The 139,095-nt window shown below is 53.3% G+C and overlaps 6 protein-coding genes and 1 non-coding gene across 7 annotated transcripts in view; 5 read left to right on the top strand and 2 right to left on the bottom strand.

Annotated features, from left to right (window-relative positions):
* Nucleotides 1–12,061, top strand: part of LOC136405165 (zinc finger protein 343-like) — a 20,130-nt gene extending 8,069 nt beyond the window's left edge. Inside the window, exon 5 of the mRNA XM_066384256.1 lies at nucleotides 6,228–12,061. Coding sequence (XP_066240353.1) covers nucleotides 6,228–7,537 — 1,310 coding nt within the window. The 3' untranslated portion in view covers nucleotides 7,538–12,061. The remainder of the gene's footprint in view (nucleotides 1–6,227) is intronic.
* A 13,608-nt stretch (nucleotides 12,062–25,669) lies between these two features.
* LOC136406656 (zinc finger protein 343-like) lies at nucleotides 25,670–33,508 on the top strand. The gene is made up of 5 exons (XM_066386618.1): nucleotides 25,670–25,781; nucleotides 25,923–26,003; nucleotides 26,184–26,242; nucleotides 29,035–29,161; nucleotides 31,586–33,508. The coding sequence occupies exons 1-5, from the start codon at nucleotides 25,670–25,672 to the stop codon at nucleotides 33,217–33,219; spliced, it is 2,013 nt and encodes a 670-aa protein (XP_066242715.1). The 3' UTR covers nucleotides 33,220–33,508.
* Nucleotides 33,509–33,603: 95 nt separating this feature from the next.
* LOC136406655 (zinc finger protein 343-like) lies at nucleotides 33,604–49,757 on the top strand. The gene is made up of 6 exons (XM_066386616.1): nucleotides 33,604–33,616; nucleotides 35,444–35,566; nucleotides 41,839–41,919; nucleotides 42,100–42,158; nucleotides 44,934–45,060; nucleotides 47,132–49,757. Exons 1-6 carry the CDS (start codon nucleotides 33,604–33,606, stop codon nucleotides 48,856–48,858), a joined length of 2,130 nt encoding a protein of 709 aa, XP_066242713.1. The 3' UTR covers nucleotides 48,859–49,757.
* A 1,970-nt stretch (nucleotides 49,758–51,727) lies between these two features.
* SNRPB (small nuclear ribonucleoprotein polypeptides B and B1) lies at nucleotides 51,728–61,629 on the top strand. Its single transcript, XM_066384270.1, has 7 exons — nucleotides 51,728–51,848; nucleotides 55,541–55,692; nucleotides 57,806–57,917; nucleotides 58,979–59,131; nucleotides 59,625–59,763; nucleotides 60,067–60,192; nucleotides 61,476–61,629. Exons 1-7 carry the CDS (start codon nucleotides 51,846–51,848, stop codon nucleotides 61,511–61,513), a joined length of 723 nt encoding a protein of 240 aa, XP_066240367.1. The 5' UTR covers nucleotides 51,728–51,845; the 3' UTR covers nucleotides 61,514–61,629.
* Nucleotides 61,630–73,032: 11,403 nt separating this feature from the next.
* TGM6 (transglutaminase 6) lies at nucleotides 73,033–101,280 on the bottom strand. The gene is made up of 13 exons (XM_066386301.1): nucleotides 101,205–101,280; nucleotides 93,292–93,465; nucleotides 92,055–92,297; nucleotides 91,489–91,607; nucleotides 90,489–90,617; nucleotides 88,496–88,673; nucleotides 87,759–87,897; nucleotides 86,210–86,313; nucleotides 85,867–86,109; nucleotides 82,191–82,532; nucleotides 75,902–76,056; nucleotides 75,474–75,607; nucleotides 73,033–73,398 (listed from the first exon to the last, which is right to left on the bottom strand). Exons 1-13 carry the CDS (start codon nucleotides 101,209–101,211, stop codon nucleotides 73,245–73,247), a joined length of 2,121 nt encoding a protein of 706 aa, XP_066242398.1. The 5' UTR covers nucleotides 101,212–101,280; the 3' UTR covers nucleotides 73,033–73,244.
* A 13,115-nt stretch (nucleotides 101,281–114,395) lies between these two features.
* TRNAA-GGC (transfer RNA alanine (anticodon GGC)) lies at nucleotides 114,396–114,471 on the top strand. Its single transcript has one exon. It is a non-coding gene; the product is annotated as a tRNA-Ala (tRNA).
* Nucleotides 114,472–125,714: 11,243 nt separating this feature from the next.
* The window catches only part of TGM3 (transglutaminase 3), an 83,170-nt gene continuing 69,789 nt past the window's right edge, over nucleotides 125,715–139,095 (bottom strand). The window contains exons 10-14 of the mRNA XM_066384228.1: nucleotides 137,685–137,930; nucleotides 133,259–133,564; nucleotides 130,435–130,592; nucleotides 126,583–126,716; nucleotides 125,715–126,096 (exon numbers count right to left, since the gene is read on the bottom strand). Of these exons, the coding sequence (XP_066240325.1) occupies nucleotides 125,949–126,096; nucleotides 126,583–126,716; nucleotides 130,435–130,592; nucleotides 133,259–133,564; nucleotides 137,685–137,930 (992 nt within the window). The 3' untranslated portion in view covers nucleotides 125,715–125,948. The remainder of the gene's footprint in view (nucleotides 126,097–126,582; nucleotides 126,717–130,434; nucleotides 130,593–133,258; nucleotides 133,565–137,684; nucleotides 137,931–139,095) is intronic.

Raw genomic sequence — 139,095 nt, 5'->3', positions numbered from 1 at the left:
GAGAAACAGGATCCGTTGAAGGGACAGGAGGACCCCAGTAGGACGGAGGGCATCATGCAGGAGGGTTAGGGAGTTCCTCAGGGAGGTCGGCAAAGGAGGACAGATGAGAAGTGGAGGGTTCAGCTGAGGTTTCTCTGGCCACAAGGACCTGCGCTGTGGAGCAGGCGGCACAGAGATTAGGACGGGAGTGCAAATACCCAAATATCAGAAGCCCTGAATGTAAGCGATCTCCGACCATTTCCCAGTTCTCTGGCAGTAGTTCTGTAAATTGGTGAGGATGGCAAAATAGAAAGTCCCTTCAGGAGGCCATCTGGTATGATTATCCAGTGGGTTCTGTGGCCTGGGCACAGTGGAGAAGAACCGTTTCTTCTTCTGTAGGGAGGGAGAGATTCCAGGTAAGGCACCCAGGGGTGTCCCCGAGCCAGGTTTACATCCCTGTGCCCCCCATGGCCACCCTCAGTCTCTGAGTGACCAGAGAAGAGAATTGGTGTCCTGTAACTCAACCCCTGTCCTCCAGATGGTTAGGTAGAGTGGGTGTGTCTGGGACGTCTCCACGGGCACAAACGCACTCGGAACAGAAAAGAGGTCCCTGACGCAGCTGTGATTACGGACAGAGAGCCTCCTCAGAAAGAACTGAGGGGAGGCTGGAGGCAGGGGACTCACCACGCCGTGTGCTGAAGTGGGTGGGAGGTCGGAGGTCCTGGTTCTTCCTCGGAAGGGAAGGGGAGAGGAGAGGTCCCAGCAGATTTCAAGCTCCTCCCAGGTTTAGGCACGAAATGTAAGGTATTTTCCCCACCGAGGGAAAAAAAAAAAAGACTTCTCCACAAAGTTTGGAATAGCAAAAGCTTTACTTAGAGCGCGTCCCGGATGAGATTCTCTGGTCCGCGAGACAGGGGGCCAGAGAAGTCACGCAGATTCTCCTGTGCGGGGGGACAGGGGTGGTAACTTACAGCGTCGGAAGGGAGATGGTGAGTTAATATGACGTGGCGAAATTTCATTGTCTGACACACAGTCTTTCTTTTTCGAAGTGCTTCTGGGAAGTTTCTTTTGGCGGGCATGGGTGTGGGCGGTTTTAGCCAAAGTCCTGGACCTGGTTCCTCACGTGACCTTTCCTTATTGCCAACTGATCTCACAAACAGTATTTTAAAAATATGTGGATTTGAACTCAATTGAACATGGGACATAAGAGTCACACACACAAAAAAAATGGTTGAAGGAATGACTGAGTTATTGACTCTGGGTGAGAGATCCTGCTCTATTTTCCCCTAAACTGGAAAGGATGTTCTTAATCACTTGATTGCCAATCTAGTTAATTATTCTGAATGCGGTGACCTTTCTTTGTTTCTAGAGACTGTGCAGGAAGGGCCCTTAGTGTATTGTTTTAACTAGCTATTACTTTAAGATGCAGGGTGATGTTCTATTCATCTGGTGAAGTTGTGTAGCTCATCGTTGTGTTGATTCTTTTTGTTTATTGTACTGAAGGTTACATAAGTAGATCAGGGAGAATGACCACGGGAGTCCAGTCGAAAGGACTGTCATTCTGGAGGGGGAGGGTCAGCGGGATTGTGCCTGTCCAAGGCCTCTCCTGCTGATTAGACACATCATCGGGGGCAATAGACTTTACTGAATGTCCGAAAACATGAAGAGTCAGAAAACATGAAGAAGTGAGAGGAGCCACAGCCTGAGGAGGGAGCTGGGTTGGTCTCCAGAGTTGCTACAAGGTTTTACCTAAAATATCCAGTATTTAACAAAGAAAGTGAATTGAAGTGGAGAGACGCAGGGTGAGAAAAAAAAGAAAGAACATACAAATATGAGAATGAGAGGAATTCTAAATAAATTTCCCTGTTATGTAAAATAAAAGCAACTTTCCAGTTCTGTGCTGAGTTACAATCTGCCTGGACTGTCCATTCATCCTTCCCTTACTGGTTATGAGATGTGTGTTGGACGATACGCTGTGGACACCAAGTCCCTTTCAAACTGGAACCTTTCTGCTCTTTCGTCTCAGTATTCCTCCACAGTGCGTTCTCACGGTCATCTTCCTGAGCACCGCTTCCGGTTTTAATGTTTCTTTGGAACAGATGGAGAGAGTCTGAGAGAGGGACCGACAGGGACAGACAGAAAGGTAGAGAGATGAGAAGCATCAGTTCTTCATTGCAGCACCTTGGTGTTCGGTCATTGCTTCCTCACTTGTGCTTTGAGGTGGAAGGTGCAGCAGAGCGAGTGACCCCTTCCTCAAGCCTGAGACCTTGGGCTCAAGCCAGCGACCGTGGGGTCAAATCTATGATCCCACGCTCAAGCCAGAGGCTGTGCACTCATGCTGTTGAGCCCACGAGTTAGCCGGATGAGCCTGCGCTCATGACGGCGACATCGGGTTTCCGTACCTGGGTCTTCCGCATCCTGGTTCAATGCTGTAATCACAGTGCCACTGCCTGGTCAGGCTGGGTTTCAAAGTTATTGACAAATTACTTCTGCATGGAAATCACAAATATTCTGGGCCCAAGAATTGGCTGTATGCATCTGCTCCATGTCCTTTAGATTTTAATACAAAGCCATGGTCGTGGCCAAAACAATTTGGTACATAGAACTGTGTACTTGGGAAAGAACTGGAACAAAGTTTTGTAGCTCCAGACCCTCAAGGGTCATGAGATTTACTGATTGCGCTTGGAAAATTCATGGTGACTTGCTGTTCATTAAGGAATTGCTTGTTAATAGGTACCGATCACGTTCAGGGATGTGGCCGTGGTCTTCACAAAGGCGGAATGGAGGAGGCTGAGCCCTGAGCAGACGAGCCTGTACAAGGAAGTGATGCTGGAGAACATCAGGAACCTGCTCTCGCTGGGTGAGGCTGTGTTCTGTCCTTCCTTACTGCGGTAGCGGGATGGACCACCTACCGTGGGCCAGAAGATGTTCTAGACACTTAGAGCCACACAGATGTGAAGGAATAGCTACCCCTGTCCATGAGGGCTTACTTTTTTACGATGTATTGAGACAAATAAGAAAGAAGAAAGCCCTGGCCGGTTGGCTCAGCGGTAGAGCGTCAGCCTAGCGTGCGGAGGACCCGGGTTCGATTCCTGGCCAGGGCACACAGGAGAAGCGCCCATTTGCTTCTCCACCCCTCCGCCGCACTTTCCTCTCTGTCTCTCTCTTCCCCTCACGCAGTCGAGGCTCCATTGGAGCAAAGATGGCCCGAGCGCTGGGGATGGCTCTGTGGCCTCTGCCTCAGGCGCTAGAGTGGCTCTGGTCGCAACATGGCGACGCCCAGGATGGGCAGAGCATCACCCCCTGGTGGGCAGAGCTTTGCCCCTGGTGGGCGTGCCGGGTGGATCCCGGTTGGGCGCATGCGGGAGTCTGTCAGACTGTCTCTCCCTGTTTCCAGCTTCAGAAAAATGAAAAAATAATAATAATAAAATAAAATAAAAAAAAAAGAAAAAGAAAAAAGAAAGAAGAAGCTTCTCGTGTAGGGATAGGATGATATGTTAGACAGTGATAAGCAATTCTAGTAAAAAATAATGACCCAATGAAGCAGGATAAAGGAGTATCGATTACTACATGGCGGCGGGCTAAATATGAAATCAATGAAAAGGTAACATGTGACCAAAGACGTAATGTGGTGATGGAGTTAGACTCTGTGTGTGAAAGGAAATAGCATTTCAGGTGGAGACGTGTTGGCACTAAGACATTAAGGAAGGGATGGTCCCTCCCAGGGGTAGGGAATTGTAAGGAGGCCGGTGGGACTCCAAGTGCAGTTTGCACGTGGGAGAGTAGAGAGAAAGCCTTCAGCAACCATCAGAGGTTTGTATTCTATACGCTACGTTTTTCTCTTATTTAGAAACTTACATTGATTCTTTAGTCCTAGGGTGATAAATACTTTCGATTGCAACATTACCCTGAGTCAGCCGTTGTCCACTTTTTCAGTAAAGGGCCAGAGAATAGCTATTTTAGGTGTTTTGTGTGCGATGTGATCTCTAACTGCTCTGCACTCTCTCCCTGTCATCCTCAGTAGCCAGGACAGTACATGGATGAAAGAGTCCGATTGTGTCCCAGGAAGGACTTCTTCTTTGGACACCAAAGTTTGAATTTTATATCAGTTTATGCTATTATTTTTTTTTTACTTGTTTCTATCTTGTAAACAATTTAAAAACCATCCTGAGCCTGTGAACTATACAAAGAGAGGGGAGGATGAAATAGGTCTGAAGCTCCATTTCTCCCACCCCTTGTTCTAGGTCAGTGCTGTGCAAATACAGGGTGAGCCACGGGGATGATTTAAAATTTTCTAGTAACTACATATTAAAAAAGGTAGACATGAATGGGTGAAATTCACAATCTTATGTCATCCAATCTTTCAAAATATTTGACACGTAATGAAAATATTTAAAAAGTTCTTAAATCTTTTCTTAAGTGAGAAGCAGTGAGTCAGTGAGAAAGACTCCCGCTTGGGCCCCGACTGGGATGAACCCACAAGGCCTGAACCAGGTGATGCTCTGTCCCCCTGGGGCCATGGCCTTGTTGCTTGGCAACAGAGCTATTTTAGCACTTGAGGCGAGGCCATGGAGTCATCCTCAGTGTCTGGGTCCCACTTCCTTCACCTGAGTCATGGCTGGAGGAGGAGAAGAGAGAGATTGAGGGAGAGAAGGGAGATGAGAAGGGGTAGAAATGCAGATGGTCACTTCTCTTGTTCTGGCCAGGAATCAAACCCAGGACACCTACATGCTCGGCCGACGCTCCAGCACTGAGAGCACAGGCCAGGGCCAACGCTCATGCCTTGTATTTCCTCTTGTTCAGCTCTTTCGGTTCTGGAATCCTGGGCAAAAGAACCAGCCTCTGTTTGAGTCTGGTATTTCTTGTGTGTGACAGAGACAGAGAAAGGGACATATAGGGACAAACAGGCAGGAACAGAAAGAGATGAGAAGCATCAATTTTTCGTTGCCGCACCTTAGTTGTTCATTGATTTCTTTGTCATATATGCTTTTACTGCGGGGAGTGGGGGTGACAGCAGAGCAAGTGACTTCTTGCTCAAGCCAGCGAGCGACCTTCGGTTCAAGCCAGTGAGCCTTGTTTAAAGCAGAGGAGCCCGTGCTCAAGCTGGCGACCTCGGGGTTGTGAACCTGAGTCTTCCGCATCCCGGTCTGACTACCCTGCGCCAGCGCCGGGTCAGGCTGGGTCTGGTGTTCATACAGAAGAAGGGAGAAAGCAGCAATGAGGAAACCACTGTGGCTTTGAAAATGTGTTGCCAAGTGGTAGTAACTTTTCACCAATCTCTGTTGGCAAGTGTGATGTCAGTGTGATGAGATTGGTCCGGGGGCAGGGTTCCAAAATCCTGAAACGATGAACCCAGCTTTCTTGTCCGTGGCAGAATTTGCAGTATAATTTCCGCCACGGACAAGAGTGGATGGAGCGTCGGACCGGGATGCGGGAGGACCCAGGGTCGCTGGCTCAGGGTGGGGGGTGGGGGGGTCACTCGGTTGGCAGTAGCCACCCCCCACCCCCAGTTAGGGCACATGTGGGAATGCGATCGGCGAGCAACTGGGGCGCCGCGGCGCAGAGCTGATGCTTCTCATCTCTCTCTCTTCCTGTCTGTCCCTCTCTCTGAGTCTCTGTCGCGGTGACAAATTAAATAAATAAATAAAATTAGAAACCAGTAAGTTTAAAAGAAAAGAAATTATTTCTTCTAAGTATTTGTTTGCAGATGGGCAAGCTGACACTCAGATTCAGTTCTTATACACTCTGTTCAACCGCTGTGTAATGTAGCGTTTCTTATGTTTGGAAGCCCTCCTGATCAAGTAACTTTTTATGTGTTCAGGTTTTTTTTGTTTTTTTTTTTTTTTTAATAAGTAAAGTCATAGTGATTTCCACATAGGTCCTAGAAACTGTCACCCCCAAGTACAACAGAAGTATAAACAGGGCATCAGTGGGAGGGTCATGGCTTGGCTGACTTACTAGAAAGAAACAGCTGGTGGTATTGAAGGTATTTACAGGGCAGATTGCTGACCTGGAAGGCGCCCAGTCTGAGTGACATGTAGAAGATGTTTCCGGGATGGTTCCACTGGATTGCCATAGAAAAGGGACTGTGTAGAAATAGAACCTAAAGAAATCATTAGTGGAAACAAAGGATGTTGTACAGCTATGATTAATAACAGGTGTGGCAGGAGGGCCCTAGTTTACCTGAGAGAAGGGGGGACTCCCTGCAGGTATGTTGGGACTTCTCTGACCAAACTTTCTTTCTCCAGCAGAATCAAAGCCAGAAACGGACCCCTGCTCCTGCCAACTTTTGGATTTCTCCCGGGAGTCACTACCCAGCCAGCAGGTGATTCCCGTGCGCTCGGACATGTGTGACTTCTATCCGGGGGATTCAGGTCAGAGGCATCAGGAGCGGACGTCTTTTTCTCAGAGTTGCTGGAGTGAAATCACAGAACGTGAAAGCAGAGAAGATGGCTTGAGACTTTCGTTTGTGAGGACGGAGGAGGGGGAAACCTCAGGCGCATTCCACAGCCCACCCCGAGGACCTTCCAGAGAAGGTCATGAGGTGCTGGAAATAGAGCCCAGCTCAGTCCAAGGGGTAAGCCCTGTGCAGACAGACAAGGGGAGGAAGGAATTAGAAACCCCGAGATCTGGAGCTGTGAGCTGTACTGAGCTCAAACCAGACAGCAGCCTGGAATCTAACGTTATGGCAGACAGGGTGACCCTCTCGGGGGAGAAGCCCTATGTTTGCAGGCAGTGTGGGCGAGGCTTCACACTTAAGTCACACCTCCTCACACACCCTGAAGTGCACTCTTCAATGAAGAATCCTTTCCTGTGTGATGAGTGTGGCCAGAGATTTGGTGATAAATCAAATATCATGATACAACAGTGGACGCACTTGGGGGGAAAGCCCTTCTTGTGCCCAGAGTGTGGACAAGGATTTACTTTTAAGTCACACCTCAAGATACACCAGAGGACTCACTCAGGGGAGAAGCCCATTGTGTGCCCGGATTGTGGACGAGGATTTGGTGATAAATCAGCTCTCAGGAAACACCAGAGGATTCACTCGGGGGAGAAGCCCTTTGTGTGCTCGGAGTGTGGAGGAAGATTTACTTTTAAGTCACACCTCAGGACACACCAGAGGACTCACTCTGGGGAGAAGCCCATTGTGTGCCCAGATTGTGGACGAGGATTTGGTGATAAATCAGCTCTCAGGAAACACCAGAGGATTCACTCGGGGGAGAAGCCCTTTGTGTGCCTAGAGTGTGGACGAGAATTTAGTCAAAAGACACACCTCAGGACACACCAGAGGACTCACTCTGGGGAGAAGCCCTTTGTGTGCCCAGAGTGTGGACGAGGATTTAGTCAAAAGATACACCTCAGGACACACCAGAGGACTCACTCTGGGGAGAAGCCCTTTGTGTGCCCAGAGTGTGGACGAGGATTTGGTCATGAGTCATCCTTCAGAAGACATCAGAAGACTCACTCGGAGGAGAAGCCCTTTGTGTGCCCTGAGTGCGGACGAGGATTTGGTGATAAGTCACACTTCTGGAGACACCAGAGGACTCACTCAGGTTGAATCCTTTTATGTGTGGTGAGTGTAGATGAGGCTTTAGCTAGAAAGCAGCCTGCTTAATCAGTGGAGGACATATCGAAGGACAAGTGTGATATTTGCAGGAAATGTGGGTGAAGCTTTATTTACACATCAGATGTCATCAGACGCCTGAGGACACAAGGAGTGTGTAAGGTTTGTGTATGCAGGAACCTCGGTCAAGACTTCAGTAATCAGTGAGACCTCATCTTACACCAGACAAACACCACACCGACTGTGTCTGTGTGTGTAGTAGTGAACCTGCAGAGATGTGTCATCAGGCACCAAGGACACATTTACCAGAGGAGTCGCATGCATGCAGCATGCAGGTAGCTCTAGCCGTACGTCTGCCCCCATTGCACAAGGAGGATGCACTTAGAAAGGAAATGTGTGTGCAGGGACTGTGGGTGAGGTGTGAGCAATAAGTCAACATTGACCGAACAGCCAGTGTCCAGCAGTCATACCATGAGGGCGTACTCAGGGAGGGGCCGTGTGTTTGCAGGGATTGTGGACAGGGATCCTGTGATCATGCATCCTTGTTCTCATGCCATAAAGAGATCCTTCAGTGGGGATCCTTCAGTGGTTATCCTGCCCAGATCACCTTATCAGGACCCACACCCCTGCAGCTGCTGATAACTGCTGCTGATGGGCACAGTGATGAATTCTTCTCTGGGACCTTCTCTCAGCCACAGGGAATGGCCCCTTTACACAGGGTGGCTTCTGGCCCATGACTGATTGAGATGGAGAAACAAAACCTCACCCCTTGACTCTGTTCAGTTCAGATGGTCATCCTGGGTCAGGAGTGCCCATGAGATCTCAGCTGTGAACACACTACAGGTCAGCTTCTTCCTCTGCCCATTCCAGCCCTCATTCACCAATAAACCACTCAATTCTCCATCCATTGTCTCTCCAGGGACTCCACTGTGAGACACCTTAAGTGTATAAGGAGTAAAGTCACAGCTGTGACCATATGCCACCCCTCACAAATGTCAGCGTACACACTCTATGTGTGTGAGATGAATGGGCACAGACTAGGGAAAATCTCACCTCAGGATACATCATAGAACAGCTGCATTGTAGGCAACCGGCCATCTAACTTTGAATTCTCTATGACGTGATTGGGAAACTGTAGTTAACAGCCCTGAGTGTTTTGGATGCAACACCAGGACACTCTGTGAGTGAGTGATCTTTGTGCAGACAGAGAGATGCTCCTGAAGAGGCTTTAGAGGGGGTGGCAGGAAGGGAGGGGCACAAAGAAAAACAGATAGAAGGTGACAGAAGACAATTTGACTTTGGGTGATGGGTATGCAACATAATCAAATGTTAAAATAACCTGGAGATGTTTTCTCTGAACATATGTACTCTGATTTATCAATGCCACCCAATTAAAATTAATTAAAAAGAAAGAAAAGTAGATTCTAGATTTCCCCTTCCCTTTTACTTGTTAATCAGGAAAACAAAAAGTATGTTGTGACAAATACTAGCCCTATCTTCACTCAGCCCAAAGTCCCTTATTCATTCATTCTTTTCCCTTATTACCTGACCTTCCTCCCCTGTAATCCTGTTGCCTTTGTTCTTGTAAAGAAGTTTTGTCCTCTGCTCAGTAAAAGCTGTGAGAAGCAGGGTTCCGGAGGTCGTCATTGCCTGTCCCCACAGGCCTCTCCCTCTTCCCCTTGCAATCAGTTTGTGTCTTGAGTAGGTTTTTTTCTCGGAGACTCTGGATGTTGGTAGTTCCGGTTGGGCTGCGCTACTACACTACATTTGGAGAAACTTTAGGTGGCCTGGGAGGGACTCTGTGCGAAGCTTTAGCAATCAGTCACACCTCATAGGGCACCAGGGGACACTCAGGGAGAAGAGAGAAGTGGGCAGGGTTTGTGGGTGGAGCTTTATCCTGTTGTTTCTCCTCTACCTTCCAAGAGGACATTCTTGATCCCAGGAATCACTACCTCAGTTATGAGTCACCTTTGAGGGGCTTTCAGAAGCCTTGAACCCTCCCTCCTGCTCTGTGTGAGACAGGATGGCACTAGCTACTCAATAGACATGTCTTTATTTTTTTCAGTTTTTGTAAATGGAATAAAGAAATAAAAGATTTCATTGAAGTAAACTAAGAATGACCACTTTTATATTTGTGTCGGGTAAACAGATGTTTCCAGGTTTGCTCCTTTGTGTTGGGGCAGCGCCCTGTGTGTATAGTGTATGGAAGGATGCAGGTGCTGCCCTCAGGGAAGGAGATTGCAAACTGGATTGCCTTCCTGCTTGGGAGGGGCAATTGTTTCCTATTGTTTGCTGGAGAATGTTTTTTCCCCCCAGAGTGTTTTTGCTGGAGAGTGCATAGGGAGAGAGAAAGTTGAAGTGCTGGGAGCCCTACTGAGTTTTGTGGGGAGCCCAGGACTCCTGTAGAGCCTGAGAATGAGTCTGGGTTTTGGAGCCTTGAGTGAGACGGAAGTGGTCTCCACTGCCTGTTTGCTCCTCTGTGTTACAAGACTAATAAACAGAATGGCCCCCCACTTCCTGTCTCCACTGTTCCTTTACCTTCTGCCAGAATCCAATGTGAACCTGCATCTGCATGGCCATGGCCGGGGCCACCAGCTTTACAATTTTCATACTCAGTTCATCCTCATGTTTTCTTGTCCTTCTGTTCCAGGAAAGTCTTTCATGAGCTCAGTCTGTGCCCCTTAGTCACACATGCATCTGGGAAAGAGTTCACATTCACAGCCCAGGTTTCCTGCATGAATCCAACCCCTGAGAAATGAGTAAGTCCCAAATAAATCTAGTAGATTTGTTGGGGAATCTGAGCCTTTGCATGGAAAGGATGATCAAGGTTCCAGAGGGGAGCGACTTCCCAGGTCGCCAAGGCCTGGATTGCTGCTTCTCCTAAAGGGTTACTCCCACTGGCTGCAGTGAAGGCTCCATCTCCTGGGTTTTCTTCCTCCCAATCTACTCAGGTGTCTGCTGAATACCTCTCATCCCCATCAAGACATCACTGTTTGTTAACGGTATTTTCAAGTCCAGCATTTTCACGGACAATTTATATTCCATATTATAAGTGCAGGTCCTTTAGGTAAGACCTGTCCTCCCATCATGAATCATTGCTTTGGGCCTATTAGCTACTCAAGAGTTTAAACACCCATAGAGCTGCAATGCAAAGTCACCTCAGGTCTCCAATCCACAGGTCCTGTTTAGACACATTGTTGGGCAGATAAAATATATTATGCTCACTTTGTTAAAGATGGCGCTGCCCACATGGAAGCCCATTGCCCAGGTGATATTAATGTGTGTAGGGGACAGGCTGTGGGCAAGCAGGATTCTTGTAGCCTGTGGCTTGGTTATACGACTAAGCCTTTCCCACCCTTTTTGATGTGGGGTGGTATAATCCCATCATGCCTCAGATAAGTGACTTTGTATTAGAGACTTCCCTATTTTGTATATTGGATTAAAAGGTTTTGATTTCTACACTATAAAATGGGGGCAGAACGGGAGCTTGCTCTCTTGGTTCCTGGGATTAGGATAGAGCAGAGAGAGGCCACGTGGAGGAGGCCAGGAGAAGCAGCCAAGATGGCGGAGTGTTGAGTGAGAAGCCAGTTTGTGCAGAGTTTGTGCAGGGAGAAGGAAGGAGATGGGGAACAGAGGTGAATAAGTCTGGTGAGCTAGAAACCTTAGATTCTAGGAAACTCGGATAAGTCAGTAGCTTTATGAGCACTGAATGAGTGGGGTTTGGAGCCCAGTGTGTGTTTTTACTTGCCTGCCGGGTGCAAGCTAGGATTAAAGATGATGGCCCATTAGTTTTTGGCTCCATTGTTTCTTTACCGACTGTCCGAATCCAATGCGAACCTGCATGGGTCAGGCGGCTGTGATGGTGTCCGTGGATACTGGCCTTATAGACATCATCCTACTATTTTCTCCAAGACAGCTTCGTCATACCCCAGCTGTTATTTCTTAGTCCAAAGACCCGGTGCTTTGGCCAAGCCCTTTCTTACACCTGTTCCCCCTGAGCCCATGGAGCCCAATTGGACAGTTCAAAATATGAGAAAAAAAGCCTGACCAGGCGGTGGTGCAGTGGATAGAGCGCCGTCTGGGATGCAGAAAACCCAGGTTTGAGACCCGGAGGTCGCCAGCTTGAGTGCGGGCTCATCTGGTTTGAGCAAAGCTCACCAGCTTAAACCCAAGGTCGCTGGCTCGAGCAAAGTGTTACTTGGTCTGCTGAAGGGCCCGCAGTGAAGGCATATGAGAAAGCAATCATTGAACATGTAAGGTGTCGCAACGAGAAACTTGTTAGATTCAGGGAGTACTGACATGCTGGGGCTGCCAAGAGTGTACAAGGTCCCTGTGACGCTGAGAACAAAGAGTTCAGCAACATCCTGCATTGAGTCAGAGACCCTTATCAGAAGTTTATGTTTGAAATTCTCCACTGAGTAATACCCCCCCTGTAACTGCGCACGACCTCCCTAGCCAATAGCTAACAGCCACATCAGCTTCTGTATGATGCTTGCTCATCCTAGATAGCCACCCTATAAAAAGGAGCCATTGTAGAAGCTCGGGGCTGCAGTCCCTGCACAGTTTGTTGGCTGCGCAGGTTTGGGGGGCTGCAGTGCTCTAGTCTCTTCGGAGGCGTGGGTTGCCTGCAGTCCCTGCTCAGGTTTGGGGGGCTGCAGTGCTCCAGTCTCTTCGGAGGCGTGGGTTGCCTGCAGTCCCTGTGCAGGTTTGGGGGGGGGGGGGCTGCAGTGCTCCCTTGCATGGGTTGCCTGCAGTCCCTGTGCAGGTCTGCAATAAAACTTATAAAATTCACTTTGTGTCTGCTGTGGTCTTTCTCGCTGGGATGTAACAGATGGAGGCCCCACCGAGATTGGCCGTGTAAGACCCCTCCTCACAGAGTGGGCTGCAGCAGACATTGGTAGCTGGCCAGCCTCCGGCAGTTGCCATTTGGAAACTGAATTTGGCTGATTTGAAACCTTTGGAGTCTCGAGACTGTTTGGTAAGGAAGCTTCCTCTTTGAATATTTGGAAACAGAGCTCTGGTTAGAAAAGGGTGTAGTGGAGCAGGCGGGACGCCACCTGATTTCTCCCCACCCGGTTGGTCAGTCGGGGAACGCAGGACACTGCCTTCTCCCTTTGGTTTTGGTTTAGAAGTTTTGTTTGTTTTGTGTGCATATTTGGTTTGTTTGTCTGCTACTGGAATGGCCAAGTTAAGAGCAGACTGGCCAAACCAAGGATTGCTAGACCCATAGAAAACATAGAGAGTCTAGCGTACTATCACCAGCACCCACCTGCAGGCAGGTGGCACGGTCAGTATGCAGCCAGTATAGCAGCAGAGGTAGAGAAAGAAAAGGCAGCCAGGCTGCAGCTGGCTGCAGGAGAAGTGGCAGGCTCCCCTCACAGTTTCAGGCACTTGCCCCTCCCCCTTGGGCACCGGCTCAAGGGCTGAGCCACTGCTTAGTCAGGCAAAAGATAACAGCGCTCTAAGTTAGAGGTTACCATCACCTTGCTACAGCCCCTGCCCTCCTCTGCTTTGGCTCCGGGGAATCCCTGCCTCCTATCTGGAGCCAGACCCGAGGAGAAGATTTAGGGAATACGGCCCCTTCTAAACCCACTGCTTTAGCCATAATAGAATTGTATAGTCTGTCAAGTACAAAGACTTCCTTTTTGTACCAAGGATCTGTTGTTGTATTCCCAATTTTGCTCTCTTAGTCAAGCCCCTCAGTGAGATCTTCTGAGCATGGCTTTTAAGGTCTATAATGACCAAGGAAGTAAAAGAAAAGGCAAATAAGGCCCAAAAGAAGTCAGGAAATACCAACTTTTGGCTCCAGCACTCTAAGGGGCTTCATAGCATGTCATCAAGGCCCTGCTCCAGAGTGGAAAGAAAGGTCATTGGACTGAAGCCTGCCAGGCTTCCGGGCCCCACCAGTTGACACACCTGTGCTGTGGAAAGAGGGATATAAGAAGGTAAGCTGCCCCCTTGCTCCATGGAGGGAGGGTTCAGTCTCTTCTAGCCCTGCTCCAGCTACCTGTGACCTGACCTTGCCCAGCATGCTGGAAATTGCCACTGAAGGCCCAAGGACATCGTTCACGAGCCTAAGGTATTTCTTCCAAGTAGCAGATAAGCTAATAACACAAGGGCCATCTACTATGCCTTGCTTGAATATTTAAGTTTTATTTATCCCTCAAAGATCTCTACTGTGGGTATTGACAGTCTGGTTTTATTGCTTTATTTAATGTTTAGTATCTCTTTTATTTCTCTTATCTCAATGCCCCATGCCTATTATAGGCTAGGACCTGCTGCTAATTCCAGCTAGAAGTAGTGGTCACTAGGACTTAAACTCTAACTGCAAAGTGTAGAAATGTAACACCCTTTCCCTAAGTACTTACAGGTTTTATAGGTTACTCAGCAAACTGTTCAAAGACTGTCCAAGAGGCACTTCTAGCAGTACACCACCCAAGGACTGACTCCCACCTAGACGGATCCAGACACCATGAACCTGACCACTCCCACTACTGCCAAGGTAGAAGGCATACCTGCCTGGGTCCACTGCAGCCGGCTGAAGCTTGCAGTCCCAGCAGAGACACCTTTGTGGACAGCGAAGACTGACCCTGCCAACCCTTGTAAGCTGACCCTGAGAAGGACCGCATGCCCTGCTTCAGCCACAAACCAGAAGTTAACTGGTCCACGCATGGAGACTTTGGGGAGGGAGGGAAACTAAGGTAAAGGAAAGCCAAATAAGTCATCTTAAGGTTTGATGCATGTACTACTATGAGTCATACAGAAAGGGGGTGTAAGTCCCTTGGCTGAGAGAGAAGCTATAACGTAAATGAAAATTATGTATGTGCTCATAGCTACCACTATAGAATAATCTGTGAATATTGCTCATGTGTGCAATAGGCTACTTATGAAAAGGACACCTCCAAAAAGCAATCTGTAAAAGAAGATTACTTAGTACTAACTTAGTCTTTGCTGAAGGTTAAGGTTTTTAGGAATTAAGAATTCTGATAAATTAGAAAGGAATTGTATGGTTTTGATAATAGAAGGTATAAGGTGTAGAGGTACTTTTGAAAAGAAAAGGAAAAGCAAGTTGTTATGAAGGCTAGTTATTTCTGGATAAGAAAGTGCATAAATGTTGAAGGTTTGTGTAAGTTGCAGAAGGTTTGTGTAAGTTGTAAGAAGTTAGTACATAGAAGAAAAATGCAAGGCAGAAAGAAATTAGTCCGTAAAGCTTGTAGTACTAAGGGCACACTATCAGCGTGCCAGCACATACTAGGGAGGACCTCTGACCCAATTAGCTTATAGCTACAGCTAAAGTAGAAAATTCTCATGAGCCCCAGCCTTATACCATTCTCCCCACTGATGAAGAATCAAGGATTTGATTTATGCCCAAAAGAGATGGGGGAATGTTAGATTCAGGGAGTACTGACATGCTGGGGCTGCCAAGAGTGTACAAGGTCCCTGTGACGCTGAGAACAAAGAGTTCAGCAACATCCTGCATTGAGTCAGAGACCCTTATCAGAAGTTTATGTTTGAAATTCTCCACTGAGTAATACCCCCCCTGTAACTGCGCACGACCTCCCTAGCCAATGACTAACAGCCACATCAGCTTCTGTATGATGCTTGCTCATCCTAGATAGCCACCCTATAAAAAGGAGCCATTGTAGAAGCTCGGAGCTGCAGTCCCTGTGCAGGTTTGGGGGGCTGCAGTCCCTGCGCAGTTTGTTGGCTGCGCAGGTTTGGTTGGCTGCAGTGCTCCAGTCTCTTCGGAAGTGTGGGTTGCCTGCAGTCCCTGCGCAGGTTTGGGGGGCTGCAGTGCTCCAGTCTCTTCGGAGGCGTGGGTTGCCTGCAGTCCCTGCGCAGGTTTGGGGGGGCTGCAGTGTTCCCCTGTGTGGGTTACCTGCATCCCTGTGCAGGTTTGGGGGGGGCTGCAGTGCTCCCTTGCATGGGTTGCCTGCAGTCCCTGTGCAGGTCTGCAATAAAACTTATAAAATTCACTTTGTGTCTGCTGTGGTCTTTCTCGCTGGGATGTAACAAAACTGATGATAGATGCTTTTCATTTCTCTTTGTTCCTCTCTGTCTGTCCCTATCTATCCCTCTCTCTGACTCTCTGTCTCTGTAAAAAAAAAAAAAAGATTGTTAAATATGAGAAAAAAGTCAGTAAACAACTGAGGTGCTGGAATGAAGAACTGATGCTTCTCATCTCTCCCTGTCTGTCTGTCCCTTCCTGACCCTCTCTCTGTCTCCCTCACGGTAATAAAACTTTTTAGAGACTAAGAAAAACTGTCGTTTGTTCTTACAGAATAATGCACACATGCACGTACAAGCGAGGTCCTGTACTCAACTTACAGGAGTATTTATTTATTTATTTATTTTTAAATTTTATTTATTCATTTAGTTTTTACAGAGACAGAGAGTGAGTCAGAGAGAGGGATAGACAGGGACAGACAGACAGGAACGGAGAGAGACGAGAAGCATCAACCATTAGTTCTTCATTGCGCGTTGCAACACCTCAGTTGTTCATTGACTGCCCACCCATATGTGCCTTGACCGCGGGCCTTCAGCAGACCGAGTAACCCCCTGCTGGAGCCAGCGACCTTGGGTTCAAGCTGGTGGGCTTTTTGCTCAAACCAGATGAGCCCGCGCTCAAGCTGGTGACCTCAGGGTCCTGAACCTGGGTCCTCCGCATCTCAGTCCGACGCTCTATCCACTGTGCCACCGCCCGGTCAGGCCAGGAGTATTTATTTATTCATGGTTTCCAGGGGGGAGATCCTTAGTTAGGATCTCACTGAAATCTATAGGTAAACTTGAAATAAATTCAAGTGAATGCAGATTGGGGAATGAAGCAGAAAGAAGTGTAGGTGGACCCAGGAAACATGGAAGCATGTGAAGGTAAAACCTTTATGAGAAAGGTTGGACAATTTGGTGACTTCAACATAGAAACACCCAGAAAGGGTTAACAGGAAGGGAGCGCAGGAATAAACACTTCAGGAGAGCACAGCTACTCAGAACGCACACAGCTGTCTCCCAGCAAGAACCTTGGGCATGTCAGCAGGGGGCAGGGCTGCCCGGGAGCCAGTGTCGTCTCAAGGTGAAGAGTTGTAATAATTGAACAGAGTCCGGTGAGTGAAGTTCTTGATCGTCTCCATTGAAAAGCAGAAACAGAAGTTGGAGATGTGGGGTTTGGAGGAAATGGGATGGTCTGTTTCTGTAGGAACAACAATTGAAGCCACCATGTGATACAACCCTGCCACCTTATCTGTGCCCAGCTCTTAAACAAAGACCCATCCCCCAACAGAAGGTGGCAATAGGCTGAATCCTTGAGTCTTTTTCATGAAATGATCTTCCATCCCTCCATCCATCCATCCATCCATCATCCACCCATTAATCCAATCATTTTCTCTTCTGAGAATAATGTTTTCACAGTTTATTCAGGACATATAAGGCAGCAGTGACACAGTAAATGGTGCCATCCTCAGAAAGATCACAGTTGCCTAAATGAGAGATCTGATCAGGCTAGGATTGAATAGAATGTTAATTCTTTGGGCAATTTTCTCTGGTGATCAGAAAAAATCCTGTCAGACCATGGGCCCAGAGGAGACTTCCTGGAGGCAAAGAAATCTGAGCCTACGCCCCGGGGAAGATGAGTCCACTAATCTATCATGGAAGGAGGGTGGAGAGAGAGGAATAGAGCAATTTACCTCCAGGGGAAATGCGAGGTCTACCAGGGTGGAACTGTCTACTGGAGTAGGGGGGAGACAGGGATGGGGATGGAATTCTGGGCAAGGGCCCAATCCAGTCACCTCTGTGCAAAGACCCTCCTTAGAGCTTCCTTGTCCATCTCAGGAAACACCTTGTTGGGCAGATAAAATATATTATGCTCACTTTGTTAAAGATGGCGCTGCCCACGTGGAGGCCGTTACCCAGGTGATATTAATGTGTGTTGGGGGTGGGCTAAAGGCAGGCAGAATCCTTGTAGCCTGGGGCTTGGTTTTGGGATTAAGCCTTTCCCACCCTTTTTGATGTGGGGTGGTACAATCCAATCATGCCTCAGAGAAGTGACTTTGTATTAGAGACTTCCCTGTTTTGTATATTGGATTAAGGGTTTTGAGTCTACACTATAAAATGGGTGCAGAACAGGAGCTTGCGCTCTTGGTTCCTGAGATTATCATTAGAGGAGAGAGCAGAGAGACGAGAGCAGAAAGAGGCCATGTGGCCAGGAGAAGCAGCCAAGATGGCGGAGTGCTGAGTGAAAGGCCAGTTTGTGCAGTTTGACGCTGGAGAAGGAAGGAGATGGGGAACAGAGGTGAATAAGTCTGGTGAGCTAGAAACCTTTGATTCTAGGAAACTCGGATAAGTCAGTAGCTTTGTGAGCACTGAATGTGAGTGGGTTTTGGAGTCCAGTGTGTATTTTTACTTGCCCGCCGGGTGCAAGCTAGGATTAAAGCTAATGGCCCACCAGTTTTTGGCTCCGTTGTTTCTTTACCGACTGTCCGAATCCAATGCGAACCTGCATGGGCCAGGCAGCTGTGATAGTGGCCCTGGCTGCTGGCTTTACACACCTCATACAGCTCTATCACGTGGGAGGAGGAGTAGGACAGAGGACAGTTATTATAATTTGGGGGAACCAGGCTTCTCCACGTCCCATTTCAATTTTCAAATCGTGTCCTGTACTCTGTTGTTAAGCCGTCCTGCATTTTTCTGCCACCAGCTGACTTGAAGAGAGGAAATCGAGTGCACAGCATCCACAGTGGGGTGACCGCTTTGCATTCCCTGGTTTTCCTGCTAGTGACATGGGGCTGCCCGCAGGGGCGGGCCAGTAGCACGGGGCCACTCATAGATGGCGCTCACGGAAGGAGGCGTGTGTGTTATTCAGCTTAAACGCAGTGAGTCTCGCTGTATCACGTGAAGGGAAAAACATGCAAAATACCAGAAGAGCCTCGCAGCCTGTGGGCTAGACAAACGGGACTCGGAAACCTGAAATGCCTTCTCGGAATAGAACCCTGGAGAGGACCGTCTGGGCCGGAATAACCTCAGGAGAGACTGCCGCAGAGACTTCTGGATTGTAGTCTTATTGTTTGAAACCCTGGTAACAGACTTCTTTCCGGAAATATTGTATGTTTTATACTTCAGTTTCTTAAGAAAAGAGAATGGAAGAGGTGGCCTGTTTGGTCAGATGGTTAGAGCATCGTGGAATATGCAAAAAGATTGTTGTTTTCATCCCCAGTCAGGTTACATACAAGAATCATCCAATGAATACAAACATAAGTGGGACAAGTTATCCATGTTTCTCTCTCTTTCTTTCTGAGTTCCATTCTCACTCTCTAAAATCAGTAAATGAAAAGTTTGAAAAACGGGTCGGCTGTCACTAGAGTATACAATGTTCAGGTAAATTAAACTCCTGATTTAAGTTCTCTCTGTTGCGTACAGTGAGAGGCGGAGCCTCCAGGGATTCTGGGAATTGTAGTTCATTCACAAATGATCAGGGAGACCACGTGGGCCTCTGACTAGTTCTGGTGGCGCGGTTTGCGGATGTGACTATTGTGCTGGAAGGAGGGACGGGAGAGGCAGTGCGTAAGGTTAGGAGCGGTGCTGGGGAGCTGGTGGATTGGACCCGCGTGGATTGAAGGCTGGTGTGCAGTAGATGGCACGGGAAGTGCGGGAGGTTTCAATCTGGAAGCCAGGACGCCGCCCGGGACGTGTATTTAGGGACGGGGAAGTAGGTAGAGACTCATCTTCATTGGAGTTCTGAGTCGCGGGGCTCTTCCAGGGCTGGTGAGCAGGAACTCACATATCATTTTTCTTTTCTTTTCTTTTCTTTTTTTTCTTTGTATACTGACAGAGAATCAGCGGGAGGGCTAGACAGGGACAGACAAACAGTAAGAGAGATGAGAAGCATCAATTTTTGGTTACGGCACTTAGTTCATTGACTGCTTTCTCATATGTGCCTTTAACGGGAGTGGGGGGTGGGGGATGTAGGAGGTTACTACAGCCGACTAAGTGACCCCTCCTTCCAGCCAGCGACCTTGCTTCCAAACTGGTGACCTTTGCTCAAACGAAATGAGCCCGCGCTGAAGCTGGTCACCTCGGTGATTTGTATCAGGGTCCTCCGCGTCTCAGTCCTTCGCTGTATGCACTGCGCCACCGCCTGGTCAGGTTCATATCATTTTTTGGAGGAGTTGAGATGATTCTGGGACATACAATTCGCATAGAGCAGTGGTCCTGAACCCCCGGCAGCGGACTGGTACCGATCCGTGGGCCATTTGGTACCGGTCCGCAGAGAAAGAATAAATAAACTGAAGCTTTGTCAAATTAACAAATTTAAATACAGTCTGAATAATGAGGATATGCTCGTTCCTCCTTTAACTTAGCCCAATAAATATCGTAATGTCCTTTCCCCCTGCTGTCAGGAGGCCTCTCTCCTTATATATGATTCCGTGAACATGGGCGGTGGCGAATGCATACCGGCTGTCAGTATAGATGTTGGCAACTTTTCCCTCCGCTATCTGTAAGGTCCTGGTTAGTCCTATTAGCTCTGCCCTCTGTGCAGATGTCCCTGTGGGCAAGGCTTTCTGCCACAGGACCTTATCTCCCGTGGTCACTGCTGCTCCTGCATACCCTTGTCCATCCTTGATAAAACTGCTCCCGTCAGTAAAGAGAGTCAGGTGTGCTTTCCCGTAGGCCTGATCCCTTAAGTCCGGGCGGGAGCCAGTCACCGTGTCAAGGATTTGCTTGCAACTGTGGGCCAAAGTGGAGTCCGGTATTGGCAACAGGGTGGCTGGGTTCAGGGTCGCAGTTTTTTGTTTTGTTTTTTAACTTTTTTTTTTCAATTATTTATTTATTTATTCATTTTAGAGAGGAGAGAGAGAGGGAAATAGAGAGAGACAGAGAGAGAGAAAGAGAGAGAGGAGAGACAGAGAGAGAGGAGGGGGAGGAGATGGAAGCATCAACTCCCATATGTGCCGTGACCAGGCAAGCCCAGGGTCTCCAACCGACGACCTCAGCATTTCCAGGTCGACGCTTTTTTTTTTTTTGTATTTTTCTGAAGCTGGAAATGGGGAGAGACAGTCAGACTCCCGCATGTGCCCGACCGGGATCCACCCGGCACGCCCACCAGGGGCGATGCTCTGCCCACCAGGGGGGCGATGCTCTGCCCCTCCGGGGAGTCGCTCTGTTGCGACCAGAGCCACTCTAGCGCCTGAGGCAGAGGCCAAGGAGCCATCCCCAGTGCCCGGGCCATCTTCGCTCCAATGGAGCCTCGCTGCGGGAAGGGAAGAGAGAGACAGAGAGGAAGGAGAGGGGGAGGGGTGGAGAAGCAAATGGGCGCTTCTCCTGTGTGCCCTGGCCAGGAATCAAACCCGGGACTTCTGCACGCCAGGCCGACGCTCTACCACTGAGCCAACCGGCCAGGGCCCCAGGTCGATGCTTTATCCACTGTGCCACCACAGGTCAGGCAGGGTCACAGTTTTGAGGAACTGAACAGAGGGAGGGTTCAGTAGCTGAGCCTGATACTGCGTTAGCCGCGCATTGGATAGCCACCTGTCAGGAGGTGCTCGCAGCACTTGCTCTAAGTAGTGTTCCCCAATGACTTGGATGTCCTGCCCTAAAGTCAATTTACTAGCCTCCTTGACTGGTATGGAGGTGGCATCAAGTGCCCTCAGACATGTTGGCCATCCCGAGGCTACAGGATCAAGTTTCTTGGACAGACAGGCGATGGGCCTCTTCCACGACCCAAGTTCCTGGCTCAGTAACCCCAGAGCTACCCCCCCCCCTTTTCTGCTATAAATAGCTGAAAGGGTTTGGCCAGATCTGGCAGGGCCAAAGCTGGGGCAGCCGCCAGGGCCTCTTTAAACGCTTGGAACGCTTGCTTCTCCTTATCTGTCCATGTGAGCTGCTCTTCCTTACCCCTGGTCAGTTCGTGCAGGGTTTCAGCTAGTTCTGCAAAGCCTAATATCCACAGTCGGCAGTATCCTACTGCACCCAGGAATTCTCGTACCTGCCTCTTGCTAGTAGGCTCGGGGATCTGCAAGATCGTCTGGATTCGCTGGCTGGACAATGTCCTTTGCCCTTCCTGTAAGTTATACCCCAAATAACTTAGTTTGCGTCACAATCTGGGCCTTCTTGGTGGAGACTCGATAACCCTATTCGCCCGAGATCTTGTAGCAGGTCCGAGGTGGCTTCCTCACACTCTCCTTCGTCCTTGGCAGCTATGAGGATGTCATCCACATACTGGAGCAGTACGATCAATGGATGGGAGGAGCGGAAAGCCTGCAGATCTTTGCTGAGGGCCTCATTAAAAATGGTGGGGGAGTTTTTAAACCCTTGTGGTAGTCTGGTCCAAGTGAACTGCACCACCAGTCCATTATCTGGGTCATTCCATTCAAAGGCAAAGATCTCTTGGCTCTGAGGTGCCAGGGGAATACAAAAGAAGGCATCCTTCAAACCCAGGACAGAATAATAGGTATGGGTTGGGGGCAATGAGCTCAGTAAGGTATACGGATTGGGCACCGTGGGATGAATAGTCTCTACCTGTGCATTCACCTCCCGCAAGTCCTGGACCGGACGATAGTCTTGGCTCCCCGGTTTCTGGACGGGAAGCAGCGGGGTGTTCCAGGCTGATTGGCACCTTCGGAGGATGCCTACCTCCAGCAGGCGTTGCCAGTGCCGGGCGATGCCCTGTCTAGCTCGGGCCGGGACCAGGTACTGCCTGATCCTAACCGGGCTAGCAGTGCTTAGCAGTTGCACCTGGACAGGCAGTTGGTGGGCTGCCAAACCTGGGGGGTTGGTTTCCGCCCAAACCTCAGGTACCCAGTTACGCAGAGCATGTGGGACCCCTTCTTTGGCCTCCTTACCTTCTAGGACAGTGGCAAGTAAGTTCTTCAGACAGTGGGACAGTTACTTCCATGCTGACCTCTGCCTCTTTGTTCCCCATAGCGCTTTCCTCCCGTCGGAAGGTTATGGTGGCCTGAAGTTTCTGCAATAAGTCCCTTCCAAGCAGTGGGTAAGGGCAGTCCGGAATGACTAGGAAAGAGTGGGTGATGGTGCCTCGACCTAAGTCAGTAATTCCTGCGGTGGCCCATGGGTAGGCTTCTGCTTTGCCCGTTGCCCCTATGATCTTAGTAGTTGTCTTCCGCATCTGGCCCTGTGGTTTCTTTAGGACTGAGTAGGTGGCTCCCGTGGCGACTAGGAAGTCTATTAGTTTTCCTTCGACTGTTAAGGTGACCATGGGCTCCTGGGAGCTGGCGGGAATGGAGCCCTGGCCCCGTCAGTCTAAGGTTTGGAGCAAGACCTCTGGGGCTTGTTTTGGCCTCTGGCTGTCGGCCCTCAACTTTGGGCACTCTCTCTTCTAGTGTCCTTTCTCCTTGCAATAGACGCATTGATCCTTGTCTATTCGCCGTCCTTGGTCCTTTCTCTGTCTCCCTTTTCCTTTGGGGGGAGGTTTCTGAGCAGCAATCAGGATCTTGGCTACCTCCTTTGCTCTGCCAACCTCCGGATCATCCCTGTTGAAATATACTTTCTGGGCTATTTCTAATAGCTTACTCCTATTCTCTCCCTCGAACCCCTCAATCTTCTGAAGCTTTTTTATTTATTTATTTTTAAATTTTTATTTATTTATTCATTTTAGAGAGGAGAGAGAGAGGGAGAGAGAGACAGAGAGAGAGAGAGAGTGACAGGGGGGAGGAGCTGGAAGCATCATCTCCCATATGTGCCTTGACTAGGCAAGCCCAGGGTTTTGAACCGGCGACCTCAGCATTTCCAGGTCGACGCTTTATCCACTGCGCCACCACAGGTCAGGCTGAAAATTTTTCCTTATATCAGAAGCAGCTTGAGTCACAAAGGCTATGTTTATTAGCCTCTTGTTGTCTTCTGCTTCTGGGTCTAAGGGGGTGTACACTCTATACGCCTCCATGAGTCTAAGAAAGCTGCCGGGGATTCTTCCCTTCCCTGGATGACCTCACTTACCTTGCTAAAAGTTGGTTGGCTTCCTAGCTGCTGCCTTGAGCCCCCTCAACAGAGCCTGGCGATACTGGAGGAGCGCGTCTCTTCCCCCAGCGGTATTAGGGTCCCAGGTAGGAGGTTGAGACAGGAGAACATCTTCTATTTCCCTTCTTCCCTCCCGAGTTTCCCTTTCTTCTCCTAATACCGCCTTAGCAGCTTCTCTCATTATTCTGTCCCTTTCTTCAGAAGTGAAGAGGGTTTGTAAAATCTGCTGACAATAGTCCCATGTGGGCTGATGGATCCTAAAAATGGTCTCAAGGAGAGATATTAATCCCTGAGGTTTCTCGGAAAATGGGGGATTCTGATGTTTCCAATGGTATAAATCACTAGTGGAAAAAGGCACATAGATGAGGTGAGGAGGTGCCCGTGGGCCAGCATCTGGTGCCGGCAGCGCCTCCCGGAGAAGGAGGCATAATGGCTGCGCCTCCTGCACCATAGACCACCCCTCCTCGGATGTGGGGCGGGCTCGAGAGCCCGCTTACATCCTGCCACGAGGAATCTGGTCCCTCCTGCCGCCGATAGGGTAGAGGGGAATTCACCAGGTCTAGGTGGTCCTCCGGCGATCCAGGCAAAACAGGGTAAAGTCTGGATGGTTCACCAGGCCGTGTCGGGGGATGGGCTTCTCCCTTTTCCTTTTCTTTGACCCTCCCAACTTTCACATTTCCCGTAGCGAGACAAACTGCTCATTTGCCTCGCTGGCTGTCCTTCAGACACTTTCTGATGTACCCAGGTTGCTCGGTGGCTATATCTACCCACACATCTATATACAGGTACTGGTCTGGGTGGGGTGCCCTATAGAACGTGGGTCTGACAGTAAATAAAGTTGGAAGGTCAAAAGTGCTCTCTGTGGGCCATACCACATTAAACGTAGGCCATTCCAGCTGGCTCAAGGTTCGGAGGAAACCTGGACTCGGCGGCAGACCTCCATACCCCTGAGCCCTCTTCTGGAAATCAGAAAAATTCTTCAACAGGCACTCAAGCGGGGATCCCGGCACAGACTCCTGTTGTCCCATCCTAGATGATTCAGGAATAATGAGAAAGGGGTAGGATACAGGCAACACACACTATTAACACAAGGAACACACTTGCTTCTCTCACACTCAACTCAGTCATTTGAGCTCAGACAAAACGCAGCGCAACGCGGCGCAAAAAGGATTCCTAATGTGACTGGTCACTCCTAAAGTTAACAAATACAAATATCCAAATTTCAGAGAGCGGCGTCCCGCTTCTGAAAGCCCTGGGTAGGTAACCGGCAGCGTCACACCTACCACCTCAGGATTGTGCGCTCCGGAGCCCAAAAGCCAAACCAAATGAGGATCCTCAGTGAATACTTACTCAGCTCGAGCTGTCCCTCTGGTCTCCGACCCAAAACTCCACCGAGGTAGAATCCCAGACGAGCCCCAAAAAATGTTGCATCCACCGGGTGCGAGAACAAACGTCGGAGACTTTCAGGAGTGTAGATCGTACTTTATTGGCCAGTTTAACCTGCGCAGGGGCGAACTCTCAAGGCGTCCGGAGACACCGTACCCACAAGGAGCTGCAAACGAGAGTCGCGCCTGGCGCTTACAGCCAGGTCCTTATATATCCTAAGTGAGCAAGCATTCTACAGAAGCAGATGTGGCAGTTAGCTATTCGCTAGGGAGGTCGCACACAGCATAGCAACAGGGGCAGGGTTTAGCTGAGTGGTGAATTTCAAACATACACTTCTGATAAGGGTCTCTGACCAATAGAATGCAGGATGTCTGATCTCTTTGTTCTCAGCCTCACAGGGGCCCTATCAGCACTCCCTGTTCCTTCAATAGTTACACTCTGGCAGCCACAGCACACCTCCCCGAATCTAACAGTCCGTGGCCCAAAAAAGGTTGGGGACCACTGCCATAGGGAGGTGGCTGCAGATGTGTATCTCTGATTAATTTGGGCTCCGGTCACACAAGGTCAGTCAGAGCTAAATAGACAGGCATTCCTTGTGGTGGGTGGGGTGCAGAGCCGACCAGATAGCCCCCCTGCTTTTGGCAAGGGGACACCTACTAAGGACAGGTGTGTGTGAATGGTTTTGGGAACCCTGGACTGAGTGTGAATATATAGAATTCTGGTTCTTGTGCTTCTTTTTTTGGTCTGACTCTGGCCCAAGGCGGTGGGTGAGTGGGGATGCGGTTGGGGTGGGAGCTCTCAGGACCTGCAGTGCCTGATTTGTACAGTAAGGAGTGTGGACACATCACATTGCTGCTCCACCCACAGGTGCTGGCTTCGTGGAAACTCGGTGGGCTTTCACAAGGACTATAAGGAGAGGTGACCTGGGGCAGAAGCAGAAATCGATCTTAACGTCTACCTAGCCTGGAGGTAGAATTTCAGGGCAAACACTGATCTGACCCTGAGGCTGTGACGTTGCCTGATCCTTCAGCCCTGGGAGAGCAGGACCGGGAGGAGAACAGGGAAGACATGGAGACCATGGAGAATCTGACCCTAAATCATGAGACTAAAGGTGAGAGTTGTTGACAGTCTGGAGAGGTGAGGAGGAGGAGTAAGGCTCTGGGCTTAGCTGAGAGCACTGTAGTGACCCCGGCTGAGTAAAGGGACTGCTCCCTCTGTCCTGGGCTCCGAGGAGCTGCTCCCCGGGGCATTCTGGGAGGCCTGCACCCTCAGAGCTTTGTTCTTCCTCTAGGTCTGCCTTCCAACTGCACTGACTCGCTCCGAGAAAAGGAGGGAAAGCCCAAAACACTGGTGAGTTGGCATTAAATTTTTCCCCTTTTTTTCTGAAATGCTGCCACATTTTCCACAGAATAGGCCAACAGGATATTTTCTTTTCTGGGGAAGAAAAAGAGCGAACAGTATTAGACAGTCCATGCCTGTGTCAGGCACCATGTTGTCCAATTTAGAATGACTCCTGCATTTGTGTGTTTTATTTTCCTTGTCGTAAAATCTACCCAAGATTAGTAGATTCTAAGAAAGTGCAAAGTATAAGGGATATTTTTAAAAATTGAGATTATTAATCATTTTAAATGTGTATTTAATTCACTTCACATCACACTAGCTAAAGATACTGTCTTTTGCAGTGAACATCTTTTTACCTTTTTACTAATGAAATTTTTGAACAAGTAGAGAAGTAGAGGATAGAGTGGAGCAATAGTATTTAAAAATAGTGAATTTGAACTCAATTGAACATGAACAGTAAATGTCACCAAAAAAATAATTTTTGTAGGAAGGCCTGAGGTATTGATTCTGGGTTCAGAGATCCTGCTCTAGTTTCCCCTGAACTGGGAAGGATGTTCTTAATCACTTAATTGCCTGCCTAGTTAATTATTCTGAATGCGGTGACCTTTCTTTGTTTGTAGAGGCTATAGCCTCCTGCCAAACTCTTCCCATAAAAACGTGGTAGGGGCTCAGACACCCCTGAATGGGCAGGACTCTGAGGAATATACTTATAAATGCACACGGTGGGAGGCCCATTTTGTAGCCCTAGCTGAAACTTCCTGGTCTGGTTATGTGTTCTTTCCTGGTTGGATGAGATTTGTATATATTTATAATTCTTAATTTTTCCTTTTTTTTTTTTTTTTTTTGTATTTTTCTGAAGCTGGAAACGAGGAGAGGCAGTCAGACAGACTCCCGCATGCGCCCGACTGGGATCCACCGGCACGCCCACCGGGGGGGACGCTCTGCCCACCAGGGGGCGATGCTCTGCCCATCCGGGGCTCACTCTGTTGCGACCAGAGCCACTCTAGCGCCTGGGGCAGAGGCCAAGGAGCCATCACCAGCGCCAGGGCCATCTTTGCTCCAATGGAGCCTTGGCTGCGGGAGGGGAAGAGAGAGACAGAGAGGAAGGAGAGGGGGAGGGGTGGAGAAGCAGATGGGCGCTTCTCCTGTGTGCCCTGGCCGGGAATCGAACCTGGGACTTCTGCACGCCAGGCCGACGCTTTACCACTGAGCCAACCGGCCAGGGCCTATTTTTTCTTTTTTTTTTTTTTAAGATTTTTATTTATTCATTCTAGAGTGAGGAGAAAGAGAGAGAGATAGAGAGAGAGAGAAGGAGAGGAGGAGCAGGAAGCATCAGCTCCTGTATGTACCTTGACTAGGGAAGCACAGGGTTTTGAACCAGTAACCTCAGCATTTCAGGTCAACACTTTATCCACCGCGCCACCACAGGTCAGGCTTTCCTTTCTTTTTTACTCTGTTGTTTTCAGTAGGTATTACTCTAAGACTCAGGCTGACTTTTTTTGTCTGGTGATGTTGTGTAGAGCTACAGCCCAGGCAGATATTTTTTGGTGTGGTAATCATTGCGTTGAAGTATTTAATTTTATGTAAGGTTACATAAGTAGTTCCGGGAGAAAGGCCAGGGGAGCCCTGCTAAGAGGACTGTCGTTTCTGGAGGGGGAGGGTCAGCCTGATTGTGAATGACCAGGCCTCCCCTGCTCATTAGACACATATCCAGGGGCAGTAGCCTTTACTGAACTCACCAAGACAAGTCAGGAAACACGAACAAGTGAGGAGAGCCACATCCTGAGCAGGGAGCTGGGTTGGTCTCCAGAGTTGCTACAATGTTTTACCTACAATGCTCAGTATTTAACAAAGAAAGTGTATTGAAGTGGAGAGACACAGGGTGAATATGAATATGAGAATGAGAACATATGAATATGAGAATGAGAAGAAGTCTAAATAATAAATTTCCCTGTGATGTTGAATGAAAACAGCTTTTCAGTTCTGTGCTGAGTTTCAATGTCCCTGGACATTGTGCGTGTGTTGGACGATACACTGTGAACAGCTGACTAGCTGAAATTGGAATATCTCTGCCCATCTAGAACTCTTCCATCTCAAAATCTTTCGTAATGTGTCCTCACCGTCACCTTCCGGAGCCCTGCTAAAGGTTTCAATTTTTATTTATTTTTTGACACAGATGGAGAGTCAGAGAGGGACCAATAGGGACAGACAGGAAGGGAGAGAGACGAGAAGCATCAATTCTTCATTGCAGCACCTTAGTGATCAGTCACTGCTTCCTCACTTGTGTTTTGACGTGGGAGGTACAGCAGAGCCAGTGACCCCTTGCTCAAGCCAATGACTGTGCTCAAGCCAGTGACCATGGTGCCATATCTATGATTCTAAGTTCAAGCCTGCGATCCTGCACTTATGCTATTGAGCCGACGCTCCAGTCGGATGAGCCGGCCCTCAAGATGGTGACATCGGGGTTTTCGAAACTGGGTCCTCTGCATCATCGTGTGATGATCTATCCACTTTTCCACTGCTTGGTAGCCAGCTTTCAAGTTGAGTCACAAATCAGTTCTCCAAGGAAATCATAAATGTCCAAGGCCCAGGAATGGTGTATGCATAGACTCTGCATCCCTTGAATTTTAATACAAAGCCAAGGCCGTGGCCATTAGAGTTGGGTACATAGAACTGTGTACTAGGAAAAGAACTGGAACCAGGTTTTGTAGATCCAAACACTCGAGGGTCAGGAGATTTTCTCATCGTGCATGGAAAATTGATGGTGACTTGCTGGTCATTAATGAATTGCTTGTTAATAGGTACCGATCACGTTCAGGGATGTGGCCGTGGTCTTCACAAAGGCGGAATGGAGGAGGCTGAGCCCTGCGCAGAGGAGCCTGTACAAGGAAGTGATGCTGGAGAACTACAGGAACCTGCTCTCGCTGGGTGAGGCTGTGTTCTGTCCTTCCTTACTGCGGTAGCGGGATGGACCACCTACCGTGGGCCAGAAGATGTTCTAGACACTTAGAGCCTCACAGAAGTGAGGGAATAGCAGCCCCTAGCCATGAGGGCTTTTCAGGATGTATTGAGACAAATAAGAAAGAAGAAGCTTCCCGTGCAGGGATAGGATGGTACATTAGACAGTTATAAGCTTTGCTAGTCAAAAACAGTGATCCAATGAAGCAGGATAAAGGATTGTCGATTGTGACATGGTGGCGGGCTGCATATGAAATCAATGAGGAGGTAACTTGTGACCAAAGACATAATGTAGTGACGGAGTTAGACTCTATGTGTGAAAGGAAATAGCATTTCAGATAGAGAAGTGCTGGTTCTAAGACATTAAGGAAGGGATGTCCCTCCCAGGGGTAGGGAATTGTAAGGAGGCCGGTGGGACTGCAAGTGCAGTTTGCACGTGGGAGAGGAGAGAGTAACGTCTTCAGCAACCATCAGAGGTTTGTGTTCTATACGCTACATTTTTTCTCTTATTAAGAAACATACATTGATTCTTTAATCCTAGGTTGATAAATACTTTTGATTGCAACATTACCCTGAGTCACCCCTTGTCCTCGTTTTTGGTAAAGGGCCAGAGAATAGCTATTTTAGGTGTTTTGTGGGTGATGTGATCTCTAACTGCTCTGAACTCTCCCTGTCATCCTAAGTAGCCAGGACAGTATGTGGATGAATGAGTATGATTGTGTCCTGGGAAGACTTTTTCTTTGGACACCAAAGTTTGAATTTTATATCAGTTTTATGTGTCATGAACTATCATTCTTTTGACTTGTTTCCATCTTGTGAACAATTTAAACACCGTCCTGAGCCTGTCAACTGTACAGAGAGAGAGGGGAGGATGAAATAGGTCTCGAGCTCTATATTTCCCACCCCTCGTTCTAGGTCAGTGCTGTGCTGTGCAAATACACTGTGAGCCACAGGGATGATTTAAACTTTTTTAATAACTACATTTTCAAAAAAGTAGAGATGAATGGGTAAAATTCACAATCTTAAGTCTTTATTTATTTATTTATTTATTTATTACAGAGACAGAGTGAGTCAGAGAGGGATAGACAGAGACAGGAACGGAGAGATGAGAAGCATCAATTATTAGTTTTTCATTGCGCTTGCAACACCTTAGTTGTTCATTGATTGCTTTCTCATATGTGCCTTGACCGCGGGCCTTCAGCAGACCGAGTAACACCTTGTTGGACCCAGCGACCTTGGGTTCAAGCTGGTAGACTTTTGCTCAAACCAGATGAGCCCACGCTCAAGCTGGCGACCTCGGGGTCTCGAACCTGGGTCCTCTGCATCCCAGTCCAACGCTCTATCCACTGCGCCACCGCCTGGTCAGGCTAAAATTCACAATCTTATGTCATCAAAATATTTCACACGTAATAAAAATATAAAAATTTTTTTTAATGTTTTTCTTACGTGAGAAGCAGTGAGTCAGTGAGGAAGACTCCAGTTTGGGCCCCGACTGGGATCAACCCGCAAGGCCTGTACCAGTGATGCTCTGGCCCCCTGGGGCCATGGCTTTGTTGCTTGGCAACAGCTATTTTAGCGCTTGAGGCGGGGCCATGGGGGCCATGGGGCCCATCCTCAGCATCTGGGTCCCACATTGTGGCTTTTAAAAATGTGTTCCAAAGTGGCAGTAACTTTTCACCAATCTTCGGTGGCCCAAGGAAATCCTGCTGCCAAGTGTGATGTCAGTGTGATGAGATTGGTCTGGGTGCAGGGTTCCAAATTCATGACAGGATGAACCGCATCTTTCCTGTCCATGGCGGGAGTCACAGTACCTAGTAGAAAACTCAGTACTTAGAAATTATTTCTTCTAAGTATTTGTCTGGAGATGGGGAAGCTGAAATTCAGATTCAGTTGTTATACACTCTGTTCAACCACTGTGTAATGTAGCGTTTCTTGTGTTTGGAAGTCCTCCTGATCAAGTTACTTGTGTTCAGTCTTTGTTTTGTTTTTTTAATAAGTAAAGTCGTTAAAGTGATTTCCACATAGGTCATAGAAACTGTCACCCCAAGTACAACAGAAGTGTAAACAGGGCATCAGTGGCAGTGTCATGGCTTGGCTGACTTACTAGAAAGAAACAGCTGGTGGTATTGAAGCTATTTACAGGGCAGATTGCTTACCTGGAAGGCGCCCAGTCTGAGTGACATGTAGAAGATGTTTCTGGGATGGTTCCACTGGATTGCCATAGAAAAGGGACTGTGTAGAAATAGAACCTAAAGAAATCATTAGTGGAAACAAAGGATGTTGTACAGCTATGATTAATACCAGGTGTGGCAGGAGGGCCCTAGTTTACCTGAGAGAAGGGGGGACTCCCTGCAGAAATGTTGCGGCTTCTCTGACCGAACTTTCTTTCTCCAGCAGAATCAAAGCCAGAAATGGACCTCGGCTTTTTCTGCCATTCGACCTTCTCCCGGGAGTCACTGCCCAGCCAGGAGGTGCTTCCCATGTCCTCGTTCATGTGTGACTTCTATCCGGGGGATTCGGGCCTGAGGTATCAGGAGCGGATGGCTTTTTCTCAGAGTTGCTGGAGTGAAATCACAGAAGGTGAAAGCAGAGAAGATGGCTTGAGACTTTGGTTTGTGCAGACGGAGGAGAGGGTAACCTCAGGCACATTCCACAGCCCACCCCGAGGACCTTCCAGAGAAGGTCATGCGGTGCTAGAAACAGAGCCCAGCTCAGTCCAAAGGGTAAGCCCTGTGCAGACAGACAAGGGGAGGAAGGAATTAGAAACTCTGAGATCCAGAGGTGTGAGCTGCAGTGACCACGAACCAGACTGCAGCCTGGAGTCAAACGTTATGGCAGACAGGGTGACCCTCTCGGGGGAGAAGCCCCACGTTTGCAGGCAGTGTGGGCGGGGCTTCACACTGAAGTCACACCTCCTCACACACCCTGAAGTGCACTCATCGGTGGAGAATCCTTTCCTGTGTGATGAGTGTGGCCAAAGATTTGGCGATAAATCAAAAGTCATGGTACATCAGCAGAGTGACTCGGGGGAGAAGCCCTTCTTGTGTCTAGAGTGTGGACAAGGATTTGGGTATAAGTCAAACCTCAGGATACACCAGAGGTCTCACTCAGGGGAGAAGCCCTTCATGTGCCCGGAGTGTGGACGAGGATTTACTGTTAAGTCAAAACTCAGGAGACACCAAAAGACTCACTCTGGCACCAAGCCCTTCTTGTTCCCGGAGTGTAAACAAAGATTTGCTTTTAAGTCAAAACTCAAGATACATCAGAGGATTCACTCTGTGGAGAAGCCCTTTGTGTGTCCTGAGTGTGGACGAGGATTTGTTTCTAAGTCAAAACTCAAGGTACACCAGAGGAGTCACTCTGGGGAGAAGCCCTTTGTGTGTCCTGAGTGTGGCCAAGGATTTGCTTCTAAGTCAAAGCTCAACAGACACCAGAAGATTCACTCAGAGGAGAAGCCCTACGTGTGCCCTGAATGCAGACGAGGATTTCGTGAATACTCAAGCCTTAGAATCCACTTGAGAACTCACTCGGGGGAGAAGCCCTTTGTGTGCCCCGAGTGTTTTTTACAATTTCGTCATAAGCCACTCCTCAGGAGACACCAGATGACTCACTCAGAGCTGAAGCCTTACATGTGCCCAGAATGTGGAAAAGGATTTTGTTTTAAATCAGAGCTCAGGAGACACCAGGTGAGTCACTCAGGGGAGAAGCCCTACGTGTGCCCAGAGTGTGGACAAGGATTTCGTGATAACTCACGATGCAGGAATCACCAGAAGGCTCACTCAGGGGAGAAGCCCTTCATGTGCCCGGAGTGTGGGCGAGGATTTATTGATAAGTCAACCCTCAGGAAACACCAGAGGACTCACTCAGGGGAGAAGCCCTTCGCGTGTCTGGACTGTGGGCGAGGATTTAGTCAAAAGACACACCAGAGGATTCACTCTGGGGAGAAGCCCTACGTGTGCCCAGAGTGTGGCCGAGGATTTGGTGATAAGTCAGCTTTCAGGAGGCACCTGAGGACTCACTTGGGTTGAATCCTTTTATGTGTGTTGAGTGTGGATGAGGCTTTAGCTAGAAAGCTTCACTCCTTAATTAGCAGAGGACATATCAAAGGACGAGTGTGATATTTGCAGGGAATGTGGGTGAAGCTTTAGGTACATACACGTCAGATGTCATCAGACACCTGAGGACACATGAAGGGGGGAAGGTTTGTGTATGCAGGGACCTCGGTCAGGACTTCAGCAATCAGTGAGACTATCTTACACCAGAAATACCACACCGTGTGTGTGTGTGTGTGTGTGTGTGTGTGTGTGTGTGTGTGTGTGTTTGTGTGTGTGTGTCTGTGCAGTTGTTTCCCTGCAGAAATGTGTCACCTGTCATCAGGCACCAAGAACACATTCACCAGAGGAGTCGCGTGCATGCAGCATGCAGGTAGCTTTAGATGTAAGTCAGCCCCCATTGCACAAGGAGGAGGCACTCAGGCAGGAAGCGTGTGTGCAGGGACTGTGGGTGAGTTGTGAGCAATACATCAACATTGACCAAATAGCCAGTGTCCAGCAGTCATACCATGAGGGCATACTCAGGGAGGGGTCGTGTGTTTGCAGGGAGTGTGGACAGGGATCCTGTGATCATGTGTCCTTGTTCTCATGCCGTGGGGAGATCCTTCAGTGAGGAAGTTCCCCAGCTTTGCCCAGATAACTGTATCAGGACCCACACCCTGCAGCTGCTGATAACTGCGGCTGATGGCCATGGTGATGAAATCATCTCTAGGACCTGCTCTGAGCCACAGAGAACTGCCTCTACACACAGGGTGTTTCCTGTTCAATGACTGGTTGAGATGGGGAGACAAAACCTCACCCCTTGACTCTGTTGGGTTCAGAGGGTCATCCTGGTTCCAGAGTTGCCCGTGAGATCTCAGTTGCGAACACACTGCAGGTCAGCTTCTTTCTCTGCCCATTCCAGTGTTAGATTCGGGGAGGTGTGCTGTGGCTGCCAGAGTGTAACTATTGAAGGAGCAGGAGCAGGAAGTGCTGATATGGCTCCTGTGAGGCTGGGAACAGAGAAGGTCAGAGACCCTTATCAGAAGTTTATGTTTGAAATTCGCCACTAAGCTGAACCCGGCCCCTGTTGCTATGTCGGCCCCTGTTGCTATGCTGCGTGCGACCTCCCTAGCGAATAGCTAACTGCCACATCTGCTTCTGTGTAATACTTGCTCACTTAGGATATATAAGGGCCTGGCTGTAAGCGCCAGGTGCGACTTTCATTTGCAGCTCTTTGTGAGTACGGTGTCTCCGTACATCTTGGGAGTTCACCACTGTGCAGGTTAAACTTGGCCAATAAAGTACGATCTAATCTCCTGAAAGTCTCCGACGTTTGTTCTCGTACCCGGTGGATGCAACATTTTTGGGGGCTCGTCTGGGATTCTACCTCGGTGGAGTTTTGAGTCGGAGACAGGAAGGACAGCTCGAGCTGAGTAAGTATTCACGGAGGATCCTCATTTGGTTTGGCTTTTGGGCTCTGGAGCACACAATCCTGAGGTGGTAGGTGGGACGCTGCCAGTAACCTACCCAGGGCTTTCAGAAGCGGGACGCCGCTCTCTGAAATTTGGATATTTGGATTTGTTAACTTTAGGAGTGACCGGTCACATTAGGAATCCTTTTTTTTTTGCACCGCGCTGTGCTGCGTTTTGTCTGAGCTCGAATGACTGAGTTGAGTGTGAGAGAGACAAGTGTGTTCCTTGTGTTAATAGTGTGTGTTGCCTTTATCCTACCCCTTACTCATTATTCTTGAGTTGTCTAGGATGGGACAACAGGAGTCTGTGCCGGGATCCCCGCTCTAGTGCCTGTTGAAGAATTTTTCTGATTTCTAGAAGAGGGCTCAGGGGTATGGAGGTCTGTCACCGAGTCCAGGTTTCCTCAAGACCTTGAGCCAGCTGGAATGGCCTACATTTAATGTGGGATGGCCCACAGAGGGCACTTTTGACCTTCCAACTTTATTTGCTGTCAGACCCACGGTCTATAGGGCACCCCACCCAGACCAGTACCTGTATATAGATGTGTGGGTAGATATAGCCACCGAGCGGCCTGGGTACATCAGAAAGTGTCTGAAGGACAGCCAGCGAGGCAGGCGAGCGGTTTGTCTCGCTACGGGGAATGGGAAAGTTGGGAGGGTCAAAGAAAAGGAAAAGGGAAAAGCCCATCCCCCCGACACGGCCTGGTGAACCGTCCAGACTTTACCCTGTTTTGCCTGGACCGCCAGAGGACCACCTAGACCCAGTGAATTCCCCTCTACCCTATCGGCGGCAGGAGGAACCAGATTCCTCTCAGCAGGACGTGAGTGGGCTCTTGAGCCCGCCCCACACCCGAGGAGGGGTGGTCTATGGTGCGGGAGGTGCAGCCATTTTGTCTTCTTCTCCAGGAGGCGCCGTCATTTTGCCTCTCCAGGAGGCGCCGCCGGCACCAGATGCTGGCCCATGGGCACCTCCTCACCTCATCTATGTGCCTTTCCACTAGTGATTTATACAATTGGATACATCAGAATCCCCCATTTTCCAAGAAACCTCAGGGACTAATATCTCTCCTTGAGACCATTTTTAGGACCCATCAGCCCACATGGGATGATTGTCAGCAGATTTTACAAACCCTCTTCACTTCTGAAGAAAGGGACAGAATAATGAGAGAAGCTGCTAAGGTGGTGTTGGAAGAAGAAAGGAAAACTCAGGAGGGAATAAGGGAAATAGAAGACGTTCTCCTGTCTCAACCTCCTACCTGGGACCTTAATACCACTGGGGGAAGGGACGCGCTCCTCCAGTATCGCCGGGCTCTGTTGAGGGGGCTCAAGCATCAGCTAGGAAGCTAACCAACTTTAGCAAGGTAAGTGAAGTCATCCAGGGAAGAGAGGAATCCCCAGCAGCCTTTCTAGAAAGACTTATGGAGGGTTGTAGAGTATATACCCCTCTAGATCCAGAGGCAGAAGAGAACCGGAGACTAGGAAATATAGCCTTTGTGACTCAGGCCGCTTTAGACATTAGGAAAAAGCTTCCGAAGATTGAGGGGTTCGAGGGAGAGAATAGAAGCAAGCTATTAGAGATAGCCCAGAAGGTGTATGTCAATAGGGATGATCCGGAGGTTGGCAGGGCGAAGGAAGTTGCCAAAATTCTGATTGCTGCCCAGAAACCTCCTCCCAAAGGGAAAGGGGGACAGCAAAAGGGCCAGGGACGGCGAATAGCCAAAGATGAATGTGCCTATTGTAAGGAGAAAGGGCACTGGAAGAGAGAGTGCCCAAATTGAGGGCCGACAGACAGAGGTCAAAACAAGCCCCAGAGATCTTGCTCCAAACCTTAGACTGACGGGGCCAGGGCTCCATTCCCATCGGCTCCCAGGAGCCCATGGTCACCTGAACAGTCAAAGGAATGCCAATAGACTTCCTAGTCGCCACGGGAGCCACCTACTCAGTCCTAAAGAAAGTATAGGGCCAGATAAAGAAGGCAACTACTAAGATAATGGACTGTTGGGGCAGTTCACTTGGACCAGACTATCACAAAGGTTTAAGAATTCCCCCACCTTTTTTTTTTTTTTTACTTTTTCTGAAGCTGGAAACGGGGAGAGACAGTCAGACAGACTCCCGCATGCGCCCATCCGGGATCCACCCGGAACGCCTACCAGGGGCGACGCTCTGCCCACCAGGGGGCGATGCTCTGCACCTCCGGGACGTCGCTCTGCCGTGACCAGAGCCACTCTAGCGCCTGGGGCAGAGGCCAAGGAGCCATCCCCAGTGCCCAGGCCATCTTTGCTCCAATGGAGCCTTGGCTGCGGGAGGGGAAGAGAGAGACAGAGAGGAAGGAGAGGGGGAGGGGTGGAGAAGCAAATGGGCGCTTCTCCTGTGTGCCCTGGCCGGGAATTGAACCCTGGTCCCCCGCACGCCAGGCCGACGCTCTACCGCTGAGCCAACCGGCCAGGGCCTCCCCCACCATTTCTAATGAGGCCCTCAGCAAAGACCTGCAGGCTTTCTGCTCCTCCCATTTGTCAATCGTACTGCTCCAGTATGTGGATGACATCCTCATAGCTGCCAAGGACGAAGGAGAGTGTGAGGAAGCTACCTCGGACCTGCTACAAGATCTCGGGCAAATGGGGTATCGAGTCTCCGCCAAGAAGGCCCAGATTGTGATGCAAACTGTAAGTTATTTGGGGTATAACTTACAGGGAGGGCAAAGGATATTGTCCAGCCAGCGAATCCAGATGGTCTTGCAGATCCCCGAGCCTACTAGCAAGAGGCAGGTACGAGAATTCCTGGGTGCAGTAGCATACTGCCGACTGTGGATATTAGGCTTTGCAGAACTAGCTGAACCCCTGCACGAACTGACCAGGGGTAAGGAAGAGCAGTTCACATGGACAGATAAGGAGAAGCAAGCGTTCCAAGCACTTAAAGAGGCCCTGGTGGCTGCCCCAGCTTTGGCCCTGCCAGATCTGGCCAAACCCTTTCAGCTATTTATAGCAGAAAACGGAGGGGTAGCTTTAGGAGTACTGAGCCAGGAGCTCGGGCCGTGGAAGAGGCCTGTGGCCTATCTGTCCAAGAAACTTGATCCTGTAGCCTCGGGATGGCCAACATGTCTGAGGGCACTTGATGCCACCTCCATACTAGTCAAGGAGGCTAGTAAATTGACTTTAGGGCAGGACATCAAAGTCATTAGGGAACACTATGTAGAGCAAGTGCTGCGAGCACCTCCTGACAGGTGACTATCTAATGCGCGGCTAACGCAGTATCAGGCTCAGCTGCTGAACCCTCCATCTGTTCAGTTCCTCAAAACAGTGGCCCTGAACCCAGCAGTGACCCTGTTGCCAATACCAGACTCCACTTTGGTCCACAGTTGCAAACAAATCCTTGACACAGTGACTGGCTTCCGCCCGGACTTAAGGGATCAAGCATATGGGAAGGCAGACCTGACCCTCTTTACAGACGGGAGCAGTTTTATTAAGGATGGACAGCGACATGCAGGGGCAGCAGTGGCCACGGAAAATAAGGTCCTGTGGCAGAAAGCACTGCCCGCAGGAACATCTGCACAAAGGGCAGAGCTAATAGGACTAACCTGAGCCTTACAGATAGCAGAGGGAAAAGTTGCCAACATCTATACTGACAGCTGGTATGCATTCGCCACTGCCCATGTCCACGGTGCCATATACAAGGAGAGATGCTTACTGACAGCAGGGGCGAAAGCCATTAAAAATCGCAATGAAATTCTTGCCCTCATAAATGCCATTTGGCTACCTACCAAAGTTGCCATCATCCACTGCAAAGGATACCAGAGAGGGGACTCTCCTATTGTAAAGGGTAACAACCTAGCAGACTCAGCTTCAAGAGAGGCAGCCACTGGGCCACAAGAAAGCCTTCTGCCATTGCTGCCTAAGCCAACACTACCTCCGGATCCTAGATATTCCCCAGAAGAAGAGCAGGAAGGAATATAATTGAAGGGAAAGAGAAACCAGCAGGGATGGATAGAGCTTCCTGACTCCCAGCTCTATTTACCCCAGGGAATAGTAAAAGAAATAGTAGGAGGTATTCATACTAGTACCCATCTAGGACAAAACAAGCTAGAACAACTTATCAGGAAGTATTATGTAGGGCCCAACATCAGGGATATTGTCCACTCCATTGTCTCGAGGTGCAGCATCTGTGCCAGAGTAAATGTGCAGAATAAGAAGCCACCCCCCTTTGTGAGGTATCAGGGGAAAGCTCCGGGAGAACTGTGGGAAATAGATTTCACAGAGATGACCCCTGGGAAGTCAGGTTATAAGTATCTATTAGTATTAGTAGACACCTTCTCAGGATGGGTGGAAGCATTCCCCACGCGAGGAGAGGCTGCTTCCACAGTCTGCAAAGTCTTATTAAGGGAAATCATACCTAGATATGGCATTCCCCTAGTCCTAGGATCAGACAATGGACCTGCATTTATATCTAGGATATCTCAAGAATTAGCCACTAAGTTAGGTATTAATTGGAAATTGCATTGCATTTATAGGCCCCGAAGTTCAGGACAGGTAGAAAGAATGAACAGGACTCTGAAGGACCCAATCCAGTCACCTCCGTGCAAAGACCCTCCTTAGAGCTTCCCTGTCCATCTCAGGAAAGACTTCATGCAGCTCTATCTATCACGTGGAAGGAGGAGTAGGACAGAGGAGAGTTATTATAATTTGGGGGAACCAGGCTTCTCCACGTCCGATTTCAGTTTTCACATCATGTGCTGTACTCTGTTGTTAAGCCGTCCTGCATTTCTCTGCCACCAGCTGACTTAAAGAGAGGAAATAGAGTGCACAGCATCCACAGTGGGGTGACCGCTTTGCATTCCCTGATTTTTTTTTTTTTTTTTTTTGCATTCCCTGGTTTTCCTGCTAGTGACTTGGGGCTGCCCGCAGGGGCGGGCCAGTAGCACGGAGCCACACTTAGATGGCGCTCACGGAAGGAGGCGTGTGTGTTATTCAGCTTAAACGCAGTGAGTATCGCTGTATCACATGAAGGGAAAAACATGCAAAATACCAGAAGAGCCTCGCAGCCTGTGGGCTAGACAAACGGGACTCGGAAACCTGAAATGCCTTCTCGGAATAGAACCCTGGAGAGGACCGTCTGGGCCGGAATAACCTCAGGAGAGACTGCCGCAGAGACTTCTGGATTGTAGTCTTATTGTTTGAAACCCTGGTAACAGACTTCTTTCCGGAAATATTGTATGTTTTATACTTCAGTTTCTTAAGAAAAGAGAATGGAAGAGGTGGCCTGTTTGGTCAGATGGTTAGAGCATCGTGGAATATGCAAAAAGATTGTTGTTTTCATCCCCAGTCAGGTTACATACAAGAATCATCCAATGAATACAAACATAAGTGGGACAAGTTATCCATGTTTCTCTCTCTTTCTTTCTGAGTTCCATTCTCACTCTCTAAAATCAGTAAATGAAAAGTTTGAAAAACGGGTCGGCTGTCACTAGAGTATACAATGTTCAGGTAAATTAAACTCCTGATTTAAGTTCTCTCTGTTGCGTACAGTGAGAGGCGGAGCCTCCAGGGATTCTGGGAATTGTAGTTCATTCACAAATGATCAGGGAGACCACGTGGGCCTCTGACTAGTTCTGGTGGCGCGGTTTGCGGATGTGACTACCGTGCTGGAAGGAGGGACGGGAGAGGCAGTGCGTAAGGTTAGGAGCGGTGCTGGGGAGCTGGTGGATTGGACCCGCGTGGATTGAAGGCTGGTGTGCAGTAGATGGAACGGGAAGTGCGGGAGGTTTCAATCTGGAAGCCAGGACGCCGCCCGGGACGTGTATTTAGGGACGGGGAAGTGGGTAGAGACTCATCTTCATTGGAGTTTCAGAGTCGCGGGGCTCTTCCAGGCTCTTTCCGTCTCCCGCTGGGGCTGGTGAGCAGGAACTCACATATCATTTTTCTTTCTTTTTTTTTTTTTTGTATACTGACAGAGAATCAGCGGGAGGGCTAGACAGGGACAGACAGACAGTAAGAGAGATGAGAAGCATCAATTTTTGGTTACGGCACTTAGTTCATTGACTGCTTTCTCATATGTGCCTTAACGGGGGTGGGGGGTGGGGGATGTAGGAGGTTACTACAGCCGACTAAGTGACCCCTCCTTCCAGCCAGCGACTTTGCTTCCAAACTGGTGACCTTTGCTCAAACGAAATGAGCCCGCACTGAAGCTGGCGACCTCGGTGATTTGTATCAGGGTCCTCCGCGTCTCTCTCTTTCTCCATATGCACTGCGCCACCGCCTGGTCAGGTTCATATCATTTTATTGGAGGAGTTGAGATGATTCTCTGACATACAATTCGTATAGGACAGTGGTCCCCAACCCCCGGGCCGCGGACCGGTACCGATTCGTGGGCCATTTGGTACCGGTCCGCAGAGAAAGAATAAATAACCTGAAACGTTGTCAAAATAAATTTAAATACAGCCTGAATAATGAGGATATGCTCGTTCCTCCTTTAACTTAGCCCAATAAATATCATAAGTTCGACAATTTTATTTAAAAATTCCAGTTTTTACGCCGGTTGCATAATTTTATTTTGTGACCTAAAGGCCGGTCCATGAATATATATTCTGACATTAAACTGGTCTGTGGCCCAAAAAAGGTTGGGGACCACTGCCATAGGGAGGTGGCTGCAGAAGTGCATCTCTGATTAATTTGGGTTCCGGTCACAGGAGGTCAGTCAGAGCTAAATAGGCGTTCCCTGTGGTGGGTGGGGGTGCAGAGCCGACCAGATAGCCCCCCTGCTTTTGGCAAGGGGACACCTAGGGACAGGTGTGTGTGAATGGTTTTGGGAACCCTGGACTGAGTGTGAATATATAGAATTCTGGTTCTTGTGCTTCTTTTTTTGGTCTGACTCTGGCCCAAGTCGGTGAGTGAGTGGGGATGCGGTTGGGGTGGGAGCTCTCAGGACCTGCAGTGCCTGATTTGTACAGTAAGGAGTGTGGAAACGTCACATTGCTGCTCCACCCGCAGGTGCTGCTTCATGGAAACACGATGGGCTTTCACAAGGACGATAAAGAGAAATGACCTGGGGCAGAAGCAGAAATTGATCTTAACGACTACCTGGCCTGGAGGTAGCATTTCAGGGCAAACACTGGTCTGACCCTGAGGCTGTGACGTTGGCTGATCCTTCAGCCCTGGGAGAGCAGGACCGGGAGGAGAACAGGGAAGACATGGAGACCATGAAGAATCTGACCTTAAATCACGAGGCTAAAGGTGAGAGTTGTTGAGAGTCTGGAGAGGTGAGGAGGAGGAGTAAGGCTCTGGGCTTAGCTGAGAGCACTGTAGTGACCCCAGCTGAGTAAAGGGACTGCTCCCTCTGTCCTGGGCTCCGAGGAGCTGCTCCCCGGGGCATTCTGGGAGGCCTGCACCCTCAGAGCTTTGTTCTTCCCCTAGGTCTGCCTTCCAACTGCACTGACTCGCTCCAAGAAAAGTGGGGAAAGCCCAAAACACTGGTGAGTTGGCGTTAAATTTTTCCCCTTTTTTTCTGAAATGCTGCCCCATTTTCCACAGAATAGGGAAACAGGATATTTTCTTTTCTGGGGAAGGGAAAGAGCGAACAGCATTAGACAGTCCATGCCTGTGTCAGGCACCATGTTGTCCAATTTAGAATGACTCCAGCATTTGTGTGTTTTATTTTCTTTGTTGCAAAATCTACCCAAGATTAGTAGATTCTAGGAAAGTGCAAAGTATAAGGGATATTTTTAAAAATTGAGATTATTAAAATTTTTAAATGTGTATTTAATTCACTTCACATCACACTAGCTAAAGATACTGTCTTTTGCAGTGAACATCTTTTTACCTTTTTACTGTTGAAATTTTTGAACAAGTAGAGAAGCAGAGGATAGAGTGGAGCAATAGTATTTAAAATTAATGAATTTGAACTCAATTGAACATGAACAGTAAATATCACCAAAAAAAGAATTTTTTTTTTTTTTTGTATTTTTCTGAAGCTAGAAACCGGGAGAGACAGTCAGATAGACTCCCGCATGCGCCCGACCGGGATCCACCCGGCACGCCCACCAGGGGGCGATGCTCTGCCCCTCCAGGCGTCGCTCTGCCGCGACCAGAGCCACTCTAGCGCCTGGGGCAGAGGCCAAGCAGCCATCCCCAGCGCCCGGGCCATCTTTGCTCCAATGGAGCCTCGACTGCGTGAGGGGAAGAGAGAGACAGAGAGGAAGGAGAGGGAGAGGGGTGGAGAAGCAGATGGGCGCTTCTCCTGTGTGCCCTGGCCGGGAATCGAACCCGGGACTTCTACACGCCAGGCCGACGCTCTTCCACTGAGCAAACCGGCCAGGGCCAAAAAGAATTTTTGCAGGAAGGCCTGAGGTATTGATTCTGGGTTCAGAGATCCTGCTCTAGTTTCCCCTAAACTGGGAAGGATGTTCTTAATCACTTGATTGCAGACCTAGTTAATTATTCTGAATGCGGTGACCTTTCTTTGTTCCTAGAGGCTATGCTGGAAGGGTCTCCTGCAATAGCCTCCAGCCAAACTCTTCTCATAAAAACGTGGTAGGGGCTCTGACACCCCTGAATGGGCAGGACTCTCTGAGGACTGTACTTGTAAATGCACAGGGTGGGAGGCCCATTTTGCAGCCCTGGCTGAAACTTCCTGGTCTGGTTATGTGTTCTTCCCTCGTTTGATGAGATTTGTACATACTTATTATTCTTTCTTTTTTCTTTTTTTTTTTTTAAATTTTTATTTATTCATTCTAGAGTGAGGAGAGAGAGAGAGATAGAGAGAGAGAGAGAGAGAGAAAGGGAGGAGGAGCAGGAAGCATCAGCTCCCGTATGTGCCTTGACCAGGGAAGCCCAGGGTTTTGAACCAGTAACCTCAGCATTTCAGGTCAACACTTTATCCACTGTGCCACCACAGGTCAGGCTTTTCTTTACTCTGTTGTTTTAAGTAGGTGTTACTCTAAGACTCAGGCTGACTTTTTTGTCTGGTGATGTTGTGTAGAGCTACAGCCCAGGCAGATATTTTTTGGTGTGGTAATCATTGCATTGAAGTATTTTATGTAAGGTTACATAAGTCATTCTGGGAGAGAGGCCAGGAGAGCCCTGCTAAGAGGACTGTCATTTCTGGAGGGGGAGGGTCAGCCTGATTGTGCATGTCCAGGCCTCCCCTGCTCATTAGACACATATTCGGGGACAATAGCCTTTACTGAACTCACCAAGACAAGTCAGGAAACACGAACAAGTGAGGAGAGCCACATCCTGAGCAGGGAGCTGGGTTGGTCTCCAGATTGCTACAATGTTTTACCTAAAATGCTCAGTATTTAACAAAGAAAGTGTATTGAAGTGAGAGACACAGGGTGAGAAAGAAAATAAGAGAGAACATACGAATATGAGAATGAGAGGAAGTCTGAATAAATTTCCTTGTTATGCAAAGTGAAAACAGCTTTCCAGTTCTGTGCTGAGTTACGATGTCCCTGGACATTGTGTGTGTGTTGGACGATACGCTGTGGACAGCAAGTCCCCCTCAAATTGCAACTTCTCTGCCCATCTAGAACTCTTCCATCTACAAATCTTTCATATTATGTCCTCACTGTCACCTTCCTGAGCACTGCTAAAGGTTTCAATTTTTATATATTTTTTGACACAGATGGAGAGTCAGAGAGGGACCGATAGGGACAGACAGGAAGGGAGAGAGACGAGAAGCATCAATTCTTCATTGCAGCACCTTAGTGATCAGTCACTGCTTCCTCACTTGTGTTTTGACGTGGGAGGTACAGCAGAGCCAGTGACCCCTTGCTCAAGCCAATGACTGTGCTCAAGCCAGTGACCATGGTGCCATATCTATGATTCCAAGTTCAAGCCTGCGAGCCTGCACTTATGCTATTGAGCCGATGCTCCAGCCGGATGAGCCGGCTCTCAAGATGGTGACATCGGGGTTTTCGAAACTGGGTCCTTTGCGTCATCGTGCGATGCTCTATCCACTTTGCCACTGCTTGGTGGCCAGCTTTCAAGTTGATTCACAAATCAGTTCTCCAAGGAAATCATAAATGTCCAAGGCCCAGGAATGGTGTATGCATAGACTCTGCATCCCTTGAATTTTAATACAAAGCCAAGGCCGTGGCCATTAGAGTTGGGTACATAGAACTGTGTACTAGGGAAAGAACTGGAACCAGGTTTTGTAGATCCAAACACTCGAGGGTCAGGAGATTTTCTCATCGCGCTTGGAAAATTGATGGTGACTTGCTGGTCATTAATGAATTGCTTGTTAATAGGTACCGATTACATTCAGGGATGTGGCCGTGGTCTTCACAAAGGCGGAATGGAGGAGGCTGAGCCCTGCGCAGAGGAGCCTGTACAAGGAAGTGATGCTGGAGAACATCAGGAACCTGCTCTCGCTGGGTGAGGCTGTGTTCTGTCCTTCCTTACTGCGGTAGCGGGATGGACCACCTACCGTGGGCCAGAAGATGTTCTAGACACTTAGAGCTACACAGAAGTGAGGGAATAGCAGCCCCTAGCCATGAGGGCTTTTCAGGATGTATTTAGAGAAATAAGAGAGAAGAAGCTTTCTGTGCAGAGATAGGATGGTACATTAGACAGTTATAAGCATTGCTACTCAAAAATAATGATCCAATGAAGCAGGATAAAGGAGTATCGATTGTGACATGGTGGCGGGCTGAATATGAAATCAATGAGGATGTAACTTGTGACCAAAGACGTAATGTAGTGACGGAGTTAGACTCTATGTGTGAAAGGAAATAGCATTTCAGATAGAGACGTGTTGGCTCTAAGACATTAAGGAAGGGATGGTCCCTCCCAGGGGTAGGGAATTGTAAGGAGGCCGGTGGGACTGCAAGTGTCTTTTGCACGTGGGAGAGTAGAGAGTAACACCTTCTGCAACCATCAGAGGTTTGTGTTCTATATGCTACAATTTTTCTAGTATTTAGAAACATACATTGATTCTTTAATCCTAGGTTGATACTTTTGCTTGCAACATTACCCTGAGTCAGCTGTTGTCCACTTCTTCTGTAAAGGGCCAGAGAATAGCTATTTTAGGTGTTTTGTGGGCGATGTGATCTCTAACTGCTCTGCACTCTCTCCCTGTCATCCTAAGTAGCCAGGACGGTACGTGGATGAATGAGTATGATTGTGTCCCGGGAAGACGTTTTCTTTGGACACCAAAGTTTGAATTTTATGTCAGTTTTACGTGTCATAAATTATAATTCTTTTGACTTGTTTCCATCTGGTTAACAATTTAAAATTCATCCTGAGCCTGTCAACTGTACAGAGAGAGAGGGGAGGATGAAATAGGTCTCAAGCTCTATTTCTCCCACCTCTTGTTCTAGGTCAGTGCTGTGCCGTGCAAATACAGTGTGAGCCACAGGCATGATTTAAACTTTTTTAATAACTACATTTTAAAAAAAGGAAAAATGAATGGGTAAAATTCACAATCTTATGTTATTTAATCTTTCAAAATATATCACACGTAATAAAAATATAAAAAATTTTTTTTAATGTTTTTCTTAAGTGAGAAGCAGTGAGTCAGTGAGAAAGACTCCCGTTTGGGCCCTGACTGGGATCAACCCGCAAGGCCTGTACAAGGTGATGCTCTGGCCCCCTGGGGCCATGGCTTTGTTGCTTGGCAACAGAGCTATTTTAGCGCTTGAGGCGGGCCAAAGGGGCCATCCTCAGCATCTGGGTCGGACACTGTGGCTTTTAAAAATGTGTTCCAAAGTGGCAGTAACTTTTCACCAATCTTCGGTGGCCCAAGGAAATCCTGCTGCCAAGTGTGATGTCAGTGTGATGAGATTGGTCTGGGCTCAGGGTTCCAAAATCATGAGAGAATGAACTGAGTCTTTCTTGTCCATGGCGGGAGTCACAGTACCTAGTAGAGAACTTAGTACTTAGAAATTATTTCTTCTAAGTATTTGTCTGGAGATGGGGAAGCTGAAATTCAGATTCAGTTGTTATACACTCTGTTCAACCTCTGTGTAATGTAGCGTTTCTTGTGTTTGGAAGCCCTCCTGATCAAGTAACTTGTGTTCAGTTTTTGTTTTTGTTTTTTTAATAAGTAAAGTCATTAAAGTGATTTCTACATTGGTCACAGAGACTGTCACCCCCAAGTACAACAGAAGTGTAAACAGGGCATCAGTGGGAGGGTCATGGCTTGGCTGACTTACTAGAAAGAAACAGCTGGTGGTATTGAAGGTATTTACAGGGCAGATTGCTGACCTGGAAGGTGCCCAGTCTGAGTGACATGTAGAAGATGTTTCTGGGATGGTTCCTCTGGATTGCCATAGAAAAGGGACTGTGTAGAAATAGAACCTAAAGAAATCATTAGTGGAAACAAAGGATGTTGTACAGCTATGATTAATACCAGGTGTGGCAGGAGGGCCCTAGTTTACCTGAGAGAAGGAGGGACTCCCTGCAGTAATGTTGCGGCTTCTCTGACCGAACTTTCTTTCTCCAGCAGAATCAAAGCCAGAAATGGACCCTCGCTCCTCCTGCCTTCTGGCCTTCCCCCGGGAGTCACTGCCCAGCCAGGAGGTGCTTCCCATGTCCTCGTTCATGTGTGACTTCTATCCGGGGGATTCGGGCCTGAGGTATCAGGAGCGGATGGCTTTTTCTCAGAATTGCTGGAGTGAAATCACAGAAGGTGAAAGCAGAGAAGATGGCTTGAGACTTTGGCTTGTGCAGACGGAGGAGAGGGTAACCTCAGGCGCATTCCACAGCCCACCCCGAAGACCTTCCAGAGAAGGTCATGTGGCGCTAGAAACAGAGCCCAGCTCAGTCCAAAGGGTAAGCCCTGTGCAGACAGACAAGGGGAGGAAGGAATTAGAAACTCTGAGATCCAGAGCTGTGAGCTGCAGTGACCACGAACCAGACTGCAGCCTGGAATCAAACGTTATGGCAGACAGGGTGACCCTCTCGGGGGAGAAGCCCTACGTTTGCAGGCAGTGTGGGCGGGGCTTCACACTGAAGTCACACCTCCTCACACACCCTGAAATGCACTTGTCGATGGAGAATCCTTTCCTGTGTGATGAGTGTGGCCAAAGATTTGGCGATAAATCAAAAGTCATGGTACATCAGCGGAGTGACTCGGGGGAGAAGCCCTTCTTGTGTCCGGAGTGTGGACGAGGATTTGGGTATAAGTCAAACCTCAGGATACACCAGAGGTCTCACTCGGGGGAGAAGCCCTTCGTGTGCCCGGAGTGTGGACGAGGATTTGGGTATACGTCAAACCTCTGGAGACACCTGCGGACTCACTCTGGCACCAAGCCCTTCTTGTTCCCGGAGTGTAAACAAAGATTTGCTTTTAAGTCAAAACTCAAGATACACCAGAGGATTCACTCTGGGGAGAAGCGCTTTGTGTGTCCTGAGTGTGGACGAGGATTTGTTTCTAAGTCAAAACTCAAGGTACACCAGAGGAGTCACTCTGGGGAGAAGCCCTTTGTGTGTCCTGAGTGTGGCCGAGGATTTGCTTCTAAGTCAAAACTCAACAGACACCAGAAGATTCACTCAGAGGAGAAGCCCTACGTGTGCCCTGAGTGCAGACGAGGATTTCGTGAATATTCAAGCCTTAGAATCCACTTGAGGACTCACTCGGGGGAGAAGCCCTTTGTGTGCCCTGAGTGTTTTTTACAATTTCGTCATAAGCCACTCCTCAGGAGACACCAGATGACTCACTCAGAGCTGAAGCCCTACATGTGCCCAGAATGTGGAAAAGGATTTTGTTTTAAAGCACAGCTCAGCAATCACCAGAAGACTCACTCAGTGAAGAAGCCCTACGTGTGCCCGGAATGTGGACGAGAATATTGTTTTAACTCACAACTCAGGAGACACCAGATGAGTCACTCAGGGGAGAAGCCCTACATGTGCCCAGAGTGTGGACAAAGATTTCGTGATAACTCACGATGCAGGAATCACCAGAAGGCTCACTCAGGGGAGAAGCCCTTCATGTGCCCGGATTGTGGACGAGGATTTATTGATAAGTCAACCCTCAGGATACACCAGAGGACTCACTCAGGGGAGAAGCCCTTTGTGTGTCTGGACTGTGGGCGAGGATTTAGTCAAAAGACACACCTCAAGACACACCAGAGGATTCACTCTGGGGAGAAGCCCTTTGTGTGCCCGGAGTGTGGACGAGGATTTGGTGATAAGTCAGCTTTCAGGAAGCACCTGAGGACTCACTCAGGTTGAATCCTTTTATGTGTGGTGAGTGTAGATGAGGCGTTAGCTGGAAAGCAGCACTCCTTAATTAGCAGAGGACATATCGAAGGACAAGTGTGATATTTGCAGGGAATGTGGGTGAAGCTTTAGGTACACGTCAGATGTCATCAGACACCTGGGGACACATGGAGGGGGGAAGGTTTGCGTATGCAGGGACCTCGGTCAGGACTTCAGCAATCAGTGAGACTATCTTACACCAGAGACACCACATCGTCTGTGTGTGTGTGTGTGTGTGTTTCTGTGCTGTTGTGTCCTTGCAGAAATGTGTCGCCTGTCATCAGGCACCAAGGACACATTCACCAGAGGAGTCGCATGCATGCAGCATGCAGGTAGCTTTAGCTGTAAGTCAGCCCCCATTGCACAAGGAGGAGGCACTCAGGCAGGAAGCATGTGTGCAGGGACTGTGGATGAGGCATTAGCAATACATCAACATTGACCAAATAGCCAGTGTCCAGCAGTCATACCATGAGGGCATACTTAGGGAGGGGCTGTGTGTTTGCAGGGAGTGTGGACAGGGATCCTGTGATCATGTGTCCTTGTTCTCATGCTGTGGGGAGATCCTGCAGTGAGGATGTTCCCGAGCTTTGCCCAGATCACCTTATCAGGACCCACACCCCTGCAGCTGCTGATAACTGCGGCTGATGGCCATGGTGATGAATTCTTCTCTAGGACCTGCTCTGAGCCACAGAGAACTGCCTCTACACACAGGGTGTTTCCTGTTCAATGACTGGTTGAGATGGGGAGACAGAACCTCACCCCTTGACTCGGTTGGGTTCAGAGGTCATCCTGGATCCGGAGATGCCCGTGAGATGTCAGTTGTGAACACATCGCAGGTCAGCTCCTGTCTCTGCCCATTCCAGCCCTCATTCACCAATTCGCCATCTATTGTCTCTCCAGGGACTCCACTGTGAGACACCTTAAGTGTATAAGGAGTATAGACATGACTGGCCGTGAAGCACCCTCAACACAGTGCAGCATATACATTCTCTGGGTTTGGGCAGAATGGGCAGTGATTGGGAAAAGCTCAGCTCAGGACACATCGTAGAACAGCTACATTAGGAGAAACTTTACATGGACAGGGGAATACTCTGTGACACTTCAGCAATCAGCTCTACTTCATTGTACACCGGGGGACACTCCGGGAGAAGACCCATCTCAGCAGGGCTTGTGGGTGGAGATTTACCCTGTTGTTCATCCTCAAAAGACCAGGAGGTTGTGTTTGCCCCCACCGTCCACTACCTCAGTCACCTTGGATGGGGTTTCAGACATCTTGACTCCTCCCCCATCCTCTGAGAGTGAGGATGGCACTGGGAACTGAATTGACATGTTTTTATTTTATGTTCCCACTTTTTTGTAATTACTGGGAATAAAGAAGTACAAGGTTTTATGTAAGTAACCTAAAAATGACCACGTGTTTTATTTTCATACACAATTCTTCCCAGTGTGTTTTTGTCCTTCTGTTCCAGTAAAGTCTTTCATGAGCTCAGTCTGTGCCCCTTAGTCACACCTGCATCTGGAAAGGACTTCACATTCACAGCCCAGGTTTCCTGCATGAATCCAACCCCTGAGAAATAAGTCCCAAATAAATCTAGTAGATTTGCTGGAGAATCTGAGACTTTGCATGGAGAGGATGATCGAGGTTCCAGAGGGGAGGGAACTTCCCAGGTGACCAAGGCCTGGATTGCTGCTTCTAAATGATGACTCCCTGTGGCTGCTGTGCAGGCTCCGTTCCCTGGGTTTTCTTTCTCCTAATCTCTCCTCCGGTCTCTGCTGAAGACCTCTCATCCCCATCAAGACATCACTGTTCCTTAATGGACTGTTCAAGTCCTGCATTTTCATGGACCCTTTATTGGTACAGTCTCTTTAGACTTCCATATTCTAAGTGCAGATTCTTTAGCTGTGACCTCTCCTTCAATCATGAATCAGCTCTTGGGGCGTGTTATCTATTCATGGGTTTAAAGACCCCTAAATACATGTTGAATGGCATGGCCCCTCATCTCTCCAATCCACGAGTCCTGCTTAGAGACATCAATCTACTAGTTGGTTCAAGAGAGCTGATTCAAGCACTTGTTGTTTTGCAGCCTAAGGGCCTGGAGCTTTTGGCCTTTTCTACTCCCTCCCTCTGAGCCCAAATGGCCCTATTTGACAATTCCATTGTCCCTGGCTCTGATTTTATGTTTGGGCTAGAAAGTCTTCACTGGAGAGGGTCTGTCTAGACCAGGGGATAGTCAACCTTTTTATACCTACTGCCCACTTTTGTATCTGTTGGTAGTAAAATTTTCTAACTGCCCACCATTTCCACAGTAATGGTGATTTATAAAGTAGGGAAGTAACTTTATAAAACTTATAAAGCAGAGTGACAGCAAGTGAAAGCATATAATAATAATTACTTCCCAAGTACCTTATGTCGGATTTTCGCTAAGTTTGGCAGAATAAATCTTCTTAAAACAACTGTCTATAGTTAAAACTATCTTTTTTATTTATACTTTGGTTGCTCCGCTGCCGCCCACCAGGAAAGCTGGACCGCCCACTAGTGGGCGGTAGGAACCAGGTTGACTACCACTGATCTCGACCTTAGGAAAACTGATTGCTCAGTTGGAATTTGTCAGAAGCACAAATTGGACGTCAGGCTTTGAAAACCAGAAAAATACTTGAGGACCAAGAATTTAGAGGTTGAAGGTAGGGTGGGCTGGGCTAATGAAATGTGAGCTGGAAGCCTCGCCACAAGCCTGCCTCCTTTCGAGCTTACAGCCCCGCCCCCAGGCCATGAGCCACGCCCACTAAGCTCCCGGAACCCCAGGGCGGGGCTCTGGGACCGGAAGTGCGTTGCATTGGAGCCCATTTTGTCATACGTACTTCCGGTGGTGGCGGCGGCGGCGGGAAGCCGGTCGGTGCAGGGCAGGTAGGCCTCGGTAGAGGCGAATCCGGCGGGAATCGGAGCCATCAGAACCGCCACCATGGTAAGGAGGCGGAGGCGGGCGGCGCAGAGGCTTCCCCGTCTGTTGTGGTCGGGCGGCCGCGGGAGGGCACCTCTGTTTGGGGAGGAGGTCGTGATCGACTGCTCCTGGCGATGAAGGCCCGCGGCCGCTCCGTCCCGGCGCGAAAGCCTCGGACCTTGGACGGGATGCGGGGAAGGGAAAGCCGACCCTGGGGGACGCAGACCGGGGTCGCTCGGTGGGGGCCGAGGGTGGAAGCGCGGCTTTCGGCGCCGCTGGAGCCACAGCGCTTGGGATCCTTAGGGCAACGAGTCACCTTCTGCAGAAGCAATGGTTGCGCGTCTGTGCTTCGGGAGCGGGCGCCGGGGTCCCGGGAGGACGAGGGGGGACCCGGGGGGAGGCTGTCAGGCTTGCGAAGGACTTGGGGCCGGAGGTGGGAGGGCTTCTGGCCGAACCTGGAGAGGGCCCTCGGGGAGGGGCCGGGAGAGAGGATGGCCGCGAAGGGCTGCAGGAGGAAGACCCGAGCCCGTTTCTGCAGCCTCCGTGTGCGTCTGCATCGCGGCGGACTCTTTGGGCGCCGGGGCTGCACGACGAGGTCGTGTTTCCTCCCTCCACCGAGGTCACGTTCTGGCGGCTGGGGCCGCGGGTCCTAGAACCCGGGGGCGGGGTGTGGGGGTGTCACGCCGCGGTCCAGTAAAAGGAACGGCGCTCCCGGAGGCCGGGCGGGCGGGCGGGCGTCCTTTCAGGGGTTCAGATGCTTCCCCGAGCGGAGTCCAGGGTGCTCCAGCGAGAATGGGAGGGGATGGAATAGGGCCGGAGCTTGCAAGAATGAGCAGAGCACGGGACGTTCCCGGAGGGGGACGGGGTGGGGTGGGGGGGGAGTTGGGGGAGAAGAAGGGGAAGGGGATACGGAGGCCTGGGTGGGACCTCGGATTCTGCAGGCCTGACAGGTGTGACTTCACCTTGCTGCTGGTGGGGCCGGCCGGCCATGGAAGGATGTTAGCCCGCCAGGTGACACGAACTTCGTGTTTCGGGAGGTCACTTCGCTCTGCCGGGGTTAAGGTGTTCGGTGAAGTTTTGTAAAAGCAGGGGGACCGGGTAGGAGACTCGTTGGTGAAATGGGTTGGACGCGTCAGCCCCGGATGCAGGCGGATGCGTGTTGAACGCAGCGTCTCGGCATCGAGGCTCCTCCCCAGCTTCCGCGGCCCCAGCTGTAAAATGGAAAAATAAGGGAGCTGGTTGTGGGAATCAAATGCGGTATCTACCCAGCGCTGATCACAGCGCCCGGGTGGGGGCCAGAAAATGTGGCCACGAAGGTGGAGGCCTGTCTGGGTGTGTGTGTGTGTGATTGCAGGGCAGTTAAAAGGGTCGTGGAAGGGAGACTGGACCGCCGAACACGGGTCCTGCAGGGTGGACTTCAAGGTTCTAACTCACACATTTGTAGGTTCAGAAACCTGTTCTTGTCCAGGTTCCCAGAGATGAACGACGTATAGGGGCCAGCGCCAGTCAGTGATGATGGGTGGCTGGGACACGGATCAAATGCCAGGTCATTTATTTCTAGAGAGAAACGTACCTGCCAAGGGCAACCTCGTGACGTCTCTGTAGTCTGTTGTAGCGAAGGTGCCTTGCAAGCCAGGTTAGAAAGCAGAAAATGTGTTTTGTTTTGTTTTAATTCAGTGAGAGGAGGGGAGGTGGAGAGACAGGCTCTCTGTGCTCCCTGAAGGGGATCCACCTGGCAAGCTCACTAGGTGGTGGTGCTCTGTCCATGTTTGACGTTGCTCCCTAACCAAGCTCTTCTTACCCTTCGGGAACATGGCTTGGAGCCATCCTTGGGAGTGGGGCAACTCGCTCCAGTTAAGCTATGATGGGGGAGGGGAGAAACAAGAAGGGGCTCGTGGGGAAGCAGATGGGCACTTCTCTGCCCTGATGGGGAGTCGAACCTGGGACATCCACGCGCTGGGCCGGAGCTCTACCACTGAGCAAACCCACCAGGGCCAGATTTTTTTTTTTTTTTTAAAGAGACAAAGAGTCAGAAATTGGGACAGACAGGAAGGGAGAGAGATGAGAAGCATCAATTCTTTGTTGTGCCACCTTAGTTGTTCATTGATTGCTTTCTCATATGTGCCTTGTTCCGGGGGCTACAGCAGAGCAAGTGACCCCTTGCCAGTTGACCTTGAGCTGGAGCCAGCAACCATGGGGTCATGTCTAGGATCCCACGCTCAAGCCAGCAACCCTGCGCGCAAGCTGGTGAGCCCACGCTCAAGATGGATGAGCCTGCGCTCAAACCAGCGACCTTGGGGTTTTGAACCTGAGTCCTCTGCGTCCCAGTTCGACACTATCTACTGGGTCACTGTCTGGTCAGGCCAGAAAATATATCTTTTTTTTTTTTAAAATAAATTTTTATTTTAATGGGGTGACATCAATAAATCAGGGTACATACATTCAAAGAAAACATTTCCAGGTTATCTTGTCATTTAGTTCTGTTGCATACCCATCACCCGAAGAGAGATCGTCCTCTGCCACCCTCCATACAGTTCTCTCTGTACCCCTCCTCCTCCCCCTCTCCCTCCTTCCCTCTCCCCACCCCCCGTAACCACCACCCTCCTGTCCATGCCTCTTAGTCTCGCTTTTATGTCCCACCAATGTATGGAATCCTGCAGTTCCTGTTTTTTTCTGATTCGCTTATTTCACCCCGCACAATGCTACCAAGACTCCACCATTCCGCTGTAAGTGATCCGATGTCATCATTTCTCCTAGCTGAATAATATACCATGGTGTATATGTGCCCCATCTTCTTCATCCAGTCCTCTATTTTTTTTTACAGTGATTAAAAGCCTTTAAGCAAACTCTTGGCCAATACAGCAAGAATCCATAAAAGAGTAGTGTCCTTAACATGTTCACCAAGTCCAAGTTGGCCCCATCACCATGCCAAATCCCTGAAAAATGCAACCCAACCACAGTTCAGTCTGTTAGGAGCTGTCACAGGGAGCAGGAGTCCAGGAAAGTTCCACACAGGAAAAGTCCGCATGGCACTGGAATTGTCACCATTCGATACTTTGCAGCTCATGTCCAAGTCCCAATGACCGCTGCTTCTAGTTGGTAATGATTCAGGTAGACTGGAAAAAGCCATTTGCAGCATGCGTGGATATGGAGCTTCTGTTCTCCTCTGCCTGCAGAAAATGTATCTTAAAGACCACTTTGTGTTCAGACTGATGAGCACCCTGGCCACCAGGAAGTTTCTCTCCTGAAGGTAGTGTTGGAGGCACACTGACAAGTTCTCAAATGGGGGCGACAGTTTCAGCTCCAGGCTGATCATCTCCTTTCTGATAAGCGTGTGGTTGATTGGATTTTCAGTGCCAGTCCATTCCAGCTCTTTTACCCAGTCTTCGTAATGGCACTGAGTCATATACCAAAGTGTGTGTGACTTCACAGTGGCAGGGGGCTATGATCTGGTCTGGACAGGTGGGATTGGTTTAACTAAAAAGACCCGCTCTCCTCTGAAACTTACCCAGCCTAAACCAAGGCAGTGGTCATACGACACGATTGGAAGTTGTGGAAGACAGTGGGGGCAGAAGTCGGAGCTGAAGCCAGGCTAACAGGAGGATTCCTGGGCAGGGACTAGGGCTGTGCGGAGAAAGACGCGTGGGAAAGAAGGCGGCAGGAGGGTTGGGAAGGTTCCTGGAGAGCTGCTCTCACCCCTGCTGACCCCCTTGCAGACGGTGGGCAAGAGCAGCAAGATGCTGCAGCACATCGACTACCGCATGCGCTGCATCCTGCAGGACGGCCGCATCTTCATCGGCACCTTCAAGGCCTTCGACAAGCACATGAACCTGATCCTGTGCGATTGCGACGAGTTCCGGAAGATCAAGTGAGGCGGGGCTGGGGGGGGGGGGAGCGGAGCGATGGCTGCGGTGGCGCTGGCTGGTCCCTGTCTGGCGCTGGCTGGTCCCGGTCGTTTGCTCTCCGTGTCACCGGGCGGGTTTAAAGGGCGACACGGGACACGAAGATTCCCTTCCGTAGCCCAGCAAGCCTTCCTCTGGAGTTCAGCACATGGCCGTTGTGAGGAGGCTGCTGGGCTGTGGTTCTCCTCCTTCCTTGTGCCCCGGGGACTGGGCTGAGGGCTGGTGTGCTCCCCACAGGTGTGTGGGGGCTGATTGTCCGGCCTCACTGCCTGTTTGCAGAGGTGCAGCCTACAGGGCTCTCCCAGGCCGCGGGCTGAGGCGGCTTCAGGAAGCCTGACCCTCTGCAGGGTAGCGCTCAGCTCCCCCAGGGCTTTGGGGCCAGTGAGTTTTGTTGATTTTTATAGAAACAGTTGGAGATGTTTCTACTTTCCTACAGTTTATAAGTGACCGGATAGCTCCTTTATGTTAAGGATTACAGATACTTAAGTTTCTGGCCTACTAAAATATGTGGTCTAGCTTTTTGTCCTTTATTTTTACATTCAAGGCATCTTGAGACCCAGGAGGTTGTGTGATGTCCATGGTCACCAGCTCTCTTTTGCTCGGGAAACGGTCCATGTCATGTTGCCAGCAGCTGCGGATTCCCTCCATACCCTCTGGGGCAGCTGTCCTCTGTGTGGCGTGGGGTTAGGAAGTACAGGACACAAAGTGGGCGTGGCTGACTGCAGGTGTTCACAGTAAAGAAGAGCCGCATCGGCGCAGAACTTCTGTTGTTCCAATGGAACTGACTTTATTCCAATAGTAAAAATATGTTTATTAGAAAATATTTTTAAAAAATGTATGAGAAAAAAGGTAAAATGCCCAGGAAGATTTGTTTTTCTGACTGCAAAAGGACAGTATATACTTTTATTTAAAAATACAGAAAGGGGCCTGACCAGGAGGTGGTGCAGTGGATAGAGCTTCAGACTAGGATGCAGAGGACCCACGTTCGAAACCCCAGGGTCACCGGCCTGAGCTTAGGCTCGTCCAGCTTGAGCGTGGGCTTACCGGCTTGAACGCAGGGTCACTGGCTTGAGGGTGGGATCATAGACATGACCCCATGGTTGCTGGCTTGAGCCCAGAGGTCTCTGGCTTGAAGCCCAAGGTCACTGGCTTGAGCAAGGGGTCACTCGTCTGCTGTAGCCCCCCCCCCCCCCAGGCACATATGAGAAAGCGATCAATGAACAACTAAGGAACCACAACAAAGAATTGGTGCTTCTCATCTCTCTCCCTTCCTGTCTGTCCGTCTCTATCTATCCCTTTCCCTGTCCTCTCTGTCACCAAAAAAATATACAGAAAGGGAAAAAATGTTCATCTACAGAAAACCATTTTATTATAAAGTAGCATTAAAGTAAAACCTTTGAGTTGATTTTTAAAACCAGGTATTTTTTCTTTCCTTTAGTTTCATCAAACTGGCTTTGGGATTTTCTTTTTTTACCCAACTTGTGGCTATTTTTCACAGTTTACGCTCATGTTTTGTTCTTCTTTTTCTGTCTGTGGCTGTTTGGGGAATTCTGTTTTTGTGCTCTGAGGACAGAGGTGTAGTTTTTCTTTAATTAACTGTCAGTTTTCCTTTGTGGCTTTGTTTCTGTTGGGAGGTGAGGGACAGAATGACCGGCCTGTGGGGTTGAACTGGTACTAGAAGAATCCCACTGGTAAGTGAGGTGAGTGGGATGCAGGTGACTTGAGAATTGTTTCGGCTGCCTTTTGACGCTGGGAGGACCTTCAGCTGAAGGGAGGGGACAGTGATCGCAGAGGACGGACTGAGGGAGGGCCCCGTGGTGGTTGCTACAAGAACACGAGCCGTTGCTGGGCTTTCGTGACTTGTCCTGTCTCTTGTTCTGCTCCTGCTCTTGGCATGGGAAACGGCCACCTTCAGGGTCACAGACTCAGCCTGTGACCCTGTCTAGAGGAGCCGTCTTAGGGAAAGTTTACGTACCATCTGTCAGGAGATAGACAAATCCTGGAGGTTCCTAGGTGGATGACCATGAACTCGACCACCTTTCTCACGGTGCTTTCTCTTCCTCCTGAACCTGTCGTTAGGCCGAAGAACTCCAAACAGGCAGAAAGGGAGGAGAAGCGGGTCCTCGGGCTGGTGCTGCTGCGCGGGGAGAACCTGGTCTCCATGACGGTGGAGGGACCGCCTCCCAAGGACGTGAGTCAGAGCGGGCGCCCTGCAGCCGGGTGCCGTGGCTGCGCCAGGACCCAGGGTTTACTTCATCCCGGCAGGCAGCTTTTGAGATAGGCTACTCCCACTTATAGATAAAGACTGGTTTTCAGTCACTCGCCCAGGGAGTCGTAGCTGGTGAGCGGTGACGTTGGCATAGACCCCCGGGCAGTTTGGTTCTGTGAACACCGACCTCTGTTTAGGAGAAGGGCGGCTTTAGAGATTCGAACCAAATTTGTCTCCCCCTGTTCATTTTAAGACATTTCATCAAAGGAATATTCCCCCCCTTTTTGTCCACATGTGTATATATTTTAATAATAATGTGCATGTAACATTTTGTTTGCTTTTCATTTAATGTAAATATGTTTTACTTGACGTATACAAATCATGTTAATGAAGTGACTTAAAGCTATTCTCAAGTGAGTACACAGTAGCTTGTCCTAGTCATTTCCTCATGTTTTAGACTTCTGTTGAAACTTTTTCCAGTGTAAATGTCTGCAAGGGATGTTACCATATATTTTGGTCCAAAGCATATGTACAAATTCATAACTCCTGGCATTTATTTTCAGAAGCGTCGACTATTCTAATGTAGCCCATTATAAAGGTTCATGACCATAGCCAGTTTTGTCATAACTCCATCATTGACAGATGGGAAACAGGCTCAGAATTGTGGGCTTATAAGAGCCACTGTCACCCAGCAGGTGACAGTCAGAGCCGGGACTGAAGCTCATGTGTCTGATGGCAGGTGAAGTGTTCTTGTCTCCGCGCGCGTCTGAATGGAGCTGGCCCTTTGCGGGTCCCCAGGCGTGCGTAGAGGTGGTTTGTTGTGGCACGTGTCTCCAGACGTCCCCTGGAGCTCTTCTGGCCTGCTGCGGGTGACAGCCAGGCACCTGCTCTTAGGAGGGGAGACGGTTCCCACCTGCGGGCGGATCGTGTCTGGAAGTTGTAATGCCCTGTACGTCTGAAGGGCTCTCTGGGCAGTGGCATTCCAAAGGATGTGTTGGATTTTCTAGGCCACAGGCATTTTTAGCGTGACTCTTCATTTTCAGACTGGCATTGCCCGAGTGCCGCTTGCCGGAGCTGCCGGGGGCCCAGGGATCGGCCGGGCTGCTGGCAGAGGGATCCCGGCGGGTGTCCCCATGCCCCAGGCCCCCGCAGGACTCGCCGGGCCCGTCCGTGGCGTTGGTGGGCCGTCCCAGCAGGTGAGGAGTTGGGAGGGGCGCAGTGTCTGGCGGGTGGAGGACAGAGGGCTGGTCCACAGCTTGGGAAAGTCCCGAAGGGCCAGCGGACTCTCAGGCTGTCAGTGGTCCGTGCGCTTTGAGTGTGTGTGTTCCAGAATGCAGCAGGTCGGAAAGCCTGGCGTGTGAGTTACGGTGATGGGTCAGTGAAGAGGTTCATCACAGGTACATTAGCCAGCTGCACTGGAGCAGAACGCTTTCGTGACAACGTTTGAAATCCACCGTCTTGTGAAGACGCGGCGCCTGCTCCGACTTGTGTTGGGACCCTGAGCTCGGGCCTGGAGGGTGGGAGGGGGCTTCAGGCTTGGTCTCCTCTGGAAGGTGGTCTTGTATAGGAAGTCTGACGCCGAGCGTGGTAGCTCAGGTGTTTGGAGTCTGCGGTTTCTTCACCGGGTTGGGGGGCGAGGGGTCGCTGCATTGCACGTTGTTAGCCTGACTCCCCTCCCGTGTCCCGCAGGTGATGACCCCGCAAGGAAGAGGCACTGTTGCAGCGGCCGCAGCTGCGGCCACAGCCAGTATCGCAGGGGCCCCGACCCAGTACCCCCCTGGCCGTGGGGGCCCTCCCCCACCCATGGGCCGAGGGGCACCCCCTCCAGGTGAGAAGCCCCTGCGGAGACCACCGCTGTGATCAGAGAGGCCCGAGCTGGATTGATGATGACACACCGGGACTGACACTGGTGATGAGCGTTCTGGTCAAGCAGGATTACTCTGAGGTCCAGCCTGGCTGATGACCAGGAACCAGAGCGCTGCAGGCCCCGGTCTCTTTCGTCCCAGTTTGCTAGGAGATGCTGGGACGGTGGAACCGTCCTGTCTGTCTGTCTGTCTGTCTCAGAACTTGGTGTGTGTTTTGTACCTTTTGACAGACACTGAGCTCAGTTTTGGGGGCTTTTCCCTTGCAGGCATGATGGGCCCACCCCCTGGGATGAGGCCTCCCATGGGCCCCCCAATGGGGATCCCCCCTGGACGAGGAACTCCGATGGGCATGCCCCCTCCAGGAATGCGGCCCCCTCCCCCGGGAATGCGAGGTAAGGGCCCGCAGCAGTGACTGGGACTCCCTCCCGAGGCCCTGGTGGGTGGGGGTGGGGAGAGGTTAGGTCTCTGGGCTCTCAGGCCTTATGAGGGCGAACTCTTCCAGGACAGCTGAGCCCAGAGAAGAGAGGGAACAGCATTTCTCACACTGACCGAACTCCTCTGCTCCCAGGAGTTTCTCTGTGCAGGGCACTGCTCTTGGGCGCTGAGAAATAGTGCATGCCCGGGGTGCCCGGGAGGGGCGCTGAGAAATAGTGCGTGCCCGGGGTGCCCGGGAGGGGCGCTGAGAAATAGTGCGTGCCCGGGGTGCCCAGGGAGGGGTGCTGAGAAATAGTGCGTGCCCGGGGTGCCCGGGAGGGGCGCTGAGAAATAGTGGGTGCCCAGGGTGCCCGGGAGGGGCACTGAGAAATAGTGCGTGCCCGGGGTGCCCAGGGAGGGGCGCTGAGAAATAGTGCGTGCTCGGGGTGCCCGGGAGGGGCGCTGAGAAATAGTGCGTGCCCGGGGTGCCCGGGAGGGGCGCTGAGAAATAGTGCGTGCCCGGGGTGCCCGGGAGGGGCGCTGAGAAATAGTGGGTGCCCGGGGTGCCCGGGAGGGGCGCTGAGAAATAGTGGGTGCCCGGGTGCCCGGGAGGGGCGCTGAGAAATAGTGGGTGCCCGGGGTGCCCGGGAGGGGCGCTGAGAAATAGTGGGTGCCCGGGTGCCCGGGAGGGGCACTGAGGAATAGTGCGTGCCCGGGGTGCCCGGGAGGGGCGTGGCGGTCACTGCCGCACGCTCTTCCTCTGCCAGTGCTCAGTAACTGTGACAGGCTCTGGGCTTTGCTGTACTGCTTAGTAGGTACATCTTTTCGATTCCAGTTTGAGAAATGCTGACGTAGATCAGCCCTCACTTTACAGATAAGCAAAGAGGCCCAGATGCCCAGACTGGTGTTTTTTGCACCAAGCCATGTGGTTTCTCAGGTAACCCAGAGCCGCACAGCCGTGTCTCCAGTCTGAGTTCTCTGCTCTGGGGTTTTGCAGCCTAGGAGCCTGTCAGCCCTAGAGAAGCCGCAGTCTGCGTGTGCACTCCCGGGCTGGGTGACCGCAGGGCCGGGCGGGCAGGTGGGGACTGGGCTTGCAGGTCAGGCACTGACGGACCTTCTCGCTCTTACTTCAGGCCTTCTTTGACCCTTGGCCCCAGAGTCATGGAAGTAGCTCCTCGGAGCCGCGGGCCCCGTTCCCAGTCGGGTTGGTGGTTATGCTGTTGTGCTGGGGTCTCACTGGGTTGTCTGGTTTCCCTTGCAGGGCCCCCCACCCTGGGAATGCACCCACCAAGGCCCTAGGCTCATCTCGGCCCTCCTCCGCTCCCTTCTTGTGTCCTGAAAGACTGTACATAGTCCTCTTCCTCTGTGGCTTGTGAGACAAATTTATAATAAACTCTTCGTACAATGTAAATGGACCTGATGTTTCTGTTCGTTTTTAGTAAAACCTCTGGTAATATCAGGTGCTTAATTCCGTCAAGAGTAGTGCCTTGGAAAAATTAGCTGTGATCTTAGCTGCTGCCTTTATGAAATAGTCCACACATTCGCAGAGAAGCACAGCCCCATCCCAGGGGAATAGAGAACTGAAGTACAGTGAGACATTCTAGCTTGTCACTGGCAGAGGAAGTTGGTTGGAACGAACACTCCTGCACTGTGAGGGAGGGTTGGGACTGGTGTGTCCTCTGAAGGGAGCTCACCTGTAGCTTCTTGAGCAGAACTTCAGATTGTGTTTGCTTCTGCACAATAAAGCATAAAGTCAACGCCACATGGAAACCCTATTGGTAGGAGCATTTTTGGTATAGCTTTCTCCCAGGGTTATACATGGACATGGAACCCTACCTAACAGTTGAGTTGTGGGGCCTCCATGGTTTCTTCCCCCCGAAGCCGACGTCTGGTTCATAAGGTGGTCACCGAGCGGCTCTCTAGTACTTGGTTCAGCCGGCTGAAAGGGGACAGGTGCAAGAGGTCGCTGCTGTCTCAGATAACTGTCTGTAGGGAAGACGACTGTAGATGCAGAGAACCTGATGGAAATAGAAAGCTGAGGAGGAGGGTGCTTCTCCAGGAACGGCAGGGCGCTCAGCATGACCCACGGGTGGAGGGCGCTTCTCCAGGAACGGCAGGGCGCTCAGCATGACCCACGGGAGGAGGGTGCTTCTCCAGGAACGGCAGGGCGCTCAGCATGACCCACGGGAGGAGGGCGCTTCTCCAGGAACGGCAGGGCGCTCAGCATGACCCACGGGTGGAGGGTGCTTCTCCAGGAACAGCAGGGCGCCCAGCATGACCCACGGGAGGAGGGCGCTTCTCCAGGAACGGCAGGGTGCTCAGCATGACCCACGGGAGGAGGGTGCTTCTCCAGGAACAGCAGGGCGCTCAGCATGACCCACGGGTGGAGGGTGCTTCTCCAGGAACAGCAGGGCGCCCAGCATGACCCACGGGAGGAGGGCGCTTCTCCAGGAACGGCAGGGTGCTCAGCATGACCCACGGGAGGAGGGTGCTTCTCCAGGAACGCAGGGTGCTCAGCATGACCCACGGGAGGAGGGTGCTTCTCCAGGAACAGCAGGGCGCTCAGCATGACCCACGGGTGGAGGGTGCTTCTCCAGGAACAGCAGGGCGCCCAGCATGACCCACGGGAGGAGGGCGCTTCTCCAGGAACGGCAGGGTGCTCAGCATGACCCACGGGAGGAGGGTGCTTCTCCAGGAACGGCAGGGTGCTCAGCATGACCCACGGGAGGAGGGTGCTTCTCCAGGAACGGCAGGGCACTCAGCATGACCCACGGGAGGAGGAGGAGGGTGCTTCTCCAGGAACGGCAGGGTGCTCAGCATGACCCACGGGTGGAGGGTGCTTCTCCAGGAACGGCAGGGCGCTCAGCATGACCCACGGGTGGAGGAGGAGGGCGCTTTCCAGGAACAGCAGGGCGCTCAGCATGAGCCACGGGAGGAGGGTGCTTCTCCAGGAACGGCAGGGCACTCAGCATGACCCACGGGAGGAAGGTGCTTCTCCAGGAACAGCAGGGTGCTCAGCATGACCCACGGGAGGAGGGTGCTTCTCCAGGAACGGCAGGGCGCTCAGCATGACCCACGGGAGGAGGGCGCTTCTCCAGGAACGGCAGGGCACTCAGCATGACCCACGGGAGGAGGGTGCTTCTCCAGGAACGGCAGGGCGCTCAGCATGACCCACGGGAGGAGGGTGCTTCTCCAGGAACGGCAGGGCGCTCAGCATGACCCACGGGTGCTTCTCCAGGAACGGCAGGGCACTCAGCATGACCCACGGGTGCTTCTCCAGGAACGGCAGGGCACTCAGCATGACCCATGGGTGCTTCTCCAGGAATGCAGGGTGCTCAGCATGACCCACGGGTGGAGGGTGCTTCTCCAGGAACGACAGGGCACTCAGCATGACCCACAGTGACTCGATCCATCAACACACAGAAAAAGCGGTTGGCGGAATTTCTAACACCCTTTCCTTATAGAAACAGAAAATTCGGAAAAGAAGGGAACTTTCTCAATGTTATGAGGGACTTAGGAAAAACCAGCAGCTAACAGTGAAGGGCTGAACACTTCCCCCCAAAGAGAAGGAAGGAGACAAGGGGGCCAGCGTGGCCACGGCTCTGGGAGACTGTCCGGGAAGTTTTGGCTAGAGCAATGAGCAAGAAAAACCAGACCAGTAAAAGATCCAAACTGGACAGGAGGAAGCAGTGCGCAGGGAGGTCCTGTGCGCAGACAGTCGGAAAACCCGTGAGCGCTGGCAGAGCCGGCAAGCGGAGTCCGCACACCTCCAGGGCACAGGGTCAGACATCCCTTGTAGAGTTACATACCAGCAGTGAACACTGGAAAGGAAAGACTTAAAGTGATAATGGCATTCGGAAGAAGACAGTCCCTATGAAACACCTAGGAGGTGAGAGAGCTGCACACTGAGAACGACGGGCATACTGAAAACACCCAAGTGGAGAGGTGGTTCAGTGGCAACATTTCCCGAAGTGGAACGGAACTGAATGTTCTTCCCAGGGAGACAGACAAACGGAAAACAAACACATGTGAAGGTGTCCCACACCCACATGCCATTCAAGTGACTGGAAAGAAAATCCTTGAGCGTCCCAGCACCCCAGACTCTCAATGTTAGCCTCTGTCGACCTGCTGAGTTTTGTGATCTTACTCTGTACTCAACTTTTTATTTCTTTTAAAGTCCAACACATCCCAGATCTCTGCAAAACATCTTTTTATTTATTTATTTATTTATTTATTTTTCCTGAAGCTGGAAACGGGGAGAGACAGACAGACTCCCGCATGCGCCTGACCGGGATCCACCCGGCACGCCCACCAGGGGCCACGCTCTGCCCACCAGGGGGCGATGCTCTGCCCCTCCGGGGTGTCGCTCTGCCTCGACCAGAGCCACTCTAGCGCCTGGGGCAGAGGCCAAGGAGCCATCCCCAGCGCCCGGGCCATCTTTGCTCCAATGGAGCCCCGGCTGCAGGAGGGGAAGAGAGAGACAGAGAGGAAGGGGGGGGGGGGTGGAGAAGCAAATGGGCGCTTCTCCTGTGTGCCCTGGCCGGGAATCGAACCTGGGTCCTCCGCACGCCAGGCCGACGCTCTACCGCTGAGCCAACCGGCCAGGGCCTGCAAAACATCTTAATGACCTGAGCATCTCATTAAGTGAACATACCACTATGTACTGAATGAAATCACTGTTTTTCACCCACAATAAGGTGATGGCCAGAGTTTGCATAAAGGTGGTTCTATATTTAGATTATTAAGACAGGAATTTCTGAGTGGAAGGATGTGAGCATCTTAATTCACTTTCTTAAAACTTGAGTCGGTTTGCAGTTACAAAACAGACACAGCTACACCTCCCCACAGAATTGATCATTGTCATTAAGGCGAAAACACTTCTAGTTTGACAGCTGAAAATAACCTGTCATTGTGTTCTCTTGCATTTTTCAAAGGAAGCCTTAAATTTTTTTTTTATCTATTTCTTTTGAGCATTGTTTAAAATTTGGGGAGTAGATATTTATGTTATTACATGACTTCATGATGATTACTAGTGTATTTTTAGTGAGTAACAACTCATTCTGATTTTGGGAGTTTAATATTCTGAACTTTCATGATTGCAAGTATGGCAGTTACAAATAGATAGAAATATGTTTTGATTTTGTAAATTTTTAGGAGCCCTGTTTAGTGCTTGGAAGGTGGGCACTAGAAAAGGAAACTACTGAACCCTGGTGTGTGCGTAGAATGCATGCAAGCAGCCGGCCAGGGTGGGTGCCTGTGGCGGAAGGAGGCTCTTCTGAGGGGAACAGAAATGGAAGGGAGGATTTCCCATGGTACACCATGTAAAACTCAATACTGAGCCACGTGAGTGTCTTCCTTAGTTCAAAAAATTAAGTACAGTTAAAAAATGAGCCTGGCCAGGTGGTGGCACAGTGGATAGAGTGTCGGACTGGGACACGGAGGACCCAGGTTTTAAACCCCCGGTCGCCAGCTTAAGCGCAGGCTCACTAGTTTGAGTCTAAGGTCACCGGCTCGAGCAAGGGGTCACTCACTTTGCTGTAGCCCCCCCCCCCCCCCCCCCCACCCCCCCCCCCCCCCGTCAAGGCACATATGAGAAAGCAATCAGTGAACAACTAAGGTGCCTCAACGAAAAATTGATGCTTCTCATTTCTCTCCCTTCTTGTCTGTCCCTATCTGTCCCTCCCTCTGTCTCTCTATCCCTGTCACAAGAGGGAAAAAAGAAAGTAATGCATGTACTGAAAATATAAATCCACCAGGAGGCAGCATTGCTCTGTCAGGAAGAAGATCACAGCCAATGGGCAGGCTCTTAGGCACGGGAGCTGGGGTTATGGGTTGGTTTCTTTATTCCTCACTTTCTGTATTCTAATTTTCTATAAAGACATATATAGAAATGAAATACTTGTTATTTAAAGAAGTGCTAGCCTGACCTGTGGGGGCGCAGTGGATAAAGCCTCGACCTGGAAATGCTGAGGTTGCCGGTTCAAAACCCTGGGCTTGCCTGGTCAAGGCTCATATGGGAGTTGATGCTTCCTGCTCCTCCCCACCCCTTCTCTCTCTCTCTCACTCTCCTCTCTAAAAATTAATAAAAGAAAAATTTTTTAAAAAATAAAGAAGTGCTAAACCCTGACTCTATTTAGGGGTGGGGCCATCCTTCTATGAGCTGTTTAAATCCATAAAAATAGACTTTGTGAGGAAAAAGGAGGTTGCATTTAAAATGTTAACGGATATGCAAAACAGCCCCCACTGGTACTCTACACCATAAACAGTTGCCACACGGGCCTGTGTGTCCCGTCCTTGCCAAGACAGTGTATGGTGACAAGCTGAACACAGGCCTGTCCTAGGATCCAGCAAGTCCGCGTCCAGAGAGACGCCCACTGGAAATGCTGAGCTGTGTTCACAGCCAGACACGGCTGAGGATGTACGTAGCAGCCTGATGCAGCGCAGCTCCCGGCCGGACACTCTCCAGGTGTTTATGGTCAGTACAATGGAGACACGGTGCCACCGCACCCTGGAATACCGCACATCAGGGAGGACGCGAGAGAGCTGCAGGAACACAGGGCGATGCGGCACATCGAGGGGCAGGGCCAGAGACCAGACACAGAGCACCTGCTGCGTGGTGCCATCCACATAAAGCCCACGCAGGAAAACAATCTTTGCTTTTACAATCTGGGATCACAGTTTCTTTGGGAGTGGCGGCACATAGGGGAGTCTTGAGGTTATGGGTCATGTTCCATTTCTTGATCCAGGGGCTGGTTACCAGTCAATTCTGTGTGTAAAAATTCAGCAAGCTGCTCTCTTTTGAATATTAATAATTTCTGTATGTCTGTTAAGCCCCTCTATAAAAATTTTTTTTTTTTAAATCCTCACCAGTGAAAATCTGAAAGTAAACTTTAATCATCCTGTTAATAGCAGCAGTGTCCAGGTGATGAGACTCTGGCAAGGGTTTCCCTTCTGTTTCTTTATTTTTTAATTTTTTTTACAGGGACAGAGAGAGAGTCAGAGAGAGGGATAGACAGGGACAGACAGACAGGAATGGAGAGAGATGAGAAGCATCAATCATTAGTTTCTCGTTGAGCATTGCGACACCTTAGTTGTTCACTGATTGCTTTCTCATATGTGCCTTGACCGCAGGCCTTCAGCAGACCGAGTAACCCCTTGCTCGAGCCAGCGACCTTGGGTCCAAGCTGGTGAGCTTTGCCCAAACCAGATGAGCCCGCGTTCAAGCTGGTGACCTCAGGGTCTTGAACCTGGGTCCTCCGCATCCCAATCCGACGCTCTATCCACTGCGCCACTGCCTCAGGCTCTCTTGTGTTTCTTTTATGCGCCTTATTTTCATTCATTCATCCATCCATCCATCCATCCATCCATTCATTCATTCATTCATTCAATAGATATTGACTGAACGCTACTATGTGGTAGGCGCTGTTTTATGCCACCCTGCTGGGTAAACAAAATAGCATCCTCTGTACACGATGAGCTCACATCCTAGAGAGGGGAGACGGACCACACGAATCAACATGTAGATAAACGATATCGAATGCTACTAATTGCTACAGAGGAAAGAAAACCAGGAAGAGGGAGAAGCAGGGTGCTCGGAGGGCTGTTCAGTCAGAGCGGCCAGGAACGGCCCCGCCCGTAGAGAGCAATGTGAGAAGCGCCCTATCGGTCGTGGTCGGAGACGGAGAACAAGGATTTCGGGCAGAGGCTGCCGCGGCGGCGCAGGCACCGAGGTGGGTGCACGCTCTGTTTTTCAGAGGAAATCTCGGGCACGGTGCCAATTGTCCTTCTATTGCTCCAGATCCATTTCCTCGCCTGCTCTTGTCGCAAGACTCAAAATATTTTTCTCTCCCCCCCCCCGCAGGAGTTAAGGTGTATTGGTAGGGGGAGCTGGGGAGAGGAGACCTGTCGGTAGGGGGAGCCGGGGAGAGGAGAGGAGACCTGTCGGTAGGGGGAGCTGGGGAGAGGAGACCTGTCGGTAGGGGAGCTGGGGAGAGGAGACCTGTCGGTAGGGGAGCTGGGGAGAGGAGACCTGTCGGTAGGGGGAGAGGAGACCTGTCGGTAGGGGAGCTGGGGAGAGGAGACCTGTCGGTAGGGGAGCTGGGGAGAGGAGACCTGTCGGTAGGGGAGCTGGGGAGAGGAGACCTGTCGGTAGGGGAGCTGGGGAGAGGAGACCTGTCGGTAGGGGAGCCGGGGAGAGGAGACCTGTCGGTAGGGGAGCCGGAGAGAGGAGACCTGTCGGTAGGAGGAGCCGGAGAGAGGAGACCTGTCGGTAGGGGGAGAGGAGACCTGTCGGTAGGGGAGCCGGGGAGAGGAGACCTGTCGGTAGGGGAGCTGGGGAGAGGAGACCTGTCGGTAGGGGGAGAGGAGACCTGTCGGTAGGGGAGCCGGGGAGAGGAGACCTGTCGGTAGGGGAGCTGGGGAGAGGAGACCTGTCGGTAGGGGGAGAGGAGACCTGTCGGTAGGGGAGCCGGGGAGAGGAGACCTGTCGGTAGGGGAGCCGGGGAGAGGAGACCTGTCGGTAGGGGAGCTGGGGAGAGGAGACCTGTCGGTAGGGGGAGAGGAGACCTGTCGGTAGGGGAGCCGGGGAGAGGAGACCTGTCGGTAGGGGAGCTGGGGAGACGAGACCTGTCGGTAGGGGAGCTGGGGAGAGGAGACCTGTCGGTAGGGGGAGAGGAGACCTGTCGGTAGGGGAGCCGGGGAGAGGAGACCTGTCGGTAGGGGAGCCGGGGAGAGGAGACCTGTCGGTAGGGGAGCTGGGGAGAGGAGACCTGTCGGTAGGGGAGCTGGGGAGAGGAGACCTGTCGGTAGGGGAGCCGGGGAGAGGAGACCTGTCGGTAGGGGAGCTGGAGAGAGGAGACCTGTCGGTAGGAGGAGCCGGAGAGAGGAGACCTGTCGGTAGGGGGAGAGGAGACCTGTCGGTAGGGGAGCCGGGGAGAGGAGACCTGTCGGTAGGGGAGCTGGGGAGAGGAGACCTGTCGGTAGGGGGAGAGGAGACCTGTCGGTAGGGGAGCCGGGGAGAGGAGACCTGTCGGTAGGGGAGCTGGGGAGAGGAGACCTGTCGGTAGGGGGAGAGGAGACCTGTCGGTAGGGGGAGCTGGGGAGAGGAGACCTGTCGGTAGGGGAGCCGGGGAGAGGAGACCTGTCGGTAGGAGGAGCTGGGGAGAGGAGACCTGTCGGTAGGGGGAGCCGGGGAGAGGAGACCTGTCGGTAGGGGAGCCGGGGAGAGGAGACCTGTCGGTAGGGGAGCTGGGGAGAGGAGACCTGTCGGTAGGGGGAGAGGAGACCTGTCGGTAGGGGAGCCGGGGAGAGGAGACCTGTCGGTAGGGGGAGCTGGGGAGAGGAGACCTGTCGGTAGGGGGAGAGGAGACCTGTCGGTAGGGGAGCCGGGGAGAGGAGACCTGTCGGTAGGGGGAGCTGGGGAGAGGAGACCTGTCGGTAGGGGAGCTGGGGAGAGGAGACCTGTCGGTAGGGGGAGCCGGGGAGAGGAGACCTGTCGGTAGGGGAGCCGGGGAGAGGAGACCTGTCGGTAGGGGGAGCTGGGGAGAGGAGACCTGTCGGTAGGGGAGCTGGGGAGAGGAGACCTGTCGGTAGGGGGAGCTGGGGAGAGGAGACCTGTCGGTAGGGGGAGCTGGGGAGAGGAGACCTGTCGGTAGGGGGAGCTGGGGAGAGGAGACCTGTCGGTAGGGGAGCTGGGGAGAGGAGAGGACACCTGTCGGTAGGGGGAGCCGGGGAGAGGAGACCTGTCGGTAGGGGGAGCTGGGGAGAGGAGACCTGTCGGTAGGGGGAGCTGGGGAGAGGAGACCTGTCGGTAGGGGAGCTGGAGAGAGGAGAGGACACCTGTCGGTAGGGGGAGCTGGGGAGAGGAGACCTGTCGGTAGGGGGAGCTGGGGAGAGGAGACCTGTCGGTAGGGGAGCTGGGGAGAGGAGAGGAGACCTGTCGGTAGGGGGAGCCGGGGAGAGGAGACCTGTCGGTAGGGGAGCTGGGGAGAGGAGACCTGTCGGTAGGGGGAGCTGGGGAGAGGAGACCTGTCGGTAGGGGAGCTGGAGAGAGGAGAGGACACCTGTCGGTAGGGGAGCCGGGGAGAGGAGACCTGTCGGTAGGGGAGCTGGAGAGAGGACGCGGGCAAGCGGCCCCTGGAGCGCCAGGGCCTGCGCTGCGCTGCGCAGCGGCCGTCGGCGCCCACCCAGAGGCAACCACGGACTCTCCCCCTCGCACCCACCCAGGTTGTGTGGTTTTGTAACGGAACTCCTCTGCGGAGATGCCTCACTGTGAGCGGCTCTCCCTGGCAACCCAGAGGGGAGATTTCCCGCACAGCCTCCACCAGGGCGGCACGGCACCGCCTCTCCAGCGCGGCCTGTTGGTGCGCCTTGCTGGGCAGTGGGGCTGAGCCTTCCTCCCTTGGGCCTTCCATCCCAGCCCCAGGGGGAGAGGCTGCCCCTCACAGAGGAACTCCTCCATTGTTGGGAGTTCTCTGTCCTCCTAGCGAGCGCCCCGGGACCCCAGCCCTCTGCTCCAGTCAGTGGCTCTCTGTGGCAGGTACAGAGGGCGGCACATGTCCGTCTCACGGGGAGACCCAGCGGAGACGGTCACTCTGCCCCACGGAGCAGGTCAGGACGGGGCGGACAGGCAGTGCCGTCAGAGGCCGGCCAGGGTGCCCCGCAGAGCCGGCCGCTGCTCCGGGTCCGAGGGAGGCGGGGTGCCCGTGAAGGGGGTTGGCACCCAGGAATGACAAAGGGGCTTAGATTCTCGAAGGTTCCTCCTGGTTGCTGAGAGGAAAGGGGGCTGAGGGGGGGGAAGGGGAAGAAGGAGGGAACCGGCGAGGAGGCTAGGGCAATAGTCTAAAAGGAGGGCGGTGGGCCAGGGAGCGGTTGGCGGCGGTGTGGAGAGGCTGACGGACCCCGAGGATCTTCCGAAGGGTCGGACGGACAGGACACGCAGCTGGACCGAACGAGTGGAGAGAGAAGAACCGGTCTCAAGGATCATTTCACAGTTTGGTGCAGCCCCGAGAAGTGGCTGCCCGCCGGGCGCCTCCCGCAGCCCCGCTGACAGAGGTCCGCGTCCGAAACCTCCCTTTGCAGAGCGGGTCCTGGGGCGGAGGCTGCCCAGGGTCTGCTCATTGAGGTGTCTCCGTCCGTCCGTCCGTCTGGATTCTCAGCTGCCCCCACGCTGTGCAGGACCGTCGGAGAACTGCCGTCACCGAGGCCCCGGTCACGAGCATCAGCCATCAAACACCTGCCTGCGTGTTCGCCCGACCCCCTTTCTGCAAAGACCCGCTACACACATCGTCCCCACTCGCGTCTGCATCCGGAGCGGGTCTGCCTGCCGAGGAGCCTGCGGTGCCGCTGTTCAGAGGACTTCAACGATGGCAAACGCACTTAAAAAAAGTCGGGAGGCTGTGCCTGGAAACAGAACCACCACGGTCTGCGCCAGGGTCGCAGGGTCGCAGGTGTTGCACCCTGGAAACACCGCTGAAGACACTCGGAGTGTTCTGAAGGCGGGGAGAGAAAGAAGGCTGAAGGCTCTTACAGTACAGAGTACATTCTGGAGAAGAATCGGCCTGTACCCTGAGGCTCTGGGCAGGGGGGTCTGAGGTGGTAGTCAGCTGATGTCCCGCGATCTGGACAAGGAAACAATTTCCCCTGGAGGTCATTCAGGTGGTGCCCTGAGGGTCAGACGGTCAGTCCAAGCCTTGCTGCACGATGACCTGAAGCGGGTCCAGGTGTGGTACGGAGGCAGGACGGGAGTTCCAAAGTTTAAGTTCCCAGAACCAGTGAAGACAAGAGCAGAACCGTTCTCCTGTGCTTCAGTCTGCTCCATTGTAACAGTTCCGTAGCTTGACCATGGTGACTCCATCTTGTTCCCGCACGCGCCTCCTTAGTGGTATGATTAGTGATAATTCCTCTGGCCGTCTCAAGCATTTTGGAGCTGGTTCTCATGTCCGGTGCAGCTGTCTTCAGAGCCCGAGAGTCTCGCTCCGGTCCTCAAACCGGGGGTCTCCGCCCTGTTCGACGCTAAGAGTGTGATCGTGCGTAGTGTATGCAAAGTCAACATTATCTCGGTGCCAAAGAAGTAAATCAACACTGGGCTGGTTGCATGAGATCATTTATGACCACAGCTAGATCAGATTTGGAGCTGCACACCCAAATGTAATCCTGTCTCTTAAAAAAAAGTTTTTGTTTTTGTTTTTATTATATTGATGGTTAGAGAGAGAAAGGAAGAGAGAGGGAGAGAAACATTCGTTTGTTGTGCCACGTATTGATGCAATTCGTTGGTTGATTCTTGTATGTACCCTGACCAGGGATCGAACCTGCAACCTTGGCATATCAGAGTGATGCTCCAACCAACTGAACTACCTGGCCAGGGCTGTAATCTGGGTCTTGATGGCTCCCCCTCCATCTTCAGCTTCTTCCAGTCAGAAGTAGCCCCTCAGTGTGTTTACTGAGGGAAAACACCCCACCCCTTCAACGCCAACGCTCTTCAGGAATGCGGCTCTGGGGTGAAACTCGGGCGGCCAGCACGAGTCCACGGCCAGGGCTCTGCACTCTGCGTAATCCGAGAGTGGAGAGGGATGTCTGGGTTTCGGCTGGAAAGCTTTTGGGGTCTCTGTGAGAGCCAGGCAGAGATTCTTGGGTCGGGTCGTGGTCAGAGCACTGGAGACCTCAGAGAGGAGCAGGGCGAGCCCGGGGTCAGCCAGGGGGACGGCGGTCCGGCTGGCGGGAGGTGGCAGTGCCGTGGGGGCGGGGGGCTGGGGTTGGGGTGACTCTGACGCTCAATCCGTCAGCCTCCCAGCAGCCGGGGTGAGGAGATGAATGAGGCAAAGACTCCTGACACAACCCATCCTTGTCCGAAAGTTTAAGGACTGCCGAGAGAGGGAAACCCGAGTCCGAGACAGGAAGGAAATTGCTCAAGTTCACACAGTGCGGCAGAAGCTGGGGCAGGACTGGAACGCAGGCCTCCCGGCTCCCACACGGCAGGGACAGGGAGGGGGACCGGAGAGGAACGGGAGTCATCGCACCCCCTTGGGGTCCATCACTTGGCCGTGGCCACATGGAGGACCACGAAGCCCTTGATGTCCGAGAAGTGGGGGCTGACGAGGTCCACCTGCAGCTGCCTTGGGCCGCTCCTGGAGGGGGTGATGCTGAAACGGACCGCGGCCCTCCCCCGGGGCTCTAGGCCGGGCACACTGGGGAAAGGAGAAAGACAGACCGTCAGCCCCAAGGCCCTCCCCCGGGGCTCTAGGCCGGGCCCTCCCCTGGGGCTCTAGGCTGGGCACGCTGGGGAAAGGAGAAAGACAGACCGTCAGCCCCACGGCCCTCCCCCGGGGCTCTAGGCCGGGCCCTCCCCCGGGGCTCTAGGCCGGGCACGCTGGGGAAAGGAGAAAGACAGACCGTCAGCCCCAAGGCCCTCCCCCGGGGCTCTAGGCCGGGCACGCTGGGGAAAGGAGAAAGACAGACCGTCAGCCCCAAGGCCCTCCCCCGGGGCTCTAGGCCGGGCACGCTGGGGAAAGGAGAAAGACAGACCGTCAGCCCCAAGGCCCTCCCCCGGGGCTCTAGGCTGCCCCACGGCCCTCCCCCGGGGCTCTAGGCCGGGCACACTGGGGAAAGGAGAAAGACAGACCGTCAGCCCTTGCTCCGTCCTGAGCCTGGCCGGCTGGTCCATGGCCTGGTTCTCTAGAACCCTCAGGATCTAGGTCACATCTGTGGCTTGACCTTCAAACCTCCAACTTAATACGCTTCCAACTTAATGTTCCCTGTCACCTCTTCTCGCTCCTCCCGGCCAGCCAGGCGCTTCTCCTCTCTGTGCCCTGAACATTGTACACTTCTTCTTCCATAGCTGTCTCTCCTGCCGCTGTTCCTCCCACCCAGCAGGCCCTCCCCGTGTCAACCAGGCCCGAGGCCAAGATCAAGTGTGTCTTCTCCCAGGAGACCTTCCCCGACTCCGCCAGCCAAGGAGACCTCTGACCGGGGAGCCCCTCCATCCTCCCTGGTAACTGAAGAGCTCCTCAGCTCATCACGGAAGGCCCCGCTTACCCTATCAGCCCCACTGGGGCCTCTCCATGGTCCCACCTGACCCCCCCTCCACTCAAGGGGTGCCCCTGATTCCCCAGACCTTGGGGAGCCGTTTTCACTCGAAGGGCCCTTCTCCAGGAAGAACCTCATTCTCCATCTCGATGTCTAGCAGTTGCTGTGTAACTCAGAGCACAGGTGACTACGGCCAAGGGCCATAGGAGTGAGTGAGTGGACAAAGGAAAGGATGAATGAGTGAGAAAGGACAAGTAAATGCAGGGGTGCACGAATGGATGGGACACGTATGAGTGAGAGCGTGAATGTGTAAATGAGTGAGCAAGGTAGAGAAGGAGTGAGTGGATGAACAGATCAGTCAAAACCACGTGGAGTAAATAAATGAGTGAATGGATACCTGAGTGAAAATCTGAATGAATGAGTTACATAATGAAATGAATGGTTACATTAATAAAGGAATGATGCCTGACCAGGCGGTGGCACAGTGGATAGAGCGTCGGACTGGAATCTGGAGGACCCAGGTTCGAGACCCCGAGATGGCCAGCTTGAGCGCAGGCTCATCGGGTTTGAGCGAGGCTCACCAGCTTGAGCCCAAGGTCTCTGGCTCGAGCAAGGAGTTACTCGGTCTGCTGTAGCCCCCCCTGGTCAAGGTACATATGAGAAATTAATCAATGAACAACTAAGGAACCACAATGAAGAATTGATGTTTCTCATCTCTCTCCCTTCCTATCTGTCTGTCACTCTCTCTGACTCTCTCTGTCTCTGCCACAATAAATGGAAGGAAGGAAGGAAGGAAGGAAGGAAGGAAGGAAGGAAGGAGGGAGGGAGGGAGGGAGGGAGGGAGGGAGGGAGGGGGGAGGGAGGGAGGGAGGGAGGGAGGGAGGGAGGGAGGGAGGGAGGAAGGAAGGAAGGAGGGAGGGAGGGAGGGAGGGAGGGAGGGAGGGAGGGAGGGAGGGAGGGAGGGAGGGAGGGAGGAGGGAGGGAGGGAGGGAGGGAGGGAGGGAGGAAGGAGGGAGGGAGGGAGGGAGGGAGGGAGGGAGGGAGGGAGGGAGGAAGGAAGGAAGGAAGGAAGGAAGGAAGGAAGGAAGGAAGGAAGGAAGGAAGGAGTCCAGGCAGTGGGCTGATTCCTAGGTGCCCAGACTCTCTCTTGCACTGTCTCACTTGCAGTTCCTCTACGGCCCATTTGCTAAGGGAAGCAGCACCCCCCTCCCCCCAACCTCCACCAGCTGGCACTTACTCGATGCTGAGCTGTCCCTGGAGAAGGCCACTGCCCTCCACCATCAGCATACAGCCCTCCACTGTCTCCGAGAGGGGGTTGACCACCGTCACTTCCACCACCACTGCTACTCCCACCACCGCCGGGCCCAGCACCTGGAGGGGAAATACCCATAAACCATCCCTCTTCATCCCCCTGTCCTCGGGAGAAGCCTGGTCCTGCCCAGGGGCAGAGGACGGGGCAGAGTCACGTCTACTCTCTGCTCTCACATCGCCAGTTACCGCATCCATCCTTCTGCCGCCCCCCTGCATCCAGGCCATGTTTCCCACCCTGCAGAGGTGAAGCTGGAGCTAAAAAGCACCCCCTTCCCCCCTACCCCCCCCCCCCGGCCTCTGATGCCCTCGTTCAGCTCTGCTAGGAGCAGTGTGGCGGGTGCAGACAGGGGTCACCTTGACGGCGATGAAGTCCTCCAGGGTAATGTCCTTTTCTACCAAGAGTTTCTGTCCTTTGGGGGCCAGGCACATGGCGGCTAAAAGGATCTTCTTGTCCTCTGTCAGGTTGTCCTTATATTGAGAGTAAGCTATGGCGATGGGGAGCTTCTTCTCTGGAAGGGAAAGCCGATGTGGGGGGTTGGGGACCTGATGTTCTTTTTCTTTTTTGTTTTTGTATTTTTCTGAAGTTGGAAACAGGGAGGCAGTCAGACAGACTCCCGCATGCGCCCGACCGGGATCCACCTGGCATGCCCACCAGGGGGTGATGCTCTGCCCATTTGGGGCACTGCTCCATTGTAACTGGAGCCATTCTAGCACCTGAGGCAGAGGCCACAGAGCCATCCTCAGTGCCCGGGCCAACTTTGCTCCAATGGAGCTTTGGCTGTGGGAGGGGAAGAGAGAGACAGAGAGGAAGGAGGGGGGGAGGGGGGGAGAAGCAGATGGGCGCTTCTCCTGTGTGCCCTGGCCGGGAATCGAATCCGGGACTCCTGCACGCCAGGCCGACGCTCTACCACTGAGCCAACCAGCCAGGGCTCTGATGTTCTTTTTCAACGGGACCCAGAAAGGGGAAGGAAGGGAAGGTCCAGTTCCTAATGACACTCTTTCTGGTCCTGGCCACCAAGCCGAGGCAGGCGTTATCACGATCAGGTCACAGATGAAGAAACCTAAGGCTCAGAGAGGGCGACTTCTTGTCCAATGTCACATGGCAAGTGAACCAAGGAGCTCAGAAGAGGCGGGACTCAGATTCAGGCCGGTCAGCTGCCCTGAGAGCTCCTGCAGATGTGTTTACCCCTTCCCTAGTCATTCCAGATGGGAACCTCCTGGTTCATCAATCACTCATCCCATCAGGAATTCACTCACTGTTTACTGAGCACCTACTATGTGCGAGGTGTGTGTGTGGGGGGGCGGCAAAGACCAATCTCAAGCTTCCAATCCAGGGAGGAGGCCCATTTCCTCACAGTTCTCCAATCCCCCCTCCCCATTAAGGCCCACTCCTCACCAGCCCCACCAGTCACGGAAAGTCTATACTGATGGCCCACCCAGTGATCTTGTGCCCTTTGCCTTCTAAGCTCCTATGATCCTGGCACTCTCTGGCTCTCTCCTCGGCCGCAAACAACCTGCCCATGTATTCTCTTCTTGTGGGTACGGATCACCACAGGCCATGCCTGTCTCTCTCTCTCTGTCATATTTGGGTTAATTTTTTGACCACTGTATGTATATTTTTATTTAGGTGCACCATTTCCTTTCCATTTTGTTCCAAGTCCTACTCTACTCTGAGCTCTGAGGTTCTATCATCACTGCTTTCTTTTGTTGTTTTTTTTGTTTGTTTGTTTTTTTGTTTTTTACAGAGAGAGAGAGAGAGGGATAGACAGGGACAGACAGACAGGAATGGAGAGAGATGAGAAGCATCAATCATTAGTTTTTCATTACACGTTGCGACACCTTAGTTGTTCATTGATTGCTTTCTCATATGTGCCTTGACCACGGGCCTTCAGCAGACCGAGTAACCCCTTGCTTGAGCCAGCGACCTTGGGCTCAAGCTGGTGAGCTTTTGCTCAAACCAGATGAGCTCTCGCTCAAGCTGGCAACCTTCAGGTCTCGAACCTGAGTCTTCCACATCCCAGTTCGATGCTCTATCCACTGCACCACCGCCCGGTCAGGCTCATCACTGCTTTCTTTACTTCTGTTTCCTTCCTGCCCCTGGAGGCATCTGAGTTTTAAACCTGTGGAAAAGGTCCTTAAAGGGCTTGAACTTGGCTCACACTCTCTGTTCCCTGAAAACTTTGATAAGGAGCATTAACAAAAACTTAACAGCGAACAATTATATCTTATGGTGAGAAACTCAAAGCTTTCCCACTAAGATCAGCAACTAGGCGAGGATGTCTCCTCTCATCACTCCTTTATAACATTATGCTGAATGTCCTAGCCAAGGTAATAAGACAAGAAAAGGAAATGAAAAGCATAAAAATTAGGAAAGAAGGAATTAAACCATTCACAAATGACATGATCCTCTAGGTCAAAGATCTGAAGGAAAAAAAATCAACAAAAAAATCTTAGAACCAGTAAATGTTTATATCAAGGTCACAAGATATACGATTAACATACAAAAGTCAATCAACTTTCCAATATACCAGCAATGAAGTGAGATGAAAAAAAAAAAACCACAACACTGTTTACATTAGCACCCCCAAAATGAAATACTTAGGCATCAATCTAACAAAACACATACCAGGTCTATGTGAGGAAAACAAAACAACTCTAATGAAATGAATCGAAGAACTAAACAAGTGGAGAGATATCCCATGTTCATGGATAGGAAGACTCAATATTATCCAGATGTCACTTCTTCCCAACTTAATCTATACTTCAGGCAATTCTATCAAAATCCCAGTAAATTATTTCATGCATATCGAAAAACTGATTCTAAAGTTTACGTGGAGAGGCAAAAGACTCAGAACAGCCTACATAGTATTGAAGGAGAAGACCAGCAATCTGACACTACCTGACTTTAAGACTTACTAAAAGCTGCAGTAATCAAAATGGTGTGGTATTGGTAAAAAAAACAAACAAACAAAAACCAGACACATCCATCAGTGGAACAGAATAGAGAGCCCGGGGAATAAAGCCACACAAATACAGTCAGCCGATCTTTGACAAAGGAGCAAAGGAAAGAAATGAAGACATGATAGTTGTTTTTTAAAAATAATGCGGGAATAACTAGACATCCAAGCACAAATACTAAGCAAACAAAAATAAATGGAGACACTGACTTCTACCCTTTACAATAAAAGGCGCTCAAACTGAATCCTCTGCCTAAATGTAAAATGCAAAACCATAAAGCTCAGAGGAGAAAACCTAGAGATCTTGGGTACAATGGTGACTTTGTAGATACAAGACCAAAGGCATAATCCATGGAAGAAAAAAATCAATAAGTTGGACTTCATTAAAATGAAAAACTTCCGCCCTGGCGGGGTAGCTTACTTGGTTAGAACATTGTCCTGATACGCCAAGGTTCGGTTCGATTCCCGGTCAGGGCGCATACAAGAATCAATCAATGAAGGCACAACAACAACAAACAATTCAAAATTCAGGTGGAAAAAGGGGGATTTTTTTTTTTGTCCCAAGACGTTTAATTTAGAGTTTATATTTTTAAATAGCAAGGAGCTGATAGCTACCCAAAAGAAGGGGAAAAGATAAGATAAATCATCGTGTATTTATTTACAGGTCACACAGCTCTTAAAATGATGTTAATTAAAGGCTTATAAACATTTAAATTACAATGAGTATTTGCGATATGATTAGAACCGTGTTTTTCGAAAAGCAAACAGGCATTAAAAATTTGGAAGGAGGCCCTGGCCGGTTGGCTCAGTGGTAGAGTGTCGGCCTAGCGTGCGGAGGACCCGGGTTCGATTCCCGGCCAGGGCACACAGGAGAAGCGCCCATTTGCTTCTCCACCCCTCCGTCGCGCTTTCCTCTCTGTCTCTCTCTTCCCCTCCCGCAGCCAAGGCTCCATTGGAACAAAGATGGCCCGGGCGCGCTGGGGATGGCTCTGTGGCCTCTGCCTCAGGTGCTAGAGTGGCTCTGGTCGCAACATGGCGACGCCCAGGATGGGCAGAGCATCGCCCCCTGGTGGGCAGAGCGTCGCCCCTGGTGGGCGTGCCGGGTGGATCCCGGTCAAGCGCATGCGGGAGTCTGTCTGACTGTCTCTCCCTGTTTCCAGCTTCAGAAAAATGAAAAAAAAAAAAAAAAAGAAAAAAAAAATTTGGAAGGAAAAGATGTTCATTTGTAGGTGGGCGGCAGGACCACAGGTGATCTTTCCCTCGTGTACTCTAAATCACAAATAAATATGTATGTAATATGAAAAAAAAAAACTGCTGAAAGCCAGGAGAAAGTAGACATTCATTAATATTTCATTGTAAAGTGTGATAATTTGATTTTGCAAAAATCCAATGACACCTCTTTCACACGTCTTCAAGCGTTGTCAAAAGACACAAGTTTCACCCTCCAGAAACCAGCCCAGCGGAAACATTTCTTTGTTTAATTGAATCCTGAAGGTATGTGAAGGGATAGAGATACACGGATGGAGAGAGAGGAGCCAGAAGGGAAGGGAGCTAGACACAGAGACAGACAGACCAAGACAGAAGGAAAGACAGAGGAGGAGGAGGGAGGAAGCGAGGGAGTCGGAAAAGGAGAAAGAACAAACAGGAAACATTTAGCAATTTATATATGAAGCGCTCTGGGTTGAAAGGTTATGGAAAAAAAGTCCTTGAAATATATCTATATCTATATATCTATATCTATCTATCTATCTATCTATCTAGGCAGTTGGAATACATTCACTTAAGATTGTGCAAAAACCTTCAAAAAGGACTGAAGTCATTTTTTTTTTTTTTTCCCGAAGCTGGAAACGGGGAGAGACAGTCAGACAGACTCCCGCATGCGCCCGACGGGGATCCACCCGGCACGCCCACCAGGGGCGACGCTCTGCCCCTCCGGGGGGGGGGGGGGCGTCGCTCTGTTGCAACCAGAGCCACTCTAGCGCCTGGGGCAGAGGCCAAGGAGCCATCCCCAGCGCCCGGGCCATCTTTGCTCCAATGGAGCCTTGGCTGCGGGAGAGGAAGAGAGAGACAGAGAGGAAGGAGAGGGGGAAGGGTGGAGAAGCAGATGGGCGCTTCTCCTGTGTGCCCTGGCCGGGAATCGAACCCGGGACCTCTGCACGCCAGGCCGACGCTCTACCACTGAGCCAACCGGCCAGGGCCTGAAGTCATTCTCTTTTGGTTTAAGGTACCAAAGGCGCATTTCGGGCCAGCGTAGCATTCCGCACCTGAAGCGTCATTGGCGCGGGCCGACCTGACTCTGCGCCGCGAGCCCCGCGGTCAGGCAGGCAGCGGAGTCGGAGGAGCGGCGAGAGGCCTGGCTCTTCCCGCCGCGGGCTCCTCGGAGCGCGTCCCCTAGGCTGGCTGGGTCGCGGCTCTGCCACTACAGTACTGGTTGTGTGACTCTGGACTTGTGAGCTCACATTTCCGGAAGGCCGCTAAGCTCACCGACTCTCTTACCAACCAGCCCCTGGGCTCCCGTTTCTGGGTGTGAGTCTCCCCCTTGGAGAGAAGGAGCTGGTGGCCGTGCCTCATTCACTGCAGACTTCTCGGGGCGGGGCCTGGCGCGGGCCAGCTCTGGGTAAGCACCTCTTACCGATCTAGCCCTTCCGTGCGTGGGGTTTTTGGAAGCGAACACAAGGCATATTCCAGGGGTCCCCAAACTTTTTACCCAGGGGGCCAGTTCACTGTCCCTCAGACCGTTGGAGGGCCGGACTATAAAGAAAACTATGAACAAATCCCTATGCACACTGCACATATTTTTATTTTTATTTTTTTGTATTTTTCTGAAGCTGGAAATGGGAAGAGACAGTCAGACAGACTCCCGCATGCGCCCGACCGGGATCCACCCGGCACGCCCACCAGGGGCGACGCTCTGCCGCGACCAGAGCCACTCTAGCGCCTGGGGCAGAGGCCAAGGAGCCATCCCCAGCGCCCGGGCAATCTTTGCTCCAATGGAGCCTTGGCTGCGGGAGGGGAAGAGAGAGACAGAGAGGAAGGAGGGGGGGTGGAGAAGCAAATGGGCGCTTCTCCTATGTGCCCTGGCCGGGAATCGAACCCGGGTCCCCCGCACGCCAGGCTGACGCTCTACCGCTGAGCCAACTGGCCAGGGCCACATATCTTATTTTAAAGTAAAAAAAAACAGAACGGGAACAAATACAATATTTTAAATAAAGAACAAGTAAATTTAAATCAACAAACTGACCAGTATTTCAATGGGAACTATGCTCCTCTCACTGACCACCAATGAAAGAGGTGCCCCTTCCGGAAGTGCGGCGGGGGCCGGATAAATGGCCTCAGGGGGCCGCATGCGGCCCGCGGGCCGTAGTTTGGGGACCCCTGGCATATTCCATATATGACGAAACGCGCTTAGCAGGTGTTTATTCGGCATGTAACTATTCACATGAATTTGATAAATAGAGACTACAAGTCATCTCACCAGACGAGTGGGGGCTTTTATTTCTATTCTCGTTATTTAGCCCCTCTGAGCTTTAGTGTTCTCATCTGGAAAGTGCAGGGCAGACCAGAGCCAAGGCACCGAGCAGGTGCTGGGAATACCCTCCTCTCTCCTGGGAAGTCAAGCCCCGACCCCCAGCCCTCCCGGTGAGGAGCTGGGACGCCCAGGTCCCACCACGGGGAGGCGCTCTCACCTTCTTCCGGCCCCAGCCGCACCGTGTGGGACTCACGCAGGATCTCCGCCACCGGCTTGCGGGTGTAGAGGATGGTGGCGCCGCTCAGGTTCACCTGGACCCGCTGGACCCGGGAGATAAGGTTGGTCAAGCACAGGGCCAGCTTCAGGTCGTGGCCCAGCACGGGCGGCTCCAGCACCTTGAACTTGCCCGTGATGCTGGGCTTGTGGGCGGGCTCGAGGAGGTCATCGCGCCAGAGGCCACGGCCGCCGCCCCTGCGGACCCGGGCCCTCCTCCCGGATGCTTCCACGCTCAGCAGCTTCCTCAGGGCCTTGCTGTACACCTGCCTCTCCTTCCGGGACCCTGCAGGACAGAGCAGCCTCTGAGACCCCGGACCGCTTTCCTCCCTCCCCTCTTCGCTAGGCAGCCCCCCTCACTGCTGGAATTGACCGCAGCTGCTGGAGGTCTGAGACTGGCTGCCCAAGAGCCTCTGCACCCTCAGCCATGGGCACGGTGCTCGGTTCTGCGACCGTTAAAAATAACTGTTTAATCAGCTGCCAACAACAACGGATGGTCTTTCGTGACTACTTTTTTCACTTAACACATTTTCAAGGGTCATCCCTGTTGTAGCATGTTATCAGTCCTCGATGTGTGACAGAGACAGCGAGAGAGACAGAGAGAGGGACAGAGAGAGGGACAGACAGGAAGGGAGAGAGATGAGAAGCATCAATTCTTTGTTGCGGCACCTTAGTTGTTCATTGACTGCTTTCTCATATGTGCCTTGACCAGGGGGCTGCAGCAGAGCGAGTGACCCCTTTCTCAGGCCAGCAACCTCGGGCCTCAAGCCAGCGACCATGGGGTCATGTCTATGATCCCACACTCAGGCCAGTGACCCCACATCAAGCCAGTGAGCCCACACGCAAGCCAGTGATCTCAGAGTTTCAAACCTGAGTCCTCTGTACAAACACTCTATCCCAGGGGTCCCCAAACTTTTTACACAGGGGGCCAGTTCACTGTCCCTCAGACCGTTGGAGGACCGGACTATAAAAAAAACTATGAACAAATCCCTATGCACACTGCACATATCTTATTTTAAAGTAAATAAAACAAAACGGAAACAAATACAATATTTAAAATAAAGAACAAGTAAATTTCAATCAACAAACTGACCAGTATTTCAATGGGAACTATGCTCCTCTCACTGACCACCAATGAAAGAGGTGCCCATTCCGGAAGTGTGGCGGGGGCCGGATAATGGCCTCGGGGGCTGCATGCAGCCCACGGGAAGTAGTTTGGGGACCCCTGCTATCCATAGGCAGTACTCAATTCTTTTTTATTGTCGAATAATCTTCACTGTGTGAATACACCACATTTTATTTATCCATGGATAGTATCTGGTTGTTTCCACTTGTTAGCTACTGTATTTTTTATTATTATTATTATTATTCATTTTAGAGAGGAAAGGGAGAGACAGAGAGAGAGAAGGGGTGGGGAGGAGCTGGAAGCATCAACTCCCATATGTACCTTGACCTGGCAAGCCCAGGGTTTCGAACCGGCGACCTCAGCATTTCCAGGTCGACACTTTATCCACTGCGCCACCACAGGTCAGAGCTACTGTGAATAATGTTGCTATGAATGTGCACATACAAGTTTCTGTGTGGACGTTTGCTGCCATTTCTCTTGAGTATATAAACCTAGCCTGCCTTCCTTCCTTCCTTCCTTCCTTCCTCCCTCTCTCTCTCTCTCCCTCCGTCCCTCCCTCTTTCTTTCTTTCTTTCTTTCTTTCTTTCTTTCTTTCTTTCTTTCTTTCTTTCTTTCTTTTCTTTCTCCTTCCTTCCTTCTTCCTTTCTCCTTCCTTCCTTCCTTCCTTCTTCCTTTCTCCTTCTTCCCTTCCTCCCTTTCTCCCTCCCTCCCTTCCTTCCTTCCTCCCTCCATTCCTCCCTCCCTCTCTCCTTCCCTCCCTCTTTCTTCCTTTCTTCCTTCCTTTCTTTCCCCTTCCTCCCTCCCTCCCTCTCTCCCTTCCTCCCTTCCTTCCTTCCTTTCTCCCTCCCTCCCTTCCTTCCTTCCTCCATTCCTCCCTCTCTCCCTCCCTCTTTCTTCCTTCCTTCCTTTCTTCCTTTCTTCTTTTCTTCCTTCCTTCTTCACTTCCCTACTTTTATTTTCTGAGGAAGTTTCAAACTCTTCTCCAAGGCAGTTGCATCATTGTACACTCCTGATGGCAATGACTGTCCCAACTCCTCTCCATCCTCAGTAATATGTACTGTTTTTATGTCTAATTATGGCGGTCCTAGTGGGTGCGAGGCAGTAGGTCAGTATGTTATTGTGGTTTTAATTTGCATTTCCTTAGTGACTAATAATGTTGAGCATCTTTCCAAGTGTTTATTGGAGAGTTAACTGTTCAAATCCTTTGCCCATTTAAGAACATTAAGTTATTTATTTATTTTTATTATTGGATTGTCAGAACTCTTTGTCTATTCCAGATACAAGTCCTTTCATTAGAGACACAATTTGCAACTGTTTCTCCTATTCAGTGAGTGAGTGCTCCACTTTCTTAAAAAGACTTTGTGGCTCCAATGCTCACCCGCTGGGAGCACTGCCACCGTGCCGACAGACCAGCGCTGGCCGCCTGGAGCCTGACACACCATGTGGGAAGAGCCCCAGCCAGCGCTGGCCGCCTGGAGCCTGACACACCATGTGGGAAGAGCCCCAGCCAACCCAGCAGTCCCTGCTGAGCCCCCACCATGTGAGATCCCAGCTGACAGCACGGGGAGCAGATGAGCCGTCCCAGCTGAGCACAGTCCACGTTGCTGACCTCCCAAGAATCCTGAGCAAACCAGTAATTGTTGTTTTATCTGCATCACAAAACAGCACCCCCAGCTGGTTCCAGAGTGCAGCTGGGGCCACACGTCTCTCTGCTAGAGGATAGACAATGGTGGGGCGGGGCGGAGGGTGGTGGAGGCCGCGCTCCTCTTTGCAGCCACCTCTCTGGCTGCTGCCCTGGCGTGTGCTCGGACAAAGCTCTGCTTCGAGTTGGAACTGGAGCCTTAGTTACTGGAATAACACTGTCTTAACGAGCAGAAGCCGCCGAACAACTATCGATGAGATCACGGCATGGCTGAGAGACCCGTTATGCAGCGGGAAAGGGCGACTTTTAAAGCATGTATTGATATCGCTGGAGGCGGCTAATGGAAACCCTACACCGGCTCTGCTTTTGTTTTCCGACAGGTGCAGGCTCTTCAATAAACCCAGCGACCACAAATTAGTGACCATGGCAGAGGCCTCGGCAGGTCATAAACAGGAGCTGCTATGATTATTGTTGTAATTATTTTGAACTGGGCCCTAGTGCTAAGTATCCTAGATGAACAATAATAATAATAATAAAAAAAGTACTTGCTACTATCATCACTATGTTTATAGCAATTATTATTATCGTCATATGTGAACACAGCTTACACAATGCGTGGCCCATGGTAAGTATACGAGGAAAAGTAGCTATTGTTATCGTTAGATGTGGGAAATGTCTTCTTGGAATACGGAGGAAGCGATTCGTAGAAGCTAAAGGCACTTGGCTTAAGGCACAGAGAGGGCTGCGCGGAGCTCCGCCCACCCACAGCCGGGAAGGGGCGTGGCTCGGGCTACCCCTGGTCGTCCCTCTCCAGCAGACGGGCCATCCGGCCACCCTGCTGCCCTTACTTACCCTCTGGATACTTGTAGAGGCCCGTGATGTCCACGCGGGAGTCGCTGCCCACCGCCTTGGTGCTGATGCACCGCCCGACCTTCTTCGTGTCTGAATACACGCGTTCCCTGCTCTCGTCCTCGCTCCAGAGCCAGGTGACGTAGTCCGCATTGACCTCCGCAAACACAAAGGAGCCATCGTGGGCCAGGTGCACGTCACCCTCGCGGATGGCGGTGACCGAGGCCGGGCCGCACCGGAACACGCCTGGGCAGGAGGGAGTGGGCGTGAACAGCAGCGTGGGTGAGGAAGAGTGTGGGGGCTGGGACCCACCCCCAGCCCCACCCCCACCCCGCTGAGTCCATACCTTCACTCTCCTCCTGGGGGGTGGCATCCAGCACCTGCCAGCCATTGTAAGAGGGGCCCAGGTCCTGCCGGGCAAACCAGCTCTCATTCCAGACGTGGAAATTCCTGCCACAGAGAGAGGATGGGGCAAGGTGGTCCCCGGTGAGCACAGAGGCCGGTGAGACGGGAAGTTCCTAGCGCCAGCCAGTCCCTGGGCCGGTACTCGGCAAGGGGGCTCTGGCTGAACCTCGTGCATCATTCACTCGACTGTATTGATGAGAACGTAGCGTGTGTATGTGAGTGTGTGTATCTCTGAGTGTGTATCCAGAACCTGCTGTTCGAGGTACCAGAAACACAACTGCAAAGAAGACAGAAGATCCTGGACCCCGTGCAGCTTACATCCTAACAAAGGAGACCCGTGGGCAGATAGGCAACATTAAATAAAGAGATAAATAAAACAAACACAAGTAACAATAAGGGCTGGAGACCTACAACTGCAGGTTAAGGACACCTGAGAGGAGACTTCAAAGAACAAAGCATAGCCTGACCAGGTGGTGGCGCAGTGGATAGAGCGTCAGTCAGACTGGGATGCGAAAGACCCAGGTTCGAGACCTCGAGGTCACTAGCTTGAGCGAGGGCTCATCTGGTTTGAGCAAAAGATCACCAGCTTGAGCCCAAGGTCTCTGGCTTGAGCAAGGGGTTACTCAGTCTGCTGAAGGCCCGCGGTCAAGGCACATATGAGAAAGCAATCAATGAACAACTAAGGTGTCGCAATGCACAACGAAAAACTAATGATTGATGCTTCTCATCTCTCTCCATTCCTGTCTGTCTGTCCCTGTCTATCCCTCTCTCTGACTCTTTCTCTGTCTCTGTAAAAAAAAAAAAAAAAAAAAAAAAAGAACAAAGCATCAGCCGTCAGAAGAGTGAAGGGAACAGTGTTCCAGGCAGAAGGAATAGCATGTGCAAAGGCTCTTGAGACAAGGAAAAGCTGAGTGTGTTTGAGGAACAGGAAGTCTGTTAAGTGTCTCTGGGCCACAGCAGGCATGGGGTGTGGGCAGGGTCCCGAGTGTGCTGAGTTCTGTACGCCTTGGTAAGGGCTGCAGGCTTTCAGTGTCCTAGGTTAAAGATGAGACTACGAGACCAGGCAAGGGGTCACGGGGTCACATGGTAAGGAAGCCGTGAAGACAAACTCTGGTTGGCCGGACTTGGCATCTTCACAGCTGGTCTCCGAGCTCTTGCTAGGTAGGTCATGGTCTTGGGGAAAATCTCTTTGATGATAAGCATCTGGGGTGGGGGTTAAAGGGAGGACAGTGATAACCTGCATAGTGACAGAGGTCGTAACACCCAAGAGAAGTGTCTGTTCCTTATGCAGGAGGAAAGAAGGGTGAAATGGTTGTGGTGCTCCCGCAGGGAGAGGGAATGAAGAGAAACAGAGAAGAGAAGGAAGGGACAAGAGAACCCTGCGTCATTGCACAGAGTCACCTGCCTGGGACGCCCCCCCCCGCCCCTCACAGGGGGCCTGTTGCCCTTTCCAGAGCTGGCCCCGACTCCGGAGAGCCCCTGGGACCCACCACATGCTGTCTTCCGTCAGGTCCTCCAGGGTCCGCCCGAAGGAGTCCACGTACTTGTCCACACTCAGGTTCCTGTCCGTGTCATGGGCCGAGTTAAAGTTGGACACAACCCGTGTGGCGATCCCCAAGCACCTAAGGACTGAAGAGTAGCCGGCTGGTGAGGCCTCAGAGGCCGGCCAGGACCCTGAACTAAAGAGGGGTCCAGGGTCCCCTGCAGGCCCCCTTCCTCCTTTCTGGCCATAGACCCCTCCTCGTCTTTGCTTTCTTAGGGCCGGGCTCCTGTCTCCACTCTCAGGAACACCACCAGCTCCTGTGCACTCTCCCAGGGGACTTCTGGAGACACTAACTGCGGCCACCCCCTTCTGAATAGACAGGTCCCGGGCTGGCAGGACTTTGGAAGCCATGGAACAGCCATGGAATAGCCGGAGGGGACTGGAGGTCTTAGGGACACAGGATTCACCCCAAGGTACTTCGTGAGTTCCAGGCAGAGGGAGGTGAGTGAGAGTCCTTCTGCAAAATAAATGATCAGCAGTCCCACAAAGGGACTCTCTGGCTTCTTTCTTTATTAACCAGACTTCTATCTCCCCATCACCAATAAAGGGAGACTGGGTTCTTTTTGGAGAGAGAGAGAGAGAAAAAAAGAAGAGATATGCAAATACATGCAAATGAATGCAAATGAGAGAACTGTCCTAGGGCTGGGGCGGGGGCAGGGGGAGGGACCTTCTTTCCCTGGGTACCTGTGCACATGACTCCAGCGAAGACCCAACACTGGCCGTATTTGACGGGCTTGAACCTGCCCTTGGACCACTTGTGCAGAATGGCCACGCTGCCGCGCCAGTGCAGTGGGCTGGTGCCGCCGCCGTACTTGCCCTGCCACTGGCCTTGGACCACGCCCCGGTCGTTGTTGCTGTTCACCTGGGCAGACGAGGGCATTGAGTCCCCACCTGGCCGGGCTCCCCTCCTCAGCAACCTCACCGTCACAAAAATCAGTTCCGACTTTGGACCGCCCCATCACTTGTGGTCACCCCTTGCTTTTTATTATCATTAATTCTTCTTCTTATTATTCTTCAGTAAGAGGAGGGGAGGCACAAACCAGGATCTACCCAGCAAGCCCACTAAGGGGCGATGCTCTGCCCATCTGGGGCCATTTCTTAGCACCTGAGACGGAGGCCATGGAGCCATCCTCGGCTCCCAGGGTCAACTCGTTCCAATTGAACCATGGCTGTGGGAGGAGAAGAGAGGGAAAGAGAGAGATAGAGAGAGAAAAGCAAGAGGGGGAGGGGTGGAGAAGCAGACGGGTGCTTCTCCTGTGTGCTCTGACTTGCAATTGAACCCAGGACATCCTGGGGTGACACTCCACCACTGAGCCAACCAGCCAGGGCACTTTAAATTGTCTGAACGTTCGGGCCATCTACTGTCTGAAGATACCTACGTTTGGCTACCATGTATTCCCTTCAGTTACCTTCCATGGGGATACTCTATGGTTGAAAAATCATCAAGCGTTTTAGAGCATTTCCCCATTTTACAGGGCGTGTTTCGGGGGCCTGTTGGTCGTGTGGCGACTCGAGAGAGAGCCGGTACTCATTAAGCGCTCACTGTGTACTAGAGAGAGCCGGTACTCATTAAGCGCTCACTGTGTACCGGACACGGCTCTAAAGGCTTGGGCACCAGCGCTATTCACCTGCTTCAGCAGGCTCCATTGTTTTCCTTTTGTTTTCAGATGGGAGAAACGAGACTCAGAGAGGGTAAGGCACTTGCCCAGACCACACAGGGAATTAATAAAAGGAGTTCAGGGCTTGTCCCACAAGGCCACCATGCTCCACTGCCTTGACTGGTCATGGCTTTTGTGTCTCTGTGCTCCAACACCTCTCTGAGACCTTGTGGAGCCGAGAGTATCCAATAGGAGAGAAAAACCCACTTAGCTCAGTTTTGGAATCATGATACCCACCCATGGTTCTTAACACTGGCTTTCTTTGAGAGAGCCACAAGGTCCCCTCGGGCTGTCTTTTGAGTAGGAAGGACTGCGGCCTGCGGCAGATCAAAGATGGCAGCCCCCCCTCCCAGCCCGGGAAGGGGGGTCTGAGTACCCCCTCCTCCCGAATCTGGGCCGGCTGTGTGTACTCTGACCAATGACGGTGGTAGGAAGCAATGCTGGGCCGGTTTTCCAGGCCCACTTCCTCTTTCTGGAACGATCACGTAGGGAGAAGCCAGGGGCCACATGCCCGGTGACCTTCCGAGCCCTGAGGAAGCCCCGCCCAGCCTCGTGGAGAGGCTGCAGGGAGAGGCAGAGCGATGACCGGCCGGCCCCTGGCTCTTCCCGCTGTCCCAGCCCAGGGCAGGACGGACGTGAGTGTGAATCAGCCACGGTCACGTTCCGGCTCCAGTCGACAGGGCGTGCGTGGAAGAGAACCAGGGACACACTGACCGCCAGAACTCAGGCCCCACATACAGGGTCCCGTCAAAGCATCCCTGACACCCGCGGCCACTGGGACGCCCCGGCCGCAGCATCGTGGAGTGGACACCAGCCATGTTCCCGGTGCCCTGCCCCGGTCGCGGATCGGCCACACCGGAAGCATAGTCCACGGTGGGTTCACACCGCGGGGCTTGGGGGTGGTTTGCCAGGCAGCACGGGAGAATGGAAACAGGAGGTGCCTCGGCTGTGGCCCTGGGGCTGGCCCGGGTCCCTGAGGGAGTGCGTGGGCAGGGACCGTGGGGGCGGGGGCTCCTCACCATGGCGCTGACGACCCTGGTGACGTAGACGGGGTCCTGGCGGCAGGACACGTCGGTGGCTGGGTCGTGTTGGTGACTGGGGCTTCGGTCCAGGATGGAGAGGCAGATGTTCAGGATATCCTCCTCAAACTGTCCCCAGAGAGGCTGCGCTTAGAGGCCGGACCCTCCGCCACACTTCAGACCCTCCCACGCACGATGACCTTCACCCACCCGGTCGGTCGGCCGCCAACGTTGTGCAGGAGGACTGGCTTTCTCCCAACACCCCCGACGCACCACGGAGCCTCCCCAAGTCTCAGAACCCTTCCTCAGAGAGCCGCCCAGGAGCCCGGAGCTCAACCCCCACCACGTCCTCCCGGTTCGGTAGCCCCCCCCCCCGCCCCCCACCCCCATGGCTCCCCTGTCCCCGCAGGAAACACTGCGCAAAGCGTGTGTCTCTGGAGTCACGCCGACCCCGACAGCACGCTCGTGTGGTTCACACGACTCATTTCAACGCCATGTGAGTGAATCGGCACCTTGGGGGGACTCGTTGAACGACTGAGAGGTTTTCATAGACGAGTTAAAATTTCGAGTCTCTGAAGGTTTGGAAGGTGTGGGAACCCTCACTCAGAGGTGGGTGCTGAGACGTGGTTACCCCTGAGGTGGGCCTTAAACTCTCCAGGGTGTCATCCCTGCCCGGCCCCCAAGCCCCCCACACCCTCCACTCCTGCTGCTCAGCTCCACTGTCAAGGTCCTGCTGGGCCAACCTTCTGGGTGGGCACCCGGGACCCAGGCAGACGGAACTGCTCTAGCAGAACCTGTGTGTCTAGCAGGCCAGACACACTCATAGTAGATGGATGAATGAATGAATGAATGAATGAATGAATGAATAAGTCAGTTTGCTCTAGGGGTCAGACAGCTGGTCCCTGCGGGGAAGCAGTAAGCTGACCGAAGGGCTTCTGGGCTGGTTTTGCGCACACCCCAGCCCTCCCCCGGCCCCCCCTGGCCCGGGGCCCCTGGAGACCTGCCCGAAGTTCCAGCCCTGGGCTCTGATGCGCTTCTCCACGCCCCGGAAGATGACCCCGCTGTCATTCAGCACGTACTCTTGTCTCTCCTCCTCCGAGGCCAGGAACACGTCATCCTCTGAAAAGCAGTGGTCAGGGCCCCCTGTGGGCGGCAGCTCTGGCCTTGCCAGCCCAGGGAGAGGCCACATCAGCTGCAGGATGGCCCAGGGAGGCCGACGGGGGTGGGAGGGGGGTGGGGAGGGCAGGAGAGGCCGGGAGGAGCTGACTGGGTTCCCAGGACCCTGCTGGGTTCTATCCCCCCCTGGCTGGTCTTTCCCCAGACAGGGACCCACCCCAGCCCAGCCCAAGACTAAGTAAGAGGTGTTAGGAGTCTTGATGCCTTTGGGTGACTCTCCTGACGCCAACAGCAGCCTCATGTTTCTGAAATACTATTAAGAATACTGACTCCTGGACCCCTTGTCCTGCGCTTTGTACTTGCTGAGTATTCGTGCTGTGTGTGAACAGTGCTCCCTGACCCTAGGACAGGCTCCAGGAAAGCGTTGCCTGGGCCTTGGCAGCCCCTCACCTGGGCACCATGGGTTGAAGAGGAGAACAAACTCGCCCAGCTTCCGGTCACTGTGTCTGCGGCCTGAGGCCACCCCGGCTCTCAGCAGGTAGCGGCCGACGGCGGCATCGGGAGGGCTGGCCAGGCCCACGGTAACCGTGTTCCCCTCCTGCTCCTCTTTCGCTGCTGTCCACGCGCCCCCCACCTCCAGCTCCGAGGTCTGGAACACGGCTCTGGTGCGCAGGGCCTCGGACGCCTGGGGTCCTGTGGGAGGGGAGAGGAGAGGGGAGGAGAGGAGAGGAGAGGAGAGGAGAGGGGAGGGGAGGGGAGGAGAGGGGAGGGGAGGGGAAGGAAGGGGAGGGGAGGGGAGGGGAGGAGAGGGGAGGGGGAGGGGAGGGGAGAGAGGAGGGGGGAGGGGAGAGGGGAGGATGGGAGGGGACAGGGGAGGGCGAGGGGAGGGCAGGGATGAGGACAGGGGAGGGGAGGATAGGGAGGGAGCGGGAGAGGGGAGGGAGGGGGGAGGGTAACATTGAGAGCGGGAGGGGAGAGGGGGGGTGGGGCAGGGATGAGGACAGTGGGAGGGATGGGACCGGGGGAGGGGATGAGGGGGGGACGGGGAGGGACAGGAGGGCGAGGGGCAGGGCTCGGAGGCACAGGGGAGGGGAGCAGAGGGCGAGGGTGAGAGGGGAGGGGAGGGGAGGGGAGGGGAGGAGAGAGGGGAGGGGAGGGAACCAGGATACCCCGTCGTCCCTAGGAGACCCAGCTCTGAGAAGCAGACAAGCTGCACGTCTAAAAGCACAGCCTTCAACCCTGAGCTGCTGGGACCCTGCTGCACGGGAGGGCCTGACCCGGACGCACGCAAGGGGCAGCGGCAGGACGGGGCACTCAGCTGTCCTGATGCCCACCCCCCTGTATCAAAGAGGAGGCGACAGGACCCTTTGAGACCGAAGTGGGCCTTTTGTCCGGCCGGGAGAGAAAAGCCCGGGGTCCGGGAGTGCCCGCGGACTTCCCACGCCCTCCCAGAGCCCCGGATGCCGGAGCGGTCATCCCGTCTGTCCTGCCGCCTGTGGGCAGCAATGCCCGGCCATCCCAGAAAACTGTCATCGATAAAGCGTCCAGGATCCCAGGGCTCAGCCCACTGGCAGGGGATTTACTTCTCCCCCGGGTCTGGGCTGACGGCCACAGGGTCTCAGATCACTGGTCACGAGACAGGTGTTCTTGCCAGCAGACCAGGGGGGGCCACCTTGAGCTCAGTTACCTGTCTGCACTGTGAAGACGAGGTCCTCCTCGCTGTCCAGAGGGCGGCTCAGCTCCAGGGTGAAGGTGAACACCTGGCCCCTGCGCACCACCAGCTCCGGGCCCGGGTACTCCTGGGTGTGGTGGGCAGCACCGTTCCTTGGCCACTGCCAGTCCACACCGGTGACTCTGACCCCTGAGGACAGAGGACAGAGGACAGAGAGAGGAGACCACCACGGCAGGTTGCTCATCCACGCCCTGCCGGCCGCTCCCACCTGCCGGTCACCCGCCCCTGCAGCCGCTGTCTCTCCCACGCAGGAGCTCCTGGTTGTTCGCGGTGGTCCTGCTCTCTAGGCTCCGTGAGCACTGAATTGGTGAGTACTGACTGACCCACTGCTTCTAGGGACCGTACAGGGCAGGGTTCTCTTGAGCCTCCGGTCACAGATTTTTTTCTCAACCGACCAATACATAACCTTGTTTAGTGTGAGTTTCTGTTTAAAGGCACCTTATTGAATATATGGCTGCTTCATTCACATTGAACTCATGGACAACAAACAGCACTAGAATTCATGCCTGCCTGAGCGAAACATATCGAACACATGTCTTCTTCCACTATACTGGGAGGCTGGTTTTTTGGTTTTTTGTTTGTTTTTTATTCCATGAGAGGAAGGGAGGCAGAGAGACAGACTCCTGCATGCACCTGGACTGGGATCCACTCAGCAAGCCCACTAGGGGGCGATGTTCTGCCCATCTTGGCCATTGCTCCGTTGCTCAGCAACCAAGCTCTTCTTAGTGCCTGAGGCAGAGGCCATGGAGGAATCAAACCTGGGACATACACACACCGGGCTGACACTCCACCACTGAGCCAACCAGTCAGGGCCAAGGGGACCGTTTTAAACAACTAAATTACCAACAGAAAAAGACACACACACAAAAATGCAGAAAACATGACATTAGATAGACTGCAGAAGGACACGTGTTTGCAGCAGGTGAGCAGGAACAAGCAGACAGAGCGCCACCTCTCCCTACTTCAGTCAGGAACACACGCGTGTTTAGGCGACCCTGTCTGTCATCTCTCTGCACGTGACTGCGAACGACCAGGAAAGCACCGTGAGTATTAATTAACTTGACATTAAACATAAATTTTAGTGAGTAGGCCCGTCTGCAAACACGGATTCGGCCATTACGGGGATTGACCGTGCATTCTCTGAGCGAGACCGGAGCTGGGATGTGTTATTGGTAAATAGGATCGACGTGGGCTTGTCTGAGGTTGAAGCTGAAGGTGAGAAGACAAGCCGTAACTTAGGTTGGGACAGGCCGGAGCAGGGTGCAATCCTTTCTTTCTTCCTTTCTTCTTTTCTTTCCTTTCTTTCCTTTCTTTCCTTTCTTTCCTTCCTTCCTTCCTTCCTTCCTTCCTTCCTCCCTCCCTCCCTCCCTCCCTCCCTCCCTCCCTCCTTTCTTTCTTTCTTTCTTTCTTTCTTTCTTTCTCTTTCTTTCTTTCTTTCTTTCTTTCTTTCTCTTTTCTTTCTTTCTTTCTTTCTTTCTTTCTTTCTTTCTTTCTTTCTTTCTTTCTTTCTTTCTTTCTTCCTTCCTTCCTTCCTTCCTTCCTTCCTTCCTTCCTTCCTTCCTTCCTTTCTTTCTTTCTCTCTTTCTCTTTCTTTTCTTCCTTTCTCTCTTTTCTCCCTCCCTCCCTCTTTTCTTTCTTTCTTTCTTTCTTTCTTTTCTTTTCTTTTCTTTTTTTTTTTTACAGAGACAGAGTCAGAGAGAGGGATAGATAGGGACAGACAGACAGGAACGGAGAGAGATGAGAAGCATCAATCATCAGTTTTTCATTGCGACACCTTAGTTGTTCATTGATTGCTTTCTCATATGTGCCTTGACCGCGGGCCTTCAGCAGACCGAGTAACCCCTTGCTCAAGCCAGCGACCCTAGGTCCAAGCTGGTGAGCTTTGCTCAAACCAGATGAGCCTATGCTCAAGCTGGCAACCTCGGGGTCTTGAACCTGGTCCTCTGCATCCCGGTCCAATGCTCTATCCACTGCGCCACTGCCTGGTCAGGCCCTCCTTTCTTTCTCTCTCTCTCTCTCTCTCTCTCCTTCCTCCCTCCCTCCCTCCCCCCCTCCCTTCCCTCCCTCCCTTCTCTCCCTCCGTCCTCCCTCCCTCCCTCCCCTCCCCTCCCCTCCCCCTTCCTTCCTTCCTTCCTTCCTTCCTTCCTTCCTTCCTTCCTGACGAATCAGGAGGAGGTTATCATTGTAATTATCTCAGCCCTGGCATGCCCCGGGGGGTTTACCAGGAGGTGCTTAGGAGGCGAGGAGGACTCCTGGACCCTGGGCCGTGGAATCATCTTGCCCTGGGACTTCTGCCTTGCCTTCCCCTTTCCCTGTCATGGCCAAAACCAGCCACTGCCACCTTCTGACCTTCTGAGCGTCTGAAGCCTCCTCCAGGGGGATCCGAGGGGTGGACAAGTCCGAACTGCCCTTCTCTCCATTAACCCGAATCTCAGAGACCACCTGTCTGTCCTGCAGCTTCCGGCCCTGGGTCAAGCTCTCAGCGGATACGCGGTCACGGCTGCAGCTTGCCCACCTCTGAGAGGCGGCTCCTCCACCACCCAGACATTAAAAAGTCTTTCTTGCTGCTCCATTTGTCCCCGGGTGTCCCCGCTCTGCCCTTCTGGTACTGACGCCCGTCCCTTTTGTCCCTAGGTGAGTTTGCGGAGCTATCACCAGGAAAGCCAGACCTGCTGCCCCCACTAACTCCATACCTGCCTTATCCCAGGAGGTCACTGCTCTGGTCCCAGAGTGACCCATCCCTAGAGCTGCTCCTCTGGTGATCTAAGTCAGTGGTCCCCGACCCCCGGGCCGTGGACCGGTGCCGGGCCGTGGACCGGTGCCGGTCCGTGGGCCATTTGGTACCGGTCCGCAGAGAAAGAATAAATAACTTACATTATTTCCTTTTTATTTATATTTAAGTCTGAACGATGTTTTATTTTTAAAAAAATGACCAGATTCCCTCTGTTATATCTGTCTAAGACTCGCTCTTGACGCTTCTCTCGGTCACGTGATACATTTATCCGTCCCACCCTAAAGGCCGGTCCGTGAAAATATTTTCTGACATGAAACCGGTCCGTGGCCCCAAAAAGGTTGGGGACCACTGATCTAAGTCATCTGTGCTCATCAGCATCATCCCCCCACCATGACCTGGTATTTGTGGGGTGATATTTGGGCCAGGATCGTATAGGGGGAATGCAGCTGTCCTGGTGATGGCAGCTCATCCTGCCCTAGCCAGCGTCCTCCCTGGTGGGGACTGATGGGTACTGACTGGGGAGGGGAGCCGGTGCATAGGTCAGCCCAAGGCCAGGGTCCAGACCCCTTCCAGAATAAACTCAATGTCACCCTGGCCGGATAGCTCAGTTGGTTAGAGCATCGTCCCAAAACACAGAGCTTGTCGGTACGATTCCTGGTCAGGGTACGCACACGAACAGATCGATGTTTCTGTCTCTCTCTCTCTCTTCCTTCCTCTCTCTAAAACCAGTAAATTAAAAACCAGCAACAACAAACAATATCACCTCCGCCATGTGCTCTGTTTGAACTCTGCTCTCTGAGACTCTCCAGTTGTCCCCAGTCATCAAGGACCTGGGTTCGAGTCCGTTGCTTATATGTCTCCTCCACTGGCCTGCAAGCCCCCAAGAAGGGCCGGCTGGGCCTCGTTCTCTCGGGTTGTTAGAGCCTGGCGCAGGGGGCGCAGGACCCAGCGCATAGTAGATGCTCAGTGAACACCGATCGGAGGCATCAATGCACGTCTGGTGTCTGTCATCCACGCACAGAATGATTAATTGGGCGGTTGCCTGGAGTCACCGCCCAGTCTCCCTTTTCTTCCTGGTCCTGTCGGAAGCCGCCCCTTGGCAGGGATGAGGGTGTGAAATGGGGAGCTGGTGCTCGCCAGCTTCCGAGCACGCCCTCAAGGACCAACGCTCACGCCCCAGCCTCCCTGCCCACCCATAATCCCTCTCTCTCAAACTGTCACATTCCCAGACCTGCCCTGCCCTTCCTCCCTGACTTCCTGCCTCCTGCGGTCATGGTCACGGTCTGGGAGGCGGGCGGAGTGTGCGTGGCCTGGTGTCCAGGCCGGCTGATCGGCCACTGGTTCCCTGTGGGGCTCGGACTCACTGAGGCCGATCGGCCGCTGGTTCCCTGTGGGACTCGGACTCATTGGCTTTGCTCTGAGCCTCCGTTTTCTTATCTTTGAAATGACCTTGGCCCTGGCCAGTTGGCTCAGTGGTAGAGCATCGGCCTGGCGTGCAGAGATCCCGGATTCGATTCCTGGCCAGGGCACACAGGAGAAGTGCCCATCTGCTTCTCCACCCCTCCCCCTCTCCTTCCTCTCTGTCTCTCTCTTCCCCTCCCGCAGCCAAGGCTCCATTGGAGCAAAGATGGCCCGGGCGCTGGGGATGGCTCCTTGGCCTCTGCCCAGGCGCTAGAGTGGCTCTGGTCGTGGCAGAGCGACGCCCCGGAGGGGCAGAGCATCGCCCCCTGGTGGGCAGAGCATCGCCCCTGGTGGGCGTGCCGGGTGGATCCCGGTCGGGCGCATGCGGGAGTCTGTCTGACTGTCTCTCCCCGTTTCCAGCTTCAGAAAAATACAAAAAAAAAAAAAAAAAGAAAAAGAAAAAGAAATGACCCGGGATCCCGAGGGGTTTGGAGAGTCTGTGGTCTGCCGAATCGAGCGCCTCTGATACCCCTAGGACTCCTCTCGGCTACCGTCCCAGCCAGAGCCAACCCCGCAGAGAGGGTTCCCGACTCTTAGAGAAGTTCTGAACCAAATCTCATCTTCTCTCCAGCTAAATAAATGCTCCACAGCTGGCCCCAGAGAGCAGCCTAAGAAAGAGTCCTAGTGGGAGGGAGGGCTCTATGTGCAGAAGCTGGCTCCCACCCCCAGCCTTAGCTCGCCCCAGCAGTTCCTCCTCCTGCCCCTGAGCGACCCCAAACAGAGGAGGATGCTCTGCTCCCAGATCCCTGTCCCAGCCGGGAGGGCGCCCGGTGGGACTGAACCCTGGAGGCTTTGCTGAAGCCAGCACCACCTCCCAGACTCTAGACTCTCAACGTAATTGGTTTTTAATGGGCCCCATTATGACCCTATCCTTAATGTGTTCATCACGGGCACCTGACCGCCGCAGCTATGTGATTAATTGGGGTGTTGCCTGGAGTCACCGCCCAGTCTCCCTTTTCTTCCTGGTCCTGTTGGAAGCTGCCGGCCTCTCTCTCGCCAGCAAACAGTGGTCCATCAACTCTAACCCTCTGTCCCGGCCGGAGCCAGCCCCGCACGCACGCAGAGAGAACGCCTGATTCTTAGAAGTTCTGAGCGAAAGGATTGTGATAATCCAACAATGGCCAAAGGGTCTCGTTTCATCACCGAGCACTGATCACATGGTAGGCACGACCTGCACTGTGTTGAGGAGAATTCCGGGGCCACATCCAGGCTCTGTGCAGAGAGCTCTGGGATCAACTAGCGATGTCTGCACGGACAGTGTGAGGGACGGGGGAGGAAGCACAGGGGGCCACACGCTTTCCATCCAGGCTCTGTGCAGAGAGCTCTGGGGTCAACTAGCGATGTCTGCACGGACAGTGTGAGGGACAGGAGGGGGAGGAAGAGCAGCACAGGGCCACACGCTTTCCATCCAGGCTCTGTGCAGAGGAGCTCTGGGATCAACTAGCGATGTCTGCACGGACAGTGTGAGGGACGGGGGAGGAAGCACAGGGGGCCACACGCTTTCCATCAGGATCTGATGTCTGTCACCCAGGCACAGATCGCATAGTAGGCTTGGTCTACTGCTCTGAGAGGGCGGTCCCCAAGAAGCCAGGAAGTCCCAAAAGACTCTTGAAAATTGAATTCAGCCTAACAGACAAGTCAGTTTATATCCTAGGTGTGATGGGGTCAGCCCTGACGCATGACAGCTGGAGAAACCGAGGTTCAGAGAGAGGAATGGTCACCCAGACCTGACATCGGAACCCTGATTTTTTTTTTTTTCCCTAGAAGAATCCTTTCTCAGCAAATAAACTTGGTCAAGTTTAAGGGGGCTAGGGAGGACTTCTAGATGAGCCCTGAAAAGCAGATCCTGAAAGAAGCAGAGATAGTGCCCTATAAACCAGGGCTCACCGGGAGAAGCCACCGGCCCCCCCAAACGCTGTAGTATGGGTGGTAAGTTGGGTTGATGAGCCCTGGTCCTCGGGGAGCAGACCCCATCCCAAGAGCCAGAAAGGCCCAGGGTGCTGGTAATGTTTGCAACCGCCCCGGGGACAGTAAGAAGAGGAAGTTCAACTATGACAGGGAAATTAAAATAATCTGCCTTGGAAAGTAAAAAAAAACCAAACAAACAAGAGGTGACTCATGGAATTGTCACAGGATGCCGAACAATTAAAAACAGGAGACATAGAATTAGAAACATCCTTTAAAGACCTACGAGGGTTAAACCCCTGCTTCCGCGGACCTGCTCCCCTCCCCGGACCCCAGCTCGGACCACAGAGTTGGTATAAAAGACGTCATTGCAGCGCTGGCCGGTTGGCTCAGTGGTAGAGCGTCGGCCTGGCGTGCAGAAGTCCCGGGTTCGATTCCCGGCCAGGGCACACAGGAGAAGCGCCCATCTGCTTCTCCACCCTCCCCCTCTCCTTCCTCTCTGTCTCTCTCTTCCCCTCCCGCAGCAAGGCTCCATTGGAGCAAAGATGGCCCGGGCGCTGGGGATGGCTCCTTGGCCTCTGCCCCAGGCGCTGGAGTGGCTCTGGTCGTGACAGAGCGACGCCCGGGAGGGGCAGAGCATCGCCCCCTGGTGGGCAGAGCGTAGCCCCTGGTGGGCGTGCCGGGTGGATCCCGGTGGGGCGCATGCGGGAGTCTGTCTGTCTCTCCCCATTTCCAGCTTCAGAAAAATATAAAAAAAGAAAAAAAGAAAAAAAAGACATCATTGCTAGTTCACCAACAAGTTCTCGTGGTGGGAGGGGGGATTTGCCCCTCGCTCTGTTGGGGCGGCTGGGGGAGACACATTTTCTAAGTGTGCTGTTGACAAGGTCCCCTGCTGGGTCTCATCAGTTCCTCCCAGCGGGCCGGTGAGATGATCTGTTATTATAACCCCCATTTCACAGGGGAGAAAAGGGAGGCCCCAAGGACCAACCCTCTAGCCCAGTGGTCCCCAACCTTTTTTGGGCCACGGACCGGTTTCATGTCAGAAAATATTTTCACAGACCGGCCTTTAGGGTGGGACGGATAAATGTATCACGTGACTGAGACAAGCATCAAGAATGAGTCTTAGACGGATGTAACAGAGGGAATCTGGTCATTTTTTAAAAATAAAACATTGTTCAGACTTAAATATAAATAAAACGGAAATAACGTAAGTTATTTATTCTTTCTCTGCGGACTGGTACCAAATGGCCCACGAACCGGTACCGGCCCGCGGCCCGGGGGTTGGAGACCACTGCTCTAGCGAGTTCTAGGTCACATAGCTCTTTCCATTTCACACAGGACCGCTCTTGTCCTCGAGCTTTGGGGGTGTGTGGGGGGGTGGGAGTTAGAAGTAGATACAGCGTGTGGGTCCTCTTTCTTCTCCACACACAGCCCCAACCCCCAACCCTGCCTGGAAAGTTTTCTGGGTCCCTGTCACCTACACGGGGAGCGAGGGGACTTTGGTTCTCCTGCTCTTCCCTCCCTTCTCCCTGCTCCGCCGGTCAGGAGAGGCGTGTGGCGCAGAAGGCCCGGCCCCAGCCCAGGCAGGCCTCTGCCCCGGACTAGCTGGGTGGGTGGTCTGGGGTCGGCTCTTTCTAGCTCTGAGCCTCCACGTCCTCATGAACGTGAGGGCACAGCTCGGGGGTGGCACAGCTCTATAGTCCTAAGGAACAGAGATCGGAGTGCCATTCCGCCCCGGCCCCCCCACCCCCAGGCCCTGCCCACTCACCTGCCATGCCAGGGCCGGCCCGACTCCTCGCTCCCTCTGCACGGCCGGCCGGAGGTGTGTGGACTGTCCGGTCGGTGTGTGGACTGTCCGGGCGGTGTGTGGGAGCAGCCAGCCGGAACCAGGCAAACAAGGCAGCACCCAAGAGGAGGTGTGGCTCCTTCTCACCCCGACAGCAACAGCCAGGAGACACCCAGTCACCCAGTAATTGCCCGGCTCGGTACCTCGAAGGCGTCCGGTGTGGGAGTGGCCTCAACCAGGAGGCCTTCTGAACGCTCTGGGGGAGAAACTGAGGCCCCCACCCAAGGGACCGCGAGCCCAGCGGGGCGCAGAGGAGGAAGGAGACGAGAGGAGGAGGGAACCGGGTTGATGGTGAGTCCTTTTCAGCCCTCGCCCCGACTCTCAAGACAAGAAGATGGAGGCTCGGAGAGGAGACCCCAGAGGCACCTGGTGACAAGAGGCAGAGCTGGGACCAGGACCCGGTGTCCTGGCGTTCCGTCTGGGGCTGCTCTCCCCCGTGCTGGGGGGAGGCAAGGAAGTTCCGGGGACCCCTGTTCTCTCTCCTCTGTGGGCTCCAGAGGCCCGGGTTCCTCTCCCAGGGGACCCAGGTCCCCACACTGCCACACACCCTCACACACCCACCAGCAGGCTCAGCCCTCACGGAGGAGCCCCGAGTTTCAGAGGAACAAACCTTCCACCCACACAGACCCGGATGGGAAGTCCAGCTCCTGCCCCTGGTCACCTCGCGGCTCCGGCTCGGTCTGTCGTCCTCCCTGGACCTTAGTAAAAGGACAGTGGCCCCTCGCGGTGGGACATGACGTGGGTGATTGGGATAACTCAAGGACACGGCCGGACGCTCAGGGAACCTGGCTGGCCTGCCTGTCCCTCTCTGAGCTTTGGGAGCTGGACCTTTTCCTGAACCTGTGTCCGCCTGCCTGGGTTAGCTCTGCCCTGGAGATGGGGAGGAGAGCCTTCGCCGGATGCTGTGCAGCGTCTTCTGTCTCTCAGACTGCTCGCAGGGACTCCCGGTGACAACCCACCCTGCCAGGAGTGATGCCAGCCCAGACTCTTGGGAGGAGGTGGGTAAGGAGAAGAAGGGAGTGGTCCTCCGGTTCTTCAAGGACGAGGCTCATCAATCTACCCCGATTTCTGGGCTGGCTCCAGCTTGGAGCTTAGCGACCACAGGTGGCCAGGGACCTTGAACACCTCTCCCCTCTTAGAACCCGGCCTCTCTCCTCCCGCCCCCCCCCCCCCCCAAGCTAGAGGGACTGAGCTAAAGTATCCCTAAGGGCAATGCTAGCTCAATGCCTAGAATTCCTGGGTTCAAAGGCTCTCTGGACTTCAAAGCGTCTAAAGTCTTATGAGCAATGAAATAGCATTTTATGTTCCTGGGAGCAGGGTGGGAAGTTTCTCTCTGCTGGAGAGGGTGCAGAAGGCTGACCTGGGTCAGCGGGGAGCGGGGCGGGGCTTGACCAGCAGGGAGTGGGGCGGGGCTTGACCAGCGTTTGCGGGGGAGTGGGGCGGGGCTTGACCTGCAGGAGTAAGGGGAGTGGGAGGGGCCGAGCCCCGGAGACCAGGGCCGGAGAGGCTGTAGGCTGTTGCTCTCTGAACACCCAAGCCTTCGGGGAAAGTATATAAAACCCCCAGAGTGTTTGATGTGGTCGGATTTCTTCTAGAAAGTGGCGCAAGGCAAACGTTTTTAATGGACAGACCCGGGCTCGGCCAAAGCTGCTTTTCTGCCTGTGCCGGGTCAGGCCCCTCCCCACTAATGACAGTGTATTCGGGGACCTTTTATCTCCCGTTCTGGGTTTGCTTGGACTGGGGCTCCAGGAACATGCACCATTCAAAAGCAAAACCGGCCCTGGCCGGTTGGCTCAGCGGTAGAGCATCAGCCTGGAGTGCGGGGGACCCGGGTTCGATTCCCGGCCAGGGCACATAGGAGAAGCGCCCATTTGCTTCTCCACCCCCCCCCCCTTCCTCTCTGTCTCTCTCTTCCCCTCCCGCAGCCAAGGCTCCATTGGAGCAAAGATGGCCCGGGCGCTGGGGATGGCTCCTTGGCCTCTGCCCCAGGCGCGAGAGTGGCTCTGGTCGCGGCAGAGCGTCGCCCCCTGGTGGGCAGAGCGTCACCCCTGGTGGGCATGCCGGGTGGATCCCGGTCGGGCGCGTGCGGGAGTCTGTCTGACTGTCTCTCCCCGTTTCCAGCTTCAGAAAAATACAAAAAAAACAAAAAACAAAAAAAACCCCTACTACTCCCTCCCTGCCCCCCACCCCACCCCAAATGGTAATTCAGACCCAGCTTTAGCGGAGAGAGCCGCGTGGCCTGGTTGCGGGAGGGGTGGCCGGGAAAGTGGGGTCTGTTACCTCTGGGCTCCAGTGGCTGTGTGACCCTCCACACGTCGCTCACCTTCTCTGGGTCTTGAAGCCCTCGTCTGTGACATACGGGTGTGGGCTGGGTCTTCCCAGTTCCGGGGTTCTCTGATTCTGAAGTGATCAAGCTAGAGCTGGCAGAAAGGACGGGACCCTAAGACAGGGGTGACCCCAATGTCACCTGCTGCAATGTCCGGCCGACAGTGTGGGTGGGTGCTTCGCCAATTAAATCCAAGCCTGTGGAGTAAACAGATGCTTTTGAGATAGTCTAATTGTTTTTTCTGACAGCAAAGATAAGGCAGACTCATGTGAAAAACCAAAACAGGCCCTGGCCGGTTTGCTCAGTGGTGAGCGTCAGCCCGGGGTGTGGAAGTCCCGGGTTCTATTCCCGGCCAGGGCGCACAGGAGAAGCGCCCATCTGCTTCTCCACCTCTCCCCTTCTCCTTTCTCTCTCTTTCTCTCTTCCCCTCCTGCAGCCAAGGCTCCATTGGAGCAAAGTTGGCCTGGGCACTGAGGATGGCTCCATGGCCTCTGCCTCAGGCGCTAGAATGGCTCTGGTTGCAACGGAGCAATGGCCCCAGATGGGCAGAGCATCGTCCCCTGGTGGGCATGCTGGGTGGATCCCAGTCAGGCGCATGCGGGAGTCTGTCTCTGCCTCCCTGTTTCTAACTTTGGAAAAATACAAAAAATGAAAAAAACAAACAAACAAAACAAAACCCAAGCAACACAGAAAGCACACGGATATGCGTGTAGATCAATAGACCTAATAAACCCCCTGGCGTGGAGAAGAGGGTTTGTCCCCTGACCTTGTCTCTTAGCCACACATACAATATATTGTGGTCTATTTCAGACCACCGAGTACAGACACGCCCGCCGTCGCTGGTGGCACCCAGTGTGAATTTGCACCATCGAGCTAACCCTTCCCGAATCCCGTGGGGAGTTAGGCAGGGGCCCAGGCCGGGCACCGCGCCTTTGGGGCCATCAGGGATTCTTCCTGAGCTTAAGACCAGCAAGAGGCGGGCACCCGAGACAATGAAAAAAACAACACACCGTAATTTACGGTAAGAAATCACAAGCGATCGCCTTGGGAAAGGGAAGAATTTGATTGGGTTCATTTAATTTCAAATGTACTCTTGTTTGATTTCTAGGGATTGGGCGGGCCCTGTGACTTCTTCAGGACTTGGGGGGCGTCTGTCTGCCTGGCTAGGTCCAAGGCAGCACCATCGATCCACGGAAGTGAGGTCTACGGACCAGCAGCGACGAGGGGTTAGACACGCAGACTCCCAGGGCGGCTCCAGACCCTGACCCACAGAATCTGCGTGGGGTTTTTTTTGTTTGTTTGTTTTGGATTTTTTTTTTTTTTTTTTTTGTATTTTTTGAAGGGAAAAGCAGAGAGGCAGAGAGAACCCGGGACTTCCACATGCCGCCAGGCCAACGCTCCCCCACTGAAGAATCTGCATTTTGACAGCTCCCGAAGGGAATTCTGGGCAGGTTCAAGCTTGAGCAGGTCCACCCAGCGGCCGCAGCGGGCTGGTGCAGCTGTTCTCAGAGGGAGGTCCGGGGGTTTGGAAGACGCTTAAGGAATCTGTGAGGTCAAAACTAGTTTCATAGCCCTGGCCGGTTGGCTCAGCGGTAGAGCGTCGGCCTGGCGTGCGGGGGACTCGGGTTCAATTCCCGGCCAGGGCACACAGGAGAAGCGCCCATTTGCTTCTCCAACCCCTTCTCCTTCCTTTCTGTCTCTCTCTTCCCCTCCCGCATCCAAGGCTCCATTGGAGCAAAGATGGCCCGGGCACTGGGGATGGCTCCTTGGCCTCTGCCCCAGGCGCTGGAGGGGCTTCATGGTCTCCGGCATAGAGCGACACCCCGGAGGGGCAGAGCATCCCCGCCCACCACCCCCCCCCCCCCCCCCCCCACCCCCCCCCCTTGGTGGGCTGAGCGTCGCCCCTGGTGGGCGTGCCGGGTGGATCCCGGTCGGGCGCATGCGGGGAGTCTGTCTGACTGTCTCTCCCAGTTTCCAGCTTCAGAAAAAAAAAAAAAAGCTAGTTTCATAATGCTCTTAAAGTTTTTGGGGGGCCTATTTCAACTCATTCTCTCATGAGTATTCAGTGGAGTTTTCCAGAGGCTGCAGTGCTGTAAATATGATCTATGTTGCAGCAAAAAATGTAATGCCAAAGCGGATCTGAGAGAGAGCCGTTCTCCTATTCGGCCTTCTACACAGTTCATAACATTTGTTACAAGGTAAAGCCACGTCACTCTCGTTAATATTCTTTTTTAGTCTTTTCAAGTATAAGTTATATGTTTCATAAGTACGTGTCGCTTGTGTTCAGACACACTGGGCTTGTTCGTGTTTTAATGAGTTCATGAATAAACATTTGGTAAGTTTCTCGGCGTTAATTTCTAAATTGGTAAATATTCATTGATATAACTCACGGAAGAAAGCACCCATTCGGATTCTTCATAGTTTTTATGAGTGCAAGGAGGTCCCCGAGACCACAGTGTCTGAGGACGGCTGGGCTAGGAGAGGCTTCCTCTTGAGGATTCTGGCTCTACCCCCTCCAGAGAACATCGTCAGCTGAAAACCCCCAGAGAGGGGCCTGAGGCTGTGGCCCCAAGGACAGATGGACCACGGGCCGGACTCATGCAGGGGCAGGGGGAAGCCACAGGTTTGGTGTCACCTGTGGTTGAATCTCGAGGGCTAGAGCCGCCGGCTACACTTACGTTGGCTTAGGCTGGGAGTCACCTACGTTGTCTTAGGAATTCGTCCTCATGGTCACAGGACAGTGTGTCAGAAGGCCCCACCGGAGCGAGACCTGGACTGGTCTGGTGACAGGCTGTCTCTTCCCCTCTCGGGGCCTCTGTCATCATCCGGGCTGTAAAATGGGTGCTACTGCTCCCCTCCACCTGTGGGCACAGTCGTAGGGCAACTAATAAAAGAGTGTGAAGAAGCTCTTACTCATCCCCGCATCACCTGGTGCTCAGAGTAGTAACCACGGTGACCTTGACGGTCTGAGGTTAACATCAGGGAGGAAGGAGCTTGCCCAGCCGGGAGGCAAGCTGGTCAGCAAACCTTGTCACTGCCCACTGCTCTGCAGGCCGGCAGCTGCGGGACAAGCCGGCCGGTTAGAGAGGGCCTCACTCTGCTACCCGTGTCCGGGTGGTGTACCCTGTGCATACAGCCACCCACCTATCAAACGTCATTGGGACCGAGACGCCGCCACGGAGACGGGGCTGCAGAGTGCTCAGGGCTTCCTGGTATTCATGGTTTGGGTGTTCACAAGCCACTCACCTACTTATACACTCGTTCTTCATTCATTCACTCTTTCCAAAATGTATTCGACGAACCTTTCTTCATGCCCATGGAAGGGCAGATCACTGTGGAGCCTGCAGAGACATCAGTGGTTGTGGGATTTTTTTTTTTTCTATTAATGTCTAGACATAGTGAGAGGAGCAAAGGTTACCCCCCCACACACACACACACACAATGTCCCATTTGGCAAATTGATTATTCTTTTTAAATGTTTCTTTTATGTATTTATTTTTTTCAGAGACACAGGAAGAGTCAGAGAGAGGGACAGATAGGGACAGACAGGCAGGAACAGAGAGAGATGAGAAGCATCAATCATCAGTTTTTCATTGCGACACCTTAGTTGTTCATTGATTGCTTTCTCATATGTGCCTTGACCGTGAGCCTTCAGCAGACCAAGTAACCCCTTGCTCGAGCCAGTGACCTTAGGCCCTGGTGAGCTTTGCTCAAACTGGATGAGCCCGTGTTCAAACTGGCGACCTCGGGGTCTCAAACCTGGGTCCTTCCGCATCCCAGTCCAACACTCTATCCACTGTGCCACCACCCGGTCAGGCAAATTGATTATTTTGAATTAAAGTTACTCGGCATACAGCTGGTGTAAGAAGGACCCTCCTTGCATTAGGAGGGGAAGAGACATCTTTGTCACCAGAGGTAGGAAACTCAGAGCCATGAATCCGTGTCAAGCCACGCCGACGTTGCTGTGTCTTGTTGGTTCTTTTCCAAATGTACTGTTTCTTCGTTTATAAGAATAAAAGCTGCCTGCTTTGGTTATTTCTTTAGGTCCTATGTCTAGGAGACAGACCCCCCCCCTCCCCCCATAACGACTATGTAGGAAATTAATCATTTTAAAAGGCAAACATCACAGTGTGAAGGGACAGAGAAAACATCAGAACCGGACTCAGATATTGTTAAGAGCGTTGGGATGGCCATACTGGGAATTTAAACGAACCGCGACTCCTATGCTGAGGGCTCCCCTGGAAAAAGTAGGTACTAGGCAAAAACAGAGAGCAGCTCATGTAAAGCGAAGGGGTGTGCAAATCCCAAGAAGGAATTAAAAAGCAATGGCAGGAATACCGTAACAGAGATGAAGAATGCCTTTGCGGGGGGCTCATTAGTAGACTGGTCGTGGTTAAGAAGAGAATCAGTGAGCTTGAGAAGGAGCCAGCAGACATTTCCAGGCAGAGGGAAAAATGGCCAATAACTGGGAGATCTGAAACTCCTCCACCCCCTAAAAAAAAAACAAACAACAAAAATCACAACAATTCCTAACCTGACAACGGAGAAAACCAGGCGGTGATGGAAACTGATTCAACAGTCATTGCCGGGTGCCCACAAAAGATATGTTGTAGAACTCCACAGAGGTGGCGACTGTATAATGTCGTGAGCGCACTCAATGCCCCTGAATTGTTCGCTTGAACGTGGTTAATTTTATGTGACTTTCGCCTCAATGAAAAGAAGCGCCTACATAATTTAATTGTAGGTGTGTGGCAGCCCTCTAATCCAAGGCAGAGAACATCCCACGAGGCAGATGACAACCTCGTTTTTGTACACTTGAAACCAATTTCATTTCATGCATCAATGTCACTCCATCCAATACATTTAATTTAAAAAAATTCATGCCTGGTCTTCCAGGTCATTTTTTTTTTAAAGTTTTGTTCATTTTTTCAAAATTGTGGTAAAACATCATCTTAAACATTAAAACATTTTTTTATTGATTTGAGAGAGAGAGAGAGAGAGAGAGAGAGAGAGAGGGAGGGAGAGAGAAGCATCAACTGGTAGTTTCATTGATTGCTTCTCGTGCATGCCCTGACTGACCCAGGGTCGAACCAGTGACCTCTGGCGCTCCAGGTTAATGCTTTCTGCATTGAGCCGCCTGGCCAGGGCCCCGTCTTAAACATTTTAAAGCGTGCGGTTCTGTGGTGTCAAATACATGCGTGCTGTTGTGCAACCATCGCCACCACCCATCTCCGTAACTTTTCATCTTGTGAAACTGAACCTCTGCACACACTGAATAGTCCCTCTCCTGTCCCCCTGTCCCCCGTCTGCCTGTCCCCAGCCTCTGGCCATCACCCTTCTATTTTCTGTCTCTGCATGTGACCTACTCCAGTACCTCATCTAAGTAGAATTCTGTACTGTGTCTTTTGGTGACTGGCTTATGTCACTTAGCGTAATCTCCTCTGGGTTCATCCACGGTGTAGCGTCTGCCAGAATGTCCCTCCTCTCTGAGGCTAAATTGTATTTCTAGGTCATGTTGAAGATGTGTGTGTGTGTGTGTGTGTGTGTGTGTGTGTGTGTATTTTTAGCAGCCTATTTCCTTGATTTTTGACTTTTAAATGTGTGCACACATCATTCGTGGGCCTCCGTTTCACCTTTGCCCCAGATGGCAAACGCTAGGAGCAGGCCTGATGGGCATGTCAATAAAACATCGATAAAAAAATAAAAATAGAATAAAATGGAAAAGCATTCTTTTTTTTCTCCCCTTGTTTCACCACGTCGTGAGCCCGTTTGGAAAAGCACACTTGATTTTAATTTCATTTCTTCTTTGCGTGGTTTTAAGAGAGGCCCGAGGAAGATGACAGGGTGGCCACCGTGGAACGGGGTCTGGCCTCAGCCCGGGGGCTGGTCCTGCTTCCTCTGCAGCAAGGTCTTCCCTCCAAGCTCTTTTTCTTTTTTTTAAAAAAGATTTTGTTTATTAATTTTATTTACTTATTTTCTCTCTCTCTCTTTTTATTCAGTGAGAGGAGGGGAGGCAGAGAAACAAAATCCCGCGTGTGCCTCGACGGGGATCCACCTGGCAAGCCCACTAAGGGGTGATGCTCTGCCCATCTGGCAGAGCATTCGTTGCTCAGCAACCAAGCTCTTCCTAGTACCTGAGGTGGAGGCCATGGAACCATCCTCAGTGCCCGGGGTCAATCCAATCGAGCCATGGTTATAGGAGGGGAAGAAAGAGAGAAGGAGAGAGAGAGAGAAGCGAGAGGAGGAGAGGTGGAGAAGCAGATGGGTGCTGCTCCTGTGTGCCCTGATCAGGAATCAAACCTGGGACATCCACATGCTGGGCTGACACTCTACCACTGAGCCAACTGACCAGGGCCTTATTTATTCATTTTAGAGAAGAGAGACAGAGAAAAAGACACACACAGAGAGAAGGTGGGAGGAGCGGGAAGCATCAACTCCCATATGTGCCTTGATCAGGCAAGCCCAGGGTTTCGAACCGGCGACCTCAGCGTTTCAGGTCAATGCTTTATCCACTGCGCCACCACAGGTCAGGTCTCCCGCCACGCTCTTAACTTGCTTCAGTTGTTGCTGAAAAGAAGGGGCTGTTGATTTTAAAGAAAAATATTAAGTAAATGGCAGAAACAGTTCTTCTCAGGAAAAGGGTGAAAATCATGAAGGTGGTTCACGATTGACAGAAGTCTGCAATTGGTGTGTGGGTGACCATCAGCGCCGTCCTCTCTGAGACTCCGTGAGTCCTTGTGCTTGAGAGCAGGCCATTCCTGGGGACCGGTCAGAGGAACCGTAACAATCCCTGGTCAGTGTGTTTAGCACATAACAACTTTATATGTATCTAGATCTAGATCTAGATCTAGATACAGATATAAATTCTAAACGTATCATCTCATCTCATGTGATTTTGCTCAGAGAGGCTGAACCAATGTCCAGATGAGGAAACTGTGACTCAGAGGCAGGGTATTCTGGCCCAGGACCATGCCAGCGTTGACGGTGGCAGGAGGGGACGCTGTGCGTACCCCACCCCACCTTCCATCGCAGTGTCCTGGTCCCTGGGTGGGGCCTGCACTTCCCTGGGTGGGTGGGTGGGTGGGGGGACAAAGCCTCGGGTGGAGCTGGCGTCCCATGCTGAGTTTTACAGGTGTCACGCTGCGGCAAGGGAGCAGACGGATGCCTGTCGGATGCCTGTCGCGGGGACCTGCCCTCCGAAATGGCCCAGGGGACTTGGCAGCGGTCAGGTGGTGACTATAAACCAAATAAACCCTCTTGGCCTCCTTGAGCAAGCCCCATGGCATGCAGTGACTGGAGTGCTGGGCAGGCCTGGCATAGGTAACACCCGGCAGGGGTCGTCAAACTTTTTATAAAAACCGCCCATTTTTGCAGTGCTGGTAGACCTGGTCCCTACCGCCCACTAGTGGGCGGTCCAGCTTTCATGGTGGGCCAATCGCGGCGCTGTTTGGTTGCACGGTAGGGACCAGGTTGACCAGCACTGCAAAAGTGGGCGGTTTTTATAAAAAGTTTGACGACCCCGATGACCCTGGCCTGTCCCCGAGCTGGGGCGCGTGGTGGGAGCCGGCCCCTCCTCCAGGTGCTGAGCGGGTGTCAGGGGGAGCATCCTGCAGGTGACATGGGGTCTCCGTGGCCCTGCCTTTGGCTCTCTCTCTCTCTCTCTCTCTCTCCCTCTCGACTGCTCCAGATAAATACATATGAAACAACAAACCGAAAGTGTACGGAAGAGCTGAACTCCTGGAAACAGAGAGGAGAAGGGTGGTCGATGGGGACAGAGCCGGGGGCATCCAGGGGGAGGCTGGTTGGGAAGAAGGGACAAACTTTCAGACAGAAGGCGAGTAAGTCCTGAGAATCGAACGCAAAACACGGTGACAGCAGTTGATGACATCGTCTTGCACTCTGTACGTTTGCTAAGAGGATAGAACTTCCTTGTTCGCACAGAGAAAGATAAACGTGGGAGGTGAGGGAAGTGGTGATTACCCTCTCACAACGCGCACAGGGGTCAGCTCGTCACACGGCGCACCTTAAATGCCCCGCTGTTTGTCCATTACACCTTCAGTAAAGCCGAAAAAGGAAAGTGTCTAAGGTTAGGACAGAGGTTCCTTCATTCTGCTACCACTAAAACATCACCCCTCAGAAATCACCATGGTTACACGATAAAAGGGATGCTTCAGCTTTTTTTTCCTTCTCTCTGAACCTTCACCTTGAGCCATCTTATCCATGCCCGTGACTTTGAACAGAACTTACGGTTTGATGTCTTTCAAATCTCTATTACCTGAATGCCAGAAACTGATAACTGATGTCTACTGGAAACTCCACCAAGATATCAGTCAGGCACCAGAAATGTTCTTTCAAAACCAATCTCCTCACAATCTGCTTCACTCCTGCTTCCCGTTACCATGGACTGTTCGTGGTCTAATTAAAAAAAATTTTTTTTTAATTTTTTGATTTTAGAGAGAGACAGAGGAAGAGAAAGAGAGAGAAACATGGATTTGTTGCTCCACTTAATTGTGCATTCATTGGTTGCTTTTTGCATGTGCCCTGAGCGGGGATCGAACCCACAACCTTGACGTGTTGGGAGGATGCTCCAACCATCTGCATTACTCAGCCAGGTCTTGTTTGTGTTCTAATTTTATATAAAGAATTCCCCCCCCCCCCTTTTTTTTAACAGAGGCAGAGAGAGACAGACAGGCAGGAAGGGAGAGAGATGAGAAGCATCAATTCTTTGTTGCGGCACCTCAGTTGTTCATTGATTGCTTTCTCATATGTGCCTTGACCAGGAGGCTACAGCAGAGCAAGTAAGCCCGCGCTCAAGCCGGCGACCTTGGGGTTTCGAACCTGAGTCTCCCAGGTCCCAGTCCAACGCTCTATCCACTGCACCACCACCGCCTGGTCAGGCTATAGCAAGAATTTCAAATGTTGTATCAAGTCACTTGCATTGGTCTTTTCCTTTTGGCTACTTTTTCGAGTGCCGTGGCTTCTGAGACTCGGAGTGGGGCAAAGCCACAGTGGTCAGGAAGCCCGGGGTCTAGAGACGCTCAGGGCAGTGGTTGTCACACCACGCAGAGAGTCCTGGCCAACGGCTGGGAGGCGTGTGGGGGGCAGTGATTAGGGATGTCTTACTTCTAGGGATCCCCCCCCCTAAGGCCAGCGCTTGGGTGCCGACCGCTGGCTTGGGAGGGGACCCAAGGAGACAGAGGAGAAGGAGCATTGGGGTGACGCGGAAGGTAAGTGCAGTGGGCGTTAATAAGCGGATTACTGTTATGGACCCAATGCTTAGGTCCCGCCCACAATTCACGTGCTGAAATCCAGCTCCTGATGGGATGGTATTAGGAGGTGGGGCCGCTGGGGGGTGATTCGGTCACGAGACCCCCCTCCCCCCATAGAGCTCCCTCCCTGTCTCTTGCCGCCTGGTGAGAACAATAAGAAGTTGGTAGCCTGCCACCCGGAAGGGGTCCTTACCAGCACCGTCCAGTGCTCGCTCCCTGTTCTCAGGCGTCCAGTCTCCAGGCCTGCGTGAGAAACAAACTTCCCTTGGGTACCGGTCATCCGCGGTACACACTTTGTCACGGCAGCCCGAGCGGAGGGAGGCCATGACCATGGCCAGCGGGGGGCTTAGCCCTCCGGGGCACTCTCTGAGGATCTGCCTGGAACGCGCCTTAGAACTGTCCCCTGCACAGGACGGTGGGGCTGACTTCAGTCTCCCCTGGCTGTGGGGTCACCCAGGGGGCGACCCGCCCCCACCTTTCCGTGAGGTGCCCGCACGTGGCGGAGCAGCGGTCGGCAGCGTCTCTGAGAGCAGAGCGGAGACGCGTCACGGTACCTGCTCGCGACGGGACCCCGGCAGTGGCGTGTGGGACGCTACCCCCCGCTGTGCTGAGGGGAGGAGCTTCCCTGACTACTTCATACACGTTCAAGTCCCATTTGTTGCTTGATGTGAAGAAAGGGGTTTTTTGTTTGTTTGTTTGTTTTTACAGCTGGAAAGATACTTCTCTTTTCGGTCTAATGGTACGGACTTTACCATCCTTTGAACTTCCAATATATTTGTGTCTTTGAACCGGAAGTGTGTCTCTCTTGTAGACAGTATATAGTTTGGTCATTTTTTTTTTCTGTAGTCCATTCTGCCGGCTTCTGCTTTTTAGTTGGAGAGAGAGTCAGAGTGAGGGATAGACAGATAGGAGCGGAGAGATGAGAAGCATCAATCATCAGTTTTTCGTTGCGACACCTTAGTTGTTCATTGATTGCTTTCTCATATGTGCCTTGACCGTGGGCCTTCAGCAGACCAAGTGACCCCTTGCTGGAGGTCTAAAGCTTCTGCTTTTTAGTTGGAGCAAATCTAACCCTCTTAGATTTAATGTAATTCCTACTAAGATAGGGTTGACACCTGCCGTTGTGCAGTTTGTTTTCTGTCCTATTCAATGTCCCCCTATTACTGACTCTGTGTTAAGTAGATACTTCCTAGTGTAGCCTTTTAATTTTCTGGTTGTTCTTTTCCAAATATTTTAGTTGGTTTTTTTTTAAGCAATTTTCTTGGGATTACAAACAACATCTTCCCTTGAAACAATCTAGGTTGAATTAACACTGCCTTTAAGTGATTTGCATATGGACACGTCACTCCAGCGCAGCTCCATCTCCTCCCTCCCCATCCTCTGTGTAACTGTTGTCATGCAAACGACACCTGTGATCAATACACCAACAGTTTTATAATGATTGTTTTATGCTGTTGTCTTTTTTTTTTTTTTTACCAAATATTTATTTAAAAAAAATTTTGGCAAAACATACATACCGCCCTGGCCGGTTGGCTCAGTGGTAGAGCGTCTGCCTGGCATGTAGAAGTCCCGGGTTCGATTCCCGGCCAGGGCACACAGGAGAGGCGCCTATCTGCTTCTCCACCCCTCCCCCTCTCCTTCCTCTCTGTCTCTCTCTTCCCCTCATGTAGCCAAGGCTCCATTGGAGCAAAGATGGCCCCGGGCGCTGGGGATGGCTCCTTGGCCTCTGCCCCAGGCGCTAGAGTGGCTCTGGTCGCAGAACAGCGACGCCCAGAGGGGCAGAGCATCGCCCCCTGGTGGGCGTGCTGGGTGGATCCCGGTTGGGCGCATGCGGGAGTCTGTCTGTCTTTCCCCGTTTCCAGCTTCAGAAAAATACAAAAACAAAAACAAAAACAAAAACATACATACCTTTTTTTTTTTTTTTTTTTTTTTTTTTTTACAGAGACAGAGAGAGAGTCAGAGTGAGGGATAGACAGACAGGAGCGGAGAGATGAGAAGCATCAATCATCAGTTTTTCGTTGCGACACCTTAGTTGTTCATTGATTGCTTTCTCATATGTGCCTTGACCGTAGGCCTTCAGCAGACCGAGCGACCCCTTGCTGGAGCCAGCGACCTTGGGTCCAAGCTGGTGAGCTTTTTTTGCTCAAGCCAGATGAGCCCGCGCTCAAGCTGGCGACCTCGAGGTCTCGAACCTGGGTCCTTCCACATCCCAGTCCAATGCTCTATCCACTGCGCCACCACCTGGGCAGGCCGTACATACCATTTTAACTATTTTTAAGCGGTCAGTTCAGTGTGGATGCTGAGCTGGGTCCTTAGCAACGGAAGGAGAGGCAAAGACAGGGCACGAGTCTGAAGCGCAGGGTCAAGGGGAGGTGCTGTAGAGCAGTGGTCCCCAACCTTTCTTTGGGCCACGGACCGGTTTCATGTCAGAAAATATTTTCACGGACCGGCCTTTAGGGTGGGACGGATAAATGTATCATGTGACCGAGACAAGCGTCAAGAGCGAGTCTTAGATGGATGTAACAGAGGGAATCTGGTCATTTTTTAAAAATAAAACATCGTTCAGACTTAAATATAAATAAAACGGAAATAATGTAAGTTATTTATTCTTTCTCTGTGGACCGGTACCAAATGGCCCACGGACCGGTACCGGTCCGCGGCCCGGGAGTTGGGGACCACTGCTGTAGACGCCACAGTCAGTTCCGGAGTGCCGTGGTGACCGGAACAAGCGACAGCTGAGGCCAAGAGAATTTGCAGCGTCTGATACACATCTGTGTTCCACTCCACGCCTCGTCCTCTCCCCGTGCTGGGTCACTAGGTGCCGTGACAGCGAGCACCTGAGGGGCGTTCCAGGCCCGGTCTCCAGGGGGGAGTGCACGTTAAAACCACCTGGTCTGACCTGTGGTGGCGCAGTGGATAAAGCATCGACCTGGAAATTCTGAGGTCGCCGGTTCGAAACCCTGGGCTTGCCTGGTCAAGGCACATATGGGAGTTGATGCTTCCAGCTCTCCCCCTTCTCTCTCTCTGTCTCTCCTCTCTGTCTCTCCCTCTCCTCTCTAAAATGAATAAATAAAAATAAATAAATAAATAAAATATGTGGCTTTAAAAAACAAAACAAAAAAAACCACCTGGTCTCCCCGAGTCTGGTGGCCCGGGCTTGTGGCTGAGTTCCCCAGGCTGGTTCCGGTCTAGGTCGCCCTCTGTCGGTGATCTTTAAGATTGCAGCAGGCTGTCCCCAGCCCTGGCCTCCTCGGGTGTCTCTGCTCTTGATACACCCACGCTGCCCGTCTCCGTGTCTATCCCTGTGCTTCCCGGGAGCTGAGGGCTTCTGCTCCACTCTGGGCAAACCCTCCGCGCTGAAGCTGGGCCTCAGTCTCCCTCTCTCTCGGCTGCCACCGACTCGGCCCTGATTAGCCACTTCTGGCCAAAGCGGAAGTCAAGTCCGTCCGACGTCTTTGCACAAGTCCTCCTCCCGGTGACCACCAGGCAGAAGGGTGGTGTCCCTCCCCAGGTGCTCCGAAACCCTGGCGCTGTGGGTGGGGTGGGGAGCCTCTTTGACTAGGATGATGCTTTGGCCAGTGACTGACGCTGGCAATAGTAATTAAAGCTGACCTTCACCGAACACCGGCTCTCTCCGCCAGGCGCTCAACGCGATGAGCTCGCCGATCGTCCCGACTCTCTGAGGCGGGCACGGTTATTATTTATCTGCACAAATGAAGAAACGGAGGCACAGGGAGTGGAGATAACTCGCCCAGGCACACGGTGGGCTAAGAGGCAGAACCAGGAGGCCCGGGCGATCTGGCGCACGGAATACTACGATGTATCCAGGTTCTGCGTCTGGGCATTGTTGGGCGACGTGACATTCATCGTCATACTTAGCTTTGCAGGTGAGAAGTTGGGGCTCAGAGAGGAGGAGTAAGAGAAGGGAGCGGATTTGGGTTTGCTCCTCTACGCCCGGGCTCCCGGGCTGGCAGAATTCACCGAGGGTGTCCTGTGGAGTGCGCCTTGTGATCCCGAGGCAGCACCTGTGGGGGTGTGTGTGTGTGGGGGGGGGGGGAGATCAGCGCTTGAACAAGCACCCCCGGCTGGTCCGGACTCACAAGAAAACTTCCTCTCCTTATTCCAGCCAGAGTCGGTTCCCGTTGTTTTTTTTTTATTTTTTATTATTATTCATTTTAGAGAGGAGAGGGAGAGACAGAGAGGAGAGACAGAGAGAGAGAAGGGGGGAGGAGCTGGAAGCATCAACTCCCATATGTGCCTTGACCAGGCAAGCCCAGGGTTTCGAACCGGCGACCTCAGCATTTCCAGGTCGATGCTTTATCCACTGCGCCAGCACAGGTCAGGCGGTTCCCGTTGTTTGCAGACAGGTCTGCAGGCTTGGCTCCTTCCGGTCTCAGTGGGAAGATGAGACCGTCCTCAGAGAGGCCTCCCCCCGGCCGCAGGGAAAGGCAGCTTACTATTTATTCCCGGCGGGGGGAGGGGGGGGAGGGAGGACACCAGCATCTTCTCCTCACGGCACTTGTCACCACCTGCTGGTATTTTATTTGCTTACCGGCTTCTGTCTGGCTCGCAGTCACTGCGTCAACTCCACGAGCCCGTGGGCCCCGCGTTCTGCGTGCGCAGAGCCGAGCCTGACGCCCAGTAGGAGGTGTTCAAGGCGGTTGTGAAGGACCCAGCAGTTGCACAGGCGGCTGCATGGACGGTTAAAGAGGCTTGACTTTTGGGACGGGGCCGGCCCAGAGGTCACAGAGGGGCGGATAACCCCGTGCCTCGGGTCACATTCCTTTCCCCCAGAGTCACCTGGAGTCTCCCCGTGCTCTTCCTTCATGACCAGCAGGTGCCTCGTGGACGGTGAGAGAGCATCACGAGGGGAAAACGCTATTAAAGAGAATCACGAGGCTGGTCCCTGCCCTGGGCGTGGCCGTCTGCGCGCCCGAGGCTCAGGCGCCCGCTGAGCACAACGGGGGGGGGGGGGGGGGGCGGAGCCGGCATAAACTAGGACTTCCACGAGAGGCTGTAATTGGCTTTCATGCCCGTGTAGAAGGCCTCCTTAGACACTGGTCACCCTAGAGATGCCAGGGAGAAATGAACGATGCTGAGGAATTGATTCACCAGGCTGACGTTGCTTGCGTGGGCGCTGGTCCCGATCACGGCTGTTTTTTTTTTTTTTTTTGTATTTTTCTGAAGCTGGAAACGGGGAGAGACAGTCAGACAGACTCCTGCATGCGCCCGACCGGGATCCACCCGGCACACCCACCAGGGGCGATGCTCTGCCCACTAGGGGGCGATGCTCTGCCCCTCCGGGGCCTTGCTCAGTTGCGACCAGAGCCACTCTAGTGCCTGGGGTAGAGGCCAAGGAGCCATCCCCAGCGCCCGGGCCATCTTTGCTCCAATGGAGTCTTGGCTGCAGGAGGGGAAGAGAGAGACAGAGAGGAAGGAGAGGGGGAGGGGTGGAGAAGCAGATGGGCGCTTCTCCTGTGTGCCCTGGCCGGGAATTGAACCTGGGACTTCCGCACGCCAGGCCGACGCTCTACCACTGAGCCAACCGGCCAGGGCCATCACGGCTGTTTTGTGAACAAACGACCCCCACTCTGCATGGCGTGGGGCACCCCGTCTGCAGTGCCTGCACGTGCGGGTCTGAGGCAGGGCACGGTGGGCCGGCTCGTCTCTGCTCCGGGATGCCTGGGGCCTCCGCAGAAGGCTCGATCTCACTCAGCGTCTGGGGCTGAAGCCGCCGGAAGCCCGCTTGCTCACAGGGGTGGCTGGCGGTTGATTGGGGTCGGTGGCAGGAAACTGAGCTGGGCTTCCGGCTGGCACGTCTACACGAGGTCTGTCCAGGTGGCCCGGGCTTTCTCTCCACAGGGAGGGTGGGGCCGAGACGAGGGTCCTACAAGCAAAGCGAGCCAGGCAGGAGCCATGCTGTCACGATTGGTCAGAAGTCACACGGCCTCACTTCCCCTGCACGCGGTGTCCGGTCCATCAAGGCGGTCTCAGACGGCCGCCCTTTGAGAAAGGAGGACATTAGGTTCCAACTATTGATTGAGTCTGGAAAGGCATGCGGAATCAGAACTATTACTGCGGCCGTTTTTGGAAAAATACGATCGGCCACATTGAAATGAACCCTGGCCGGCCAGCGTCCGGCTTTGCCCAGCTCCAGTCCGCCCGCCTCTCCAGCCTCACGTCCCTCAGGTTTTGTTTGAGAGTCAGAGAGAGGAGCAGATAGAAACAGACAGACAGGAAGGGAGAGAGATGAGAAGCATCAATTCTTTGTTGTGGCTCCTTAGTTGTTCATTGATTGATTTCTCATACGTACCTTGACTGGGGTTGGGGGCGGGGGCTATAGCAGACGGAGTAACCCCTTGCTCGAGCCAGTGACCTTGGGCTCAAGCTGGTGAGCTTTGCTCAAACCAGATGAGCCCGTGCTCAAGCTGGCGACCTCGGGGTCTTGAATGTGGGTCCTCTGCATCCCAGTCCAACGCTCCATCCACTGCGCCACCGCCTGGTCAGGCTCCCTCAAGCTTAGTAACAACATATCTTCCCTTCTCACGTCTCCCCCAGCCAGGGTCCAGGGCCCATCGTCTGACGTGAGGGAGTCTTAACATCTTCCAAGGCCAGCTCATCGGAGAAGTCCTCCCCGATCGCTCCCGACTCCCAGCTGGACCTCAAGCCGGCTTCTCATCCTGAAACCCACTTCTTCTCCACAGGACTGGTGTGGAGCTCTGAGAACCTGGGGCCTCGACTGCCCTCAGAAGATGTTTCCTTGGGCTCAGGCCAGGGTCCCAGCACAGTAGTTAGGGGCTCAGACCCAGACCGGTGGCCGGTGGTGGTGGGGGCAGCATGAACCTGGAGGGGTACACAGATAAAGAGCTCCCACTTTCCAGCCCCCAGAGCTCACCTGGAAGGGAGAAGAACAATAGAGCTATACTCCTGGCCCTGGCCGGTTGGCTCAGTGGTAGAATGTTGGTCTGGTATGTGGAAGTCCCGGGTTTGATTCCCGGCCAGGGCACACAGGAGAGGCACCCATCTGCTTCTCCATCCTTCCCCCTCTCCTTTCTCTCTGTCTCTCTCTTCCTATCCTGCAGCCAAGGCTCCACTGGAGCAAAGCTGGCCTGGGCGCTGAGGATGGCTCCATGACCTCTGCCTCAGGCGCTAGAATGGCTCCAGTTGCAACAGAGCAACGCCCCAGAGGGGCAGAGCATTGCTCCCTGGTGGGCATGCCGGGTGGATCACGGTCCGGCACATGCGGGAGTCTGTCTGCCTGCCTCCCCACCCCCTTCTCACTTAGGAAAAAATACCAAAAAAAAAAAAAAAAAAAAAAAAAGAGCTGTACTCCTGAGACGTGGAATCACCAAACTGCTCTGGCTAACAGGTGTCTTGACCATTGGAGGAGGACTTTTTATCACAACCCACCTCCGGTCTCTCAGGCTGTCTGCTGGGTTCCACCTTCTCCACCAGGTCTCCCCCAACCCCCTGGTCCGAGTCACCGTCTGACCCCTCTTACCTGGGTGGTTACCGTAGACTCCTTACTGGACCCCCAGCCAGAACCAGAGGGTTCTTTCTTTATTTTTTCTTTTCTTTATTTTTTTACCTTTTGGACCCTTTCACCCATCTTTCCTACTCCCCACCACCTGCCTCCGGAAACCAACTATCTGTTCTCTGTATCTATGGCCTTATTTTTCTTTACTTTTTAATTAATTATTTATTTTTTTGATTGTACATATGAGAGAGACCATAGGACAATCTGACTGTCCTATGTTCAGAGCTCTGTCTGACTTATTTTTCACTTAGCATAATGCCCTTGAGGCCCCTCCACGGTGTCTCAAATGGCAAGATTTCATTCTTTTTTATGGCCAAATACTATTCCATTATATATATATATATATATATATATATATATATATATATATATATATCCACCACAGTTTCTTTATCCGTTTACCCAGCGATAGACACTTAGATTGTTTCCAGATCATGGCTATTGCAAATCGTGCTGCCAGTGAACATAGGGGTGCAGGTGTCTTTTCTAGTTGGTGTTTTTCATTTTCTTTGGAAAAATACCTAGAACTGGAATTGCTGGATCATATGGTAGTCCTGCATTGTTTAGTTATTTCTTAGGAAGCTTCTCCATACCGTTGTTCGTAGCGGCTGCACCAGGTTCCATGCAGAGGGTTTCTTTTAAAATAGAAGTCAAGTGGTAGAGCGTCGGCCTGGCGTGCAGGAATCCTGGGTTCGATTCCCGGCCAGGGCACACAGGAGAAGCGCCCATCTGCTTCTCCACCCCTCCCCCTCTCCTTCCTCTCTGTCTCTCTCTTCCCCTCCTGCAGCCAAGGCTCCATTGAAGCAAAGTTGACTCCGGGCACTGAGGATAGCTCCGTGGCCTCTGCCTCAGGCGCTAGAATGGCTCTGGATGCAACAGAGCAACACCCCAGATGGGCAGAGCGTCACCCCCTGGTGGGCGTGCCGGGTGGATCCCGGTCGGGCACATGCGGGAGTCTGTCTGACTGCCTCTCCATTTCCCGCTTCAGAAAAATACACACACACACACACAAAAAGAAGTCAGATCCTGGCACTTCTCCGCTCAAACCCCTGCCTTCCTCACCCCAGACTCCCCATCTCATGTAGAATAGAAGCCAACGTCCTTCCAGGAGCCCACAAGGCCCGATTGGAGGTGGGTCCCCCTCCCCTCAGCCCTCTGTCTTTGTTTTGAATGCTCTTACAGTCCCTGCTCCACTGCGGACCATTTGCTTCCGTTCTGCGTGCCTGGCCCCCAGCCCCGTCCCCAGACCTCCCACTGCGGGACACCGCCACGTGTTTCTGGAGCTCAGGCCTTTAGACAGTCACGTGGTTCGGCTCGTCCTAGTAGTTCAGGTTGGGCTTCTACCCCGATGTCACCGACCAGAGGGCCGGCCCTACCTGGCCCCTCCCCCCCACCCCATCCTGACGCTTAGTTATCACTGTACTAATCAGTACTTGAATTCATAGCTTGTATTTATTTGATTCCTCATTTTACTTTTATTATTTTTTATCCTGTGTGTTTTTTTTTTTAATTGAATTGATTGGGATGACCCTGGTTAATATAATTACCCAGGTTTCAGGTGCCCGATTCTACAACACCTCTCTGCACACCGTGTGGTGTGTTCACCCCCCGCCCCCCCAAGTCAAGCTTTTGTTCGTGACCCGTTTTCCTCCCTAGACCCTCCTTCATCTTCTCCCCCGCTCCCCGCCCATCACCACGCTGTTGTCCGCGTCCACGAGATTTTTCTTTTTATTGCTCACGCCCTCCACCTCCCCTCTACCGGAAAGCACAGACCCCTCTACTGGTCACAGGAGGGGCTGGTTTATCCCGTGGTTCAGTGAAATCTCCGCCCTGGAGTTTCATGGCTTGGTCACCCCGGAAGGTCACATCTTCTAGGATCTGGCGAGTGGCGTTGCTAATGTCATACACGGAAATATCAATACTAACGTCTTTCTGTCGAGTGACGCCCCCAGCCCGCCCAGGCCTTGCGGGTTTAACCGGAAGGCTGGGTCTTCGGTCCGAAACACTGGCCACCCGGTGATTTTCCAAAGCCTGTAATCACGACCGACCGAACTGGACGAGGATCCTCACTCTCTTCCCTCCAGGGCCCGGCGACACCGGGAAGACACCCTCCAAACGGACACCTTGAGTGTCCCCTGGGGGACAGAGCACCAGAGGCGTGGGGACGGGAATGGCCGATTCCCCTCAGTCCCACCCCCGCTCTCTTATATGCTCCGTATTCAAGGACTTTTCATACTCTACATATATTTGCTTGAAATAGCTTAACCGACGTGTCTGTCTATATTTAGAATTTTTTATTTGCTAAGTGGGAAAAGCTAATTTCCTACACAGTAGCTATAAAGTCGGACCGCGTTAAGTCACACATGATTTTATTTTGTCGCGGATGGAAACCCCGCTCGGTGACACCTTCAGGGGGCACGCTGGAGGGAGGCGCAGGGGCGTCCCGCGGACATCATCGGAGACGCGGCTCACCCGCGGCGGCCCGCGGGCTTCAGGAAGCTGTACGGCGGCTTTGCATAACATGACAAGTCACGCCGTGCGAGAAGTCAAACACCTCAACTGTGCGATGTTCCCGAACATATTATGTATTATAATGTGCTATCAAGAAATCATCTGAATGCACCTGTACCAGTTTCCACCCTGGAGATTGGCAGCTGTGGGCAGATAAGCAAATGACTGCGAAAAGTGCTGTAGGTTATTATAAAGGGATCACGAGAGCAAAACACCAAGGGAATCTGCTCTCGGCTTCTCCGTCCCTCCATTGGGGACGGGGTGGGTCAGTACTGTCCGCCCTGGAAGGTGGCTGGCGGGGGTGGGGGGGAGGGGGGACACACGCGGGGAACACGTGCCAAGATGGCGGGAGGAGCCCCTGCTCCCGACACGCTCCGGGACACGTGGGTTGGTCCCAGCCAGTTGAAGCTGGCTCCCAGATCGGGAGGAGGACTGGTTGGCAGGATGGGTGAAGCGGCTGCTTCTGGGAAGAGGAGCTCTCGGTTTCCCCGGCGGCCGGCGGCCGGATGGCACGTCCTCAGTGGAGAGATGAGAGGGCCGGGGACCGAGCGTTCCGGGAAAGTGGGCCGGGAGGCGGCGTCCGGGAACTCCCTGGCAGGGCTGGGCACCGCGGCGCAGACAGACGCCCCCGAGTTTCCGCGTCACCGACTGCCCCGTCTCTTTGTACACCTGGGGTGGCACCGGCCACCGGCTCCCTGTGCAGAATTCGCGTAGGTTGGGCTGCGAGTGTGACATAGAGATTGGGCACCTGGGCCGGTCGACCTGGGTGCCCACGCTGCCACGTGCCAGCGACTCTCCACGGCGACCCAGTTCACTCCCTCGGCCTCCGGCCGCCCTCTGACATGGAGAGAGTTTCACCCTTTCCTCAAAGGAGTGTGGAAGGGATCAGAAACGCCGACGGAGAGGCGGAGAGCAAGACTTCGGTTCCCAGCGTGCAGGCAGCTTGGAGGCCACCGCCCCCTCCTAACGCCCAGTGAAAAGCCGAATGAAGGGGGGGGTGCCCCCTAAATCGGAGAGACTGCTAGGCGAACACAGGAGGATCGCAGCTCACAGGAGCGGAAACCCACGAGCGGCAGGCAGCGTCCGTGGGAACCAGGGCCGGGGCAGAAACACCTGACCTGTGATCAGCAAATAGCTCAGCGCACAGAAGTCTGAGGGTTCGCAACTCCGTGGACCCGTCAGATTCAGTAAAACAGCGAATGGGAGGAATCCAACCCGTTATCACGTGGGCCCTGCGGATCCGGGCAGCCTGGGAAGCCAAGGTCTTTGAGGGTGTCCCCCCCCCAGAGGCGCCCCTCCGGATTGCTTGGGAGGGTCTACGGGAGGGGGGCGTGGTCAGGGCTTGCCGTCTCGTGCCACACGGTTGGCATCAGGGGCCCATTGGATCTTCCAGGAAGCAGTCACTGAGGTATAGGTAGGAGTGTAAGAGGTTTATTGGGGGGTGGGGTGGGTACGGCCTTTTTCAATGGGCAAGGGGGAGCTCAGACTGCCATGCAGGTCTGGTAAAGCCTCAGCCAACCCACCCGGTTCACACGATCATCCAGGGGGCAGGCGCCCAATGCTACAGCCCATCTCTGTGCACTGTGCTGTGTTCACTGTCCCCACGTCCAGTCTTCAGCCATCGGCCGCCATGTGTCCTCCTTACCCCTTCCTTCATCTCCCCCCACCCCCCGCCAATCACCACACTGCTGTCTGGGGTCTATGAGCTTTTCTCCCCCCCCCCCCCAGCTTTTTTGTTAATGAATCTTTACCAAACACGGGGCATATGAAATTCCCATGAGACAGCTTCTATTCTTATCATCCTGATTTTTATCACACAGGACGACTAGGGAAAGAGAGGCCCGGCAGCTTGATCAGGCTCACACAGCGAGGATGTGGAGGGGACGGGTTTTGAATGGAGGCAGAGGGAGGAACAAGGTGCGGGTCACGGCTCTGTGCGTCTTCTGAATGACACATGCTCCTCCCCGGCAGGAACTGGGGCTGCTTCATTTCTGGACGCCCGGCTCCGGGACAGTGCCCGGCGCATGGCAGACTCCTTCACGGTGGTGGTGGTGGTGTCGGTGAGTCAGTCAGGAAGCCTTTAATTTTCATGTACCCAACGAAAAGTGTCTTAGACCATAAGAACATACATTGTGCCACTTAATAGTGGGTCTAGAGATTGGCAGGTCTAGAGCTGGTTATTTAGATGTATTGTCAACGTCGGCGCTCTGAGTCATTTCCTTGTTCTGTCTATTTGGTCTTCCCCTCATGTTGACACAAGTGACTGCCATTGCCCCAGACATTGTCAGGATCGGACACTCTTCAAAATGAAAGAAAAAAAGGGGGGGGGCAGGACTTCTCTGCCTCTAATTTCTTATTTTTTTTGGCGGGGGTGGGGGACGGGTTTGAATCTTTTCCCCAAAGCCTTTCAGAAAACTTTCCTATTTATGTCCCGTTTGTCAGAACCGGGTTACGTGCCCACCTCCAAAGGTCATCCCGTCTCAGGAAGGACATGGCCCCAGCCCCTCTCTTCCCCTGTCCCACCTCCGGCGAAGCAGCAGTCTTACAGAGTCGGTGCTGTGTGGGTGTGCTCTCTTCAATATTTATTTTGAGTGTAAGGAGGTGAGTGTCATGACATAGGGCCCACCGTCCCCTCCCCTCCACAGCGGACCAAGGGAGGAGCAGAAATGTCCTGACGGCAGGCTAGGGATCAGCCCACGGTCCAGACCGTCCGCATCTGCTCAGGGAGTCGCGGGGTCAGGCGCCCCCCCCCTCCTGTGTCACTGGTGGAGAAGAGGTCTGAGCAGAGGCCCCAGGGAGGGACGGCCGGAGAGCAGAGCTGCCCAAGTGATCGAGTCTCAGGTCAGGGTGGAGCCAGCCCAGCCTGGGAGTGAGTGGGGTGGGGGTGGGGCTTGCTGGAAGGCTGGAGCTCCCCGTCCAGGCAGCCTTGGGGGGACGGAGTGGGTCTGTCTCCCAGGCTGGACGGCCGGCCGAGCCCTGCCTGCTCCGTGGTACCCAAGTCTGTGCGGGGCCGCCCGGGCCCTTCACTCCGCCACGTCCACCGACAGCATGGCCTTGATTGCGGGGAACTTGTTGCAGGAGAAGTCAGCCAGCAGCTGCTTGGTGCCGCTCCGCGTGGGCATGATCTCAAACCGTACCCGGGACCGCTCCTTGGGGCGCAGGTTGGGCACACTGGTGGGGGGAGGACACGAATCAGTGTTGGGGGTGAAATTCACAGACCGCAGGCTGGAGAGGCCTCGGTGGCGGCCTCCCGTCCTGCTCTGCTGGGGGGCTGGACAAGGTCATGGCTGCTTCAGCTCCCTTTAGCTGCTGCCCCGGGCCACTGGGCCCCTCCAGCCCAAGGACCCATCAGCGGGGGGGGGGGGGGGGTCCCGTGAGCTCCCAACTCTGTTAAGCCCCAAGGAGCAGCTAGCTGCCAGCTCTGGTGACTCAGACTTCCCAAAAGTTCAGGTTTGGTGAGCTTCCAAAACCAATGCAAACAAGCATGGCCCCGGGCGCATTCTCCGGCAGAGGCGACAGCACGACAGCAGGTTGGCTTCGCTCCAGGAGGAGCCCCCTCAGTCCCCGTCCCGCCACGCCCCCCGGGGCCCCTCCGGCCACGCCCCACGGGGACCCCCCCCCCCCCGCCACGCCCCCGGGCCTGGGCCTGGGACTCACTCGATCCTGAGGCTGCCCAGCAGCAGGCCGCTGCCCTCCACCATCAGCACGCAGTTCTTCACGGGCTCATCCAGCGGGTTGGCAAAGAGCATCTGCACGTTCACGGGCTTCCGCACCTGGGCCTGGTCCAGCAGCTGCGGGAGAGGGGGCGGAGTCAGGGCAGGGCCGCCTGCCCGTCTGTCTCCCCTGCCGCGAGTGCGGGGAGAGCCCACGGGGCTGGGCGGGCGACTAGGGGGGGGGGCGTGTGCGTGAGGACGCCACGGAGGGCGAGGGCAGGGAGGACCGTCGGAAGTGGCTACGTCCTCCGCGCCACAGACGGGACGCCCAGGCTTAGGCAGGGGGACGAGGGGGCACGCGGGAGTGGCTGAGAGGGGTTTAGCTTCCCTGCTGGCTCCTCCTCGGACCCCCTTTCCGTTTCATCCTGGGAAGGGAGGCCGCTTCTTCCCAGGACAGACAGCCTGGTGCCACTGCGGGCCGCTGGGAGGGTGGGCCGAGGTTTCACTCTGACCCTCAGAACAGCGCTCTTCTCAGAGCTCCGCTCACAGGCTCTGCCGCCCCCTCCCAGCCTGGGAGCCCCGCCCTGGGAGGCTCTGGGTTTTTTAGACCCCCTCCTTTCCACGGGACATGGTGTCCGTGGGGCCCCCCGCCTCCACGCGGGTCCTTCTCCTCCGATGACACCCCGCCTGGTACAACGCCCTTCTGAACTCCCGGAGCCGGGACTGCCCCACAGGCCACATGCTGCGGTCGGAACAGGGCTCCAGTGTCCTGCGGTCCTGGGCCAGGGGCCGGAGAGACCAAGGTCTCCCGTGGGAAACGGAACCTGGACCACGGGCGCTCCCGGAGGCGGGAGGGAGCTGGCGGTCAGCGGGGACGCAGACACAACGGGCCTCGGTCTCTTCCCCTGACCGCACACACTTGTCGTTCCTTCTAGAGGCCTTCTTCTCGGCTACTGGCTACCGGAGGGGCCGGGAAGAGAGCGTCTTAGGAGGAGGAACTGAAATTGTGCGGCTTGTAGGTTTCCTTTCTTCTCCTTTTGAGGAGCGCAACAGGAGGGCTGCTTTTATGCTTTTTATTTATTTTTTTCCTTTTCCTTTTTCTTGCCACTCATCCTTACAGCGACCGTTTTACGGCAATAAAGCGGCGGTTCAGACGGACGGAAAAGCCAGGCCCTCGCGGGTTCCTTTGCTCTTCTCGCTGGGGCTCTGCGGCAGCTCCCGGCAGTTTGTACGTCACTGAAACATCTTAGGGACCGCGATCGATACTGTAATTTCTCCCCCGGGGCTCGCTGAAGAGTACGACACAATCTGAAGGGTGAATCCTAATATGATGCCACTGGGTCGCAACAAGGCCACCCCCCGGGGTGCCACGTTCTCCACACACGGATATTCACTAGATTTTCCTGCGTTTGTTTTTCTTTCTGTATTGCTGTTTTACCACCCAGTCCCATGGGCCCCAGTCTCTCCAGGCACCCCAAAGGAGAGCAGGGGGAGCCCCCCGGAGCCTGTGTCTAACGGCCCGTGGCTCACAGTTCCCGCAGGCTGGATCACCCTTCGGAACGATCCTCAGAGTTCACGGTCTGACTGCTGCGGAAGGTCCTCTGTGCGCACTGTCTATCAGTGCCAGGGGGGAGAACGGGGTGTTGCCCCGATTCCTGTCTTTGTCTTTTTGCACGGATCGCCCTCGTGAGTTTAAACCTTGGCGCGTGCCCGCTCTGAACGGGCTGTGCCGTTCCTGCCTTCAGCCGAGACAGAGATGTCCTGGCTCCCTGCAGGCCAGCGCGGAGGGCAGATGTGCCGGGGGAGGAAGTTCACACAAAGGTGCCCCAGAGAAGCAAAACGGTCGCTGTAAGGATGAGTGGCAAGAGTCAATAGGAGAGCCCTGGGAGCTCACGTCTGGTGGGAGACTGCCACCGAGCAGTCGCAGCAACGAGGGGGTCGGTTCCACCAGGACAAACGCTGTGAAGTGAGAGGGCACAGGCTCCGAGGGTGTCTGAGCGGGGGACCAGGCCTAATCGGGGGCAGGGGCGTGTGATGTCAGGACGTCCTCCCTGAGGGGAGTGTACCCTGCCGGGGAAGTGGTTTATCATCCCCGGGGACAGAGTTGGAGCAACTGAGACGCAGAGATCAAGGGACTCACTCGGGGTCCCTGCTGAGAAATGGCGGGGCCTGGATACACCGTTACAGGGCCCAGCATCCGGACTACCGCCGGCCCTGCTCTCCCCTGTGCTGGCGCTGGCTCCCTAGTCCCCGCAGGGGGGGACCACCCCGCACAGTCCAAAGCCCAGACCGGGCTCACAGGGACCGTGAAAGGGCTCATCTGCAGGCTAGCCGCCTGGGAGTGGGCATCCTGGGTCCCCCCGATCTCTGTCTGAGGTCAGAAACCCCCGCAGCGAGAGTGCGGCTTCGGGAGGGGTGGGACAGGGGCAGCCACAGTTATCCGGCTCCTTCAGAAGTTTGGGGCTTGGGAGGCTGGTGGCGCGGAGACAGAACTCAGGAAGGCGCTGGCTGTCCGGACGGGAGAGGCAGGTGGCGGAGACAGCGGATGCCTGACCCAGGAGGCTCTCCGGGGTCCCTCACGGGAAGGCCCTCTCTCCTCTGGTTGTCCCTGCCTGCCAGCTCCAGCCCCTCAGCTCTGTGCTGTCTGCCTACCGTGTCCTCCAGCCCCGGCTGGTGGGGAAAGGGGGGGGGGGCAGGGGCTGGTAAGACCCAGGGGCTGGAGATCAGGGACAGGCTTGGAGTCAGCACAAGTACATCCCTGGGTCTAGGAAGGGACAGGGTGGTCTTAGGTGCCTTCCTCAGACTTCCAAGCCCCCACGGCCTGGGCTCCTGGGAGAGAGACCATAACCAGAAGCAGAGACACAGGCAGCTCATTCCTAACCACTGTGAAGATACCGCTGCTGGCTGCGGACGTGCCTGGGCACCCTGAAAAGGGTCCTGGCTGGTTGGCTCAGTGGTAGAGCATCAGCCCAGCGTGTGGAAATCCCGGGTTCAATTCCCGGCCAGGGCACACAGGAGAAGCGCCCATCTGCTTCTCTACCCCTCCCCCTCTCCTTCCTCTCTGTCTCTCTCTTCCCCTCCCGCAGCCAAGGCTCCACTGGGAGCAAAGTTGGCCTGGGTGCTGAGGATGGCTCCATGGCCTCCGCCTCAGGCGTTAGAGTGGCTCCAGTTACAACGGAGCAGCGCCCCAGATGGGCAGAGCATCACCCCCTGGTGGGCATGCCGGGTGGATCCCGGTCAGGCTCATGTGGAAGTCTGTTTCCCTGCCTCCTCGCTTCTCACTTCAGAAAAAAGATAAGAAAAAAGTGTCCTCAGCTGGGAGTCCCGGGGCCTGAGCTCTAAAAGCCAGGCTCTGGCCATAACTAGCTCCTGCCTCCTCGCCTCTGGGCTTTGGTTTTCTCCTGTGCGAGGTGGCAGAACATGCAGGCATGAGACTAGGCTCCTGAGCGTCCACTAGTCTCTAACTCCGGGCTCTAGAGAGTGAGTGGTGCCCACTGCTGACCTGCTCCACAGTGTGTCCTTCAGATGGGACCCATCCCCGGTGCCCCCTCTGAGATTCCCGAGCCTGGCGTGGCCCAGAACACAGCAGGTGCTCAGCACTAAGTGGGTCTAGAACTAGAACCGACGAAGCCACGGGGCAATGTGCCTGTTTATCTCACCCGTCAGGGAGCAGGGGTATTATTACTGGTCTGAGCAAGATCTCTTGGCCGGGCCATTTGGCAGAGGCTGGACCTGAGCTTGGCCCCGCCCTCTGCCCCTTCCTGCAGGGAAGGGCCTTGCCGGTGGTCTGGGACGGCTGTGGCGCACGGGGGCGGGTGGGCTGGCTGCGGGGGGCTCCCCTTCGCCGCCCCTTTACCTCCAGGGTCAGGGTGGGGTTGTCCAGGATGACGTCCCTCGCCACCACCACCTCGGCCTCGTCGGAGGCCTGGCACACGGCCGTGATCCGGATCATGTTGTCCGCCTTCAGGTACTTCTCGTACTGCGCGTAGGTGATCTTCACGGGGTGCTGCGTTTCTGGAAGGGGGGGGGAGGCAGGCAGCAGAGTGAGAGGGAGTGGGGACTGGCTCCTGAGACCCCCTTCAGAGCCGAGGCCAAGCCGGGTCAGCGCCAGCTGGCCAGCAATGTCTGCGGCCCAGGGCCTGACCGGGCCAGCAATGTCTGCGGCCCAGGGCTTGACCGGGCCCTCCCTGCCTCAGGCCAGGCCCTGCAGGGAAACGCCACACCCTGTCCTGGGCGGGCTCCAGGCAGGGGGCCCAGGGGGAGACCAGGACTCTGGCCGGCTGGGCCGACTCCCAGCAGGATGGGCTTGGAGGGCCTGAAGCTTTCTCCACGTCCAGAAAACTTCAGAGGGCAAGTTTCCTTCTAAGGGGCGGGGGGGGGGGGGGCACTGGAAGGTTAGCTGACTGTCAGGTGGTGATGACAATGACCATGACAGCACAATAGGGACGAGGAAGGGAAGCCAGGGACTGGCAGAGGGAGTGCTTAGGGCCCTCCCAGGTCGCCTCGGAGCCTGGACAGCATCTGACACCCCCCCACCCCGCCCCCCACCCCGCCCCCTCTGGACTGTCCTGCTTCCAGGTCATCCGCACACATACATCCGCCCAGGGAGGGCTTTAAAAGAACTCCCCACCCCCATCAGGCCACATCACTTCCAGAGTCTCCCGGGGCTCCCCGCTGAACGCAGCTCAGGGTCCCCAGTCTGGGCCCGCCCCACCTCTCCCTGAAAAGAACCCCGGTGCTCCTCACAGTTCCTGTGGCCAGAACGGGCACATTGTCTGTGGAAAGTGCCTTCCTCAGCCGTTCTTTATCTTTCTGGCCACTCTCCAAGCGCCCAGACCCTCTCCGGCCCCGTCCTCCAGGGTCCACGGCACCCCCGCCTCTCCCTCCGTGGTCATGCCGGCTGGCCCGGGGGGTGCCTGGCCCCCACAGCGTCAGGTCCCCCTCTGAGGTAAGACCGCGGGGAGGACGTCAGCTCTGCCCTTAGTGCCCGGAGGAATCGGCCCGGACTGTCCCCTTCCCCCTCCCGTGTGATGATAACACGCCCTGGCATCAACTGGCCCGGCCTCTCAGACAGGGAAGCCTGAGGCTCCCTTCTGGAAAAGGGAAGGGGGACTAGGACTAACAGGGTCCCCCAGAACGTAGGTGACGGCGTCAGGCCTCCGAGACCGCTTCACCTCCTCCCTTCCTATCTCCCTTTGCCGCCTCTGGCAGAAGTGCGTCTTTCTCTGACCCGTGTCCTTCCCTGCACTGACCCCAGGCCTGCAGAGGTAGCCCCTCCCGTGAGAAAGGTAAACAGCCGGCCGTGGGGCAAGGTCTCTGCTCAAAGCTCTGTGAGGAGTCGGGTGGCCGGGGCAATGCCGCCCTCCGACACGTTGTAACACATCCCGGGCTCTCCGCACACAGAATTCTTTTCAAGATGGACTGTGTAATTAATCGGTTTTTATGAGTTCCCTCTGTGGAGCAAATCCACCCCACCCTGGCTAATCTGCTTGGTAAGTTCCAGCTTTTCATAACCGTGCTTGAGGGGTTTTGACCAGCGTGGGCACACCTGCGTTCTAATCCTTCCCTGGGCACCAGACATTCTCTGCTCCACCTACCTGTGCTCCTTGCATTTCATTTAATTTTTTCGGTCTGTGCTGCTGTTCTTCCCAAAGCCTCAGACCTCCGAGAAAACCCGTCACTGACACCAGTGGGGGTGAGTCTGGACTCCACTCACCCCCACTCTGGCTGCCACTCACCCCCACTCCCCGCCCACCAGGGGCAGCCGCTGGACAATGCGTTCGGCGAGGGGTCAAAACCCCGCCCGTGTGTTGCAATCCTTCTGGGCTCTGACCTTTAAAAGTGGCGGACCGTGGGGACGGGCGGGGTGGCAGGAGGGGGTGTGTGGCAGCCACAGAGCCTAGGAGCCGAGGGGAGCGTCCGATTTTGCACCAGGACGCCCGGGACCAAGACCCGCTGACTAGCTACGATGACACTTCATTTCTTAAAGCGAGAGTCAAAACTCTCCAGGCATCAGTTTTGGCCTCAGTGAAATGGGGATAATACTAGAATCTATTCTTTCTAGAAGGTCAGATGAGGTCATGGTATATACTCTTGGAAGGCAGGGATTGCCAACCTTTCCCACCTCAAGGCACAACATAAACTGAGTCCTAGGTTCTGTGGCACAAAAAGCTAGACTTTTTGCTGATCTGACAACAACAAAAAGATACACTTTGCTTCATTCACCCTGGGTGGCTATTGTTGGGTTGGCTGTTGCCAGTTGTTGTTTTTTTTTAATCTGACAACCTGAGGGAAGAGAGGTCAGCGGCCCGGACTGAGCAGTCAGGCTCCGCACGCTGTCGGAACCCCTGCAGCACACACCCAGGTGCCGCGGCACCCCCCGCTGGAAAGCGCTGCTGTCAGGGATGATGAGGCATGTGCATTCGTTGCCCAAGACTCCCTGCTTCCTCATCCAGGGCGGGCAGGAATCTGGGCTGGCACCACCCTGGACTTGCACCGTGCGCCACGGCAGAAAGTTACAAAACCTCCAAACCCCAGGCTTTCACCACCGAGGTCGTGTGAGGCTCCTTCCGGCCGGCGTCGGCTGCAGCGGGAAGCCTCCCGCCCGCCCGCCCCGACGGAACCCCGGCGACCTCGGGCGGGCGCCTCCCCAGCCCCACGGGACGGACGGGACGCCTTACCTTCTTCCGGGTCCAGAGAGACGGTGATGGACTCCTTCCACGCCTCGTGAAGCAGGGTGCCGTTGTAGACGATGGTCCAGGCTGTCATGTTCACCGTCACTGTCCTCATGTCGCTGGTCAGGTTTTTGAGGATCAGGGACAGGTGGACGTCTTTGCCCACCTCCAGGATGCCGTTGACCTTGAACGTGCCGGAGATGCTGGGCTCCCGCTCCTCCCTCTCGCCCTCGGCCGACGTGGGGCCAAACGTTCTGTTGGGCTTCAGTTTCCCCATGGCCTTGTTGAACACCTGGCGCTCCTGTCTGGACCCTGCGCGCGGGGGAGGGCGGGGGGGGGGGGAGGAAAAGAAGGAAGCAGCTCAGGGAGGCGGGCACAGCCTGGACAAAGGCCAGGGCCCTGCCTGGACAGGTGGCCTGGGATGAATACTGGTTCTGCTGCCGCACAAAGATTCTGATCCAAGCAGGTATCCGGCCTCCCCGGCTCTCCGTGTCCCTCCCCCGCCTGCACGTCGGGTCACAGACCAGCTGGCCGGCGGCACTTTTCCAACTGGCTTGAGATTTCTGGGGAGCCGTCGGCAAAGCTCTGTCGGCCGCTGTGTAGAATGGCTATGCGACCTGGTGTTTTGCTTAGGTCGATTAAGTTAGATTTCTTTTCTCTTTTTTTTTTTTGGAGAGAAAAGTCCCTTGTAAGACTTAAAGAGCAAACAGATCATTTAAACACAAATAACAACCGGGCTGAAAAGGTGAGAGTGAGTTCATAAACAGGAAAGAAAGAAGATAGGTATGATTTAGAATAGACTTCATTCATTCTTTTCCTTCCCAAACCGCTGAACCACCTTGTTCTATTTGGTTTCTGAAGGCGCTTTCAGAGCTGATGAGTGGCCCTTTTGTCCAAGTCAGCTGACAAGGACTTCCCGTGGTTGGCAGAGTTCCAAGTTACTAGTTGAAATTGTCACGAGAGTTCAGGTGTGAAAAACACAAAGGACAGGTTTTTTTGTTTTTTTTGGTCAGATCGTGGGTCCTGCTGAGTGAGTGTGACGGTATAAACAGTACCCAGGAGAATGGCCATGATGTCCATTAGAAATCATGGCTCTTGGGTGCTAAGAGCTAAGTAATCAACTCCACGCGTCCGAGCCAATGTTTACCACTTCCTTCACATTAGGCCACTGCCTTGACCCCCTATCAGTGAGAAGGTGCTGACCTTCCAGGAAGGAACACGGAACACACACAGAGGTACACAAAGGAGAATTTACCAGGTTTCAATCTGCAGACCATACTCACAACCCCTCCCCCCCCCACCCACCCCAACCTGCCCCCAACCAACGTGGCAAAACGTTAAGACGCCGGATGACTTCTTAAAAGCACTCTGACAACTTAAGGAGGTCTTTCCCGTAAGTGACAGGTCACTGGCGGAGAACTCAGAGAGGATAAGTCCAGCTTATCCAAGCCCATCTGACGTTAGAACAAAGTCCCTAAGAGGGGAAGGGCCAGGCCGGAGCGATTAGTCTAATCTGGGGATTAGAGGCAGAGAGAGGCCAGTCCTCAGGACCCGTCGCCCAAGGTCCCTCCCACACCACACACCCGACTTGCAAAGGAGCCAGGCGGCCAGATTACCCAAGCTGATAGCTCCCGGTGGGCTGGGCTCCTCCCGGTGCCGTCCCATTCTCCAGCCGAGCCGTAAGTCCACACCCAGGCTGATGTCTGTGCAGGCCGCTGAGCCTTCTGCGCCCAGGACCTTGAAGCAGGCGTGTTTGTACAACGAGGCTCAGAGCCTAGATACCTATATAGGTCACCTGCTGGGCTTACTCACCTGCTACTGTTTTCTCCCTTGGTATTGCTATTGCATAAACGCTTAGCAACCCATTTTATGAGCTTTGCCTCCCCGGGGCCCTCAGAGACCAAACTGGCATCAACGGGTAAAAGAGAACTTGAGCAAAACAGGCAGGATGAAGAATCCTGCGACCAGGTCGGGGGGCTGGGCACGTTGCCAAGGGGCCCCGCAGGGATTTCCCCCCCACCTAGCGACCCCCTGGCCCCATCCCATCGCTTAGGGGAGGTCTGACTGGGACAGCCAGAGTCTCCAAGACGGGACAGTGAGATAAGGCACCCCACAGAATCCTGTAAGCCAGGGGTCCCCAAACTTTTTACACAGGGGGCCAGTTCACTGTCCCTCAGACTGTTGGAGGGCCGGACTATAAAAAAACTATGAACAAATCCCTATGCACACTACACATATCTTATTTTAAAGTAAAAAAACAAAATGAGAACGAATACAATATTTAAAATAGAGAACAAGTAAACTTAAATCAACAAACTGACCAGTATTTCAATGGGAACTATGCTCCTTTCACTGACCACCAATGAAAGAGGTGCCCCTTCCGGGTGTGCGGCGGGGGCCGGATAAATGGCCTCAGGGGGCCGTAGTTTGGGGACCCCTGCTGTAAGCAGTGTGCTTCAGAAGTCACGTCGGCAGCCACCAGTCCAGTGAGGCTGCAGGTGTGTAAGTTGGTGAACAACGTCGCCGCTCTGTAGGAAGCCCCTTGGCGCTTTCCGGACACCAGCTCGTGTATTCCGATGACAGGCATCACTACTGTCGTTTCACGAGCGAGGGAGGGGAGGAGGGATCAGAGGGATCCTGGGAACCCTGCACCCCTCCGTCCTAAGCGGTAGGACTGGGGTTCACCTCCTGCCCCGGGGTGACGTGTTCCCCGGGCTCTGCACTTGTTTCGACGTCATGGCATCGTCGAAAATGCTTGTCCTACACCTGCTATCCCCTGGCCTGGGAGCTGTGCCCAGGCAGGGGTCCCATCTGAGTGATCTCTGTCACCTCCCTGGAGCTGAGGACAGAGCAGGCACTTGGGGAGGTCCCAGGCCCTGTTTTATCGACTGAGAGAAGGGCCCTCGGACCCCCAGGGCTGTGGGAATGGCCAGCAGAGACGGAAGGGACCACGTGGAGAGCCCCAATCTCACTGCCCTGAAGCTGTGTCTCAACACATCCACGAAAACCACCGGCCCGAGGGCTCACCCCCGGGAGCTTGGAGACAGACCCCATCTCCTGCGCTCCGCTCTCCCTGCAGGTAGACCGCAGCCGGCACCGACAGCCAGCAGGTGCACAGAGTTTCAAGGCTGACCTGAGGACGTCCTGTGGCCACCTTTATAAGGAGCACCTTCCTTGACCCTCAGAACCAACTGTGAGGACCCCCTGAGGCCACTATCCCAAAGCGTTTTGGAGAGAGTGCAATGCTGGCCCCGTTAAAGAGTGACACCATGCCCTGGCCAGTTGGCTCAGCGGTAGAGCATCGGCCTGGCGTGAGGGGGACCCGGGTTCGATTCCCGGCCAGGGCACACAGGAGAAGCGCCCATCTGCTTCTCCACCCCTCCCCCTCCTTCCTCTCTGTCTCTCTCTTCCCCTCCCACAGCCAAGGCTCCATTGGAGCAAAGATGCCCGGGCGCTGGGGATGGATCCTTGGCCTCTGCCCCAGGCACTAGAGTGGCTCTGGTCGCGGCAGAGTGACGCCCCGGAGGGGCAGAGCATCGCCCCCTGGTGGGCAGAGCGTCGCCCCCTGGTGGGCGTGCCAGGTGGATCCTGGTCGGGCACATGCAGGAGTCTGTCTGACTGTCTCTCCCCGTTTCCAGCTTCAGAAAAAAAAAAAAAAAAGAGTGACACCATGACCTGCTACTAGAGCAAACATTCATTTACTCTGGGCTATTTCTGAAAATGAATGGCACCGTCAAATGCAGAGCTCCCCGGTCACTGTGGAGAATCCTTAAAGAGGCTGCGGACTCGGATAGCAATTTCAAAACAGAGCAGCACCAGGTGGTCTTCCTGGTGACCTTGGGGGTGGGGGAGGGGCAGTACCCACGTGGAAGCTAAGATGTCAGGGACTTGGGCCATCTCCGCGCAACGCGCACGCACAACGCAGTCCCACCCCCTCCGGCTTCTCGGACGGTCTCTAGGGTGACCCTAGCCCAGCCTCACGCCTTTGGGGAGGGAGGGGGCCTTTGTCCCTTTGTTTGTTCAAACTGTGGTTCCTGCCAGCGTTTCTTGGAGGCCAGGGGAGTGGGCTGACTGAACCGTCTCTCCCAAAGCCCTGGGGGGTTCCTCCCCACGCCCTTCAATCACAGCGCTGTCACCCCATCCGTGGGGTTGGCAAAGGGACCCAGCGGGAGGCAAGCCGGCAGGAGAGCTGCCTGGGCCTGTGGCAAGCTTCTGCTGGCGCCAGCCTGTCCATGCCAGCTCCGTCCCCACTGGAATCCGTCTGGGGAGCTGGGCGTCGGGTGCCGGGGCGCAGCCCTCCCATTCAGGTAGAACTGGCTGAGGGCGCGGGAGGAGCGCGTGCGCGCGCGGCCTCTTCCCTTCCCTTCCCTTCCCCGCCCGCCCGGAGGCTGCGAGGCTGCCTTCCCTGCCTCCAGCCCTGCGCCCCTCCTACCTTCCGGGTGCTTGTACTTCTCCGTGACGTCCAGGCGGGAGTAGCTGCCCACGGCCTTGGTGCTGATGTACTTGCCGACCGTGTACGTGTCCGAGGAGTTCTGCCGCCGGACGTCGCGGTAGTCGTCGTAGATCCAGGTGATGCGGTCGGCGTTGACCTCCGCGAAGACGAAGGGCATGTCGTAGTCCAGGTCCACGTCGCCCTCTCGGACAGCCGCCACCGAGGCGGGGCCGCACTGGAACACACCTAGTGGCCAAGGGGGTGGGCAGAGGTTGGATGCGTGCCAAAGCCAGGCTCTGTCCGCGACAGCCCGCCCCAGGGCCGGCTGCTCTGCGGACCACTCAGGACCACCCAGCTCCACTGCCTCTACTCTGCCAAACTCCTCGGGCTGCGGGCTGCGACAGCCTGCCCCCTCATGGGACACTCAGCACAGACCCTCCCAGACCGTCGTTCTCTTCTTCGGAGGCACCCTGCGTGCGCAGGCTCCGCCCCCTTAAAGACCGGTCCAGTCCTGCTCTCTACGGGTGCCGCTTCACGCTGACCCGCGGCCCCTGGTCTCGCTGTCTGCTGTCTGGCGTGGAGGGTTGCCTCTTTTCCACGTCTGCAAGTCATTCTTCCCAAATCATCACACCTCCATTCCTGGAAGGCTCCCTCCAACACCCAGCCCACAGGGGTCTCACCCTTCTCTAAGCTCCCAAGACCTGACCGTCACCTCCCGTCTCTAGCACTCAGTGTAGGTGGCTCAGATAGATAGATAGATAGATAGATAGATAGATAGATAGATAGATAGATAGATAGATAAGAGAGAGGGAGAGAGCTAGAGAGCTCAATAGATAGAATGATATATATATATATTATATATATATATGATAGATGGATGGGTGCATCGGTAAGTAAGCAGATAGATGGATAGATAAGTAAGTAGATAGGCAGATAATGGATGGATGAATATAAAGTCAATGTAGCTATACAGATATAGATATAGTTTCATTCATGAAGTGCCCCGCTGGGAAAAAAAAAAAAAAAAAGCAAGGTGCAGTAGACCAGAAAGAGGAATATTTTCCTCTTTGTGTTTATAAAAACAAATACACAGGAAAGATATACACAGTTTTATGTTCCTAGAACAGTCACCTTCAACTGTCTCTCCCCCCCCCCCCCCCCATAACTAGGACATCTAGAAATAGATCTTACATCTTGGCACATAGATGAGCCTGAAGCCAGAGTTTCGCAGGACAATACTGACTGTGTCCACTGCGCTCTGCTGGCTTTTCTTTTCCTTCCCTTCCCTTCCCCTGACCCCATTCACACCATCCTATTCCATTTCCTTTTTTTTTTTTTTTTGTATTTTTATGAAGCTGGAAACAGGGAGAGACAGTCAGACAAACTCCCGCATGCGCCCGACCAGGATCCA

The sequence above is a fragment of the Saccopteryx leptura genome, chromosome 5 (assembly GCF_036850995.1).
Source record: "Saccopteryx leptura isolate mSacLep1 chromosome 5, mSacLep1_pri_phased_curated, whole genome shotgun sequence".
Taxonomy (NCBI): Eukaryota; Metazoa; Chordata; class Mammalia; order Chiroptera; family Emballonuridae; genus Saccopteryx; species Saccopteryx leptura.
This window is presented reverse-complemented; position numbering and strand designations above follow the sequence as displayed.

Bases quoted from the DNA above. Each gene is read 5' to 3' on its own strand.
- LOC136406655 (XM_066386616.1), top strand. The intron at 41,920-42,099 runs GTGAGAGTTGTT...TTCTTCCCCTAG, and splicing joins CTTAAATCACGAGGCTAAAG to GTCTGCCTTCCAACTGCACT. The intron at 42,159-44,933 runs GTGAGTTGGCGT...GCTTGTTAATAG, and splicing joins GGGGAAAGCCCAAAACACTG to GTACCGATTACATTCAGGGA.
- LOC136406656 (XM_066386618.1), top strand. From the start codon at position 25,670: ATGCGGTTGGGGTGGGAGCTCTCAGGACCTGCAGTGCCTGATTTGTAC. The intron at 25,782-25,922 runs GTGGGCTTTCAC...CTGATCCTTCAG, and splicing joins GCTGGCTTCGTGGAAACTCG to CCCTGGGAGAGCAGGACCGG. The intron at 26,243-29,034 runs GTGAGTTGGCAT...GCTTGTTAATAG, and splicing joins AGGGAAAGCCCAAAACACTG to GTACCGATCACGTTCAGGGA.
- SNRPB (XM_066384270.1), top strand. The intron at 59,764-60,066 runs GTGAGAAGCCCC...TTTCCCTTGCAG, and splicing joins CCGAGGGGCACCCCCTCCAG to GCATGATGGGCCCACCCCCT. The intron at 60,193-61,475 runs GTAAGGGCCCGC...TTTCCCTTGCAG, and splicing joins CCCTCCCCCGGGAATGCGAG to GGCCCCCCACCCTGGGAATG.
- TGM6 (XM_066386301.1), bottom strand. The intron at 82,533-85,866 runs GTAAGTAAGGGC...TCTGTCCTGCAG, and splicing joins CCTCTACAAGTATCCAGAGG to GGTCCCGGAAGGAGAGGCAG. The intron at 76,057-82,190 runs GTGAGAGCGCCT...TTTCCCTTCCAG, and splicing joins GCGGCTGGGGCCGGAAGAAG to AGAAGAAGCTCCCCATCGCC.